Here is a 142,600-nt window from a genome sequence, read left to right as displayed (position 1 = left end):
GCCTTCCTGGGAGCATTATGCTGCAGGACAGCATTTCAAAGCTTTTTCAAATGAAGGGTAAGGCAGATCGAAGGCTGTAAAGAGAAATAAAAAGAGAAGGGCGGCCTTGTATGGATCAAACAAGGCTGATTGATGTTTGTCTCGGATGGAGGGGGTTCTCATTTCCATCTCAACCCCAGCCCCCACCTCCCAAAGACCATCACCAACATCCCCACATCCCAGCCAGGATATGTTGATGACAGGGAACAGTTCAGACAAAGACTACCCCACACTGAGACACAATACCCCATACATCCTACCCACGCACACCAAAAACAAGACAGCCTACCCTGGCCCCACAAACCATACCCCAGACAGCCTACCCCACCCACATACACCATATCCTAGGCAGCCCCCCCCCCAACCCCCCACAATACTCTGGACAGCCTACCCTACCATCACACACCCTTACCCACCCTACAAACCATACCCCAGACAGCCTACCCTGCTCCCACACACCATACCCCTGACCGCCTACTCCGCCTCCACCCACCATACCCCAGCCTACCCCACACATCATACCCCAGACAGCCAACCCACCCCCACACATCATATCCACATGCCATATCCCACAGAGCCTACCCCATCCTGAGACATAATACCCCAGAAAGCCTACACACACACACCAGTCAGCCTTCCCCACCCCCACACACTGTACCCCAGACAGCCTACCCACCCCCACAAACCACCAACCAGGCAGCCTACTCTGCCAAGATACTATACCCCAGACAGCCTACCCTACCCCCACACACCACTACATCAGACATCTTACCCTGACCACATACCACCTCCACATACCATACCCCAGACAGCCTAGCCAAACCCCAAAACCACAACCCAGACAGCCAACTCACCCCACACACCATACCCCAGACAGTCTACCCACCCTCACACACCACCTCCACATGCCATACCCCAGACAGCCTACCCCACCCTGACACACCATACCCCAGGCAGCCAAACCCACCCCCATACACCATACCCCAGACAGCCTACCGACCTCTATAGACCACAACGCAGACAGACTATCCACCCACACACAGCACCTCCAAATGCCACACCCCAGACAGTGTACCCCAGCCTCACATACCATACCTCAAACAGCCACCCACCCCCACGCAGCACTACACAGACAGCATACCCCGCTTCCTTACACCATATCCCAGACAGCCTACCCCACTTCCACACACCACACTCCAGACAGCTTACCCACCCCTGCACACCATACCCCAGGCAGCCTACCAACCCCCCCACACCACAACCCAGACAGCCTACCCTGCCTCACACAACACAATCTAGACAGCCTACTCTGTTCCCACACACCATACCCCAGAGATCTTACCCCGCACCCACACATCATACCCCAGACAACCTCCTCGCCCCCACGCACCATACCCCAGACAACCTACCATGTCCCCACACACCATACCCTAGACCAGAGGTTCTCAAATTGTGGTCCGTGGACCGCTCAATTCAGGTGGCCTGCGGATAGTTCCCTCTAAGGTGAGTGCCTGGGCAGCAGCCGCACACAAGAGAATGAAGGGCCACCACCTAATTAGTGGAGCTGCGCAGGCATGGCTCCACTAATCAGGTGCCTGGATCCTGGAGAAGACGCACATGTAAGGTGAGGTGGTGACCTTGGGGGGAATAGGGGGTACATGGGAGGGGGCAGTGAGGTGAGAAGAGGGGGTGGGGGGAATTTGGGATGTGCCGGGCTGCGGCAGCCAGAGAAAGAGGTGACTTTCCCCAGTTCCAGGGATGCAACTGCCGGGGAGAGATAGCCCTCCTTCCCAGCCTCAGCTCTGTGGCTGCTGTGGCAGGGGAGAGATCTCCATTCTTCCCAGCCTCAGCTCAGGGGCTGCTGTGGTGGGGGAAAGAGAGAGAGACCCCCCCTCCTTCCCAGACCAAGTTCGGGGGCTGCCGCGGCAGGGGAGAGAGGGCACATCCATCGCATTAGAAAGGTAAGACTACTGATATTAAAATATGAGTTGTGTGCTTTCATCTGTAGAACAAAAAAACATTAATTATTATTCATTATTTTTATATAGAGCGCTTTTATCCAAAGCACTTTACAACAGTTAGCCAATGGTACAAACAACATTTGGAAAGATCATTTAGTGGACCGCCGACACCCTCAGCAATTTTCAAGTGGGCCACGAAAAGAAAAGTTTGAGAACCACTGCTTTAGACAGCCTTCCTGCCATTACACAGCATACCCCAGACAGCCTACACCACTCCCACACACCACAATCCAGACAGCTAATCCACCCCCACATACTATACCCAAGGCAGCCTACCAACCCCCACACACCAGAAACCAGACAGCCTACCCTGCCACCACACAACACAACCCAGACAGCTTACTCTGCCCCCACAAACCATATCCCAGAGATCTTATCCCACCCCCACCCACCACAACCCAGTCAACCTACCTTGCCCCCCCCAACACAACCCAGACAACCTATCCTGTTCTCACATACCATACACGAAACAGTTTACTCCGCCCCTACATGCAATACCCCAATGATCTTACCAGGCCCCCCCACACCATACCCTAGAAAGCCTTCCTGCCGTTACACACTATACCCCAGACAGCATGTGTCGTCCCCACGCACCAAAAGCCAGACAGCCTACCAACCCCCACACACCATACCCCAGACGGCCTATCCTGCCCCCACACTATACCCTAGACAGCCTAACCTGCTACCACACAACATAACCCAGACAGCCTACCCTGTTCCCACACACCATATGCCAGACAGCTTACTCTGTCTCCACACACCATACCTCAGAGATCTTACCCTACCCCCACATGCCATACCCTAAACAACCTAACGTGCCCTCCTATGCCATACCCTAGATAGCCTTCCTGAAATTACACACCATACCCCACACAGCCTACCCTGCCCCCACACACCACAACCCAGATAGCATTCCCTGACCTCAAGTATCATACCTCGACATCCTACCCCACTGCCACACACTATAACCACGACAGCGTACCCTGCCTTCAGACACCATACACCAGAGAGCCTACTGTGCTCCCACACGCCATATCCCAGCCTACCTTGCCCACACACACCTCAACCCAGACAGCCTACCCTGCCCCTACTCAACATACCCCAGACAGCCTACCCTGCTCCCACACATCATACACCAGACAGCTTACTCTGCCCCCACACACCATACCCAAGAAACTAAACAATCCCAGTTCCCTCATAAGCCTCTCCTCATAAGTCATGTGCTCCAGCTCCCTAATCATTTTTGTTGCCCTCCACTAGACTCTTTCCAATTTTTCCACATCCCTCTTGTAGTATGGGGCCCAAAACTGGACACAGTACTCCAGATGAGGCTGAATAGAGGGGAATGATCACGTCCCTCGATCTGCTGGCAATGCTCCTACTTATACAGCCCAAAATGCCATTAGCCTTCTTGGCAACAAGGGCACACTGTTGACTCATATCCAGCTTCTTGTCCACTGTAACCCCTAGGTCCATTTCTGCAGAATTGCTGCCTAGCCACTCAGTCCCTAGTCTGTAGCAGTGCATGGGATTCGTCCGTCCTAAGTGCAGGACTCTGCACTTGTCCTTGTTGAACCTCATCAGATTTCTTTTGGCCCAATCCTCTGATTTGTCTAGGTCCCTCTGTATCCTATCCCTACCCTCCAGCGCATCTACCACTCCTCCTGGTTTAATGTCATCTGCAAAGTTACTGAGGGTGAAATCCACGCCATCCTCCAGATCATTAATGAAGATATTGAACAAAACCGGCCCAGGACCGACCCTTGGGGCACTTGATACCGGCTGCCAACTAGACCTGGAACCATTGATCACTACCCGTTGAGCCCGATGATCTGGCCAGCTTTCTATCCACCTTATAGTCCATTTATCTAGCCCATACTTCAACTTGCTGGCAAGAATACTGTGGGAGACCGTATCAAAAGCTTTGCTAAAGTCAAGGAATAACACGTCCCCTGCTTTCCCCTCATCCACAGAGCCAGTTATCTCATCATAGAAGGCAATTAGGTTAGTCAGGCATGACTTGCCCTTGGTGAATCCATGCTGACTCTTCCTGATCCCTTTCTTCTCCTCTAAGTGCTTCAAAATTGATTCCTTGAGGACCTGCTCCATAATTTTTCCAGGGACTGAGGTGAGGCTGACTGGCCTGTAGTTACCCGGATCCTCCTCCTTCCCTTTTTTAAAGATGGGCACTACATTAGCCTTTTTTCAGTCATCCGGGACCTCCCCCTCTCACCAGGAGTTTTCAAAGATAATGGCCAATGGCTCTGCAATCACATCTGCCAACTCCTTTCGCACCCTCGGATGCAGTGCATCCGGCCCCATGGACTTGTGCTTGTCCAGCTTTTCTAAATAGTCCTGAACCACTTCTTTCTCCACAGAGGGCTGGTAAACTCCTCTCCATACTGTGCTACCCAATGCAATAGTCTGGGAGCGGACCTTGTTCATGAAGACAGAGGCAAAAAAAGCATTGAGTACATTAGCTTTTTCCACATCCTCTGTCACTATGTTGCCACCTCATTCAGTAAGGGGCCACACTTTCCTTAACTTTTTTCTTGTTGCTAACATACCTGTCGAAACCCTTCTTGTTACTCTTAACATCCCTTGCTAGTCACAACTCCAGTTGTGATTTGGCCTGCCTGATTTCACTCCTGCATGCCTGAGCAATATTTTTATACTCCTCCCTGGTCATTTGTCTAAGCTTCCACTTCTTGTAAGTTTCTTTTTTGTGTTTAAGATCAGCTAAGATTTCACTTATTTATTTTATAAATTTATTAGAGCATAAGCTTTCGTGGACTATGCATCCGAAGAAGTGGGCTGTAGTCCACGAAAGCTTATGCTCTAATAAATTTGTTAGTCTCTAAGGTGCCACAAGTACTCCTGTTCTTCTTTTTAAGATTTCACTGTTAAGCCAAGCTGGTCGCCTGCCATATTTACTATTCTTTCTACACATCGGGATGGTTTGTTCCTGCAACCTCAATAAGGATTCTTTAAAATACAGCCAGCATGCACCACCACAAATAGGTATAGAAAGACATGCACAAGTCTCTCAAGCCACCCAGGAGAGAGTCTCTCTCTCTCTCACACACACACTCCCCCACCACCACAGACAGTCGCATGCACACAAGCAACAGGCAAATGGGAAATGGTCAGCTTTATTTAGGCTAAACTGGCCCCGGGTTGGCCGCTCAATCCCAGAAGGACTACTGACAGCTGAGGAAGAAAGAGAAAGGTTAAACACAGGACTACTCTCCTGCCTTCTCCCTTTAGCCCCCAAAGGGAGGTGACAGCTGCAATCAGCTAGCGATTGGAATAAAAGGGAAGGTAATCACAGGATGCATGCAACAAGCTGTGACTAACAGGCCTGCGGCTGCAGAGTGCAGGGACAGCGATGGAGTCTGACTGAAGAAGAACGGGCCGCACGCCCACTCACCCACAGCAGTGCTAAGCAGAGATCTGGGCAAGGATGCCTATCCAGACAGCCATCTCCATCACTCCACAGCCTGTGCAGGACACAGAGAAAGGGCAGCTTTCCATGGATCCTGTGAATTATCCCCAGGGCCAGGCACCAAGATTCACTTTCTTAAATTCTGTGCAGAATGAAAGTAAGTAAAGAGCCAAGAGCTCTTTCCAATGGGACAGAAGTACACATACAATGGACCTGATCCTGCAGCTGGATCCACGTAGGGGAGCCCCAGACATCCACACAGAGATTCACCAAACTCAGTGGGGCTCTGCATGGGGCACAGATCCACCCACCTGGATCCATGGAAGGATCCCAAACTAATTGCCTTATTATGCCTTCTGGGAAAACGGCCCTATAAACGCACTCAGACACCACAGTGACGGGTGCAATGTTACTAAAATAAATCTTTGGTTCAAAGATTATTAATTCAACCTGTTTAACTCATAGCTCAGATAAAGACCAGCCTTCGCATAATAGAAGACATTTCTCCTCTAGGAGGGCTACTCCTGTGCCAGATTTCAGCTGTCCACACCCAGCCACTTGGAATGGAGAGCTGTTAAAAAAAAGTCTAAAGATTTATTTTTTTCAATATAATTGCAAAAGTCTATTTTGCTCATTGTCCTCATGCTCAAAAACCTTTAGGCCATTTTTGCTCAAACATTCCAGGGACCAGGCCTAGAGAATTTCCATCCAAGAGATGAATGTTTCAGATAGGTACAAGCAGCTGAAAACAGAGGATTAGAATAGAAACCATATGCCTCCTTAATTCTATGAATCTTAACTGGTGCTTCTTTGAGAACGGTTAACATTTATAATAAAGATATTTTCATAGGTTCACAAATTTTAAATCCATGAGGGAAGATTATGATTACCTTGTCTTACTTCCTGTATAACATAGGCCAGAGAATTTCATCCAGCTATTCTGCACTGAGCACAATAACTTGTAAAGAAAGAACGTGGGAAAACACTAGCAAAACAGATGCTCTGTAAACACAATAGATGAAAGGGGCATCAGCTGATAAGTGCTCTGCATTAATAAAGTTCACTCCAGGATTGTCCTGGAGTCTCCAGGAATTAAAGATGAATCTTTAATTAAAGATTATGTCATATGATGAAACGTCTAGGAATACATCCAACCCAAATTGGCAATCCTACACTTAAATCCTACAGGATTAGTCTCCGTGCCGACTCTAAACTGGAGTGAATTTCACCATATTGAATTTATTTGTAGGGTAAGGAGGAAATTTGCACAACCTGTCCCTTCTAAAGCACCTGTCCCCTGGCTCTAAACTTTCCTTAAGGACCTGATCCATCAGCCAGGGCTAGCTCTAAGTTTTTTGCTGCCCCAAGCAAAAAATATTTTGACTGCCCCCCCTCTCCCCCCTGCCCCAGGGCGGGTCATTCAGCAGGAATTTTGGATGTGCACAGAACACAGACAGGATTGGTTCCCGTATGGTTACAGAACTGCAGTAAAGTGGAACAATTTTCAGCTTGTGTGATTGAAGGCAATCTGGATGCATATTATAAGACTGTCCTACATAAATGAGGAAAAGTTGAGGTGCCTTTATTATTCTTTTGTTCTATTCTTTGTTTCTATGGGGAATTTGCCAATGCAATATCACTGTCTTCCTTTTAAACAAATAAAACTAAAACTTAATAATAATAATAATAATAAAAAAGCAATGACTGTTGAAAATAGCAATTCCAGTCCTAATAACCACTGGGAAACATTTCTTGCTCAATTTATTCTACTTTTTCCTACAGCAAGTTACCGTGGATCAGTATATTTGATTTGGGAGAAATGAAGTAACAGCTGCCCAAATTGAGCTTGAGCACTCCTGAATTTTGAGGGTGTTCAAATCTGGAAGGCAGGTGCTGGATTCCCTTTCTGAATATTAGCTAAATCTGGAAAAGAAAAGTCAATTTCTGCTTCCATGGCTCAAAAGTGTAAATCCTCCTAGGTGCGTGGTACTGTATCTAAAGCTGCCCAGGTCTAGAGCCTCCCCTCCCTTACTTTTCATTTTAAATTCTAGTGGGATCCACGTACCTGCCTTGCTAGGCTTCAGACAGAGAGATGTAATGTCCATTTAGTCCACCCAATTCTTTCTTTGGGGGAGAGCCTAGGGCTGGGGTGGCAGGAGGTGCGGAGGGGCGGGAAGAGCCCAGGCTGGGGTGGCAGGAGGTGCAGGTGGGGGCCAGAGCTGGGGCAGCAGGGAGTGCGGGTGCAGGGGGGGAGAAGAGCCCAGGGCTGGGGTGGCAGGAGGTGCGGGTGGGGGCCAGAGCTGGGGCGGCAGGGGGTGTGGGTGCAGGGGGGGGAGAAGAGCCCAGGGCTGGGGTGGCAGGAGATGCGGGTGGGGGGAAGAGCCCAGGGCTGGGGCGGCAGGAGGTGCGGGTGGGGGCCAGAGCTGGGGCGGCAGGGGGTGTGGGTGCAGGGGGGGGGGAGAAGAGCCCAGGGCTGGGGTGGCAGGAGATGCGCGTGGGGGAAGAGCCCAGGGCTGGGGCAGCAAGGGGTTGCAGGTGGGGGCCAGAGCTGGGGCAGCAAGGGGGTGTCGGCGGTGGACAGTCCAGGGCTGGGGCAACACAGGGGTGCAGGGGGAGCCCAAAGCTGAGGTGGGGGGCGGCAAAAAACCTAGAGCTGGCTCTGTTCCTACCATTTACAGCAAGCTGTAGCATGAGGTTTCAGTTCTACATTCCTTCCCCCTCCCTTTCCTGTTAATTGCGGTCAAGGGAATGCTGGGAAATGTAGTTCTTTCCCTGCTCCAGGGCTGGCTCTATAGGCAGGGAGCTAACCAAGGAACTACAGCTCCCAGGGTTCCCTGTTGGTTCTCAGTTCTCATGCTGGATTCTTGCGCCCCTGCAAATTTGCCACCCCAAGCACCTGCTTGCTTTGCTGGTGCCTAGTGCTGGCCCTGTCATCAGCAGCAATCTTTCCACGCACTTCAATGGGCTTTGGATCAAACCATTACCTTCTTAGCTAGGGAATGCATTTTCCCCCCTTCTCTGTCTGTTTCTCGCTACTATTTGCTAAATATGTGAGGACACAGTAGTAGCTGGCTCCTTCTACTGTTACCCTGGTTCTCAGAGGGAGATCTTCCTGGGGTCTTTACAAGCTCAGAGAGTTTCACCACTAGATCTATGGGTGGGGAGGGCGGCTATGAATGCCAGTGCGAAAGCCTGTGAAACTCTTCTGATCACCCTGCCTAAAACCACAGAAAACTGAACAGCAGAACTAGTGGGGAGGATGGGCAAGGCTAGGGTTACCATATTTCAACAATCAAAAAAGAGGACGGGAGGAGCCCTACCCTCGTCCTGCCCTAGCCCTGCCCCTGCCCCTTCCACTCCCTCCCACTTCCCACCCCCTCAGAACCTCCAACCCTCCCCCTCACTCCCTGTCCCCGTGATTGCCCCCTCCTGGGACCCCTGCCCCTAACTGCCCCCCAGGACTCCACCCCCTACCTAAGCCTTCCTGCTCCTTGTCCCCTGACTGCCCCCTCCTGAGACCTTCCCCACATCCTAACTGGCCCCCTAGGACCCTACCCCCTACCTGTCCCCTGACTGCCCCAACCCTTATCCACACCCCCACCCCCTGACAGCCCCCCCCCCAGAACTCCTGACCCATCTAAACCCCTCTGCTCCCTGTCCCCTGACTGCCCCCTCCTGGGACCCCTGCTCCTAACTGCCCTCCAGAACCCCACCCCCTACCTAAGCCTCCCTGTGCCTTGTCCCCTAACTGCCCCCTCCTGAGACCCCCCCACCTGTACTCTGACTGCCCAAAACCTTACACCCCCAACCCCCAGACAGCCCCCCCCGAACTCCTGACCCATCCAACCCTCCCCCTGCTCCCTGTCTCTTGACTACCCCCTCCAGAACCTCCCTGCCGCTTCTCTGACCCCCAGCCCCCTTACCGTGCTGCAGAGCAGCGCGCTCAGCAGCAGGGGGAGGGGAGCAGGGTTGGAGCTCCAGACAGCCAGAGGCCGAGGCGAACGGCCGGCCGGCGATCTGCGAATACAGAGGGGGGAGGGAGGGAGAGAGAGGAGGGGACTGGTCTCAAGTTGCAGGGGAGAGGAGGGGGGAAGTGGAGGAAGGGCTCAGGCTGCCAGAGCCCTGTGCGAGTGGCACGATCCAGCTGGGTGCCCTGTAAGCCGCGCACGCTCTGCATGGGGGGAAATCCGGACATTGACAAACTCCCCCCGGACGCTATTTTTAACTCAAAAAAGCCGGACATGTCCGGGGGAATCCGGACAAATGGTAACCCTAGGCAAGGCAGCATGGACCCAGCCATGAGAAACTTAGGCCATATTACTATGTAGCTGCCTCACAGGAGGTTGTAACGAGGACTCATCCAGGCTTGCGGAGCGCTTTGAAGATGTGATGTGCCATGTAAGAGCTCAGTATGTTAGTATTAGGAACCCAGGGCCGCGGGAGCAGCGAGGTAAGAGCATCCCCCCAGAGAACTCTGTCTCCATGCAGGGATGCACACATTCAGGACTTCACTCTCCATCTTCACAGTGGGCCACAGGGGCTTCCAAAGGCTCTGGAATTTCCCTCAGGGCCAGCTCTAGGCACCAGTGCTCCAAGTATGTGCTTGGGGCAGCACTTTCCAAGGGGCGGCACTCCACCCCCCCCCTTTTATATTTTTGCTTGGGGCACAAAAAGCCGGGAGCCGGCCCTGAGGGGAGGGGCAGAGGAACCGCTCCCCTCCCCAGGTCACCTCCACTCCACTGCCACCTGCTCCCCTGAGCGCGCCGCCGCTCTGCTTCTCCCCCTCCCTCCCAGGCTTGCCGCGCGAATCAGCTGTTTTGCGGCAAGCCTGGAAGGGAGGGGGAGAAGCGGAGCGGTGGCGGCGCGCTCAAGGGAGCAGGCAGAGCGGAGGTGAGCTGCGGCGGTGGGGGGCGCGGGGAGAACTAAAGGAAGCAACCCTGGGGGGGCAGAGGAACCACGCCCCCCCCCAGCTCACCTCCGCCTCTTCCCCCGAGGGTGCCACCACTCCGCTTCTCTCCCCAAGCCTGAGAGGGAGGGTTAGGAGGGGAAATGCGGCACGCCCAGGGGAGGAGGCAGGGCCGGGGATTTGGGGAAACGGCAGGGCCGGGGGGCCGCGGGAAAAGTTTTTTGCTTGGGGCAGCAAAACCTTAGAGCTGGCCCTGATTTCTCTTATTGGCTGTCTTGCAGCAGATTGCCTTAGCGAGAACGCCTCCCCCACTCCACTTTCCAGATTGGAAAACCTTGGCTGTTGAAATTTTCAATCTTGGAAATCACTCTGCAGTTCCCATGACATGCGTCTGACGAAGTGGGTATTCACCCATGAAAGCTTATGCTCCAATACATCTGTTAGTCTTAAAGGTGCCACAGGACTCTCTGTTGCAGTTCCCATGTGTTACCCTTAGGATGCTGCCTATGCCTCAGATGTGCAGCAGCTGAGTCTGGTGGTGATCTGACCCCCACAGGGTTCAGTGCCAGCAGGAAATGAGGCTTTCTAGCCACTCTGGGTGGTTATGTCTACACTGCAATTAAAGACCTGCTAGCCCAGGTCAGCCGGCTCAGGCTGCGGGGCTATAAAATTGCAGTGTAGACATCTGGGCTCAGGTTAGAGCTTGTGTTCTGTGACCCTGGGACAGGGAGAGGCTCAGAGCCAGGGCTCCAGCCCCCGAATGCCTACATTGCTATTTTTAGCCCCACAGTCTGAGCCCCATGAGCTGAAACCAGCTGACCTAGGCTCTGAGACTTGGGGCTGTGGGTTTTTTATCGCAGTGGAGACATACCGAGTATGTCTACACAGCAAGCTAAGCGTGGGCTCTCTCTCAAGTCTGAGCCCTTCCATCCGCATACAGATCAGTCTGAGTTGGGTCAGCAAGCATGCAGGACTTAGGTCTCAGGACCCTGTTAAGAAGGTGGGTCAGCGCCAGAGTCCTGCTGAGACTCAGCTCCAAGCCCAGTCATTTTGCAATTTGGACATAGGTCAAGCTGCAGACCCGCATCAGAAGGTCTGTGTGGTGCAGTATAGAGATGTTAGCATGGCTGTGAGACCCGGATCCAGCAACTGTAAACCCAGGTGTGGACACTCAAGTATGGACTTGAAACATCAATTCCACAACCCCGGGTCCCATGGAGCTAGTTTGAGTGTGCAGTGCAGATATAGCCTGAGAGGCCAGGTCTCTTTCGAGAAGTAAGGTTCACCTGTGCAGGGGGAATCCTCTCCTAGTTTGAGCTCCAAGCCCAATAGCCCACCTCTTGCTGCTGCCTGCTGCACCAACTAGGAATAGCAGGGAGGCAGGTGACATTGTGAGCCGAAGACATGGATAAGGCAGGGAACTGGCAGTGGCTCCATGCACAGAGATGCAGCTGGCAGGCCTCCCTAATCAGAGTGGGGTTAGCCTGGGAACGCTAGTCTGGTTGAAGGGAGGGAAAAGGGGGTTGGAATCAGGATTTCTGCTTTGGAAAGAGGGACTGGAGATGGGTTCACTTAGCTCCTTCTCAACTGGAGAGAACTGTATCAGCATAGCCACACTGACATAGTTGCACTGCCTCAAATCCACATGGTGAATGCTTTGCCCTGGTGTAAAATGAGGCTTGCCTGGTGCAGCTTATCCTGGTTTCAAACTGGGGTAAATCACAGCTATGCAAATCTACTCTTACACTGACGCAACACCTCTACACTGGGGTTTGCACTGGTGCAGCTAAATCAGTACAAACACCCCCAGTATAGAAAGCCCCTCAGTAAAGCATGTGATAGCAGCACATACTGGTCCATGGGGTCTTAACATACTGGTTTAAGGGGAGACTCTGAATTCTCTCTTTTCTCCATCCCTTTCTTCTCTCCTCCGGTTGGAATGTGAACATAGCGTGCGCGATGGACTGATCCCAAGCCCTCTTGGTCAAGAATCTGCAACTATCGGTGCTTCTGATGAAATGGAAGGCAGACCTGCCTTGGTCTGGGGTTCACAAGCCAAAACCTCCAATCTGTTTTGTGTTCTACTAGGAGCCTGACATGGATGAGGAGAGTGTGGGGAAGGTTGGGTGCCTATACCCTGCAATACTGCAGTGCGGGTCACAGCTGGACAGCAAAGCACCCAGGAAAGCAGGGGTGGGCGATCCTGTAATGCAGCAGCCCAGGTCAGCAAGGAACAACGGTAACACTGCAGCGCAGATCTGAGCCAAGGAGCAGTTGGAAGAAGGGGAGCACTTCTGACGTACTTCGTGCACATCTGAACTGGAGAGCAGAGGAAGGGGTGAACCAGAGCCCTGTAGCCTCTCTACTTCTCCACTCTATTGAAGTGGAAGGCAATTCCCATCTGTTCCTTTTTTTTTTAATAAACAAATTAGATGCATGTCTTCAGACACCTGGAAAGCTGCCACTGCAGTCCGAGAGTGGGTGGTCTGTATGCCACAGCCTGAGCTGGGTGAGTCTCCAGCTGTGCCCTTGCTGATTCCTGCTGTTGGAGCAGTAATGTTTCTCTGAAGCAGTCTCAGTGGCCTCTCCATGCTGCTTCCCCAGGGCTGGCTAGTTTGGCTATTTGTCTGCAAGTGGGTGGAGGGGATGGTTGTACAGAAATTCTCTGGTATCTGATCATTTTCTATTTCCTGAGGAGCCTACACATTCACACTCCACCTCCCTCTCACCTTAGTGAGCATCTCAGAGTGGTATCCGTCAGGTCATCTCTGGTGCCCCCTGGAGCTGCACTCCTCATAGCACTGGTATATAGGGCCCCACCGCACCTTCATTTCCTTCTTGCCATCTAACTCCAACAAAGGGGAAGATGGTGAGGAGAGAGGGGGGTGGAACAGACATAAGCATCACATCTTGAAGAACAACAGTTACGGAAGATCAGGAAACGTTTTTTCTTCTTTGAGTGCTTGCTCATGTCCATTCCAACGTAGGTGACTCCCAAGAAGTTGTGCAAGTGGAGGGTTCAGAGTTCATTGGCACACTGACTGTAGCACTGCTCAGCCGAAACCTGCATCATCTCTAGCTTGCTGGGTGACTGGGCAGTGCAATGTGAATGTGTGGACTGACAACCACATCACCGCTCTACAGATGTCCCAGATTGGAACCTGCACTGCCAATGACAACACTTGAGCTCTTGTAAAATGGGCTGTCAACCGAGGAGCTGGGATCTTCACCAGGTCATAGCATGTGCAGATACAGGATGAGATCCATGACGAGATTCTCTGGTCCGAGACTGGATGGCCTTTCATTCTGTCTGTGATGGATATGAACAGCTGGGTGGACTTCCAAAAGGGTTTAGACCTTTCTATGTAAAAGGCTAGTGCACCCAGCATATCCAGCATGTGGCTTAAGCTAGAAGACTGGCAGAATATCCTGGTTACTATGGAATTGTGAGACCACCTTTGGCAGGAAGGATGGGTGTGGTCGCAGCTGTACCGTGTCCTTGAAGAAGACCATGTACATGTAAAAGGTAATGGCGACTACGAAGGCCATCTTCCAAGACAAGTAGAGCAGAGAGTACATTGCCAGTGGTTCAAATGGGGGTCCTGTTAGCCATGCCAGCATCAAATTGATGTCCCAGGGAGGTAGTGGCTGGCATATCTGGGGGTACAGCCGTTCCAACCCCTTAAGGAAACGAGCACAGGCTGAGTTTGAGAAGATCAACTGGCTGTTCACCCATGAGTGAAAAGCTAAGATTGCAGCTAGATGGATTCTTATAGATGACACTTTTAGGCTTTGCTGCTTTAAGTAGAGAAGGTAATCTAGAATCATAGAATATCAGGGTTGGAAGGGACCTCAGGAGGTCATCTAGTCCAACCCCCTGCTCAAAGCAGGACCAATCCCCAACTAAATCATCCCAGCCAGGACTTTGTCAAGCCTGACCTTAAAAACCTCTAAGGAAGGAGATTCCACCACTTCCCTAGGTAACCCATTCCAGTGCTTCACCACCCTCGCCAGTGCTTCACCGGGCAGTGATGACTAAGTAGGTGAAACACCCTTTTGTGCTGACCAGATTGAGAATCTCTTCCACTTTGCCAGGTAAGTGGTTCTAGTAAACAGTTTTCTGCTCCCTAAAAGCATCTTGCGAACAGGCCCAGAGCATGCCAGTTCTGTGGGATTCAGCCATGGAGCTTCCATGCCGTGAGATGAAGAGACCCGAGGATGATGTAGACGGTCGTGATCCTGAGAGATCAAGTCCAGAAATGGAGGCAGGCTGACTGGCATGTCCACCGAGAGATCTAGGAGGGTGGTGAATGAGTGCTGACATGGCCAGGCCAGGACTATCAGGATAAGATGCACCTGTCCCTTCTGACCTTCAGCAGGACCCTGTGTATGAGAGGGATGGAAGGGAAACGCATAGAAGAGCTGGTCCATCCAAGGGAGGAGAAAGGCGAACCTGGGCTGTGGCCTAGGAAAGAGCAGAACTGAAAACACATCCTCTTCTACTTCACTGTGAATAGGTCTACCTGGGGAGTTCCCCACTTCCGGAAGAGTGTGTTCATGATGTCTGGGCGAAAGGACCACTCTTGATGGTCAGAAAAGGATCTGTGGAGATGATCCACTAACTCGTTCTGTGACCCCGGGAGGTATGAGGCTTCAAGATAGATCAAGTGGGCTATGCAGAATTCCCACAGGCAAAGAGCCTCTGGGCACATGGGAGAGGAGCATGCCCTGCCCTGCTTGTTTGTGTAAAACATTGCTGTTGTGTTCTCTGTGAGGACTGGCATGCAGTTGCCCTCCGGGTAGAGTTAGAACGCCTGACAGGCTAGGCGCATCACCTTCAGTTCCTTCACATTGATGTGTAACAAGAGCTTGTCTGGAGACCAGAGGCCCTGAGGGTCCCCAAGTGAGCCCCCCATCCCATCGCAGACACGTTTGTGACGAGAGACATTGATGGTTGGGATCTCGAGAATGGGACTCTTGTGTATACTGTCCCTGGGTCCAGCCACCAAAGGAGGGTGAAAATCACTGATGGGGAAGTGAGATCACTTTGTCCAGATGGTGCTGGCCTGGTTTGTATACTGATGCCAGCCAAGTCTGGTGAGCCGTCACAAACGCGTCGGCGATGGGATGGGGAGCTCACTTGGGGACCCTCAGGGCCTCTGGTCTCCAGACAAGCTCTTTTTACACATCAATGTGAAGGAACTGAAGGTGGTGCGCCTAGCCTGTCAGGCGTTCTAACTCTACCCGGAGGGCAACTGCATGCCAGTCCTCACAGAGAACACAACAGCAATGTTTTACACAAACAAGCAGGGCAGGGCATGCTCCTCTCCCATGTGCCCAGAGGCTCTTTGCCTGTGGGAATTCTGCATAGCTGTCTCTCATGTTATACCACATAGGTGCAAGATGCCATATGCCCCAAGAGCTTTAAGCAGTTTCTTGCTGTGGTGATGGGGTAATTCCTCAGACTCTCTCTGAGTTCCCCTTGAGCATCGAATCAGTTTTCCGGGAGAAAGGCTATGGCCTGGGTCAAGTCAAGGATCGACTCAACAAATTCCATTCTTTAAACCAGGGAAAGAGTGGATTTCTGCATGTTTATCAACAACTCAAGGTCCTGGAAAGTTGTCTGTATTAGCCTTACGTTTGCCTCCACATGGGCCTCGGACAGACCTCTGATCAGCCAGTCGTCTAGATAGGAATAGACTTGAGCCCTTTGACCTCTTCCACTGCTCTTGCCCTTAGGAGCAACTGCACCTCCTGGGCTAGAACTTTCTTGTCAGAAGGGTCCCTGAAGAGGGATGGGGAGGGAGAGAGGGAAGGAGGGCAACAACTGAATTGAAGGGTGCATCCTACTTCTGTCATGTATAGTACCCAGCAGTCGGACGTAATGCGGGCCCATGCCTGATAGAAGTGGGACAACTGGTCCACAAGCATGGGGGAAATCAGCTCCATACAGTGTCCTAGTATGTCATCCCCGAGCGTCTCATCAAAAGGTCTTCTTAGACACACACACACCCCGCCCCCAGTGTCTCAGGGGTCAGGCACTGGGGCAGATGAGGACTGGGACAGAGGGCTCCTCTTATGGCCTCTGTTCCTTCTCCTGATGTACTCCTGTCTCTGCCGTGGTGGATAGAAGCAGGCCATTAGTTGGGTCTTGTAATGCTTCCTAGAGGGGGCTGGTGTATGCAGCGCAAGGGATCTAGGGTTATATCTTCACTACGGGGGGGGGGGGGGGTTGATTTAAGATACGCAAATTCAGCTATGCGAATAGCGTAGCTGAATTCGACGTATCGCAGCCGACTTACCCCGCTGTAGGGACGGCAGCAAAATCGACCTCTGCAGCTTCCTGTCAACGGCGCTTACTCCCACCTCCGCTGGTGGAGTAAGAGCGTCAATTCGGGGATCGATTGTTGCGTCCCAACGGGACGCAATAAATCGATCCCCGAGAGGTCGATTTCTACCCGCCGATTCAGGCGGGTAGTGTAGACCCAGCCTAAGAATGGCTCTAGAGTCCAAAGGTATGCAGCTTTGAGTCTGTCTGCTCCAAGAAGAGCGATTTGCCTTCAAACGGAAGGTCCTGAATTGTCTGTTGGACCTCATAGGGCAATCCTGAAGATTGAAGCCACGAGCTTTGCCTCATGACCACCGCCAAAGCCATGGAACGGGCTGCAAAGTCTGCCGTGTCTGGAGGCCACTGATTTCCCCTCCTCACTAGGGCTGAGAACTCGCCCCGGCACTCCTGTGGCCAGGGGTGAAAGTAACTTAAAGGACTTGCCGGTACTCTGGAGTCCTGAGGAGGGGCGTGGCCTCCACCAGAAGAGGCGGGGCCTTTAAATCCCCAGGCCCTTTAAATCAGGATTTAAAGGGCCCGGGGCTAGGGCTGTGGTAGCAGCAGCTGGGAGCCCCAAGCCCTTTAAATCACCCCCTGAGCTCCCAGCTGCAGAGGTGGCTGTGAGCCCTGGGGTTCGGAGGCGATTTAAAGGGCCCGGGGCTCTGGCTGCTGCTACTGCAGCAGAGCCCCGGGCCCTTTAAATCGTCTCCGGAGCCCTGCTGCTGGAGCCCTGGGGTAGTGGCGGCAGGGCTACAGTGGCTATTTAAAGGGCCCGGGGTGGTAGAGGCAGCGGGACCCCTGAACCCTTTCAATAGCCACCAGAGGCCTGCCGCCGCTACCCCAGGGCTCCGGCAGGATCCGGGGGCTATTTAAAAGGCCTGGGGATCCCACTGCCTCTACCGTCCCAGGCCCTTTAAATTGTCCACGGAGCCCTGGGGGGCTCCAGTGGCAATTTAAAGGGCACGGGGCGGTAGCGGCGGCAGGAGCCCTGGGCCCTTTAAATCACCACCCGAGCCCTGCCGCCGCTACCCCAGGGCTCTAGCAGCGGGGCTCTGGTGGCAATTTAAAGGGCCCTGGGCTCCAGCCCTTTAAATTGCTGCCTCAGGAAGCTGGTCCAACCCGGTATGGCGCACCAGCTCTTGCTGGCAGGGGTGGCAGGTTTGTCGAAATTTTGGTGGTGCCCAAACTCTGCCCCCCCCAAACTCCACCCCCCACTTGCCCAAGGCTCTGGGAGGGAGTTTGGGTGGGGGAGGAGGTCTGGGGTGCAGGCCCTGGGCTGGGGCAGGGGACTGGGGTGCAGGAGGGGTGCAGGGTGCAGGCTCTGGGAGGGAGTTTGGGGATAGGAGGGGGTGCGGAGGGAGGGGGTGCAGGTTCTGGGAGGGATTTTGGGGATAAGAGGGGGTGCGGAGGGAGGGGGTGCAGGGGTGAGGGCTGTGGGGTGAGGCTGGGGCTGGATTTGGGGTGTGGCTGGGGATGAGGGGTTTGGAGTGTTGGAGAGGCTCAGGGCTAGGACAGAGGGTTGGGGTGTGGGGGGATGAGGGCTCTGGCTGAGGGTATGGGCTCTGGGGTGGGGCAGGGCTGGGGATGAGTTTGGGGTGCAGGCAGACTGCCCTGGGACTGGAGCCAGAGGAGGACTCTCCCCAGCCCTCTCCCTGCCGGCAGCAGCGAGCTCTGGGGTAGGGACCCCCCACTATCACTGAACGTGCTCCTAGGGCCCCTCTCAGGTCCAGGAATCCCCCTCGCTTCCCCTGTAGTGGGTGCCATGCCGGGGGCGGGGGCTGCCATCACATGTGCACCTCCTCCCCTGTTGCTACCCCTCACTGTAGCCTCACTGGGGGTGGGGGATGGGGCTGCCCCTTGCCCAGCATGTGGCAAGAGCAGTTACTTCAGGCAGGGGGGGCAGCTGTACTGGTGGAGGGTCCCACCGGAAAATGAAAGGGTCTGAGGGGGAAGGGCAGCCTGCCCTGGCAGTAGTGGCGGGGGGGCACTAGGACCTTGTGGGGGCAGTTAATGCAGGCAGGCAGCATGGAGCTTCAGGGGAGAGACACGGAAGCTCTGCTCTGGCCCCCCGGGAAGCGCATGGGGGCAGCAAAGGGGGGCTGGGGCACACTCACGGGAGGCGTGGGGGGGCAGCAGGTGGGGCCAGGGGGGAGACCCGGACCTGAACATTTGTGGAGCCGGGCCCCCGGACCCTCAATATTGCTGGAGCCTAGGGTTACCATATTTCAGCAAGCAAAAAAGAGGACGGGAGGAGCCCCGCCCTAGCCCCACCCCTGCCCCTCCCACTTCCCACCCCCCTCAGAACCCCCAACCCTCGCCCCGTTCCTTATCCCCTGGCTGTCCCCTCCTGGGACTCCACCCCCTACCTAAGCCTCCCTGCCTCTTGTCCCCTGACTGCCCCCTCCTGAGACCCTCCCCCCATCCTAACTGGCCCCCTAGGACCCTACCCCCTACCTGTACCCTGATTGCCCCAACCCTTATTCACACCCCCAGACAGACCCCTGGGACTCCCATGCCCCATCCAACCACTCCCCACCCCTGACAGCCCCCCCCCAGAACTCCCAACCCCCCCCCGCTCCTTGTCCCCTGACTGCCCCCTCCTGGGACCCCTGCTCCTAACTGCCCTCCAGAACCCCACCCCCTACCTAAGCCTCCCTGCCTCTTGTCCCCTAACTGTCCCCTCTTAAGACCCCCCCACCCTAACTGCCCCCCAGGACCCTACCCCCTACCTGTACCCTGACTGCCCAAAACCTTCTCAATCCCCCCCAAACCCCCCCCGAACTCCCGACCCCCCCATCTCTTGACTGCCTCCTCCAAAATCTCCCTGCCCCTTCTCCTGCCCCCTGGCCCCCTTACCCTGCCGCTCAGAACATGGTGTTGGGCTCTGTGCAGAGCCGGACATGTGGCTGTGCTCCCCAGCGCAACACACAACCCGTTCCCACCCCACCCAGTGCTGCCGGAGTGGGGCGCTGGGCAGCAGGGGAGGAGGAGCTGCCGAGGCCTGATGCAAACAGCCCGGCAGGCCGGGCGGCTCAGAATGCGGGGGGGTGGGGGTGGCGGGGAGGAGGAGCTCTACAGCTGCTCCAGAGTCCAGCCCGGCAAGCTGTGGGGGAAGGGCTCTGGCTGCCAGAGCCCCATGCGAGCGGTTGAATTTCCTGCAGCCCTCCCAGCCGCGCCTCGCTCTGCATGGGGGGGAAATCCCGGACATTTTTAGTGATTTACAAATTCCCCCCCGGGCGCTATTTTTAAACACAAAAAGGAGGACATGTCCGGGTAAATCCAGACGAATGGTAACCCTACTGGAGCCAGGAGGAGGAGTCAGAGTGGGAGAGAATGCTCCATTTTCTTGCCAGTATGTTACTGCACCTTTTCTTACCGGTCCTCCGTACCAGCCCGTACCGACTTACTTTCACCTCTGTCTGTGGCAAATTCGCCATTGAGCGCCCTGAAATTCCCTGAATTTCGCCATTGAGCTCCAGGAGTTGAAATTGTACCGGCCCTGGAGCGCCTGATGGTTGGTGATCCTGAGCTGGAAGCCACTTATTAAGTAGACCTTTCTGCCAAAAAAGTCAAGTTTTTTGGCATCTTTAGCCTTGGGAGTCACCCCCTGTCAATCCTGTTTCTCCCTTTCATTTGCCACTGAAACAACCAGCGAGCCTGGTGGTGGGTGCATACAAAAATTGATAGCCCTTGGGAGGGACAAAGTACTTCTTCTCCATCCTCTCTGCAGTAATTTGGAGGGATGCAGGAGTCTGCCATAGAGCTTTTATAGGCTCCAGGATGGCATCGTTCAATGGCAGGGCCACCCGTGATGGACCTGAGGCTGTTAAAATATCCGCTAGGGTGTGGGAGGATTCAGAGATTTCCTCCGCCAGGATACCCAGGTTCTGGGCTAGCCTCATCAGGAGTTTCTGGTGCACCCTGTAATTGTCCTGGGAGGGCATTATAGCTGTTCCCACCACCGCCTTGTCAGGAGAGGAGGAAGAAAAAGCCTGTAAAGGCACAGGTCTGTATTCTTTGCCCTCTGCCCCGGATGGGTCCAGTGGGGACAGGTCCTGTAGGCCTGTACTGTGCTTGGCACAGGGACCAATCCCTATTCCCCATATATCCTGATATAACAGAGTAGGACCTTCTAGAGTGGCGGTCCCTGGAGTGGATGAAAAGCCCAAGGATTTCAGAATGGTACTGCAGTGGCACTTGCTGTTGCACTGGTGGCCAGGCCATTGGCAGTATGCCCTGGCTCATGTCAGCCGTAGGGTATTGCCGATCAGAGCAGTGTCAGCTCCTGCGCAAGGTATAGTACTCTACTTCAGAATTGGAGTCTGAGGAGGCATTTCTCAGTGACCAGGGTGGAACGGTACTGACTGGTGCCAGAGAATGATGCCAGGAGGGAGGAGATCAGCGCTGTGCCAACATGGCCAGCTTGCCCTTTGACAGCACCTGCCTTGGTGCTGTGGTGGCCCTTGTGTCCGGTGCTGCCAATGTTAATTCCCGAATGGCTGGGAAGGTGGCATCAGAAGGGATAGTAAGTCCCTAGCTGCCTCACACAGCTCCGGCGTAGATAGTAGTGCTAGGGCTGTCGAACCCCGATGGCTCTCACTTGGTGGAGAGTCCAATGGTACTAGACTCCCTGGCGCTCTTCCCGGGGCCAGAGTCAACAGTACTACTCTCTCCCCTGGCATTTCCGAGTGGCTCAGCATGGGTCACGCTCTATCGGCATCTCTATGGCCTATTGATTTTGGGGTTGGCGAATGCCCCCAGTCAATCTTTCTCTGCTTCTTTCTTGATACCGGTGATGAAGAGGGGTGCCGAGAGTCATGTGCAAGAGTTGACTTCCCTTGGTGCCAGGAGTTCCGGGGTGTTGGCACGGAGTTCTTTCTCAGTGTCGGGGAGACGGAACGGCACTGCACCTCACTCAGGCCTGGTCTACACTACAACTTTAATTCGGATTTATCAGCTTTAATTCGAATTTACCCTGTAACCGTCCACACAACGACGCTATTTATTTCGATGTAAAGGGCCCTTTAAATCGATTTCTGTACTCCACCCCGACGAGCGGAGTAGCGCCAAAATCGATTTTAATATTTCGAATTAGGGATAGTGTGGCCGCAATTCGATGGTATTGGCCTCCGGGAGCTATCCCACAGTGCATCATTGTGACCGCTCTGGACAGCAATCTAAACTCGGATGCACTGGCCAGGTAGACAGGAAAAGCCCCGCGAACATTTGAATTTCATTTCCTGTTTGCCCAGCGTGGAGAGCACAGGTGACCACAGATAGCTCATCAGCACAGGTAACCATGCAGGCTGATAATCGAAAAAGAGCACCAGCATGGACCGTGAGGGAGGTACTGGATCTGATCGCTGTATGGGGAGAGGATTCAGTGCTTGCAGAACTTCGTTCTAAAAGACGAAATGCAAAAACTTTTGAAAAAATCTCCAAGGGCATGATGGAGAGAGGCCACAATAGGGACTCTGAGCAGTGCTGCGTGAAAGTCAAGGAGCTCAGACAAGCGTATCAAAAAACAAAGGAGGCAAACGGTCGCTCCGGGTCAGAGCCGCGGACATGCCGCTTCTACGCCGAGCTGCATGCAATTCTAGGGGGGGCTGCCACCACTACCCTACCTGTGATCGTGGATTCTGGGTCGGGGATAGTCTCATCAGCGACGCCTGAGGATTCTGCCGATGGGGGAGAGGAGGAGGAGGAGGATGAGGATGAGCTTGCAGAGAGCACACAGCACTCCGTTCTCCCCAACAGCCAGGATCTTTTTCTCACCCTGACTGAAGTACCCTCCCAAGCCAGTACCCAAGACTCTGACCCCATGGAAGGGACCTCAGGTGAGTTTACCTTTTAAAATATAAAACTTGTTGTAAAAGCAAATGGTTTTTAATGATTACTTTGCCCTGAGGACTTGGGATGCATTCGCGGTCAGTTCAGCTACTGGAAAAGTCTGTTAACGTGTCTGGGGATGGAGCGGAAATCCTCCAGGGACATCTCCATGAAGCTCTCCTGGAGGTACTCCGAAAGCCTTGCCAGAAGGTTTCTGGGCAGTGCATCCTTATTCCCTCCTCCATGGTAGGACACTTGACCACGCCATGCTTGCAGCAAGTAATCTGGTATCATTGCCTGACAAAGCCTGGCAGCGTATGGTCCCGGTGTTTGCTGGCATTCAAGCAACATCCGTTCTTTATCTTGTTGTGTAATCCTCAGGAGAGTGATATCACTCCTGGTAACCTGGTTGAAATACGGGAACTTAATTAAGGGGACAGAGGTGGCCGTTCCTACTGGGCTGTTTGCCTGTGGCGGAAAATAAATCCTTCCCTGCAGTTAGCCAAGCGCAGATGGGAAATTGGCCATGAGTTTTTCGCGTTTGGCTAGCAGGGATCTTCCCTGTTACCAGCCACGCGGTGGGGGGAGGGTACCGTGATCATCCCAGAGAATTCATGGCGGGAGGGGGGCGGCGGCGGGGGGGGTGGTTAGTTTGGTGCCTGCAGGGATCTTCCCTGATACCAGCCACGCGGTGGGGGGGAGGGGTACAGCGATCATCCCAGAGAATTCATGGCGGGAGGGGGGCGGCGGCGGGGTGGTGGTGGTTAGTTTGGTGCCTGCAGGGATCTTCCCTGATACCAGCCACGCGGTGGGGGGGAGGGGTACAGCGATCATCCCAGAGAATTCATGGCGAGAGGGGGGGTGGTTAGTTTGTTTTCTGCTGCTGCTGCTGAATGTTAACAGAAAAACCGCAGCACTCTACAGGCTATGCTTGGTATGTGGGAAAGGAGGGCACAGAAGCTGTAAGACAATGGCTTACCATGGCCGCATGCAAGCCGAATTCTGTTGCCCAGACCTGTGATCTCTAGCAGCAAAGCCACAGGCACTCAGCATTAAGAGGCAAAATGCGACCTTGCACAGAAATCACATGTGCTATGTAATGTGAATAGTGTTGGTCACCGTGAAAGAGTATAAGCATTGTTCTGCAAAATGTATCTTTTTAAACAATTCTCTCTTTTTTCCCCTCCCTACAGCAGCTGCAAATTCCTCAAGCCTCCCTCCTCCATCCCGAAGGTTATCACAGATAAGGCGTCGTAAGAAGAGAACGCGAGACGAGATGTTTTCTGAAATTATGGAATCCAGCCGCAGTGACAGAGCTCATCTGAATGAGTGGAAGGAAACAGTTTCAAAGTATAGGAAAGAAGCCAGTGAACGTGAGGACAGGAGGGACCAACGTGAGGAGAGGAGGGACCAACGTGAGGAGAGGAGAGACGCTCGAGATGAGAGGTGGCGGCAGGAAGACCAGAGGAGGCAGGATGCAACGCTGGGGCTGCTGCGTGAGCAAACAGACATGCTCCGGCGTCTGGTGGAGCTTCAGGAACGGCTGCTGGAAAACAGACTGCCGCTTCAGCCCCTGTTCCACCCTCCCCCCTCCCCATGTTCCGTATCCTCCTCACCCAGACGTGTAAGAACACGGGGGGGGGGGGGAGGCTCCGTACACCTTCCCATTCCACCCCAGTAGACAGCCCAAGCAAAAGGCTGTCATTTTTTTAAACCTTTTCTTTGTGGCTTTTTCCTTCCCAGCAATCCTCCTCCCAAATACCACCCGGGTTCCCTCCCTCTTTTTCTAATCTATTAATAAAGAATAAATGATTTTTAAATGATAGTGACTTTATTTGGTTTGAAAGAAAGCTGGGGGAAGGGGGAGGGTGGGTTCCTTACAGAAAATGAGTCAATAAAGGGGGCGGGTTTTCATGAAGGAGAAACAAACAGATATTTCACACTGTAGCCTGGCCAGTCATGAAACTGGTTTTTAAAGCTTCTCTGATGCACAGCGCTTCCTGGTGTGCTCTTCTAATCGCCCTGGTATCTGGCTGCGCGTAATCCGGAAAGTAAGTCCCTTGCTGCAGCCCTTTAAACAGAGTAGTGTTCCTGAAAACGCGAGCGTCATGAACCCTTCCCGCCCAGCCCGCGTTGATGTTAGTGAAACGTCCCTTGTGATCCACAAGTGCTTGCAGCACCATTGAAAAGTACCCCTTGCGGTTTATGTACTTGGTGGCTTGGTACTCCGGTGCCAAGATACGGATGTGGGTTCCGTCTATCGCCCCACCACAGTTAGGGAATCCCATTGCAGCAAAACCATCCACTATAGCCTGCACATTTCCCAGAGTCACTAACTTTCGTAGCAGCACCTGAGTGATTGCTTTGGCTACTTGCATCACAGCAGCCCCCACCGTAGATTTGCCCACTCCAAATTGATTCCCGACTGACCGGTAGCTGTCTGGCGTTGCAAGCTTCCACAGGGCTATCGCCACTCGCTTCTCAACTGTGAGGGCTGCTCTCATCTTGGTATTCTGGCGTTTCAGGGCAGGGGACAGCAAGTCACAAAGTTCCATGAAAGTGCCCTTACGCATGCGAAAGTTCCGCAGCCACTGGGAATCGTCCCAGACCTGCAACACTATGCGGTCCCACCAGTCTGTGCTTGTTTCCCTTGCCCAGAATCGGCGTTCCATGGATAGAATCTGCCCCCTTAACAACATGATCTCCAAAGCACCGGGGCCCGTGGTTTCACAGAATTCTGTATCCGTGTCCGTGTCCATGTCCATGTCCATGTCCATGTCCTCATCATGCTTGTCGCTGCGTTGCCGCCGCCGCTGCCTCCTCGCCTCGTTTTTCTGGTCCTGGCTGAGCATAAACTCCACGAGAACGCGCGAGGTGTTTACAATGTTCATGACTGCTGTCTTGAGCTCAGCGGGCTCCATGCTTGCCGTGGTATGGAGTCTGCAGTGTTCACTCACCCAGGAAAAAAGGCGCGAAAATGGTTGTCTGCCGTCCGTTGCTTTCATGCAGGGAGGGAGGAGGGAGGGAGGAGGTGAGGCTGTACCCAGAACCACCTGCAACAATGTTTTTTGTCCCACCAGGCACTGGGATCTTAACCCACAATCCCAATGGGCGCGGGAGACTGCGGGAACTATGGGATAGCTATGGGATAGCTACCCACAGTGCAACGGTGCAGAAATCGACGCTAGCCCCGGTACTTGGACGCACACCACCGAATTAATGTGCTTAGTGTGGCCGCATACATTTCAACTTTATACAACCTGTTTTTCAAATCCGAATTATATAAATTCGGATTAATCCCGTAGTGTAGACATACCCTCAGAGACACCCAGGCACTTATCACTGAAGTCAAAGTGCTCGGTGCTGAGTCCCCATGACTTGGCTCTGAAGGGGGCCGGTGCGCAGCCTCCATGAGAAGGAACTTAAGTCTGTGTCCCTGTCCTTTTTTGTTCTGGGTCTAAAGCCCCTGCAGATCTTGTAATGCTCCTGCATGTGGGCCTCGCCCAGGCACTTAATGCAGCTAGCGTGTGGGTCACTAACCAGCATCAGTTTATGGCACGACACACATGGTTTGAACCCCGGGGACTGAGGCATACCCCGATGCTGGGGAAGGGCTAGCCCCACTAAGCGGGGTTTGCTACTGACTATACTACTAACTAGCTAATTAACTAACTAAAACTTAACAGAGGGTCCTGTGGCACCTTTGAGACTAACAGAAGTACTGGGAGCATAAGCTTTCGTGGGTAAGAACCTCACTTCTTCAGATGCAAGACGTGAGGTTCTTACCCACGAAAGCTTATGCTCCCAGTACTTCTGTTAGTCTCAAAGGTGCCACAGGACCCTCTGTTGCTTTTTACAGATTCAAACTAACACGGCTACCCCTCTGATACTTAACTAAAACTTAACTCTAAAAAGGTAACTATTTACAATGTACAAAACAAGTCCACTGAGAAAATATACTTATGGGAAAAACGCAAGAATGAGCAGAAGTTACAGCAACCGTTACAGGCAGTAAGAAGGAACTGAAGGGGCAGTGGGGCCCTATGTACTGGCGCTATGAGGGCATGACTCCCAGGGGCACCACAGCTGACCCAGCGGATACCACTGAGGGAAAACTTTCCAGTGACAGTGCTCAGGGTGAGCACACACCTGCATTGGAATGGACATGAGCAAGCATGTGAAGAACTTATGTCGCTCAGGGGTGTGAATAAACCACCCCCCAAAGCGAGGTAAGTTACCCAGTGTGGACAGTGCTATGATGGTGGGAGAGCTTTTCCTGCCAACATAGCTACTGCCGCTCATGGAGTGGTTTTATTATGCTGACAGGAGAGCTCTCTTCCATCGGCATAAAGCATCCTCACCAGACGTGCTGCATCAGTGCAGCGGTGCACTGCAGTGCTGTACATGTAGACATGGCCTAAGTGTCTTAATCCAGCTTTCATGACAGCCCGTTGTGAAGTCATGAGTACCACAGGTGGGAGGTCAAAATGAATTCACTCTCACAGATGATGAGGGTAAGAGGGAGCATATGGGAATGACTACAGTCTCCTTGCTGCCACAGTTATTCACACTAATTTATCATTTCCCCCCCTTAATTAAAATTCTAGCTGCATCAGACGAGGCATCAAGCAGACTATCAGTCACTGCACTGCTGAGCTCACTGGCTATGAGCCTTGAGCAAACAGCAGCCATCCAAAAATGGAGGTTCCACATTTCTTCCGCAGCTCCCCTTGATCAGTCTGGCTGGTGACATTCAGAGCCTGAACTTACTTCCTGGTTCTTTTACAAAACCCTTGCAGTACCCCTCATTTTATATCCACTAGCTCACTTTAATCCAGCCTGGGCATTGTCCAAGGTGAGCCCAGCAGCCTTGTTCCGGAGGTAAACTGCATACAGTCTCCCACAGTATTCTTGCCAACAAGTTAAAGAAGTATGGGCTGGATGAATGGATTATAAGGTGGATAGAAAGCTGGCTAGATCGTCGGGCTCAACTGGTAGTGATCAATGGCTCCATGTCTAGTTGGCAGCCAGTATCAAGCAGAGTGACCCAAGGGTCAGTCCTGGGGCCAGTTTTGTTCAATATCTTCATTAATGATCTGGAGGATGGCCTGGATTGCACCCTCAGCAAGTTTGCAGATGACACTAAACTGGGAGGAGTGGTAGATATGCTGGAGGGTAGGGATAGGATACAGAAGGACCTAGACAAAAGAGAGGATTGGGCCAAAAGAAATCTGATGAGGTTCAGCAAGGACAAGTGCAGAGTCCTGCACTTAGGATGGACGAATCCCATGCACTGCTACAGACTAGGGACTGAATGGCTAGGCAGCAGTTCTGCAGAAAAGGACCTAGGGGTTACAGTGGACAAGAAGCTGGATATGAGTCAACAGTGTGCCCTTGTTGCCAAGAAGGCTAATGGCATTTTGGGCTGTATAAATAGGGGCATTGCCAGCAGATCGAGAGACATGATCATTCCCCTCTATTTGACATTGGTGAGGCTTCGTCTGGAGTACTGTGTCCAGTTTGGGGCCTGACACTACAAGAAAGATGTGGAAAAATTGGAAAGAGTCCAGTGGAGGGCAACAAAAATTATTAGGGGGCTGGAGCACATGACTTATGAGGAGAGGCTGAGGGAACTGGGATTATTTAGTCTCCAGAAGAGAAGAATGAGGGGGGATTTGATAGCTGCTTTCAACTACCTGAAAGGGGGTTCCAAAGAGGATGGATCTAGACTGTTCTCAGTGGTACCAGATGACAGAACAAGGAGTAATGTTGCAGTGGGGGCGATTTAGATTGGATATTAGGAAAAACTTTTTCACTAAGAGGGTGGTGAAGCACTGGAATGGGTTACCTAGAGAGGTGGTGGAATCTCCTTTCTTAGAGGTTTTTAAGGTCAGGCTTGATGAAGCCCTGGCTGGGATGATTTAGTTGGGGATTGGTCCTGCTTTGAGCAGAGGGTTGGACTAGATGACTTCCTGAGGTCCCTTCCAACCCTGAGATTCTATGATCCTATGACTCTCATCAGCTCATTTGGGCAACATACTGTGGTATTTGCCCTGTGGATGTCAGCTCAGTTCACTTTGGCTTTGCAGTTTGTTTTTGTTTTTTAATAATTTCTCCTACTGTACAAGAGAATGCTCATGCGCTGAGAAGAGTCTGTGACTATGTAACCCACTGGTGAATGTGTGTTACAGGCCCCCGCTGTGCCTGATCTGCACATATGATAATGGAGGTTTTTAAGATCAGGCTTGACAAAGCCATGGCTGGGATGATTTAGTTGGGGATTGGTCCTGCTTTGAGCAGGGAGTTGGACTAGATGACCTCCTGAAGTCCCTTCTAACCCTGATATTCTATGATACTAATATAGTCCCTTTTCAGCCCTGGCAGCACCTCCCTTTGGGGATGATCAGGGACAAACCCCTCAGGAAACATCTCAGATCAGCTTGAGAAAATGGTTAACAACAATGATGGGTCCCAACCAAACTTCTGAATCCAACATCTCTGAACGTTGTGGGTGTTTGGAGACAGATCCCAACTTTGCAGCCTAGGCCCATCTCTTGTTAAAGCTTCAGGCAGAGGTGAAAGTAAGCTGGTACGCCCCGGCTTCCCCAGACGGCAATTTAAAGGGCCTGGGACTCCTAGAAGAGGCTGGAGCCCCAGGCCCTTTAAATTGCCGTCAGAGCCCTGCTGCTGGAGCCCTGGGGTAGTGGCAGCGGGGCTCCGGGGGTTCTTTAAAGGGCTGGGACTCCCGCTGCCTCTAGTGCCCTGGGCCCTTTAAATAGCTGCCGGAGCCCCGCCACCGCTACCCCAGGGCTCCGGGGGCTATTTAAAGCGGGGAGGGTCCTGGGCCCTTTAAATAGCCCCCAGAGCCCTGGAGTAGCGGTGGGGCTCCGGGGGCTATTTAAAGGGCCCGGGGCTCCCGCTGCCTCTACTGCCCCGGCCCTTTAAATAGCCTCCGGAGCCCCGCCGCCACCCCAGGGCTCCGGCAGCAGGGCTCCAGAGGCTATTTAAAGGGCCCAGGGCGGCAGAGGCAGGGGAGCCCCGGGCCCTTTAAATAGTCCCTAGAGCCCTGCTGCTGGAGCCCTGGGGTAGCAGCGGCAGCGGGGCGGTTGCAGCGGCTGAGCCCTGGGCCCTTTAAACTGCTGCCGGAGCCCCCAGCTGCTACTGCTACCCCGGAGGGCACTTATCGGTACAGGGCGGGCCGGGGCTGGCTCTGACCCCCCATCCCCGCCCCTTCCGCCCAAGGCCCCGCCCCTTCCGGGGGCCAGAGCCGGCCCCAACCCAGTCCCATACCGGTAAGTCCCTATTTCTACTTTCACCCCTGGCTTCAGGTCCCTGTATTGTATTAATAAAGAGACAGACAATGAGGGCCTGATTCTTGCCTCCCTTATACTAGTTTACACCAGTGCAGCTCAGGAGGCAGGCACCAGAATTACATACAGCATTATTACTGTTCTTTGTCCTTTGTCCTGTGGAGCTCCTAGGAACTCTGGTCATGGGGCTTCTAAATCCATCACATGACTTTCATTTTTTGTGATTCAAAGGGAATTACAAAATTTTATATAAATTCTCTTGACAGGACATTACCAGTCAGAGTTATTCAGCTGTCCCCATCCATGCTGTTTGTTTAATTTTTGCATTCCACATTTGGACACAAACTGGTGAATCAGTTTCATTTTTCTTTTTAATCATTTCCATGTACTCAGTTTCTTTTTGGGTTACAAAAACTCCCTATTCAGTTTCACAGGCACACACTAGTCCAGTGCTGCAGTATTTAGGTTACAGACACTGCAGAAAGTTAATTAAATCTAAAGTCCTGATTTCACAAGCTCTTTCGGACAAGTACTCCCAAATCTTTGCACAGCGCCTGGAACAACTGGACCTTGTTTGTGAATCTGACTCCCTGTTTCTCAGCTAATACTGAACCTAGGGTGGGATTTTCCAAAGTGCCTATGTGTGAATTAGGAGCACAAGTCCCACAGAAAGTCACTTAGGTGCTTTTGCCAGGCCCACTCATAACATTCTGCATGATCCTCCCTCGCTGCTTCTCAAGCGTTAACCCCAAATAGCCCAGGGAGCAGATGTAATCATTATTAGTTTTATCACAGAGTGCCTAGGAGGCCCATGATCACTGAACACTGGAAGGATGACTGAAGGAAGTTCAGGACCAATCATCAGAATTTGTTTTTCTAGTCACTGTTTATCATCCTGAAAAGAGAATCAATAATCTCCTCCATTCCAGAACCATGCAGCTCCAATCTCTCTATCGACTACTGCATGCGGTCAAGATTAAATTGCTTCTGGCTCTTGGATGACACACCATAAATAGCCTCATGAGCAGGGCTTTAGTTTAACAATCCCCACAAGTTGACACACTGACATCAGTACTGGAAGAAACCAGCACATCCCAGGGCTGAATCAAGCACCCCATGGATTACAGGGGAACATGGGCCTGAGCAGCCACCCCCCACCACCTACCCTGCTCAACTCTACCTGTCAGTGTGGAGAGGAAATGGTGCCGTGGGCCCAGCCCCTGCCTCCATGGTCCCATCCTGTTGTCAGAACTGTGAGCTTTGTGCACTGGGAGCCCAAGGCCTGGGGCTGTGCCTAACCCCAGTGCAGGGGTCCTGAGTGGCAATGGCGTGGAGAGGTTCCTTGTACCTTCTCCCAGCTTGTGCAGTCACCCCTGAATGGGCATGTACTAGGCTACAATGTACATGTAAGTGAAGAGTGTGGGAGTCCCACTGGGATGAAGGGGGCTATGGAATGGGTGCTCATTATCACTCCTCAGCATGCCATGCAAGAGCCCATGAAAAACAAACACGCTCACGGTTCAAGAAAGCCTTTGCAGTCAAACCCCATTCCACTTTGGCCCCAGCAATGGGACTTGAGTTTTTAGTGGCAAGCCATTGCTCCCCACACTACTTGTGCCAAGCTATTTGTACAAGAACTTGTGAAGGTGTAACACACTTGCTTGCAAAATGTGTCTCAACTACTCCTCTAGTGGCTGGTCTGCATAGAGGATACCAGCCTATTACCGCTGTCTACCTGGAGAGTTACTCCTTTAGCTCAAGTAGTCTGTGATGTGGAGGGCCCAGGTTCAAACCCTGATGACAATCCACAGTGGGTATCACTTGGTAAGAGGCTACAAGCTCACTCCTCACTGACATCGGGCTCATTATGGCCATGATCCTGCTCCCTTGGAAGGCAACAGGAAAATTCCTATTGATTTTAATGGTATAGGATCAGGTCCTTCCCCACGCCAGATAACAAGCCCCCCGCAACACTATCTGCTTGTTTAAAAGAGGACTTCTCACACAGCTCCTCCCACAGCCATAGCCCTCCCTGACAAGAATTTACGAGCGGCTATTTGGAACAAGGCAGTTTTATCCGCCTCTCGAGACCTCATAAAATAACAATGGGCTCCGTGAATGAAGATGGACTGAGCATAGCATAAGCTTCCCTAACTCAATGCTTCCCCAAGCTCCCTTAAACGCAAATGGAGACCTCCTTATGGAGGCTCATTATAGATCGGTGAATTGCACAAGCAGCACATTTGTGACAGCAGAGAACAAGAGCAGCCCATACAAACCCCACAACCCTTCCCTGGCAAAGAGATGGAGACTGGCAGGGCAGAATTTACACCGCTCCAGCTGCCAATAAAACAGAAATAGCACATACACTCCCGCTATGTAAACGGTTAACAATAGTTTGTGTGTATGGGAGACATAGGCTTCAATCTACTCCTCTCTGCAGACTAATACTAAGCCACAAGTCTGTACCAATTTCTCACCTCTCTCCCCCTGGAGAATATAAGGTCAGATTTTCAGAAAGGGCCCGCAACTGGGACACCAAAACAAAAGGCCAGATTTTTCACCTGGCCTGGTGGGGGCTGAGCCTTGGGAGAAAATCTGACTGGTATTTAGGTGCCCAAATGGGAGCAAAGTTCTTTTAGAAATCTGGCCTCTTCAGTGACTACTGAACCCATGAAAATCTGTCCCGAGGCACGCTGGAACAGGAGGGGCAAAGGCTCTCCGACTTTTTAAAGTGGACATGCCTGACCCATCCACTTTTCACCATGGGCCTGGCCCCCTGCCCCTCCTTTTCTATCCAAGGCCCTGCTCAGGGTAAGAGCTGCCGGACAGCTGTGGGGAGCTGCAGACTCTCCACCTGCCCTGGGTAGAGGACCTGGGGGGTGGGGCCACAGGATGGGGGCTGTTCTTGGGCCCCCCCATCCCAGGCAGGTGGATGGGCCTGAGCTCCCCAGCCTGGCTCCAGCTTGGCCGGTGGGCGTGGCCTCAGAAGTAATAGAGAGGCAGGGGCAGGGCCACAGAGAGAGCGGGGGCAAATCCGTCGCCCCTGTCTGTCCCTGTATCTTCAGAAGAATTATCCTGCTACTTAGGGTGAGAGCCCCAGGTGTGATAATGTATCACGCTAATGAGAGAGAAAGAGAGAGAGATTCCAGTTAATGCTGCTAAAGAGAGATGGCCGAGCTGGGGGTGAAATTAGCACCCAGGGTAAGAGCTAAACTGCCAACTCTGACTCAGGAGTAGTTGTGTCTAGTACTTCAAGTGTATCGGAAATTCACTACCCAAAATGGACTTGTGTCCCAGCCAGTTGGCCTGCATCATTTAACTGAAAAATAACAAGTTTGTGTAGGGTTACCATATTTCCACAAACAAAAAAGAGGACACTGGGGGTGGGGGGAAGCCCCGCCCTAGCCCCACCCTGCCCCATCCACTCCCTCCCACTTCCCACCCCCTGACTGCTCCCCTCAGAACCCCAACCCCCCCTGCTTCTTGTCCCCTGACTGCCCCCTGCTGAGAACCCCCTACCCTAAACTGCCCCCCCCAGGACCCTACCTGTCCCCTGACTGCCCTGACCCTTATCCACTCACATGGGTGGCAGGGTTGTAGAAATTTTGGTGGTGCCCAGAACCCTCCACCCCACCTGCCTAAGGCTCTGGGAGGGGGGTTGGAGGTCTGGGGTGCAGGTCCTGGGCTGGGGATTAGGGTGCAGGAGGGGTGCAGGTTCTGGGATAGAGTTTGGGTGCTGGGTGCAGGCTCCGGGCTGGGGCAGGGGGTGGGTGTGCAGGAGGGGGTGAGGGGTGCAGGCTCTGGGATGGAGTTTGGGGGTGAGAGGCGGTGCAAAGGGAGGGGGTGCAGGCTTTGGGAGGAAGTTTGAGGGCAGGAGGCGGTGTGTGGGAAGGGGAAGGGGGATTGGGAGGGAGTTTGGGGATAGGAGGGGATGCAGGGGTGAGGGCTGTAGGTCTGGGGATGAGGGGTTCATGATGCAGGAGGGGGCTCAGGGATGGAGCAGAGGATTAGGGTGTGTGGGGATGAGGGCTGGGGCTGGGGGGTTTGGGGTGTTGGAGAGGCTCAGGGCTAGGGTGGAAGGGCAGGGTAAGGGCAGCCTGTCTTCCCATTAGTGGATGGGGGCACTAGGACCCGGGGGCAGCAGACAGCAGTTGCTGCTGGCTCTGGCAGTACATGCAGACAAGGGAGAGGCAGACAGGGAGGGGGGACCCACGGAGGGGGGGGATGCGCAGAGGGGGGATGGCAGGTGGAGGCTGGGGACCCATCCAACACTCCCCCGCTCCCTGACTGCCGCCCCCGACTCCTCTTACCATTCTGGCTCCACGTGGGTCGGTTTGTGTGTTACACAGGACTACAGAGAGAGGGAGGGGGGAGCAGGGGAGGGCTCTGGCTGCTGGAGGCCAATGGGAGTGGGTCAATCGGCCTAGCCGCCCAATCAGCAGCCACACTCTGCATGGAAGGGAGGGAGGGAGGTGAGGGAGAAAAAAACCCCGGACATTTTAACCTTGTTACCAATTCCTCCCGGATGGCTATTTAGAGACGCAAAAGCCGGACATGTCCGGGGAAATACGGACGGATGGTAACCCTAAGTTTGTGATTATCATGAAGTATAATGGAAGGATTTTATTTACGCTTCTTCTGCTTTATTTCTTTAACTTAGAAATCCAGGTCTTTAGCCTAGAAAGTTAGGAACATTTGGAAAGCTAGTGAATTTATGCCCTCATAAGAGACTGAAAATTAAATTTAATTCAGATTGTTTAAAAGATCTGCTTTGTTAGCATTTATTTAATTCAAATCCCAAATCAACAGTGGGGAGAAAGAACCTCTTTGCTAAAGATGTAATAGCCTCTCCCCTTTGATTATGGGCTCATAACACTCACGCTTCCAGGAGAACCCAGTAAAGACAAGACTTGACATTATTCATCATTCTGGCATGAGGCTAAAAAAGCAGGAAAAAATCTTTACCTTCATTATTCCCTACCACCACCAGTGCAACCTGTCAGTCCTTATTTATATGTTGAAAAAGGAATAAATATGGGCACCAACCCACACTTAACAATTCCTATTGCAAGTCATTTTATAGCACAAAGGACCAGAAGGCATCCTTCTGCTGCAAACCCACAAGAGATACTCCCCCAAATTTATAATCTGCGGGCCCCAGTGCTGCTCCCAGTTGTACTGGTGGAAGAACCACTCAGCTGGTGCTAAAGGGACCGAGTAGAGGCATACAGGAAAAAAACCCACACAGATATGAGATATTTATGCTGCTCCTTGGGCTCCCCTCTACCTGGGATCTCCCATCACTTCAGTATCTCAACATCACACAATCCTTAATGTATATAACCTCCCAATGGCTCCAAGAGGTAGGGCAGAGCTATTCCAGATGGGGAACTGAGGCAAGTTGCTTAGTCTCTCTATGCCTAAAGTCACACAGGAATCTGAAATGGAAGCAGGGAACTGGACCTGATTCTCCTGAGTCTCAGGCTAGCATGCTAATTCCTGGGTCATCCTTCGTCCCCATTACCCTTAGCTGCCAATGCCTCCTTGCCTGTGTATGGCTCCTTCTGGCCTCTCCTGAGTAGCTCATCCAGCTTGCAGTGGGAGCCCACAGCAATTGGAGCCAGATCCAAAACCCTCAAAGGCAACAGGAGACCTTCCATTCATTTCAATATGCTTTGGATCAGGCCTTTAAGTCTGACCCTGTGCTCCTTAATCCCCACAGGAATGCAGACTGGCTGGGGCCAAGGTTCAGGGAGGAGAGGCTGGGTTCCTGCTCCTCTCCGGAGTTCAAGGGTCAATCCCGGGCTTCCCAAGAAAATAACTTGTCTCTCTCCCCTTCTCACTCCTGCCTGTTTAATGATTGATCTGGTATGCAATGATAAGACATTGGCCTGGAAGGGGGATTGGTAGATTGGGATCTTCCATTACAAAGCATTAGGCAGCAAACAGGGGTTAAACACAGACATTACAAGCTGTGACAGCTGCATAACAAGGGCCAAGGAATTGATCAGTAACTGGGCTGAGCAGCAAATCCCATGGGGAAATGAGGATCTGGAAAACAAGGTCATCTCCCTGGAAAGGTGCTGGGACAGATCCCCAGCTAGTGTCGACTGGCATCACTCTATTGAAGCTGATGGAGTGAGGCTTATTCCCACCATCTGAGTCTCCATCCCAATAGGCTGGCAGGCTTGGATTGCAGTGTTCAGAAGGGGAAGGCTGTGTGCTACCAAGCTGGCAGGATGGGCAAAAGGCTGGGGATAAAATATGAATTGGCCCCAATCACAGCTCTCCCACCTCACCTAGCTTTCACTGCCCCAGGACCCTGCCATCACTAGCTAAGCAGGAAAAGCAGTTCTCATGGAATTTCCAGACCAGAGGAGATCAGCTAAGCTTCTAGCTTTAGGGGTGAGCATCCAAAGCAAGAACCTGATTCACCCTTGCCTTGCACCTTGTGTGGTAAGTTACAGTGTCTTGGCCCAGGCATAACACTCTACTCTGCTGCTCTGGTAGCTTTTCACATCTGCTTTGCACAAGTTTACATGACAGCACAAAGTGTAAGGCAGTGGGAGATCGGGCCCCAATTCTTAGAGGACCAGATCTTGCTCTCAGCTGTCCCACCAGTTGAGGGCAGCTTTAAATTGTACCAAGGACTCCATAGGATCCATACTGGCAGAAGTTAGGGTCCATGCTGATCAGAGCATCCTCTCACTGCCTTGGCTACATCTCCTCCCCATCTTAGCATCGCCCACATTTTGGTTTGTACTGGCCAAACATGAGCTGCACTAACTGGAGAGTGTGTGTTACAGGTCCCTCCCTGTGTCAATCCCCACATGGCTCCATATAGGCAGCCCTGGCTCTTCAACTCATGCTTTTAGCTCTGGGGGGGTCTCCAGTTCAAATGCCTGGGGTGTCAGCCAAGACGCTGGCTCTCACAGTTGCACCGCCAGGGTCTGTGCCAATGGAGAGCCCAGGGTGTGGCTGGCTCAGGGTGCAATGTTACTTCCACGTGATGGATTCAGAGCTTTCAGCTTGACTGCAGCAGGTTGCCCTTAGACAATGGCTGAGCTGCTGCTACTCTCTGTTCGTACACTTCCTGCCTTGCATTACCTTTATTCCTTATTTAATAGGAGCAGTTGCATAGAAACAGGACTGTTTCTTTCCTTCTTACAAAACAAAAATGTGTGTGAATCTACTACAGGTAAGAGCGCTGGAGACTGGGGCAGATACAGGGTCAGCTTCCCCCACACAAAACCTCCGGGCCACCTGCCCCACTCCTGTCCTGCAGGAACCCACCATTAGGGGCTGGGAAGTGATCCAGACTCTAGGACTGTTCTTCTCCTCGTTGAGACTCCTGAAAACCTGACTCTAAGCAGCTACAGAAGAGCTGAAGGCCTGATGCTGACCTCTCTCACGCTTGTGTAAATCAGGAGCAATTCCCTTGAAATCAGGGAAGTTCTTTTCCAGCATAAAAGTGGGGTGAGCAAGAGGAAAAATCAGACTATGGGCCAGATTCTCTGATGACCTGCACCTTGTCTGATCATTTATACCCATGTAAAGCAGTGTAACATGCTAGCAAATCAGACCTGTACACCTACCTTGCAATGCAGAAACAGATCCTGCATCTACAAGAGCCCCAGACCCAAGAGGTTTGATTACAATCACCCTTCAATATTCCCCCATCACTAGGTACCAGAGATGGGCTCCAGTCAGAAGCAGAATTTGCACCTGGATCTAACACACCTTGAACAATGGGGGACATTCAGAACTGAAGCTTTACTTCAAGCTCATTGCCCATTGCTGCTTGCAAAATGGAGCGCTGGATCCTGGTCTGGATTTCCAGCATCCCTAAACAGGGGCAGGGTTTTTTCAGTTCCCAGGCGCTGGTTCAGGCTCATCTCTCGGACTTACAGCAGCACTCAGTTCTTTTTGCCATGCTCTTCTTTGTGGATCAGTGATTCCTTGTCTGTCTTCTCTGCTCTCAAGAACAACTGGAGCCTTGGAAATAATCTGATTTGAGGCTGCAAAATCTCATTTGCAGATGTATTAATGCATGGCTGGGATGACACAGGCCCCATCCTGTCTCCAATGAGTGAAACACAGAAAGCAATCTACCCGGGAAATCCATCTCCCAGAACAGCACGCGGTGAGGGGGAGGGCATCGAAAGCAATTACGGTTAAGAGGAAGATTAAAACAATATCTGTGCTATTCTTCCTCTGACCCCATCTCCCAGCTGCAGGAGAAAAGCGCTGAGCTACACAAAACAGCTTCCTGAGGATTCGGCCTTTAAACCATGACTTAAAGGCAGCTTCTTGCAGAATATAATTAAAGGAGCTGACACGCTCATTCCCATTTGCTGGCTATTCAAAGCAAAGGCATTTCAATCACAATGTTGTTAAAACAACAGATAAACGGATCCCACAGCATGGAGATTAGTGCTACCAAACACATCAGGGTGAAAGCTTTAGACATTATGATTGTGTTGGGTGTAGCTATGTAACTCTTAGGACTGTTTTCTCCAAAATGTGCCTTTAAATATCAAAGGAATCTCCCCCTCAGCTGGGACAGATGTCACTTCATTCTCAAAGTTGCTGCAGCATTATTTATTATTATTTCTATTGCAGCATCATGGACCGGGACCCCCATTGTGCCAGGCCCTGTACAGACCCAGAACAAAAAGATGGTCCCAATATGGTCTATAAGGGGGGAGGGATAGCTCAGTGCTTTGAGCATTGGCCTGTTAAACCGGGCCCGGGTTGTGAGTTCTAATCCTTGAGGGGACCATTTAGGGATCTGGGACAAAAATCTGTCTGGGGATTGGTCCTACTTTGAGGAGGGGGTTGGACTAGATGACCTCCTGAGGTCCCTTCCAACCCTGATATTCTATGAGACAAAGCTATATACAGGCAGACTGGGGCACACAAAGTAACAGCATGTTGGAGAGAGACACACTGCACTCTCTTGTGGAGACTTCTGTTCTTTTTTGTTTTCTTTGCTCTGAAATAAAAGTCACCCAGAGTGAGAAGAATACAGTGACTCTGATAGAAAGAGAGACAGGGTTTTTTTAAAGTGAGCTTTAACAAAGTGCTGGACGCGAAGATGTGGATTCTGCCTCATACAGTGCCCAGTCTAAATCCAGACAGGGCTGATATAGTACAGACACATGAAACATGCACGAAAGGGCCAAACCTCCAGGGCGGTGTTTTCTTACTATATTCTGAGTTCAGTCCTGCTCTCATTGAGTCCATGGGAGCTAATGGCCCAATCCCAGCTTCAGTGGAACTATTCATGTGTTTAAAGTTAGGCATGTGCTTAACTGAATCAGGGCTTAAGTCAGTGGAAGAGTCTGCAACAGACTCCAGGATTCCTGGGGCCCCTGTTCACCACACAAACTCCTAGGCAACTCTCCCTCTTTGATGTGCTGACAGCTTGTCTCACAACTGGCACAGCAGGCTCATTCAGAAGGGAAGAGAGCATCACAGCACTGCCTGCTGCTGGGATGCCAAATGGTTGCAGACTGGATGCTGGAGATGTAGGCACCCAGATATTATGGTGATGGGTGCCAATGTAATGCTATGCTGAAAGATGCTAATGGCTGCTAGGAGGTGAGCATTGGACCCCAAAACAATCACAGACCTTATGAAACCCAGTAGGTGCAAGCACTCTCTTTCAGCATCATCAAAAGGAGCAATCGACACACTTTCTGTAATAACAGCTGCAGACAGGGTGGTGGTGATCCCCAAGGTAGTAAGTGGCATGGCCAGGCATGGGCTAACTCAGGGAGATTTACAGGAGTTTACCTGGTTGCAAGCACAGGGGCTAGAAGATTGGTTGCAGTCTGTGTCTGATGGAGGCAGAAAACCAAGAGAAGCAATGGTAAGTGTGACCCTGAGAAGAAATAACAGGATGGGACTTCTTGGCACAGAACTTGCTGGGATGGCCCTGGGGATTTCTGAGCAACAAAACTGCTTGCTGTTTGTTTCTGTTATGCTCAGGGAAACGTAACTGCATGTACATTTTTTGCAGATAAACCACAAAGAATACACCTGACTCATATCACTGATTTCTTATCCTAACAGAATCAACCCTGCAAGCTCCAAATTTTGGCTAACCACTTAGGCTAAAGGATACACACATGCACACTCACATTTGGAGAGCACCAAGTTTACTGATGGACCAAGGCAATTTAAAAAAAATCTTTAAAAAAAGAAACACAACATAATAAGCATTGTATTTTCTGCAGCTCCCATATGCTACGTTAAAACCCATTCACAGCAAATGACAAATCAGCATTAAAAAAACCCAAACCACATAAACAGATCCCCAACCTAGTGAAATAAAAGCAACCAACGCAAAGAGAAAGGAAGGAAACTGACACTAACCCTGTTTTATTTATGATTTTATCTCAGCCCAGTCACTGATCCTGCGGTTCCCTCCTTGTTGCTATATTAACAGGGTAATTGCAACAGGGAAGAAATGTAGCTTTTGTGCCATGTCAATGACATTTGCAGAACCCGGTTACAGCATACAGTGGCGTTTGGGTTTGGTGGGGCATTATCATCTGAGTTGTTTCCTTGAGGGGGCCCTGCGGGAGCTCATTAGAGATCACATGAGTTTTTTGGTAGCCGGGGGGGAATGACTATTTATTCTCTTCCCCCTCCTCCCCCATCCCCTCCACCCCATATCAGCATGCTGAGAGAAGTGAAATTTTCAGGGAGAATGTCAAGCCAATTTCTACAGAGAATGCAGCTGCCATGATCCTGGAATCCCTTTGGGCTAAAATTTGCTGAATTCATTGTCCATTTATGCAGAAAAATCCCACTTCACCTGTCAAATAATTAAGTCGACTCACTGCCTGGCGCTCCCATTGTCTGCTCCATTAGGAGAGTTTTACACTTTCTATATTTGTCAGTGACGCTGGTATAATTTTCTTCTTTTCCCCCCTCATCTGTATAAAAGAAAATGATTTTCTCTTTTTAATCCCATTTGCTTGTCTCACAAAAGCAGACGTTTGACACCTAAAGAGAGATCATTACATACATTATAGGAATAAGAAAGGGCAATGGCGTGTTTGTTCTTCCCCCTGAATGCAGGGTTGTGCCTCTCAGTATATTCTCCAGTATTTTGTCCATTCCAGTCTTAAATGAATCAAGCAATGGCAGGTCCAACATTTCCTTTGAGAATTATTTTCTATTCTGGCAGATTTCATCACTAGGGAGTTACTCCAGAAATCCATCCTAAATTTTCCTTTACTTAGTTTCATCTCACAGGAACTGCCATACTGGATCAGAACCAACCTCTGCCTTGTTACATCTCAGATCCCGCTTCACATTTCCACTTCCATCTGCCGGGCTTAATTTAGCCAAACAACACACACCTTTGGCTTCATAACTAGAGCTCCTCCAATAGTTTTCCATCAAAAATTTTCTTCTGATGGGCAAATGCCTTTTTGACCAAAACTGGACATTTTAGTGGAAAATGGGGATTTTGTGTCTGGGGAAAATTTTCAAAACAAATTTCAAATTTTGTTGATTTTGTTCCACAGAATCATAGAAGATTAGGATTGGAAGAGACCTCAGGAGGTCATCTAGTCCAACCCACTGCTCAAAGCAGAACCAACACCAACTAAATCATCCCAGCCAGGGCTTTGTCAAGCCGGGCCTTAAAAACCTCTAAGGATGGAGATTCCACCACCTCCCTAGGTAACCCATTCCAGTGCTTCACCACCCTCCTGGTGAAATAGTGTTTCCTAATATCCAACCTAGACCTCCCCCACTGCAACTTGAGACCACTACTTCTTGTTCTGTCATCTGCCACCACTAAGAACAGCCCCCCTCACTCTTTTCTTCCGCAGATTAAATAATCCCAGTTCCCTCAGCCTCTCCTCGAAAATCATGTGCCCCAGCCCCCTAATCATTTTCGTTGCCCTCCACTGGATTTTCTCCAATTTGTCCACATCCCTTCTGTAGTGGGGGGACCAAAACTGGACAGAATAATCCAGGTGTGGCCACACCAGTGCCGAATAGAGGGGAATAATCACTTCCTTCGATCTGCTGGCAATGCTCCTACTAATACAGCCCAATATGCCATTGGCCTTCTTGGCAACAAGGGCACAGTGCTGACTCAAATCCAGCTTCTTGTCCACTGTAATCTCCAGGTCCTTTTATGCAAAAATCCAGATCATTAATAAAGATGCTGAACAAAACCAGCCCCAGGACCAACCCTGGGTCACTCCGCTTGATACTGGCTGCCAACTAGACATCGAGCCATTGATCACTACCCACTGAGCCTGACAATCTAGCCAGCTTTCTATCATTCTATCAGCCCATTCATTCAATCCATACTTTTTAAACTTGCTGGCAAGAATACTGTGAGAGACAGTATCAAAAGCTTTGCTAAAGTCAAGGAATAACAAGTCCACTGCTTTCCCCTCATCCACAGAGCCAGTTATCTCATCATAGAAGGCAATTAGGTTAGTCAGGCATGACTTGCCCTTGGTGAATCCATGTTGACTCTTCCTGATCACCTTCCTCTCCTTCAAGTGCTTCAAAATGGTTTCCTTGAGGACCTACTCCATGATTTTTCCAGGGACTGAAGTGAGACTGACCAGTCCTTCTTCCCTTTTTTAAAGATGGGCACTATATTTGCCTTTTGCCAATCACGAGGACCTCCCCCAATTGCCATGAGTTTTCAAAGATAATGGCCAATAGCTCTGCAATCACATCAGCCAATTCCCTCAGCACCCTTGGATGCATTAGATCTGGCCCCATGGACGTGTGCACATCCAGCTTTTCTAAATAGTTCTTAACTTGTTCTTTCACCACTGAGGGCTGCTCACCTCCTCCCCATACTGTGTACTTCAGCTTTTTCCATATCATCTGTCACAAGGTTGCCTCCCTCATTCATTAAGGGTCCCACACTTTCCCTGACCTTTTTCTTGGTGCAGTAAAAAACAAAACAAAAGAACCAACCCATCATTTCTCTTACTTTTTACTCCCCTCCTGCTTTCTCCAGTGGGAAAAATTGGGAAGAAAGTGCTTTTTTCTACCAAACAAATTTTTAAGTCGGTACTTTCTTCTAGTAGTGCCCCACAACCAGTGCTTTAATAGAAGGTAAAAATAAGAAACCTAAGTAGAAGAATTCAGTTTGCATGTAGTTCTGAAAGCTGTGAGATCTATGATCATTCTTATCCCTTGCAAGAGTGAATTGCATAGTCTAGTAGATCCAGTGCCAATGACATTTCTGTCTCCCCCCTCACCAGCCTAGAAGTATTTACCTCTGCTAACATCCCTCCCTGTTTTAAGACTATTGGCTGACAATGTCACAGCTCTCATAAAACATAGCTCTAATGGGGTATCACAGGCATGGAGGGAGAAAGAGGATCTCTTGGGTGGCTATGGTGTGCAATATCAGGATAGAACTCCAGTGTATGGAGAGGAGTATTTGATTGATACATGTACGGTGGCCTATGGTGCTAAACCAACAAAATGCTGTGGTGTTTTTAAATCAGCTGGAGATTTTTAAGGAATGTTATCTTTATTCCCAGGTAGCACATGCTGCAGTATGCAAGCCTGGAGGTCATAAATGCATAAGTCATGGGGCTGGGTTTGTATCTGATATGGTGCAGCTGCAGCTGGAAGTGTGTGCCTCTTACCCCCATGGCTGCTTGTACTTCTAGCTGCGTGAGGGAGTCCAGAAGGACCCAAGGCTGACCACTGCATCAGTAAATCGAGGGACAAGGTGAGTGAGGCAAGAGCTTTTATTGGATCAACTTCTGAAGAAGAACTCTGGGTAAGTGCAAAAGCTTCTCTCTCTCACCAACAGAAGATGATCTAATAAAAAGAATTTACCTCACCCACCGTGTCTCTCCAATATCCTGGGACCAACACAGCTACACCTCCACTGCAAATTAGCGATCAGAAGGCAGATGCCCTCAGCAGTGGGGAACGCTAGAGGAGGCGAGTCTGTCAAAGTGCTTCTTTCTTCTTAGCAACATCCCTTTAGTCTGAGCCAGCGGCTCCTCTTGCTGGTGATCTCAGCTAGGCACTGAAAACATTGATAGATGCTGCTGAGAGTTTTCCATACCATCTTACCACAGTGTTTAGGACCATTCTTAGAGCTGGACCTATCCAAGGACCCCAGATCCCAATTGCTCCAGTCTCCACAGGGTGGTGCCCATTCCTAACCACATTAGAGTACATATGCATAAAGAGGCCGTGCTGTGCCCCTGCTGTGGGACTGGGATTGTGAGAGGTTTCCTTTTTCTTTCAGGACTTATAGTAGGCCTGGCTGAAATTAGTGCCTTTGCCATCTACACCCCAGGAATTTCAATTATTTTGCAAAATAGTGGTGGGGGCAGGGAACCCCTTGGTATGGAAGCGATGAAACGTTGAAGAGTCCTGTGCAGCGAAAGGTGAAAGCTTCTAGTTGTGGGAGGTGTGGCCTAGAGGCAGCCTAGCCTAGTGAAGTGAGCAGAGGTCTGGATGCCAGTATCCCGGGAATACTATCCCTGCTCCTCCCATTTCCTGCCCTTACTAACACTTTTCCCTTATAAAGGCAGCATGGTTCAATGGTTAGGGCAGCTGGCCAGGGTTCAATTCCTGGCTCTGTCACTTTCCTTGGACAGGTCACTTCAGACTAGCTGATCATAATGATCCCTTCCGACCTCAATGTCCATCAGCTTCTCTGTATCTCAGGTCCCCCTTCTGTAAAAGGGGGATACAGCTTCACCTTCTATATAGTACTCTAAGGGCTGTGGATGAAAAATGTATTCCATGATCTAGGATACTCACAGGATGTGGGCAAATATTATTACCCCCATTCCACAGGTGGTGGTGGAGCTGAAATGACTGACAAAGTAGGTCAATTTTAGGGTCAGTACCAGAAGCCAGGTTTATCCACTAGATTCCAGGCAACGCGCAAGCTCCCAGCCATGAAGGCGCTATGTCCAGAGGAGCTGAGCACCCCCGGTGCAGTGACCAGGAGCTGTGAAGGCTGGGCACCTCAGAAAGTCAGGCCTTCAACCTTTGTAACTCTGGTGCCCCTCAGAGCGCCCAGGACTCCAGTATGGCTGGGCCTTTCTCTGTGGTACTCTCAGGGCCCAGCTCTATTTGCCAGCAGCTCCTGATGAATCTATCGTGGCACTCTCCTTGCCCGGCCAACAGCCATTCAAAGCCCTACGGATTGGTGGCCCCATGCTCCGCTGTGCAGTGTTTATTTAGCTCAAGGGCACCAGAAGCCTCTGGCAGGACCTGCTGGGGAAGTTTGTTTTTCATCCTCACTGGGCTTCTCTATTAATCAATTTGTCTCTGGCCCCTATTCACCCTGCCTCCCTCCAACGCTCTGCCAGCGTTTTAATAACACCCCTGACAGGCAGGTGCTAGAAAGTGCTCAGGCCTCCCGCAAGGCTCATTATGTAGTAGGCACGATGACACTGATGAACAACGGAGCGCTGACTGGCGGGGAATCAGTCACCAGCCTGACTCTGGGCAGAGAGAGACAACACTCCATTCATCACAGGCTAACAGAGAATTCTCTGCAGTGAGCAGCTCTAACCGCCCTGTCACACACCCAGCCCCAGTGACATGAAGAGAAGCTGCTGGACACACAAAACAAATGAGCAGCACTGAGACATCAGATGTGACTCAATCCATCTCCCATCCTTCCATGGCATTTACCCCATCACTCTGACACTTACCTAAAGGAGACCTGTTTGTTCCAAAACCACCCATATCCCCCAACCAAATCTCATGCAGCAAAGCAACAAACACTCGAGATGGATCCACAGTCTGTAAAAGTTTGGATCTTGATCTGGTTCTGCGTCTCACAGCTGACCTGCTCAGCTCAACCAGGTTTCAAGCCAGTTCAAGTCATAGCCTAGACCCTATGCTAGGTGGCTGGATGCAACACATGGAGTAAAACAACCAAAACAGGTCAGGATGCCTTTAAACCAGGCCTGCCCCATGCCTGGGTCTCCAAGGGACTTAGGTATCCAATTCCCGTTGAAACTTGGGTACCTAAATCCTGCATTAATACATGTCTCTGCTGGATTGATGGGGGGTTGGATTTCTTTTCTGGGATAATAGATTTCTGGATTGGAAAGTCACAGCTTGAGGCTCTCTCCTGGTTTCAGAATCAGTTTTGCTGAATTGTTTTTAACCTGGTTAGAAAATTCTCCCAGTGTAGATCAGCCCCTTGAGGCTGCAATTCAACTACTACTTATAGCTGCTGCTTCTGTTTTATGCATTCAGCTTAAAAAATAAAAGAATTGCTGTTGACTCTAAGGACCACTCCCCCCCCCCCTTTCCACTATAAAGTCTATGTTACACTATAAATCACTTTACGCTCGAACTTTCTGCATTAGCAGACCCAGCCACATCACTTCAGTCCTGTGACACAGCTAACACACGGTTGAGTCTTACAATGTAGCTATGACTAGAACTTGTTTTAATCCAATTTTCAAATTGTGCTACAGCCCCGCAGCAATCTATGGCTGAAGCATCATTTGGGAACACTGTTAAAAACACTTCTGTTTTAATCATGTCAAGGGGTTACCATGTTCTAACCAGGTCTCCTGACATGGTAGATTAAATAGGGTAAACAGGACCTGAAGGAAGAACCACCTCAGGATTGTTCTTGTGCTCTCCTGTCTGTGTATCCACCTGGTGTCTCTTGTCTTAGATTGTATAGGCCATGTTTTTTGTTCTGTTTCTACAGCCCTTAGCACAACGAGGTGCTGGTCCATGACTGCGGCTGTTAGGCATGCATTGAGTGGGCTACATTTCGTGTAGCAGTACCATCTACCCCTTGTGGCTTTGGGCTAACCACTGCCTCGATTTCCCTCACTCAGGCTGATCTCCTGACCTTCATGCCTGCTTCAGTTGCTGCCATGACTCAACCCTCCAGCTAAGTCCTTAAAGCAAAAAAGGCCACATTTTCCAGGGCAGCCAAGACCAAAGTCAAGCAGAAGAGTCCTTCACCCCAATCTCCAGCCGGCCCCTCCTTTCTAAGGGTCTGTCTTCTCTCCTCTCATCCATTCTGGGCTTCTGTGTCTCTCCACCAAGCAGCAGCACCGAGAGCTTCCTAGTTGGAGTCTCCCTTTTCCCCTTCTGTCTCTCCAAGGGCTACTGTCCTATTTCCATCCCAGAAGGCCTGATTTAGCCACATGACCTGCCTAGCATGTGACTTTGCTCATTTTCTCCACCTGAGGAGGCAAGCCAAGTGTGTTACAGGTAGGGCTGGACCCATCTCCCCTTAAAGGACTAGTCACCCTGTGACACTTTGCAAAGAAGAGCAAAACTCAACAGAGATGGTTTTCAAGCCCCTTTTTGGGGGGAAGTGGGGGAGGAGGAAAGGGGAAGTGAAAGATAACTTGGTGTTATGGTCCCCATTAGGAAGTCAATATTTGCCAAGGCCTGCTGCCTACACAGTGTGACCTACCAGAGGCATTTCCTGTTTGTATGAGGAAAACTGAGGTATCACATTTACCAAATAGGAACTGGAGCTTCTTTTAATGTATTTATTTGCAGTATATTACTCAGCCACTAGATGTTTCTTTGTGCCATAGCATTACACACAGGTTCTGGTCCCTGGTAAACAAAGGAGACAGAGCAGGACTACGAGCTGTGAGGAATCCTGTCTGACTGTAGCTGCAGCTGTATTCTTTAACCAACCCCTCTTGCTTAAGGAAGCTTGTGATACCCTCTGTCATGATGGCAACAGACAGCTGTATAAATACTTGAGCCATACAGAGCACACTGCTCTAGAAGGGTTGGAAACAAAACCATCCTCTTTAGGTTTGCTACAAAAGTCAATGTGCTGCATGGATCCCTGAAAACTGGCTGCTCTTTCCATGGGCTCCAACCATGTGAGGGATGCTGCCTGATAGTGGCAAGCACACAGAGCAGATAAGGGATGTGCCACTGCTAATAGCTAGGAGACATCTTTTTCAGCTCAAGTGACAGATGCCAGCACTGTTGAGGCATGAATCTGCACCACTGAAGTTAATAAAGCTTTGCCACTGACTCCAGTGAGCTCAGGTTCAGATCCTTGGAGCTGAAGGGCTAGTGGTCTAGTCCCAGACACACGTGTGATTTGTATCACAATTGGGTTTGCTGTCTGCATTCTTCTTATTTTGCGTTTGCATTAAGGTAGCACCTAGAGGCTCCGACTGCAATTAGGAGCCCTATAAAGGTGTGGCCGCTTGCCTCTCACGAGCGCTTCCTGCTGGCTGGCTGTGTGCCTGCACTCTTGTTTTTATGCAGTGCCCTCTGCCGGCAGTTTCTCTTTTCAGATGGGTTTTCAGTGACTCAGCCCTCTGGACGAGTCACGCACAGTCCGTATGTGAAACAAACAGAAAACAAATCGCTTCCGGGGTAACCCAGTCCAATGAATGGTTGGCCTCTCCCCAAGGTCTTCAGTCCCAGCTCTGGGCCTGTTTAAGCTCATGCCCCCTACTTGGACTCCAAATGAAATGTATTGCCTTCTCGGCCCTTGGCCACTCTGCCATGGGTGGAGGGACCCGGGCCTGCCCACTACTCTGGGTCCCAATCCAGGGACCCTATGACTAGCAGCCACCTGTTGCTTCCTTCACTAGTGTCTGTTGCTGCATTCCCTGAGCTGCTTCCCACTCTGTCCTGTCGGCTTCTTGGGTCCTCAGCCTATCACCCCCAGCCTCCTTGCCTAGAGAGTCTGTAACAGTCTCTGCCCTGTTCTCTCAGGCCTCTTCATCTGGTGAGCATATAACAGTCTCTGGCCCTTTTTGTCAAGCCTCTCTCCCCCAGGCCCGGAGAGCTTCACAGTCCTACCCCAGCTTAGGCAGGGTTTCTCCGCAGTCTCTGTCCCTGTGGAGTTTCCCAGCCGTGGGAGTCCTGACTGCTCTGTCCAGCTGCTGCAGCTTCCTCAGCCAGCCAGGAACAGCACCCTTCCTTCTCTGGCTCCAGCCAGCAAATGAGCTGTCCAGGCCCTACAACTCCTTTTATAGGAGCCTTGAAGGACTCCACTCTACTGCCTTTTTTCTGGGGTGGGGTGTGGTAGGACCCGTCACAGGCCCACTGAGCTAGGCACTGTACTGACACAGTAAGAGATGGTGCCTGCCCCAAAGAGCTTAAAAGCTAAGTAGACCAGACAAAGGAGGTGTTCTTTTTCCCAGATGGGGGAAATCAGGGACAACATGATGAAGTGATTTCATCCACAGCACCTGAATTTGTTACACTGTTACTCCCTGCCCCCACCCTCTTCTTTCCTTAGGTGGCTCCAAAGAGACCCAGCGCTTGTCTGGATGGAGGGAGCTTTGCTGGCTTCCCAGGATGATGGTCACAAAAGTACAACCCCTCAAACACAAAGCTCTGTTGGAGGGGGTTGGAGGCCAACTCTTTGCCAAGCACCGAACTAAGCAGCAGAGTTTACATGCAGATCCTAACGCTCACTGAATATGATTACAAATAGATATTGAAATCATTACCGTCAGCTTGCCCTAGAATACGAGAGTCACTTGCATAGCCAGCAGAGCCTCCCTGCCTGTGCCTAGGAATATATTACACACAGGCTGCTGCAGAAGGCAAAAATCTTTATCCCTAGCTTGGCCTTCCTAGCGGATCTCTGTTTCCTAGCTATTATCCCCCGTCGACCACAGACCTACATAATCACCCTCTTCTTCACATGCCCAGCCAGCCCCTCAGCTAATGAGAGATGTGCTCTGTGCAGAAGCCAAGGGTTGTACAAAGTCGCAGCCCAGCCCAGCCGTTTGTAGATCTGGGCAATGCAGCATACCCCTCTGGTGAGGCAGACAGAGCGCGGAGGCTAGAGAGCTATAGGAGTCTCCTAATGTAAATTGCACTGCCAGACCAGGCTCTCTGATGAATCCATGTAAGCACCGTATCGCTAATTCCCTCTGCTTTACTCTGGCATGGATCTAGTCACCTATGGTTGTTCACTGAGCTATGGACCCATTCACTCCACAGTTGACCCCTCCTGCGCTGCTCAGGAATTAGATTATTGCTGGTAGAGCTGTGCCCATAAAGTCTCAGTCAATCACTGCCACCAGCCTGACTCTACTGAGCTTTGTCCACCTCTGTCCCATGGAGGAGGCAAAGCCTCTCTCAGTCACTGAGACACTGCCTTTTGCCTGCACTCAGCATTAACCCAGCTGAGTCCCTATGCCACATAGTGTACAGAATTTACCATCAATGGGAAAAGAGGATCAGAGAGACTCAAGATGAAACAGATCAGCTTAATGAGAATAGTCAGCCCTTTTCATCCACTGACCTCTATTAGCCTTATTTCCACTGATCTCAGTAGCTCTACTATTGAAGAATGCTATAGAAGGGCTGGGTATTATTATTTGTACAGATGTGGAAACTGAGGCACAGAAGGGTGAAGTGACTTGCCTAAGGCCACACACTTAGTCAGTAGCAGAGCTGGGACTAGAACTCAGGTCCACTAGGCCCCACTGCCACCATGGCAAAGCATCTTGGCTGTCTTCACCCAGCTAATGCAGTATTGTCCCTCAGTGTATATCCCCTAGTTGCATCCAACCCAGTTTTAATTACCTCCAGCTCAAACGAGATGATCGTATTGAAATTGCGTGAGCTCTGCTGCCTCTGTGAAAGCAAAACCAGAGTGCCAACCCTGTGGTTTGTGTGCACCCCACCTCCTCCCACACATTTCAAATGGGAACTAGCACTAACCCCCATTGCAGCGAGATTCAGAAGGCCTGAAAGGAAGGCTCTGTTAGCTCTAGGGCAGTGGTTCCCAAACTGGGGTTCGTGAACCCCTGGGGGTTCGCGAAATGTTACAGGGGGTTCTCAGGAAAAAATTCTCTAAGGGCGGTCAGAGCCGTCCCTAGGGATCCTGGGCAGCATGGGGCCAGCAGCCCGGAACCCCTGGACTTCCAAGAGCTAAGCAGATCAAAGCAAGCATAGCTGTCACACTGAGGAGATTTAAACTTCAAGACTCATAAGAAATGGAAAGGGAGGTGGATATTTTTTGCTGTTTTTAAAATTAAATAGGCAGCTCGTAATGTTTTTAAAATTATTATGAACAATTTTAAACTTTGTTGTAACGTGCACTGTTTACCTGGACTGCTCAAGACCTGAATGCTTGTATAGGAGGAACTCTGAGTTGGCTTCTTAAATGCCTTCATGCTGTTTCACATCTGATTCTCCTGGATGAAACATAGGAGCCTTGTCTTATAACAGGCTTATTCAAAGTGATACAAGCTATGAAAGTGAGATCTTGGACGAGTGTTGCCATTTTCATAATGTAATAAAAATACTGTAATGATAACTAATAATTAATAACAAATAGTGTGTAATAAGCATGTCATAAAAACAAATTTTATATTTCCAAAATCACTGCTTTTATAATTTATACTCAGGTAAAGGAGAAAATCCCTGGAAATATTCATTTTTATGAGGGGGTTCACAAGACTTGACATTTTAGTGAAAGGGGTTCACAGGTTGTTAAAGTTTGGGAACCACTGCTCTAGGGCAAGGCATAATGGGCCTGATCCAAAGCCTGTTGAAGTCAATGTGCATAGGTACTATACAAGCTCCCCTGCCAGCTTTAGCCAAACTAATCCTGACCTGCCAAAACCCTTTGCTATCCTGCTCCTAGCCCTGTTGTGAGCAGAGACCACCAACTATGCAGAATTGCAATCCCTAGCATAGGACCTAGGCGGAGACCATCAAACTCATTTCACTTGTGACCCAGGCCACATTGGAGTCCAGGTCTCCAAGCTGAAGCTTTAATCCCCACTAAGGAAAACAAGTAGAATGCAATAGAGGTTTACTTAGCCAATCGGTGATGCACATGGAATGACTTCCAATGGTACTCAGCAGCAATCAAGGGCCCGATCCTGCTTCCATTGAAGCCATTGGGCCTGCATGATTGACCAGAGCCCAATAAGTTGGAGACCAGATCTCCTGGCCAAAGAAATAATAGAATTGCCTAGGTGCGCCGCGTATTCTACTCAGGCAAAGGGGATTCTATGCACTGATTTAACAATACTTGAGAAACATGGCAACAAAACTGTGGTCTATTAAACAAGTGCCCTAGTCTCTGTGTTAGGAGGCCGTGGGGTTTCTCTGCTGGGAATTCCCTTCGGTTCCTTCCATCACCCTTTGGTCAGAGCCTGCATATTCTCAGCAATCATCTCTGCCCATCCAGCACTTCCAAGGGGGGTTATGGATAATCCTAACATGACCAGGTCGCTTCAGCAAAACCAGTGGCCTTGGTGGGGATTTTAACTAACTATGAATTCAGCCTCATTGGCAGGGGCCGGATAGGAGGAGCAGGGCCAGGTGGGAGGGTGGGGGGGGGAAGGCAGAGGAGGGAAGCAGAGACAGAAAGGGAAGAGAGGAGAAGGAGATCCATGAACAGCAGTTGTTCAATGTAGTAAAGAACATGGAGCCAGATCTTCAGCTGATGTAAATTGGTGTGGCTCCATTGACTACCATAGGCCTCTGATGATTTATGCCATGGGTGGAGCCAGCCCCATGATGTACAGAATTGCATACAATTGGACAGCTAATGCAGGGGAAAAGCCATGAGAGAAGAGCAAGGGGAGGAGACTATGGTGATGACTGCCAGTGCAGCAACCTGCAGTTCAATGCTGGCACAGGACCTGATGCTGTCCTGACTGTGAGGGACGGTGTATGGTGGGAGCCGAGCAGCAGGGGGGATGAAATAACCGGTGCAAAAAGGTACGTGAAGGCACACTGCCAGCCTGGCCTTGTGCTTGTGTTCTAAGTGTTATTATTAACGAAACACCCCCACGTGCACTAGGCACTGCACAGACATCAAACAGCAAGCCATTGGTTTCCAGAAAACTTCCAGTCTTGAGAGTTTTCAGAGTAGCAGCCGTGTTAGTCTGTATCTGCAAAAAGAACAGGAGTACTTGTGGCACCTTAGAGACTAACAAATTTATTAGAGCATAAGCTTTCATGGACTACAGCCCACTTCTTCGGATGCATCCGAAGGTGCCACAAGTACTCCTGTTCTTTTAGTCTTGAGAGTGTGTCATAAACTCTATAGCGCTAACAGCAAGTCCCCTTTAGCTCACATGCCAGGCACACATGGAAAATGAGAATGAGTTCTAACCCTGTTATTGCTATGATGTGCAGCACAGTCTACCTATCTTAAATACCTATATAGCCCACATTACCATAGTATGTGAGCAGCTCACACTCTAAAGTACCTAACCTCACAACCCCACCCCACCCCATAAGGTCAGGCAGTGCTGTTATCTCCATTGTGCAGATGGGGAACTAAAGCACAGAGAGATGCACTGACTTGTCTATGTCAAACAGGAAATCCATGGTAGAAGAGTAAGTACTTGCAGCCAGGTCTCTGGCCAATACAATAATCATGATTCATCCTGCCTCTCACAGGGAAAACCAGGAGGTTCCCAAGTGGCATTAGACTTGTTTGAAATCTTAACTATTATAGCTACATGACAGTACATTGCAGAGCTGGTCAGTTTTGTAGTGTCCAGCATGTTCCAGTAACACGTCCTTCACTGGTGTGGCTTTTGTATGTTGCCAGGTACAGCAGGGACAAACTCCATAGTTGCACTGTGACTAAGCTGAAGAGTGGGATGGGAAAGGTGACTTTAAGCAGACCCAGAGGTACACTAGGAGCCAAAATAGTTCCAGGTGTAACTTAGAGCAGCCTTTAGTCTTTATGCTGCACCATAGTCCCATATGAACTGTTCTATGATCAGTGTACTCTAGACTGCACTCCTCCTTCTGCATGTGATATGCTCCCCCGACCTGGGCCACGCGCAACATGCTCCTTGGCTTGCAAAGGGAGTGAGCTGTGTATGCCAGTGAGCTAGCTAGGGCAGCTGCACTCCCCACGCACCCTCAAAGTTTCCTCTGCTTCAGGGGAATCTTCAGCCAGCCCTTTGAGGGCAGCCCTCTAGATGCAGGAGCCTAGGGGCCGAGGATCCAGCCCTAGATGCCAGGTAATGTATTTTGATCACAAACATACAAATAAGTGGGTTTTCCTCACCACACAGAGCAGCAGAAACATTCAATCACCATCAGATCTTCCATCACCAGAGCACACAGGTGCATTAATCTCCCCCTTAACCAGGAGAATGCAGAGTTAACACTTGCCTCCTTCCTGGTTTTCAATTTTTAAATAAAGTCATTCCAGGGTGACATCAGCGCAGCACGATTTATTGCTGCGTTAGCTTGTCACGCTTCCCCTGGGGGCCTGGGAGCTGAGGTTATAAATTGCACTTGCTAATGCCTCCTCTGCCACCCCCAGCTCATGCTGAGGCTGCTACCTTAACTTTACCTTGCAATCACTCCAGCTCGTGCTGATTACTATCGATTTCCTTCGCCCCCTGTTCCAAAGGGCTTGCACCTACACATTTGCTGGGCAAACTCAATCCAGGCTCACCAATAATCCTCTCCTCCTAGTGAACGTTCTGCTTATTATGGGGAGGGGAGAGGCTTCCTCTCTTGTTGCCTTTGACAAATGTCTCTACTTTCAGCCGTGCTGGCTGCATGCTGATGAGCTCTTGCCTCAAGATGCTGAAGGCTTCCTCCAAGATGCTCAGCACCTTCCACTCTCCTGGTTTTCAATGGGACAAGGTGCTCAGCACCTCACAGGATCTGGCCCATAAAGCCTAGGGCTTCGCTAGTGCCAGTGAAAAGGAACTGTTGGTTTCTCTATGCAACAAGAATTAAGAAAGACAAAAGGTTCACATGTTCAGGACAGCCCCTTTGCACCCCTCTGAGCCTAAATTATATTTACCCCACTATGAGGCCCCTTTACATAACCAGATCAGTGTAAGGGAGCCCATATGTAAATGAGAATCAGGCCCAAAGACTCTGCCTGAGTGCTTATTATCATTATAAATAAATAAATAAATAAATAAATAAAAAGACACAGAGGACAGCAGAGTTGGGGCTGTCAATTTATGACATGTTTGCATAGCATCTAGCACACTGGGGCCCTGATTCCTGACTGGGGCCTTAATACAAGTGATAATGATGCAGTAAAATAAAGATGTGGTATTGCCACCCCAGAGCACTTCCAAAGTCACAAGTCAGGCTCCCAAAATCATGAGATGTTACAAAAGTAATACATGTTTACCCTGTTTTTTTGCCTTTTAGTGCAAAACTTTAGGAGTCTTATTTTCCAGCTTCTCTCCCTGAGAGCTAAATAACTGACTTTAAAGAAAACAACAACTGAAATCCTCCCATAATCACAGGTCTCAAGGAGCTGAGGCTTTAAGCAACCCACTCAATATTGCCAGAGTTGGCAACACTGATTAGATGTCTCCCTGAGTCTGCAACTATAACTCCTGAGATTAGAGAAACTGAGTCAATGTTTAAAACATTCATCCACCACTTCATCAGGTGGTTTCTTCCACATCTGGGCAGTGAAAACAAACTGATCAGTTTTACTTTTGCTTTTAGTCAGTTTCATTCTCTGGCACCTGAGGTCACAATGATAATGGGAAAGGGTGAAAACATCTTCCAAACCTGTGGTTTCTTTAAAAAAATAATTAAAAGCCCCCCTGAGCATGATGACAAAGCTGGTCCTATCAGGTGAAATCTCATCCCCTCTGCGGAGGATATCCCAGATGGGGGTGGGAATGGTGTGGATTCTCCTGTACGTCAGGGGAGGGGATGCTCAGGGCCTGTGCACTGGGCGTGTCATGGGCTGGGTGATTATAACCCCCTGTGCATGATGTGTCATCATGAGCCCCCCCTCTGAGTCTGATCCAAAGAAGATATGATTCTGCTACAGCTACAGCTCCCAGCTGGGGGGGTTAGACCCAGATCCTTAAGCACTTAACTCCCTTGGGCACTAGGTACCTAAATACCTAGGAGAAGCTGGGCTTTAGTCCTTCAGCCTAAGACATAGGGGCTCGTGCTTTTACCCCAGAGGTGCCCAGTTCAATCCCTGGTGATGATCCAAATTGCAACCACCATGCAACGCCCCCTTGAGACCAGAATGTGAGGCCTCCTTCTCAGCTAAGATCCAAAGCAGCACCACCTGGATGGAACGGGCAAGAGCTCGGTGTGGCCTCACCAGTATTTTCATCCATATGCAATCAGGGACATGCTCCCCCCACCCCCGCTCCAGTCCAGTCCAACCACTCTCTAAGCACCGGAATCACAAACCCCACTGACTGCAGTTTTCGCAGAGTGAGGTCACAGGCTCCTGGGAGCTCTCCTTCCTGGAATCTGCACAGTCAGCAGCTGCCGCTCCATACATTAATACTGCTTCAGCTACCAACAATACAAAGGCAGGATCAAAGGCTTCAGTCACCTCTACCTCCCAGAGGGGCTGGGAGGATAAATTCGCTATGTCTGTGAACTGCTCACACACTAGTGTAGCCTAGACAGAGTGTAGAAACAGAGCACTGAGAACAGGGAGATTAGCAAGAGCCTGAGCAATTCCCCCTGGCCTCTCCTCATAAGTGAGTCACCAGGCAGCAGGAATGAATCAGCTGGCATGCTTTGGCTTGCTTCCCACACTGGATTCAGACCTTGTGCTTCCAAGGCCCCATTTTTTTCCTTCTCTCTCAACCTCTCTGGAGCACCATATGGCAGGAGGGAAGCAATGCAATGACCAGGGGACGTCAGGACTTGGCTAGGACAAGATATGAAGAGTCAAACTGATCAAATTCATTCTAAAAGAACTCCACTGGCTTCAGGTTAGAATATACATGTAGCCTGGGTAAGCATTTCCTGCAATGAGGCCCAGGAGATTGGAAGGATCTCCCAAGGGGGCAACGGAAGCCCAATCCCATGGGTTATTTCAAACCAGTCATCAAAAAGCACTGGATAATACATGGCCTGGGGCATCCTCACTCAGAGCCTGAGGGATGGACTGGATAGGATAGTCTAAATAGACCTGGTCCAGTTCCAGTCTAGATAACTTGGAACCCCCAACCAAAGCAGCCCAGAAAATGGCATGACACCTAATTTCCCCAGCAAGAACATCATCTCAGTGGTTTGAGCATTGGCCTGCTAAAGCCAGGGTTGTGAGTTCAATCCTTGAGGGGACCATTTAGGGATCTGGGGCAAAAATCTGATCTGTTTGGGGATTGGTCCTGCTTTGAGCAGGGGGTTGGACTAGATGACCTCCTGAGGTCCCTTCCAACCCTGATATTCTATGATCTATGATCTCCTGCCAGAGCCTCCCATGCAGTGGATGAGACACTGAGGCAACAGATGGTGCCTTCACTTACCTGCACCCCAGTGAAGGGGTCCTGGGCTCCCAGCTCGGGGCTGTGTCCTGGTGAAGAGAGGTGGAAACTGGCACTGCTCAGCCATTGCCTTGGCACAGCTAGTGAGGAAGGGGGAGAGAAGGAGGAGCGCACTTCATCTGCAGAGTCATTCCTTAGCTCTGGGAAGGCTCTTTGGTCAGGCTCACCAGGCAGCTCAGTCACCTGCTAAAAAGAAGACAACAAGCAATATTTTAGAGGGAGCCAGCCATGATGCAGGCTGAGGTGTTGTCAGAAATTCAGCACATCTTGGCCTGTCTGCTCTCTTCCAGTCCCCAGTAGCCTCATAGTCTCCCAAAGCTATTACCCAAAATGCACCGGACTACCCCTCTCTGCCAAGGTGGTGGAGGGGTTCCTCTCTGGCTTGGGCTCCACAGGGAAGAATACCACCTCTGTGGCACCTTTCCCTGGGACCCCACAGAAACCCCTCCAAGAAGGGTCAGGCTCCATGGGGTTTAGTGAAAACTGGAAGAGCTAGGGAACTGGCCATCCTCCATGGCGCTGTCTCATGCAGACCCACTGAATTGCCATATGGTGATCAGGTCGGGTGCCAATACAACTCTGCCTCCTTCTGGGACCCATCTGAGGCCTCTGCTGCACAGCTACAAATACATCCTGCCAATAAGAGCATGGTTCCAGCTGGAGCCATGCTGCCAGGAAAGTCACGAGAAGAGGCAGCTGTCCACACAGCAGCTCATCTCCTCAGGATCTATTCTATTCTACTGTGTCCGTGTTGCATTAAATTCTAAATCAGGTATAAAAGTTAATCAATGCAGGTACTGTGAAATCACACAAAATATTTGTCAATACATTAAAAATCATGTCATTTTTTTTAATTTTATTTCTAAAAACTCACACATTTGTATCATACAAATACTGTTTGGTTCTATTAGTGATGTAGTTAAAATTTAACCATTATGAAATTGATAATTTCCATCTTCTTTACTCCATTTACTGGAGATGTAATTAAGCATCTGGCTTGTATTTTTACTCCTAAGGCAGGTGTCTGTGCCTGCTCGGCTGCAGCAATGACTCTTCCCTAAATTGGCTCCCCTTTTGGGGGGGGAGGGGACACTGGCTCCCAGAGGCACTCACCTCTCTGCTCAGCTGAGTTGAGCTAATCCCCCACCCGAGCTGCTGCCGGCAGCCCCTCCCCATGCCTGCAGCCTGCCGATTTGCTTCTCCTTGTACCTGCTCTGCTGAAGCAACGACTCTCCCCTAAGTTTTACTCCCCTTTTGGGGGGACACTGGCTCCCAGAGACACTCACCCCTCTGTACAACTCAGCTGTGCTGCTGTCCCGTGTGAGCTGCTGCTGGAGGCCCCTCCCCCTGCCTGCTCTACTCAGCTGTTCGCTTCTCCCCTGTTGGTTGGAGGGCCGGACAAATGGAAGCCCTGTGCCGGATCCGGCCCGTGGGCCATAGTTTGGAGATCCCTGATCTACAGGAAGGCATCACCTCCTTCTGGCTCTGGATTATGCCCAGACTCTGTACCCATGGATGGATTTTGGAGGGGCATTGCACCCCCCCAAACTGCAAGCTTCAGGCAGGCAGGCAGCCTGAGTGTGCAATGTAATGAGTTCTGTAGAGGAGACAGGAGACTTCTCCCAGCTTGGGCCCCTGAGGCAGGGAGTCAGAACTTTGTTTATAAACAAGTGATTAAGATAAGAGAGGGCTGTTAAGATGTTTCCTAAAGTTAAATGATCTGTTCCAAGCTTGGGGGGAAGGGATAGCTCAGTGGTTTGAGCATTGGCCTGCTAAACCCAGGGTTGTGAGTTCAATCCTTGAGGGGGCCACTTGGGGATCTGGGGCAAAATCAGTACTTGGTCCTGCTAGTGAAGGCAGGGGGTTGGATTCAATTCAATGACCTTGCAAGGTCCCTTCCAGTTCTAGGAGATGGGATATCTCCATTAATTATTATTAATTATAAAAAGTACCATAAATGATAGAAAGTAATTGTAGATGATTTTTCTACAATTATTTCAATTGTTGGATTCAAGAGGTAGTAACAAAGTTACTATCTTTTTTTTTTTTAGAAGATAATTGATTTTTTTTAGACAAAGGAGATGCAGTAGATCTAATCTACCTGGGTGTCAGTAAGGCATTTGATATAGTTCCACATGATAAATTATTAGTTAAATTAGAGAAGATGGGGATTAATATGAGAACTGAAAGGTGGATAAGGAACTGGTTGAAGGGGAGACTACATTGGGTCATACTTAAAGGTGAACTGTCATTCTAAAGGGAGGTTACAAGTGGAGTTCCTCCAGGATCAGTCTTGGGACAAATCTTATTTAACATTTTTTATTACTGACCTTAGCATAAAAAGTGGGAGTGTGTAATAAAATTTGTAGATGACACAAAGTTGGGAGGTATTGCCAATACAGAGGAGGACTGGGATATCATACAAGAAGATCTGGATGACCTTGCTGGAGTAATAGAAATGGGATGATATTTAATAGTGCATTTAGGGGCTAACAAGAAGAACTTTTACTATAAGCTGAGGACTTATCAGTTGGAAGTGACAAAGGAGGAGAAAGACCTGGGTGTATTTGTTGATCACAGGATGACTATGAGCCGGCAATGTGATGCGGCCACAAAAAAGGCTAACACGATCCTGGGGTGCATCAGGTGAGGTATTTCCAGTAGAGACAGGGAAGTGTTAGTACCATTATACAGGACACTGGTGAGACCTCATCTGGAGTACTGTGTGCAATTCTGGTCTCCCATGTTTAAGAAAGATTAATTCAAACTGGAACAGATGCAGAGACAGGCTATTAGGATGATCTGAGGAATGGAAAACCTACCTTATAAGACAGGTTTCAGAGTAGCAGCCGTGTTAGTCTGTATCCTCAAAAAGAACAGGAGTACTTGTGGCACCTTAGAGACTAACAAATTTATTAGAGCATAAGCTTTCGTGGGCTACAACCCACTTCTTCGGATGCATCCATAAGTACTCCTGTTCTACCTTTATAAGAGGAGACCATGGTGGTTTTTTGCTTCCTCTGCAGCATGGAGCATGGGTCACTTTCAGGTTTAAAGTAGTGTAAATGGTGAATTCTCTTTAAACCATGATTTCAGGACTTCAGTAACTCAGGCAGAGGTTAGGGGTCTATTACAGGAGTGGATGGGTGAGGTTCTATGGCCTGCAATGTGCAGGAGGTCAGACTAGATAATCACAATGGTCCCTTCTGACTTCAGTAAGCCTATCTGAGTAGGAATATACATTACCATTTTAAACCTAACCCGTGTCCCTTAGGTGACTTGCCACAAGATGTCAGAACATGTTAGTATTAGAGCTGAGTGGGTCTAATATTTATTTAATTTTCTTTCTTTATATAGGAATTAGATACAATGCTCCTGTCAGATAATTTCTAAATTATTATCTGCAAAAAATGTTAGTTTTCAGTTGCCTAAGTAGCCCCTGGAATCACAATGAAAGTTGGGCCCCCCGCTGAAAAATCTGAAATGGTGCCCCTGTGGGCCGGTACAGAATTCGCCCCCCCATGTGTGGCCTCATTGGCTTGACCAGATCTGCCCCCTCTCCCCGCACCCAAATATAGAAGTCAAACTATGCCTACGTCTGTACCCCTTAAGGGGAGGCTTTACAGGACACACTGCCTGCCAAGCCTAGTACAATCGGACATGGGATAGCTAGATCCAGCAGTGCACTGACCAAAGGCCTGCGGGGAGAACAAGCTAAATCTTCCAGCTGCAAGAAGAAGTGTTTCTACAGGGAGATTATGATAGGTACGGCGCCTAAGGCTCAGCCACAGGGAGCATATGTCTTGATTGCATCCCTTCGGTAGCACTGAGGCAGAAGGGGAATCCGCCTCACTCCTGGTGTTAATGGGAGGCTCATAAGTCGTGAGGTCCTGGCTGGGGGATAGGTGGTGATGGGCAGGGGTGAGCAATGCTCTTGGCTGCAGAGTGCTGCCCAGGCACCTAGTCCAAATCCCCAATGCAGCTAGCAATGGATGGAGCCTCCCCAGCAAAAATGGATAGACTAGTTCTGAGAAGAGAAACACTGCCTCCAAATCTCCACCTGCGCTGAACCAAAGCCACTGGGATCAGCTAGGGCCCCTTTCCCCCAGGCTTGGCCTCTTCTGCCTCCACAGACCTGAGTTTGCTGCTGTCTCACAAAAATCCATGGTCAGGTCTATTCCTGCTGGGCCAGTCACAGTCTCCAAGCTAGGATGCTGGCATTTGCCAGGCAGCTTCAGCCTGGTAGCCACATGGCCTACAGCACGTGCAACCTCCCCTGAAGTGGGGCTACCTCTGGGGTCATCCCCATAGCCAGGGATGGCTCTGTAGCACCCTGACTCAGTTTCCCCTCAGCAGGGTTTTCCCATCTCCCCAGGGATTCACATGGGTCAATAAACTGCACAAAGGCACTCAAAAACCCAGCTCTGAAGGAGGGCTGTTAACATAAAAGTTCAGCACATAATTAAAAATCCCAGAATAATAGCTCCAAAGTTCAAAGTGACTCCCTGCTTTGCCTAGCCAATACAGCTCCTGCAGGAAAGCTCCCCAATGACTCCCTCACTGCAGACCAGCTACAGCTCCCCAGCTTGTCACCCAGCACACTCTCACATATCCACAGGCCTTGCCTTAGTCACATGACCACAATCATTTTTCCACTCATCTCCTCTTAAAGTGCCAGCCCCTCAGGCCATCCCTGTCTATATAGGTTTGCCTGCCAGCACCAGTGTAGCTGCAACTGCACTGGGGTTTGTACCAATGCTACAGCTATATGGACATAGTTCCACCAGTGCCAGATTCCCTAGGCTTCGAAGGACAGTAAGCTGTGTGGATCCTACTGGGATTTCATTGTAGGGTTGCCAACTTTCTAATCCCATAAAACGGAACACCCTTGCCCCGCCCCTGCCCCGAGGTCCCACCCTGCCCTGCCACTTCTCCGAGGACCCGCCCCTGCTCACGCCATCCCCCTCCCTCCATCGTTTACTCTCCCCCACTGTCACTCACTTTCACCGGGCTGGGTCAGGGTACTGGGGTGGGTGAGGGCTCCGGCTGGGGGTGCAGGCTCTGGGATTGGGCCAGGGATGAGGGATTTGGGGTGTAGGAGGGGGCTCCAGGCTGGGGTGGAGGGGGCTCCAGGCTGGGGTGGGGGATTTGGATATGGGGGGTGAGTAGGGGAGCCAAGGGGTTTGGAGTGTGGGGTGCAGTCTCCGGCAGGGGGTGCAGGCTCTGGGGTGGGGCCAGAAATGAGGGGTTCAGGGTCTGGAAGGAGGCTCAGGGCTGGGGCAGGGAGTTGAGGTGCAGGCGGCACTCACTTCAGGTGGCTCCCAGAAGCAGCCGGCATGTCCGCTTCTAGGCGGAGGGGCCAGGGGGCTCTGCGCACTGCCTCCGCCTGCAGGCACCACCCCTGCAGATCCCATTGGCCGCAGTTCCTGGCCAATGAGAGCTGCGGAGCCAGTGCTCAGGGTGGGGGCAGCGCGTGGCAGGGACTGCAGGGACATCCCGGCTGCTTCTGGGAGCTGCGTGGAGCCAGGGCAGGCAGGAACCCTGTGTACCACCAACTGCAGAGCCGCCACGGTCCCTTTTTGACTGGGTGTTGCAGTCGAAAACCAGGCACCTGGCAACCTATTTCAGTGTGGCAGCGTTGGCATCTCACACTTCACCTGAAGGTTGGCCCACTGAATCACCCCTCCAGCTCCTGCCTGTCTCACCAGCATGTCCTCCTATTGCAGCACAGCAGGCTTTTCCCTGCCCACCTTGGCAACCCTGCATTCCCTACCTCAGCAGAGAGGGTGCGGGGCTCGATGGGCGGCGAATGATAAGCAGATGATGTCAATGCTTCTGGAGTAGAACGGGGGTAGCTGTGATGGGGTCCATCGAGAGATTGGAGGGGCACTGGGAAGGGCACTCTTCGGGTATACACCGCATCTTGTTCCCCATCCTCCCTTGCAGACAGCCACGGTGAAAGCTGGTGGGAAGACACTGGTGTCTCCTTCCTCACAGGCAGGCGGTTCTCATGAAAGGACACGGCATAGGCCAGCCTCCCACAATGCATTGCCAGCTCGTCCTCGCCCACCCGCAGCAGTGCCATGATGTCGCTGTAGCGGTACAGGTCCTCGTCTTTCCTGGCGAAGAGGTTCATCCTCGGCTGGTTGGTGCGAGGGTAGATGGCGAAGAAGGCTTCTCCGGCCCGGAGGCTGCTCTTCAGTGAGGGTCCGCAGAGCCGCAGGGCCTCGATCCGGAGGCGCACATCATGATTCTTGTCATTCTTGCAGAATCCTGGCTCCCAAAACCCCACAAGCAAACGTTACAGGGGCCAAGTTTGGAGCTCAATGGCTGAATTAGCTCAGGAAAGTCGCTTCCACTATCCCCAGCCCTGCGCCCCCCTGGGTCTGACGCCCCCTCCTATCCCAGCCCCACATTCCCCTGGGTCTGACGCCCCCTTCTATCCCAGCCCTGTGCTTCCCTGGGTGTGACCCCTCTTCCTGCCACAGCCGTGCGCTTCCCTGGGTCTGACGCCCCCTCTTGCCTCAGCTCCGCGCTCCCCTGGGTCTCACACCCCCTCCTGTCCCAATCACATGCTCCCCTGCATCTGATGCCCCCTTCTGCCCCAGCCCACCCGCACTCCATGACCAGTCTGCCCACAGGCTGCTTCAGAGGTGGCATTGGGGTGTGCCTAGGTTTAGCCCTGGTCTAAGGGCCGTAGCTCAAGAGTCACTCAAACCCTTGGATTCCAGGTATTGGTGACGAATTGGTCCCTAAGTCAGTCCTGAGCAGGTGAGCTCTCAATTCAGTGAAAGGCTCAGGGGTGGGCCCCTTGCTCCTCCCTGGCCCCTCACAGCCAGTCTCTTACCTTTGGGCAAGGTGAAGAGGAACCTCCTCCTCTCAAAGGCGTAGATCTCGCTGAGGTTGCTTTGCTCAATGATGTCGGTGGTCCCTGAGGTGGTATAGAGGACATCTCCCTCGTTCACCCGCAGGTGCACCCCAGCCCCGGACCCCTCCAGTAGTGGATTTTCCACTGTCAGCCTCAGGGCATATCGTCCCTTTTCATTGAACTGCACATTCACCACCTCAAACTCAAAATCAAGGGTCTTCTTCTCGACCTTCAGACGTGCCCTCTGCAGGGTCATGGGGACACTGGGTTCTGCCGCCCTGCTAGCCATGGGGAGAGCCTTTCCCAGGGAATGGGGGCAGGGAACCACTGACAACAGACAGCCACTGATTGCTCTGTGATCCCCCTAAAATGCCCTGAGATCTGGCAGATTTGTGCCCCAGCCTGCAGAGAGTCTCTCCCTTTGCCACAGCAGACAACCCTCTAGAGAGGAGCCCACGGTTTCAGGCATCACTTCCACCCATGGGCCAACAGCCGAGCTCTCGTTTTTCTCCTCCAAACCTGGAATTTCTTTAAAATGGCTACTTTCCTTTGCAGTGGCATTGTGCCTGGAGCCGCCTGTCGGTGGCATGTCCTGTCATATCTTTTCAGTCACAAAGGGCATTCACAAACTATATCAGCCCCGGGGGGTGTCCTTTGGTGATTCCAGGAGAGCAGCCAAACTGAGTGTGCTGCACAGAGTGAGCCTCAGCATGACCTCCTGTCTCCCGGGCTCCACAGGAAGGAGAAGGGGAGGGGGAGGAAGCGGTGCTTTGAACTCAGTTTGTTTGCCATGAAACCAGGTAACTAGATGCAAACTGGCACCCGCCTTCCAGCAAACGCAGCTTGCTGCAGAATGAGGGAGGAAGCCTTTCCCCAAGGAGGGAGCCAAGGCAATGCCAGCACCACACACAATGTGCTATATTGGAGGAGTTGTGCGTCTGAGGGACATACTCAGTGTAGGCCAGGCTTGAGGTGCTGGGGCCTGATCCTGCCCGTGGAAGTGCTAATGGAAGTCAAGGGTGTGCAGGGCTCTCAGCATCTCACTGAGCTCTGGTCACTGGTTCTCCCTTGGATATGGCTCCAGTTCACACCTGCCTGGGGCGCACTTGGGTTTGTCTGTACGTTCTTGACACAGAGCTGTTCATAGCGCCTGGGTTGCAGTGGGAGAGGTAGAGTCTTCAATGCACAGGGAGTGGCTGTAGCCCAGGCAAAGTGGGCCCTCCTAAGGGGTTAGACAGAGTGCGATGGGAGAAGGAAGAGCCCCATAGGAGAAGCTGAAGGAGCAGTCAGAGAAGTAGGATGGCATCCCCTGGAAGACTGAGTATCTGCAGCCTGGCGAGGGGTGGGTGCCTGACCTGGCTGAGGAGGATGAAGATAGTAGTGAGGACTTGTGACTTGGCCAGGAAGGAGTTGTTGGGAACAGGGTGAGGGCAGTTTGTGAAGGGCAGTTGGTGAATCTGACAGATGTTGGTGCAGGCTGGAGGATGTCCCATGCCCTCAGCCTCACCACAGCATGGGCCGTAGAAATGGAAGTGGGGTCCCAGCAAGGCGGGTGATGTCCCTTGGCACGAGGCTCAAGCAGGTGCACTCAGACACAGCGAAGCCTGCCCTGTCAAAGGCCTTTAAACAGGGACCCTGCTGTGCCATGACATGTCAGTGACAGCAGTACGCCCTGGGTCTAAGCAACACACAGCGAGAGTAGCCAGCAACCACTGATGGGGCTGTAATTCCATCCAGGGGTTCCAGCATCATCAGCAAATACCAGAGTGAACTCTCCGGGTTTGTCTACACTGGCACTTTACAGCGCTGCAACTTTCTCATTCAGGGGTGTGAAAAAACACCCCACTGAGTGCTGCAAGTTTCAGCGCTGTAAACTGCCAGTGTAAACAGTGCACCAGTGCTGGGAGCTATTCCCCTCGTGGAAGTGTTTTTTTTACAGCTGGTGCCATGACTACATGGCCATGTTAAAGAGCTGCCATGGCAATGCTTTAACTTTGCTAGTGAAGACGTGCCCTAAATCACCAAAGCAGTTTAATACCAGCAAGGGTCCCAGAGGCTGTTGTCCTCTCTCTAGCCACAGCACAAGATTCCCTGGAGCAGCTGAATGTTAGCCCTGCAGGGACCGCTTCAAGGTGTGACAAGGAAGGTCAAATCACGGGCCACGCAGCTACTAGCTTCTCTTTTGCTTCTTTCTGATGGTTCACTCCCCAATCGGCCTTTCCATTAGCAAACGTTTCCCAGCTGAAATCCCTTCAATGGTCTCTGCCTTGCTAGCTATCAGGCCTGAATCTCTTCTCAGTTACACTGGTGTAAATCAAGAGTCTGCTTTGAAGGCAGTTGGGTAAAGGCCTGATCCAAAGCCCCGCCCCCTGAGCACCACGCCGCCCGAAGCCCCACCTCCCTGAGCACCACGCCGCCCAAAGCCCCCGCCCTCCCTCCGAGCGCCGTCCGAAGCCCCCGCACCCCCTCCGAGCACCACGCCGCCCGAAGCCCCCGCCCCTCCTCCGAGCGCCGCGCCACCAAATAAAAAAAAAATAATAATAAAATAAAAAATCAAGCGCCGCCCTGCCCCAAGGTGCCGCCCCAAGAACGTGCTTGGTCGGCTGGTGCCTGGAGTCGGCCCTGGGTAGATGTCCAGCAAGTGGCATAGGTGTGCATCCAGTGCAAGGAGCTCCTGGACCTCAGAGACCATGTATGGGCTTTGGAGATCAGAGTGGCTGAACTGGAGAAGCTAAGGGAAACAGAGAGGTACATAGATGAGACTTTCCGGGACACAGTAGAACGGTCCCACCCCTGGTGTGAAAGCCTCTGTGCTGTTGAGGAGGATGAAAGTCTCAGGGAAGGAGAACATCCAACTGGAGCAGAGGGAAATGATCCCATACTTCCAGACAGGAATACTTTTATTCTTTTTAGGTAACAAATCTGAGGAACTATCCCAGTGTCATTAGAGGAGGTTTGGGAAGAAATGGATAATTAAACAGTAATAAGTCACCAGGACCAGTGGTATTCACCCAAGAGTTCTCAAGGAACTCAAATGTGAAATTGCAGAACTACCAATTGTAGTCTGTAACCTATCATTTAAATCAGCTTCTGTACCAAATGACTGGAGTATGGCTAATGTGACACCAATTTTTAAAAAGGGCTCCAGAGATTGATCCCCGCAATTACAGGCCGGTAAACCTCACTTCGGTATTGGGCAAACCGGTTGAAACTATAATGAAGGACAAAATTTTCAGACATATAGATTAACATAATTTGTTGGGGAAGAGTCAACATGGTTTTTGTAAAGGGAAATCATGCCTCACCAATCTGCTAGGATTCTTTAAGAGGGTCAACAAGCATGTGAACAAGGGTGATCCAAAAGATATAGGGTACTTAGATTTTTCAGAAAGCCTTTGACAAGGTCCCTCACCAAAGGCTCTTAAGCAAAGTAAGCTGTCATGTGATAAGAGGGAAGGTCCTCTCATGGTTTGGTAACTGGTTAAAAGATAGGAAACAAAGGGTAGGAATAAATGGTCAGTTTTCAGAATGGAGAGAGGTAAATAGTGGTTTCCCCCAGGTGTCTGTGCTGGGACCAGGCCTAGTCAACATATTTATAAATGATCTAGAAAAAAGGATAAATAGTGAAGTGGCAAAATTTGCAGATGATACAAAACTACTCAAGATAGTTAAGTCCCAGGAAGACTGCGAAGAGCTACAAAAGGATCTCTCAAAACTAGGTGACTGGGCAACAAAATGGCAGATGAAATTCAATGTTGATAAATGCAAAATAATTCACATTGGAAAACATAATCCCAACTATACATATAAAATCATGGGGTCTAAATTAGCTTTCACCACTCAAGAAAGAAATCTTGGAGTCATTGTGGCTAGTTCTCTGAAAACATCCACTCAATGTGCAGAGGCAGTCAAAAAAGCGAACAGAATGTTGGGAATCATTAAGAAAGGGATCGATAATAAGACAGAAAATATCATATTGTCTCTATATAAATCCATGGTACACCCACATCTTGAATACTGTGTGCAGATGTGGTTGCCTCATCTCAAAAAAGATAAACTGGAATTGGAAAAGTTTCAGAAAAGGGCAACAAAAATTATTTAGGGGTATGGAACGGCTTCCATATGAGGAGAGATTAAAAAGATTGGCATTTTTCAGCTTGGAAAAGAGACAACTAAGGGGGATATGATTGAGGTCTATAAAATCATGACTGGGGTGGAGAAAGTAAATAAGGAAGTGTTATTTACTCCTTCTCATAACAAGAACTAGGGGCCACCAGATGAAATTAATAGGCAGCCGGTTTAAAACAAACAAAAGGACAACACACAGTCAACCTGTGGAACTCTTTGCCAGAGGATGTTGTGAAGGCCAAGACTATAACAGGGTTCAAAAAAGAACTAGATAAATTCATGGAGTATAGGTCCATCAGTGGCTATTAGCCAGGATGGGCAGGGATGGTATCCCTAGCCTCTGTTTGCCAGAATCTGGGAATGAACGACAGGGAATGGATCACTTGATGATTACCTGTTCATTCCCTCTGGGGCATCTGGCACTGACCACTGTCAGAAGACAGGATACTGGACTAGATGGACCTTTGGTCTGATCCAGTATGGCTGTTCTTATGAGTTGGCTGTTTTGTTGAATCTGAAACTGTTTAAATTTTGATGAATCAGCATTTTCCAATGTTTTGTTGGACAATTCCCGACTAAGCTCTCCTCAGATATGTAGATTGCCATATAATTTCCCAGAGAGCAACAGAGACAATGTTAATATTAACGTGCTGCTCTGGAGGTCTAAAAGCGGGAATCCTTTAATGGTATTGGAAGAATGAACTCGTCTTTCCTTTCTCCCTACATGTTGTGTGAAGAGCACTCAAATCTTGAGTCTGATCAGCATTTGATTGATCAACTCATTTGCTGTGAAAACCCCACTGGTTCCAGTTGGTCCCTGCGACCTGTTTTATTGGCAGTTCAGGGTCTCAGGGGATTCATGCCCCCATGTTTCATTTTCAGTTTTTGTGGGTTTCTTTGAAATGAAAACAAACAAACCTCAAACAAAATTGTCAAGTCCCCTGTGTTCCCAAATGAAATCATGAACTAGCCCAGCTTCTCTCAAAAGGTATATGGTCCTTGGTAAATATGGGCAATGTTGGAGGTTTTTAAATAAAGCAATGATGGGCCTAAGCTGCAAAATTTGGATCCAGATTTCAAATGGTTTGAAATTCGGGGTTGTTAAAATCAAAGGTGTTGGTCAGGCCATTTGTGAAATTTGGATTCATCCTGCAATGACTTAAGCATGTGTTTATATTTACATATATGACTAGTCCCAATTAAATCAATGAGGACTATTCAAGGGGGCAAATTAAGCATCTAAGTAAATCATAACAGGATTATAATCCTTGCTTTCTAGTGCCAAAATTGTTAGGATCCAGAGTTTTGGTGTGGAATCATGACTCTAATGGTGTTTGCTCTGAAAGTTGTGCATAACTGTAATTGAAACCCCATTAAGCTATAATGTGTGAAAATATAAAACCTTGTTCCCTGTATTTCCTTAAGCATCTTGGTTAATTTCCTTTCACCCCCTGTGCAAATAATTTAGAATACAGTAATTAATTATGTGATCAAACATGAATTTTCAATTAATCTAATGAGATATACAAAGATGACTAGGGAGGAGTATAAAAATGTTGCTTGAGCATGCAGGGTTGTAATCAGGAAGGCCAAAACACAACTGGAGTTGCAGCTAGCAAGGGATATGAAGGGTAAGAAGAAGGGTTTCTACAGGTATGTTGGCAACAAGAAAAAGTTCAGGGAAAGTGTGGGACCCTTAATGAATGGGGGAGGCAACCTAGTGACAGATGATGTGGAAAATGCTGAAGTACTCAATTCTTTTTTTGCCTTGGTCTTCACAGACAAGGTCAGCTCCCACACTGCTGTTCTGGGTAACACAGTATGGGGAGGAGGTGAGCAGTCCTCAGTGGTGAAAGAACAGGTTAAGGACTATTTAGAAAAGCTGGCTGTGCACAAGTCCATGGGTCCAGATCTAATGCATCCGAGGATGCTGAAGGAATTGGCTGATGTGATTGCAGACTCGTTGGCCATTATCTTTGAAAACTCATGGCGATCGGGGGAGGTGATTGGAAAAAGGCAATATAGTGCCCATCTTTAAAAAACGGAAGGAGAACCACGGGAAATACAGACTAACCTTAGTTTTTGGAAGAATCATGGAGCAGGTCCTCAAGGAAACCATTTTGAAGCACTTGGAGGAGAGGAAGGTGATCAGGAACAGTCAACATGGATTCACCAAGGGCAAGTCATGCCTGACCAACCTGATTGCCTTCTATGATGAGATAACTGACTCTGTGAATATGGGGAAAGCAGTGGACGTGATATATCTTGACTTTAGCAAAGCTTTTGATACGGTCTCCCACAGTATTCTTGCCAGCAAGTTTAAAAAGTATGGATTAGATGAATGGACTATAAGGTGGATAGAAAGCTGGCTAGATTGTCGAGCTCAACGGGTAGTGGTCAACGGCTCGATGTCTAGTTGGCAGCCGGTATCAAGCGGAGTGTCCCAGGGGTCAGTCCTGGGGCCAGTTTTGTTCAACATCTTTATTAATGATCTGGATGATGGGATGGATTGCACCCTCAGCAAGTTCACAGATGATACTAAATTGGGGGGAGAGGTAGATATGCTGGAAGGTATGGACAAGGTCCAGAATGACCTAGACAAATTGGAGGATTGGGCCAAAAGAAATCTGATGAGGTTCAACAAGGACAAGTGCAGAGTCCTGCATTTAGGACGGAAGAATCCCATGCACTGTTACAGACTAGGGACCGAATGGCTAAGCAGCAGTTCTGCAGAAAAGGACCTGGGGATTACAGTGGATGAGAAGCTGGATATGAGTCAGCAGTGTGCCCTTGTTGCCAAGAAGGCTGTCAAGGCTGGATCCCCACTTTGAACTTTAGGGTACAAATGTAGGGGCCTGCATGAAAACTTCTAAGCTTAACTACCAGCTTAGCTCTGGTTCCGCTGCCACCATTTCCCAATTAGATTCCCTTCCTGGGAATCCCTGAGAAACCTTTCACCAATTCCCTGGTGAGTACAGATCCAAACCCCTTGGATCTTAAAACAAGGAGAAATTAACCATCCCCCCTCCTTCCTCCCACCAACTCCTGGTGAACACAGATCTAATCCCCTTGGGATCTAAAACAAGGAGAAATTAACCATCACCCCTCCTTCCTCCCACCAACTCCTGGTGACTCAAGATCCAAACCCCTTGGATCTTAAAAACAAGGAAAAATCAATCAGGTTCTTAAAAAGAAGGCTTTTAATTAAAGAAAAAAAGTAAAAATCATCTCTGTAAAATCAGTATGGAAATTAACCTTACAGGGTAATCACAACAGAGAGTGCCAATTCAGGACAAATTGCTTAAAGCAGGGCAGTTACAGCCCGAGGTTGGGGTTTCTATGCACACCAGCCAATCAGAGAAGACTTTGGTTTTACCTCACTGGCTCTTAGCCACTCCAGTTTCCCAGTATCACCACCAGTGCCACTCGTTATGGGGACAAATGGTTATGAAAACCAATACCCCAGTAAAAGAAAAAAGGTTCTCTCGATCCCAAAGGACCAAGCCCCAGACCCAGATCAATATACAAATCAGATCTTACCCACAAATCACGCTGTTGCCAATACTTTAGAAGCTAAAAATCTAAAGGTTTATTCATAAAAGGAAAAAGATATAGATGAGAGCTAGAATTGGTTAAATGGAATCAATTACATACAGTCCTGGCAAAGTTATTGGTTCAGACTTGTATCAGTGATGTAATAAACTGCAGGTTCAAATCAAGTCTCTGGAGTACATCCCCAGCTGGGATGGGTCATTCATTCTTTTGTTTAGAGCTTCAGTTTGTAGCAAAGTCCCTCCAGAGGTAAGAAGCAGGATTAAAGACAAGATGGAGATGAGGCAGCTGCCTTTTATAGTCTCTTCCAGGTGTAAGGACACCTCTTTGTCCTTACTGTGGAAAATTACAGCAAAATGGAGTTTGGAGTCACATGGGCAAGTCCCTGCATACTTTGCTGAGTCACAAGGTGTATCTGCCTTCTCTCAATGGGTCAGTTGTATAGCTGATGGTCCTTAATGGGCCATCAAGCAGGCTAGGCAGAGCTGACACCAACTTGTCTGGGGTGTCACCCAGAAGCATAGCATAAATTTGAAATACAGACAGTATAGAGCCAATATTCATAACTTCAACTACAAAAATGATACACATAGATAGACAGCATAATCATAACCAGCAAACCATAACCTCTCCATAGACCCCTTACACGACAACCTTTATACAATATATGCTGCAAATATATAACAGTGGTCACAACAGTGATCTATACTGTTACAGATTATGTCAATGACGTCACAGGGCTGCATGAGTAGGAACATTGCCAGCAGGTCGAGGGAAGTGATTATTCCCCTCTATTTGGCACTGGTGAGGCCACACCTGGAGTATTGCGTTCAGTCCCCCACTACAGAAAGGATGTGGAGAAATTGGAGGGAGTCCAGCGGAGGGCAATGAAAAGTATTAGGCGGCTGGGGCACATAACTTACAAGGAGAGGCTGAGGGAACTGGGATTGTTTAGTCTGCAGATGAGAAGAGTGAGGGAGTATTTGATAGCAGCCTTCAACTACCTGAAGGGGGTTCCAAAGAGGATGAAGCTCGGCTGTTCTCAGTGGTGGTAGATGACAGAACAAGGAGAAATGGTCTCAAATTGCAGTGGGGGAGGTCTAGGTTGGATATTAGGAAACACTATTTCACTGGGAGGGTGGTGAAGCACTGGAATGGGTTACCCAGGGAGATGGTGGAATCTCCATCCTTAGAGGTTTTTAAGGCTCGGCTTGACAAAGCCCTGGCTGGGATGATTTAGTTGGTGTTGGTCCTGCTTTGAGCAAGGGAGTTGGACTAGATGACCTCCTGAGGGTCTCGTCCAACCCTAATCTTCTATGATTCTATGAATTAACATAATTTTTTCAGCAATATTAGACACATACATGTAGCAGGTCTCCAGTTACTGTGTGCAAAAAACAGAAAAAAGAGTGAAGGAAAAACCATTGATCAGAGAAGTCCACAGAATAAGATATTTAAGCAATATGTTGAAGAGAAAGTAGTGAAAAGCATTACGGCTTGGGATAGTTGTAGGTGGAGAATTACATAACATCAGGATCTCTGTCAAACACTGTGGATCCTATCTGGCTCCCATGGAAGGTAATGTAATGACGTCTCATAAACTTAACTGGAAGCAAGATCAGATACGTTTAATAAAAGACATCTGATGATCCCAAACCCTGTAGCGTCTTTATAGTCCTTAATCATGGAAAATGACCTATGACTTCAAAGGGAGTTTTACCTGTGTCAGGACTGCAGAGTTTTGCCCAGCAGTAAGGCCTAGTGGCCCCAACCAAAGTCAGGCCTCCTTGTGCTAGGTACTGTAGGCACACACCGTGAGACTGTCCCTGTCCTAAAGAGATTAGTCGAAATAGACCAGACAGACAAAGCAGGGGGAATAGAGGAAGTGACTTGTCGAAAGTCACACAGTAGATTAGTGACAGACCTGACAACAGAACCCCCACTCCCAGTCTAGCCTTTTGTGTATTACACCCAGCACAACATGGAAGTACTTTGCAGCGTAATCACAGAGGACAGGGAGGAGGAAAACTATCTCCAGAGCAGGGGGGTGAGGGAAGGGCCTGCCTGATACTGTGCCAGGATTTTTGGGATCTGTCTGGGGTACGGCCAGGATCCTGACACAACCATGCTGATGGCAGCTGACAGGGGGAGGTGGAAGCAGGGAACAAGGGGGCTGCTATGCCAATGTGCAGATTGCTATTTTAATATGCACTGAAGGGGACTGATTTTGCAGGTTCTGGGGATGGGAGAAGGGTTTTCTGGGTTCTTATAAATACCAGCCCTCATATTTGTAAAAGGGCAGAGGTAGCCTATCATGAGGCACTCACTTCCCAGCATCACGAGATCCAGATCACCCTGCCTCCTCAGCGCAAGTAGCTGCCACTGGGTCCATCCTTGGCACACCCAGCTCAGTTCATCCATAATGACATCCCTCCTGGCCTGATCCTCATTGGCTAGGTGGGCTGCTCTTCTGGGAAACCTGAACTGAAATATTTTGGTTTGTTGAACTGACCTGAAACATTCAACATTAATCTGCAGTTCCCTATTGTGACATGTTGCCCCTGGAAATGTGTTTCGGTGCCCCATTTCTCTCTTATGGGCTGAGCTCCCTGGCTGGACTACATCTCCCATGATACAACAGAGTCTTTCCTCTGATGTAATGCATCTTGGGAGTCATACAGCTGCAAGTGCATAATGGGAAATGTAGTCTGTCCAGGGAGCACTGGTCCATAGAGGAGAATGGGGGCATCAGGCATTCTGAACTACAGCTCCCACAAGACAATGTGCCACATTAGTTCATATAAATAAATTACATCTATCCATATATAAATTATATAATAATAGAAATAATAAATGCAGTTTAACATTGAAATGCCTCAAAATGGAATATTGCAGGTCAGTTCAACAAACTGAGATTAAACGTTTTAACTGGAGAATATTGAAATGTTTAATTTCTATTGAAAAATTCCAAAATCAACATTTTGTTCCAAGAGAAAATGAGATGTTTCAACTTTTCGTCCTGATTTGGAACAAAAGCCAATGTTGGAATATCCTGCATTTCCTGTGTTTGCTTAACTCTAAGTTTGACTACGTCGACCATTTTTTATGAAGATTTGTTTAGTCAAAAGGCCTTTCTGCATGAACAAATGTTACCTGCCCTCCTGAGAAGCTGCATGGGCTGCTGGATTCAGTCTCCACACATGCTCTGTGGGGAATTATGCAAGTTTCCCAAGAGACTAGGGGAATCTGTCCTCTTCCACACAGATTGCCTGGACTCATGGAAGTATTCAAGAAGGCTTTCTAAAATCTCCCAGAAGCCACTGTTTCTGTGGGCTAGGTACCTAGAATCATAGAATCATAGAATATTAGGGTTGGAAGAGACCTCAGGAGGTCCTCTAATCCAATCCCCTGCTCAAAGCAGGACCAACACCAACTAAATCATCCCAGCCAAGGCTTTGTCAAGCTGGGCCTTAAAAACCTCTAAGGATGGAGATTCCACCACCTCCCTAGGTAATCCATTCCAGTGCTTCACCACCCTCCTAGTGAAATAGTGTTTCCTAATATCCAACCTAGATATCCCCCACTGCAACTTGAGACCATTGCTTCTTGTTCTGTCATCTGCCACTTCTGAGAACAGCCGAGCTCCATCCTCTTTGGAACTCCCCTTCAGGTAGTTAAAGGCTACTATCAAATCCCCCCTCACTCTTCTCTTCTGCAGACTAAATAACCCCAGTTCCCTCAGCCTCTCCTTGTAAGTCATGTGCCCCAGCCCCCTAATCATTTTCATTGCCCTCCGCTGGACTCTCTCCAATTTGTCCACATCCCTTCTGTAGTGGGAGGATCAAAACTGGATGCAATACTCCAGGTGTTGCTTCACCAGTGTCAAATAGAGGGGAATAATCACTTCCCTCGATCTGCTGGAAATGCTCCTACTAATGCAGCCCAACATGTCGTGGGCCTTCTTGGCAACGAGGGTCCACTGCTGACTCATATCCAGCTTCTAATCCACTGTAATCCCCAGGTCCTTTTCTGCAGAACTGCTGCTTAGCCAGTCGGTCCCCAGCCTGTAGCGGTGCATGGGATTCTTCCTTCCTAAATGCAGGACTCTGCACTTGTCCTTGTTGAACCTCATCAGATTTCTTTTGGCCTCCTGTATCTACCTCTCCCCCCAGCTTAGTGTCATCTGTAAACTTGATGAGGGTGCAATCCATCCCATCATCCAGATCATTAATAAAGATGTTGAACAAAACCAGCCCCAGGACTGACCCCTGGGGCACTCCGCTTGATATCGACTGCTAACTAGACATCAAGCCATTGATCACCACCTGTTGAGCCCGACAATCTAGCCAGCTTTCTATCCACCCTATAGTCCATTCATCCAATCCATACTTTTTTAACTTGCTGGCAAGAATACTGTGGGAGACAGTATCAAAAGCTTTGCTAAAGTCAAGATATATCACATCCACCACTTTCCCCATATCCACAGAGCCAGTTAACTCATCATAGAAGGTAATCAGGTTGGTCAGGCATGACTTGCCCTTGGTGAATCCATGTTGACTGTTCCTGATCACCTTCCTCTTCTCCAAATGCTTCATAATGGATTCCTTGAGTGAATGGATTGAGAATGGATTCCATGATTTTGCTGGGGACTGAAGTGGGGCTGTAGTTCCCCGGGTTCTCTTTCTTCCCTTTTTAAAATATGGGCACTATATTTGCCTTTTTCCAATTGTCCGAGACCTCCCCTGATCACCACGAATTTTCTAAGATAACGGCCAATGGCTCTGCAATCATAGAATCATGGAATATCAGGGTTGGAAGGGACCTCAGGAGGTTATGTAGTCCAACCCCCTGCTCAAAGCAGGACCAATCCTCAACTAAATCATCCCAGCCAGGGCTTTGTTAAGCCTGACCTTAAAAACCTCTAAGGAAGGAGATTCCACCACTTCCCTAGGTAACCCATTCCAGTGCTTCACCACCTTCCTAGTGAAAAAGTTTTTCCTAATATCCAACCTAAACCTCCCCCACTGCAACTTGAGACCATTACTCCTTGTTCCGTCATCTGCTACCACTGAGAACAGTCTAGATCCATCCTCTTTGGATACTCCTTTTAAGTAGTTGAAAGCAGCTATCAAATCCCCCCTCATTCTTCTCTTCTGCAGACTAAATAAGTCCAGTCCCCTCAGACTCTCCTCATAAATCATGTGCTCCAGCCCCTTAATCATTTTTGTTGCCCTCCACTGGACTCTTTCCAATCACATCAGCCAACTCCCTCAGCACCCTTGGATGCATTAGATCTGGCCCCATGGACTTGTGCACATCCAGCTTTTCTAAATAGTCCTTAACCTGTTCTTTCACCACTGAGGGCTGTTTACCTCCTCCCCATACTGTGTTGCCCAGTGCAGCAGCCTGGGAGCTGACCTTGTCTGTGAAGCAGATGCGGCTCTATGTTTTTTGCCGCCCCAAGCATGGCAGGCAGGCGGCTTTTGGCGGTGCACCTGCGGCCAGTCCGCTGGTAACACGGATTCAGCGGCATGCCTGTGGGAGGTCCGCTGGTCCCGCGCCTTCGGCGTACCCGCAGCCGAATTGCCGCTGAAACTGTGGGCTTGGTGTTCTGGTGCCTGGAGCCGAGCCCTGCTGTGAAGACCGAGGCAAAAAAAGAATTGAGTCCTTTAGCTTTTTTCACATCATCTGTCACTGGGTTGCCTCCCCCATTCAGTAAGGGTCCCACACTTTCCCTGACCTTTTTCTTGTTGCCAACATTCCTGTAGAAACTCTTCTTGTTACCTTGATAGGTATCTCTACAATAGGTAGGTACAGAAGGAAGATTGTGGAACAGCACAAATGGGGATGCAGGGTAGCAATGCACCAGGCTTGCACCTGCTGTGGGATGACTCATGTGGGCACTCTGCACTGCAAATGCCCTCCCATCAGGTCAGTTAGCAGACAGGGCGCAGTTACGCTGGCAGGGAGGAAGCTTGCACTGCTGTTGGCTGAGCTGTACCCGTCCTGTGACTAGAGAGGACTTCAGTCTCTAGGGCTGTCAATGGGCCCTTTCCCCCTTGCTTTAGTCACATGGAACCAAAAATTGAGTTAACTTAGCTCTCTTCCCAAGCCGTGTTGGATTGGGGCTAGGCCAGAGAAGCCCTCCTCATGTATTTGGAGCAACTAGCGGTAGCAGGGGCAAAAGAACAGAGCAAGTCAGACATAAAGGAAAGGGAGGGAAGCTCCTGGGCTAGATTCTCAGCTGATGTAAATTGCCATAGCTCCACTGAAATCAAAGGGGGATTTCTGATTTACACCAGCTGATGATCTGGCCCATTGACTCCAGTGGAGCTATGCCGATTTACCCCAGCTGGAGATCTGTTCTCCTGCCTTTCATGTCAGCCAGCACAGGCCAAAGTGGGGGCTATTTTGCTGGAGTTTGGTCCCTCAGGGCTCTGGGTTCACTACAGCTCTCAGTGGTGTGTGTGTGTGTGGAACAGCAGAATGGACAAAGTGCTGGGGTGGAGAGCTGTCTGCAGACTCTCCAGAAATGTAGTTGATAATAAAAGGGCGAGCAAAGCACCAACTGGTTGCTTTTAATTTTCTAAACCCTGGGGTGGCCCTGAGCCAAGCCCTCTTAGCAATGGAGGGGATAAAGTTCCCCAGCAATAGAGAGCCTCCTCTCTCCGGTGTGCTGAACTTTGCCTTTAAGCTTGCATGGCTGCATCTCTGCTGGGATCCTCTGATGAGATTAGGAAACACAGGAACAGCTGCAGCAGTTGCTGAGTGCACTTGCCTCCAGACAACTAGCTCTTGGGGGTAACTTTGAAATACAGGGAGAGAAAGCAGGAAAGTGGCTGACCTGTAAGTTTCTCTCAATGAGACTAAATTTTTAACAGGATTACTATCTTCCTACTGTTGCAGAGGAGAGAAGTTTCGTGCATCTGCCCTCCTTTCAGAAGAGTTGACTGAAGAAGGTAACATTTTACTTTGTGGGGGTGTCTTAAGTTGCTGTTCCCTGCTGCAGGGGGGACTTCATTAGTAAACTTTGGCCTGACAAACTAAAAGGGAAATTCAGGCTACTGAATCTTCATGTGACTAGTGATGTTCCACTATTTATTACTCCAGTTCATAAATGCAAACTTTAATCTGCTGCTCCTGGCTGCCAGAGAGTTTGTTTGAGGCACTTAGTTCTGTTCTTGATGTTCAAAATATCACTGGAGCAAAAGGCATTTAGAACTCCCCTTGAGTTTGCTTAGCTAATGATTTCTAATCACCATTGTAAGCTATTAAGTGTCACTTTAAGAACCGCTGCTCTAGAGCTGGGTCTGAGCTGCCCAGTCCAGCTGCAGCTGTTCCAACATTCAGAGGCTGTCCTGACCGGGGGCCCATGCTTTGCCATGCACCCCCACCCCCTTGCAGTTCAGTCATTGGATGGGTTCTGTGGCCAAGGGAACATGGGGTGGGGCGGGGAAATGTGCTACAAGCAGGGGCATGTGGGCCAATTAGCTTCTGAAGTGTGGGGCTTAGGGTGCAGTGACTGTTGCAGGCTGCTATTTGGAGGGGCAGTTGGCAGGCTGGGATCAGTGGTGAGGACAGATGGTGGGGTGAGATTCTCCATGGCTGACCAGCCTATTTAGTGCTGAGCAGCCTAGGAAAGGAGCTGCAGCTCAGCGTCCGTGCAGTGGTGGCACCATTGTCTCCCTTCAGTCTCTGAGCATTTCACCATGTGTGGCTTTAATGGTGAGTCAGGGTCTGAAGGGTTAATAGCGCAGGTGGGGACTGGTATATAGCTGCTTGGTAGGTGGATCCAGCCTTGGCTACTGGACTGGCTTGAGGGGGATTGGCAGAGGCATGGGGAAGCTGAGGGTCCAGGGCAGGTATAACGGGGGGTGCAGTCAGTGAGGTGTCTCAGCAGAGATGTTTGTGGAGTGTGGGAAGCTTGCACAGCCCCTGAATGCACTCTGCCTGGCCCCTGCCAGGAGCACTTCCATGGTGAACACCAAACTCGCTTGCAAACAGCCAGAGAAGTACCCTCTGGCCCAGACTGGCACAACAGTAAATGTGCTTGTCCTTCCAGGGTCTCCCACCAGGCTGAAGGCAGTGGGGGTAGGGGGCACTGATGACCTCCAGTTGGCTTCTTGTGTGCACTATGGGAATTCTCTGTGGGTGATAGGGGCATAGAACATTCTGGGACTTCCCTTGCCCTAGGAGTGTGTGTCTCGCTCTCACTAGTGCTGTACTGGGGCAATTCCAAGGGCTCTGGACTTCAGGGGCTACCGAAATCACTGGCTTCTCCATGCCCCCTTGCCACCAAGGCCCAGGTTTGTAAAGCTACGTAGGCGTTGCGCTCAGCATCGCAATGCCTAATTGATTGAGGAGCCTGACTCCTCCTTTCAAAAGGGACTTAGGAACTTGGGAGCCAGAATTCCAGTTGATGGGGTTTAGATGCCTAAATCCCTTTTGAAAGAGAGATTTATACTCCTAAATTGGTGTGGTGTTGTGACGCTGAGCACAGTAATGTCTACATAGCTTAAAAAATCTGGACCTAAAGCAGTGGTCTCCAAACTTTTTTGATCACGCACTCCTATCAGTAAAATATTTTGAGCACACACCCCCTGCCGCAGCAGCTCTACCATTTTTGCCGAAGCCAAAAAAAAAACCTCTGACAGCCACCCGAACTGATGAAGCAAAAAAAAAAAAAAAGCGCTCCTCCTGCCGCATACCCCCAAGGATCCTCTTATGCACCCCACTTTGGAGACCACTGGCCTAAAGCACCAGTGCAGAAATATCAGGCTTCACAGGGGGCTGTGCTTGGCCACTTTGGCCTGATTCAGTGTTTCCATGAAGCCCATTGTGCTAGCGAGGTTGGAGCAAAGACCATAGGGCAGTCATAAGGACAGTCTTGAAGAATGCTCTCAGTTCAGGGGGTCTCTACTTCAAGCACAGAACCAGCTGTGTCCCCCCTCCAGGAAATCACCCCTATTCTCCCCTCACATGGGGTGGGAGGGGTGTGGCAGGGGCTGCCCTGCAGTGGCCCATGAGGCCCACCTCTTAAAAAACAGGCAGTATGCTAATATATGCACGTTACATAACGTAGGCCCAGATCCTCAAAGGTATTGAAATCAATGAGTTGGGCACCTAAATACCTTTGAGGATCTGGCCTGCACTGGCCTTATTTGATATTCCTCTGCTCTCTACTGCATAGAATCAGAGCTACACAGCTGTGTCGTAGACCCTATACTGCTAACAGCTAATGGGGAGATTCTCCTTTAGCAAAAGTGGGGAGGAGTTGGTGGTTTTGGAGCAGGAGACTGAGTTCTACTGCCACTACCACAGTGATATTCCAGGCACTGTGGTGATTAGCATGTATTCCTGTGCAGCCACAGATTTATTCCACTGCATCACCAGGTTACAGCTTGATACCAGTAGTGGATGATTGGATTTAAGAGCAAATGGCTAATGGTTTCTTCATGGATTTGCTTAACTGCTGGTAAGCTGACAGCTGTTTTGCTTAATTGGCACCTGTGCAAACAGCGTGTGTGAAAAACTGCCCCTCCCTGGTGCAAATAAATAAATCTAACAGACTAAGCAAACCCAGCACAGGCAAATGCAACAGGCGCTGTGGGAAGTTCTGGCCGAGCCATGGCCGATTCCCTCTGTTGTGTTTCGTTCCTGCCTCAGCTCTGTGCGAATCTCAATTGAATTAAACGAAATCCCTTTTAAAAATAAAAAAGGCTCCCAGAACAGTTCTGGAGATGGATCTTTATCATTTTTATTAAAAGCTGCACAATGCACTGTCATTACACTGGGGGGGGGGGGAGGGGGAGAGAAGAAGGAGTCCACCTCTTCCAGCCTCACTTCCCCCCACTCACTTCATAGTGGTGATATGCAAAAGCTCCCTAGGGAGTGATAGTGGGAAATGAAGACTATGAAAGGCTTTTATTGAGACCATCAATCTCGCTGGTGCTGCTGTGATCAAAGCCCCAGCCTTCGCAGGCAGAGGTTAGCTGGAGGAGCAAAGCGATCAGGTTTCGGGTAATGGCTGGGTGGAGTGAGGCTCTGTGCGGTGGGAGAGCACAAGAATCTCTGTGTTCCCAGCTCAGTGGGGAATGAGGGATGGGTAACGTTTACTCCTAATGCCTGGGGCCAGGGAGAGGTCCAGGCTCAGGATTGCTCAGTGGAGGCTTGACAAGGCTCCAAAACAAATTGGTCTGTGTGGAGACATTGTCTCCATATGTTGGGCCTGATCCTCAACTGGAGTCGCTCAATCACTCTAGCTACTCTCACTAGCATTGGGCTCACTGTGATTTCCTCTTCCGATATGGGCCCGATCCTGCAGTCCTTAATGAGCAAAATTTCATGCTGAAGTTGGCCAGGCCTGCAGGGTTGAGCCTTGAATGCAACAGGCCCTCTGCATGCAACCTGGTAGCTAACTCTTTAGTTGCTGGACTAACAGCACGCTATGGAGAGCACACAGACAATTTCACACCCGAGCCCTGAGAATCCCCTCACTCTTGCATAGCCTCTGCTCTGCAGGCCACAGGCCCGGATAGGTTGTCCTGTGAGCCCCATCCCCACTGTTCTTTCTTTAACCCTCAGGGTGCCATACAGCAGTGCAAGACATTATCCCACCTTGAGGTGATGCCACCAGAGTACTGCTAGCACCTGATGGCCCAGGTCCTCAGGCATTGAGGCATGCAGCGTCCATTGATAGCTGTGCTGAAGAGACTGTCCTTAGGAACCAGACCCAGTCCCTCCATTTGTGGCTCTTCTCCAGAGGCAAACTGGTGTAACTGCGAGATTCTCTCCTGGGTGCATGACCCCAGGGAGCCTGCACTGCATTGGTAGATTAGTCAGCTAGTGAATCCTATATCTGACTCACCCCAATAGTCTGGCTAAGGATGGGAGCGCTGAAGAATCATTGTACTTAGCACTGGAGGAACAGCCTTGAACTGCCAAATCCATGACAACATTGGAAAGTCTCTGAGGCTCCCCCTGCCTGCTTGTCCTCAGCAGCTGTTGCTTAGTCACAGATGTGGGACTCCAATCAGCTAATGATACAGAACAAAACTAGCCTCCTTCTCCTCTCATATACCACAGCCCCCTCCCCCGCAGCCTTCAAAAGCTAAAGACCCTTGGGCTAGCCAGTGCGTGGATGGGAGACCTCCTAGAAGCAGCTGCCTGGGCTGTTGGGGCTCAATAGGTGGAACTCTGCCTTCTAGGTCAGTGCTGACCTTGTGGCCACAAGGTTCTAGAGTTTGCTTGCTGTATTTCCAGATTGTGCATTAAGCCAAGACCCTGACCACTGGTGATGTATAAACCCTGCAAGGTACTTCAGGTAAGAATATGTGACCATATTTCCCAAAGGGAAAACTGGACATCCCCAGCCACTTGCCTGAGTGCCCTGGCCCCACGCCAGGCTGTTGCCGGAACCCTGCCGACCCCACACATTCTGGAACGCTACCCCTCCAGCCCAGCCTCCCTGCCTGTGTGGGGCTGGCATCTCCGCCCGCCCTGCCCCCAGCATGTTCCTCCGCACTGCACCCAACTTTTTTTATATATATATATATATATATATATAAAAAGTTGGGATTGTTGGGACAGGGCTTAAAAAAAGGGACTGTCCCAGCCAAAATGAGACATATGGTCACTCTAGGTAAGAAGGAGTTCCCAATTTGCAAGAATTGTAACTTGATTTTTCTTACAGAGTTGCATTAGGCTGTGACATCAGGCAGCTAGAGTTGTATTCCCAGCTCTGCCACTGGCCTGCTGGGTGGCCTTGATAATTCCTGTCCCTGTTCTGTGCCTCGGTTTCCCAATCTGTAGAATGGGGATAATGATACCGACTTCCCTTTGTAAAGTGCTGATGAAAAGAGCTACAGTATATAAGAACTAGAGATTGTTGTTGGTTTCCTACAAATGGAGCAGCTCAGCAAGGTTCATTCCTCTGTCTCCCTGCCCCCAGAGTTTCTGTAGTCACACATCCTCTGCTGCAGGCACTTTCTCTAGCTCTTTGTGTCATGTGTCTGAGAGCAAGTAGATGGAGACTGTTCTAAAATGCCAGGCTTGGAGCTATGTTTAATTTAAATACCATGGGCCAGATCCTTGGCTGGTGCAGCCTGGCAATGCTCCGTGGATGCTGACTTATGCCAGTTGAACATCTGGCCATGTGTTTTAGTAGCAGCAGTTGCAACACATGTTGAAGCCTAGTTTCCAAATGCAGGTACTTTACTAAAAGCTGCCCTGGTCCATCCATTTTGTAAACCCTGGGGTGTGCACCTAGTTTGCTTCCCCTCAGGATGCCTTCCAGGGTGAACCGATTCTTCTATGGTGCTGCAAGGAGCTGCATGGGTTTTATAGGCTCCTTTTACTGAGTGCTACATTCTTGGCAGGTGAATCACAGATGCAGGGGCCTGGCTTCGGAACATGATGGTCTCACTAGTCCTGGCTCCTTGTGGGGGTTTGTAAAGGGAGAACTAATGATGATGCAGGAGGTAGTACAGTGGATTCCTTATGAGAGGGAAGGATGAATCTTGTGGCTAAGGCACTGGAGTGGGACTCAGGAGGCTTGGGCTTGATTCCTGGTTCTGCCAGACTCCTGGTGTGACCTTGGCAAGCCACTTAATGCCTCTGTGCCTCAGCTCCTGCTGGAGCTGAGTTCTGCTGGGTTCTGTCTCACTCACCCTTTGTCTGCCTCATCTACTTAGGCTGAGAGCTCTTCAGCACAGGGTTGGCCTCACTACATGCATGTACAGCAGCTAGTGCAAGAGGGCCCCACCCTTGGTAGGGGCTCTGGGAGCTAATGGGTTGAGATGGAGCCCAGCTAATCTGGACTGTGTAAACGTTCTGGGGTGTTCCAGACTGAATGTTCGATTCAGCACATTATGGAAATAAAGAGGCAGCTGCAACGTTGGGACTTGAATCCAAACATGCCCCAAGTCTGGAGTGGCTGGATCTGGAGGGATGTCTTTGGGACTGCCACTGTGGAAGGCAAAGCATCATTCTGCACCAGCTACCTAGGCTCCAGAGTGGCACCAGATGGAAGCAGCTGGTGATGGTTCCCTTATCTGTATTCGAGGGCAAATGGGGACTTGCGTCCCTTGGAGAGGTGTGACAAGGATGCTGTTTGGAAAGTGCTTTGAAGATATCAGATAGAATCTCAGGGTCAGAAAGGACTGCCAGGGTCATTGAGTCCAACCCCCTGCCAGGATTTGTTGTGTCTAGAAAATGCAGTGAGTGCTGAGCATTGACAAACACTTGCTATGTAAGCCTAGGTGTTGGTGTGCACTGTTGTTGTGCTGCGACATTTATCTACAACTCTTCTTGTGCCTTCCACAGAAAGAGCAATGGTGACATGGAACAATCTCAGCAGCTTCCCCAGAGAAGATTCCTGGCTTGGTCTCTCCAGGGAGTAACATGCTCTAATGCAAAACCTTAATAGCAACCTTGGTGCCACTAAAGGAGAATAACTTCCCAACAGTATGAATGTGGGGTGGTCAGATGTGCACATCTGTTGATCAAGAGTATATGAGGTTGCTGCTAAAGTTTACATTGGAGCATGGAGTGGATAGAAGCTGGGATATAAAACATAACTTCTCATGCAGTGTGTTATTAGCAGCATTATAGGCAACATGAAGGTGGCAAGGAATGCTGGAGATTTTTTTCCTTACTTCCATGCTTTGCAGGTTATGGGGGAGTCTGGAGGAACCTGAAATGTCACTAACTGAACTCTAAAAAAAGAACAGGAGTACTTGTGGCACCTTAGAGACTTACAAATTTATTAGAGCATAAGCTTTTGTGGACTACAGCCCACTTCTTCGGATGCATATAGAGTGGAATAAATATTGAGGAGATATATATATATACACACATACAGAGAGCATGAACAGGTGGGAGTTGTCTTACCAACTCTGAGAGGCCAATTAAGTAAGAGAAAAAAACTTTTGAAGTGATAATCAAGCTAGCCCAGTACAGACAGTTTGATAAGAAGTGTGAGAATACTTACAAGGGGAGATCGATTCAATGTTTGTAATGGCTCAGCCATTCCCAGTCCTTATTCAATCCTGAGTTGATTGTATCTAGTTTGCATATCAATTCCAGCTCAGCAGTCTCTCGTTGGAGTCTGTTTTTGAAGTTTTTCTGTTGTAATATAGCCACCCACAGGTCTGTCATTGAATGGCCAGACAGGTTAAAGTGTTCTCCCACTGTTTTTTGAGTATTATGATTCCTGATGTCAGATTTGTGTCCATTAATTCTTTTGCGGAGAGACTGTCCGGTTTGGCCAATGTACATGGCAGAGGGGCATTGCTGGCACATGATGGCATATATCACATTGGTAGATGTGCAGGTGAACGAGCCCCTGATGGTATGGCTGATGTGATTAGGTCCTATGATGATGTCACTTGAATAGATATGTGGACAGAGTTGGCATCAGGCTTTGTTACAAGGATAGGTTCCTGGGTCAGTGGTTTTGTTCAGTGATGTGTGGTTGCTGGTGAGTATTTGCTTTAGGTTGGGGGGTTGACTGTAAGCGAGGACAGGTCTGTCTCCCAAGATCTGTGAGAGTAAAGGATCATCTTTGAGGATAGGTTGTAGATCTCTGATGATGCGCTGGAGAGGTTTTGGTTGGGAGCTGAAGGTGACAGCTAGTGGTGTTCTGTTATTTTCTTTGTTGGGCCTGTCTTGTAGGAGGTGACTTCTAGGTACTCGTCTGGCTCTGTCAATCTGTTTTTTCACTTCAGCAGGTGGGTATTGTAGTTTTAAGAATGCTTGATAGAGATCTTGTAGATGCTTGTCTCTATCTGAGGGATTGGAGCAAATGCGGTTATATCTTAGAGCTTGGCTGTAGACAATGGATCGTGTGGTGTGTCCTGGATGGAAGCTGGAGGCATGTAGGTAAGTGTAGCGGTCAGTAGGTTTCCGGTATAGGGTGGTATTTATGTGACCATCGCTTATTAGCACAATAGTGTCCAGGAAATGGACCACTTGTGTGGATTGATCTAGGCTGAGGTTGATGGTGGGATGGAAATTATTGAAATCATGGTGGAATTCCTCAAGGGCTTCTTTTCCATGGGTCCAGATGATGAAGATGTCATCAATGTAGCGCAAGTAGAGTAGGGGCGTTAGGGGACGAGAGCTAAGGAAGCGTTGTTCTAAGTCAGCCATAAAAATGTTGGCATACTGTGGGGCCATGCGGGTACCCATAGCAGTGCCGCTGACTTGAAGGTATATATTGTCCCCAAATGTGAAATAGTTGTGGGTGAACTCGTAGACTCTTAGTTTGTGGGTTTTTGTGTCTGTGTTTTGTGTCTCCCCCCTTCACCCCCCCCCCCCGAAGCCTCTAATTGAACCAGGAGTCTGCAAATATGGTTTTAATTCTCCTATCTAGTTGCCTTGGGGTATTTCCAGTACTTCCTGTTTTTCGTTTTGACTGGGCTGGAGATACAATAGGAGAGCGTCTCTTGGAATGTTAATTTGGTCCTAGGTGCAACCAGGGAAGTCAGATACATGGACCAGTGTCATGTCTTATTTTAACTAAACACTTTCAATTCCCAGCTCTGCCATAGAATCCCTCTGTGCTCCTGGGCAAGTCACCCAGACCCTCCCAACTTCCACTGAAACTAATGAATTGAGGTTTTTTAATTTCAATGGAAATTAGGCTAAATTCCTTTGCAGATCAGGGTCTCAGTCTCTCTGTGCCTCAGCTCCCCATCTGTAAAACAGGGATGAGAGCATTGGTCTACCTCCCAGGGGTGTCGCGACGGTAGATACATTAGATTGTGCTCAGATAATGTGGTAGTGGGAGCCATATGGTGCCTTAGTCAAAAAAAAAATTCTGAAAGTGTTTTTAAAAAGTCATCAAAAATTCAATACTGTAATAAATTGCTATTTCTTCATATTATTGAAGAGAAATGGTAAATGTCCAGGCCAATCTGTGGCAGCAGCAAGCAACTTTGAGGGATACAAAATATTTTTTCTCTGAGCAGGGGGGTTATTCCAAGTATCAGGGAAAGGGACCATGGAAAAAGAATGTTCAAACCTAGGAGCTTAAAGTTATGCATCTGAATCCATAGGTAGGGACCTAAATAAAAGTCCAGATCATCTCCGGTTACTGTTGATTTCAACAGGCACTGTGGATATGCAATACCTCTGGAACATTAAGCCGCTTTTATTTAGATGCCAATGTATGGATGTGGGAACCTAACTTTAGGATCCCAGTTTGAAATCTTGGCCTGTTTCTATTTTCCTCTTCTCTGATTCTGACCTCTGTCAAGCTGCTCGATAAGGGTCAACTTCTGGTCCCCTTACTCGTACTGAGCAGTGCCTGACTCAAGTGAGTGGGATGACTCTTTGGAGTCAAGTGGGGAAGGGTATCGCAGTCTGGCTCTAAATGATCTCTTCCACCTCTCTACAAACCACTGTGATTCTGCACTGAGCAACTGTTGGCCTTACAGAAGTTTGCACAGAAAGTCCATTCGAGGAGCCAAGTAGTGCTAGTCTGGCATTCGTTCTGCTCTGCAATTGTAAACCTATTTCTGGACCTCTGTTTTGCCGATAAGGAAGGTTGTTCTCCATCCCTTTGATTTGATGTCTTTCTCTTCAGCAGTAGAACAGAGAGTTGACTCATCTCCAGGGTCTGAAATGTCCCAGATGAAGTGAAGGCTAGAGGCAGAGGAGTTACAGCATCAGCGTGAGTGAAAAGCACAGGGGGCTGTTTCTGACTGGTATAGCCATGTACTATGTGGAACAGAGGCTTAAAATGCCCCAGGAAGTGTGTAGAGCCTGGTTCAATCCTTTGTTCAGACAGTTACCGCACTGACCTTCTTGATTTTTTTCTAGGTTAGCCTGTGTCTTGCTAGGGAGCCAAATCTTGACCCTTGCACAACTCCCAGGCTTTCATGTAAATGCTGTTATGTAACTAAAACAAAGGCTCTGATTCTCTGGGCACTGAGCCTGGGTAGGAGGGGTGGGGGAGAGAGTGGAAGGGACCCAGTTAAACATGCCTTGAGCTCTTTAATCTTTTTAGCTCCAACCAAGATTGGATTTTTCATGGTAGAGATTTGGGTTTTTTTACTTTTGTTTGTATCAGCTGTTGAAATGATGCAAATTCACATCGCAAAGAGTCCTAACTGGGAGAGAGAGATTCTTACCCCCCACCTCCCAATCTGTCAATGTGAACCTCCAGTACCAAGAGCACAAAGTAGCCTGTGCAATCTTAGCATTTTGAACGGACCCTAGAGAACTCCAGGGAAGACATCTGTAGCAATCCTTTTGCGTATTTTTGCTCTACCAAGAACAGAAGTAAGAGGTGTGTTGTTGTTTATTTTTTTTTTAATTCTTCTTTCTTTTTCCCAGCGGAGGTAGAGAGAGAAGGGAATGGCAAACGACAGCTCCTTGGCAGTCCACGGCTCCCTTGCTTACGATGACTTTGCCAGTTCTGACTGGTACATGTATGAATCCATGGAACCCGAGACGCCACAGGATGAGTGAGTGATTAACCCTTGGGTTTTTTCCCCAGTTATGCCCTGCAGCCGGAGGGTGCCCTGTCCTCAGTTAGCCAGGGGAATCATTTTTGTCTCAAATTCCCATTTTCCTGGAATGAAATTTTATTTTTCTGATCAAGGAAAGTAGGCACTCCCCTCCATGCATGCACATCTTTTTCCATCTCCCCACCCTCCCAACTTTCTCCTCGCAGCTACTTCCCACTAGTGACTTTTTAGAAAAATAACCAAATAAAAAATCTGCAATAGCAACACTTGACTCTGGTTGTAAAACCTGACCACTCTATGCCTCAGTTTTCCCATCTTTAAGATGGAACTAATAACCTCCAGCTACCTGGCACATGTGCTGATATTCCTTCAGCATGCAAAGCGCTATGTTAGTGTTATCTGTGCATCACTGTACTGGTGTTGCTTTTTGTTGCTGCTTGTGACATCTGATTTTTGTGAAGGAGAGGCTGTGTAATGCAGCACTGCATGACACCAGAGCTGGCCCATGGTATCGTTAAGGAACCTCACTACTTCCTCTCTCCACCTTTTCCTACTTCCTGGCATGGGCACTTTAAATTGGCCTCCTGTTGACAACTGCAGGTTGGGACATGCCACTCAGGCCAGTTAAGACAGTTGCTTTGCCATATGGGACAGAGTTCTTCATTACAATGCACTGACTATGTAACCCATTGGTATGCGTGTTCCAGGTCCCAGTCTGTGTCCAATCCACAGAGGGTATGAGTGAGTTTAAATCCCCAGCTAAGGAGTCTGGGCTCTTTTGCCTAAGCTGTAGCAGCTCATGTTCCTAGCTCTGGAGGGCTCTGTTGCAATCCCAAGTGTCTGCCATGGGGAGATTGTCCCACAACTGCACTGTGGGTACCCCAGTCTTGTATGTCCATGTTGGTGACATTGTTTATGTGCAGGGTGCTCTCAAAGGAGTCCTTTGCCACTTAGCAATCTAACACTTGTTTCAAGTTGGTGTTTTCAGTAACTACTGCAGCATTATGATGTATCTGTTGTCTTGGGAAAAATATTATCCCTTGTGGATGAACAGCATATTTAGATCCATTTATATAGTGTGTTGCTAGCAAGAGCTGATGGCTTGTGGCAAATCCTTGTTACCATGCAAACTGCAGAGACAACAGCCCCTGCATTGGCTCCACCATGCCTTAGCAAAGCACCTAGTGACAGAGGGTGTGGAAAAAGCTAATGTACTCAGTGCTTTTGTTTGCCTCTGTCTTCACGAACAAGGTCAGCTCCCAGATTACTGCACTGGGAAGCACAGTATGGGGAGGGGGTGACCAGCCCTCTGTGGATAAAGATGTGGTTCAGGACTATTTAGAAAAGCTGGACGAGCACAAGTCCATGGGGCTGGATGCGCTGCATCCGAGGGTGGTAAAGGAGTTGGTTGATCTGATTGCAGAGCCATTGGCCATTATCTTTGAAAACTCATGGTGAGCGGGGGAGGTCCCGGATGACTGGAAAAAGGCTAATGTAGTGCCCATCTTTAAAAAAGGGAAGGAGGAGGATCCGGGGAACTACAGGCCAGTCAGCCTCACCTCAGTCTCTGGAAAAATCATGGAGCAAGTCCTCAAGGAATTAATTCTGAAGCACTTAGAGGAGAGGAAAGTGATCAGGAACAGTCAGCATGGATTCACCAAGAGCAAGTCATGCCTGACTAATCTCATCATAGAAGGCAATTAGGTAACTGGCTCTGTGGATGGGGGGAAAGCAGGGGACGTTATTCCTTGACTTTAGCAAAGCTTTTGATACGGTCTCCCACAGTATTCTTGCCAGACAGTTAAAGAAGTATGGGCTGGATGAATGGACTATAAGGTGGATAGAAGGCTGGCTAGATCATTGGGCTTAACGGGTAATGATCAATGGCTCCATGTCTAGTTGGCAGCTGGTATCAAGCGGAGTGCCCCAAGAGTCGGTCCTGGGGCTGTTTTTTTTCTTCCAATATCTTCATTAATGATCTGGAGGATGGTGTGGATTGCACCCTCAGCAAGTTTGCAGATGACACTAAACTGGGAGGAGTGGTAGATACACTGGAGGGTAGGGATAGGATACAGAGGGACTTAGACAAATTAGAGGATTGGGACAAAAGAAATCTGATGAGGTTCAACAAGGACAAGTGCAGAGTCCTGCACTTAGGACAGAAGAATCTCATGCACTGCTACAGACTAGGGACCGAGTGGCTCATCAGCAGTTCTGCAGAAAAGGACCTAGGGATGAGAAGCTGTATATGAGTCAACAGTGTGCCCTTGTTGCCAAGATAGCTAATGGCATTTTGGGCTGTATAAGTAGGAGCATTGCCAGCAGATCGAGGGACGTGATCATTCCCCTCTATTCAGCATTGGTGAGGCCTCATCTGGAGTACTGTGTCCAGTTTTGGGCCCCACACTACAAGAAGGATGTGGGAAAAATGGAAAGAGTCCAGTGGAGGGCAGCAAAAATGATTAGGGGTCTGGAGCACATGACTTATGAGGAGAGGCTGAGGGAACTGGGTTTATTTAGTCTGCAGAAGAGAAGAATGAGGGGGGATTTTATAGTTGCTTTCAACTACCTGAAAGGGGGTTTCAAAGAGGATGGATCTAGACTGTTCTCAGTGGTAGCAGATGACAGAACAAGGAGTAATGGTCTCAGGTTGCAGTGGGGGAGGTTTAGGTTGGATATTAGGAAAAACTTTTTCACTAGGATGGTGGTGAAGCACTGGAATGGGCTACCTAGGGAGGTGGTGGAATCTCCTTCCTTAGAGGTTTTTAAGATCAGGCTTGACAAAGCGCTGGCTGGGATGATTATTTGGGGATTGGGCCTGCTTTGAGCAGGGGGTTGGACTAGATGACTTCCTGAGGTCCCTTCCAAACCTGATATTCTATGAAAGCACGTTTTCTCTTTCCCCCATGATCCTGCTGCTACTGCAGTCCATATGAGCAGGATTAGGCACAAAGTGTTGTTTCATTTCCATGCACTGTCAAGTTTTGTCTCTATTGCCCTGATTTAGGACAGCACCCAAGCACACGATCAACAATAATCATTCTTGAATTTGATCATTCCTATGTAAGGATGATGGGGAATGGAATGTTTTTATTCTTTCCCAATGGAAATAGAGTTAACCCCTTTGCTCCAGGGTCCCCAATAAGAATAGGGGTTAGCACCATGTAGAGAACAAAAAACCTCTAAAGTTTGCAGAGTCTGATAATATTTTGACTGAGGTTCTAAATCTTGATTCATATCAGGGTAAATATCATTGAAGTGTCGATTGGAGGTTGATCACCGAGAATTGTCAAAAAAGGTTGGATTAAACTAAACACAGCTGTTTTTGAATTACTGTTTTGCTTTGCAGGTTCTAGAATTAGTGTTTACTGACTGATTTTATGCTTCTCTGTATTTCTGGGTTCGGAAGAAGTGAGGGTGCTGAAATATTGTCCCATGGGCATTTCTACGCTTGTGAAATAAGCAGTGCCTCCCAAATCTCTTAAAACAACCTGCTCTTGTAGGCTGTCTTCACTGCAAAAGAGAGGGTGTCTCACACAGTGATGTCTCCACTGGGTTGTTACATCAACAGAGCTAAGGTCCAGGCAGATTTTTACCCTGATGTGGGAAGCCTATGGTTTACTTTGGCTAGCTACATTGAGGTAAACATGACAGTGGTTTGTTTGCACTAGGATTTTATGTTGAGGTAGCTCCCTTGATTTAAAAACCAGACCACTTCTTTCGGTCAAGACCAAGTCCTAGTGAGCTGACTCTTGCAGACGAGGGAGGTTTGAGGAAGTATCTGAACTTCAGAATGCTTCTCTAGTCCTCCGCTAGCTACCAAATAAGTCAATGACACCTAAGGCCAAGTCTACACTACAGAGCTGTGTCAGTATAATTATATCACTCAGAGGTGTAAAAAACCCACACCTCGGGGTAAGGTAGTTGTACTGACCTTACACCCCATGTAGACAGCTGTATGTCAATGGGAGAGCTTCTCACACCCACATAGCTACTGCCTCTCAGGGAGATGGATTAACTACGTCTACGGAAAAAGCTCTCCTGTTGGTGTAGTAGCATCTTCACTAAAGTGTTGCAGCTGTGCCGCTGTAGCACTGTACATGAAGACAAGGCCTCAGTGTGTGACTTAGGGAGGTAGTGTGGCCTAGTGGATAAAGTACTGGACTGGGATTTAGGAGACCTGAGTTTTATTTCTGGTTTTTGCTACTGACCTGCTAGGTGACCTTGGGCAAGTAATTTCCTCTCTGCCTCAGTTCCCCATCTGTAAAATGGGGTAATGATACTGACCTCCTTTGTAAAGTGCTTTGAGATAGACTACTATACAGTGCTAGATAAAAGCTAGATCTTATTACTACATGACTGACTGCTTTCCATTACATGTGCTTCTATGAGGAAGGCAGGTCTGATGATAGAGCTCAGGATATGAGAATCTCAAATGTCAGTGTGTGGAGTGCAGGCATCTGCAAGATGCTTCATCTAGGTGGGATTGCCCAGCCTGCTTTCCCTCCTATTCACGGTGGCCATTGCATTGCCCCTTGAGTAGGAAAGTAACATTCTCTGTCTAATGGGAGAGGGGGTTTGTCTTGGGCCCAAACTTTTGACAGTCATTAATGATTTTAGGTGCCTTAATTTTAAGGGGCATAACTTGTGACTCCTTTTAAAGGGGGCTGATGGTCACAGGTTGGGTGTTCAGCCCTCTATGATAATCAAGTTGGACAACCCAAAAGTAAGATGCCTAAAATCAGGCCTTTGTTTAAAACTTGTATTGTATTCGCTCCACTGCTCTGCTTTTCACACCCTGCTGTCATCTGTTCTGTTCCTCCCTCTCTTCCTGGAATGCATTGCTTGATGAATGTGTTGTGTAACCCACCCACCCCTTGAACTGTAAAGTGCCATTGGGGCACTACCTGCAGCACATCATACAAATGATTTACGCTCCGAGACCTGATGCTCATTAAGAGGCCTCTGTGTGAATGAGAACTACAGCCAATCACCTGGGAGGGAGGGGAGTATTTACCTGTTGTACTGTAACAGTGCCTTGGTTTGTGCCAGCGGCTGTACAAACACAGAACAAAACGGTGCCCCCTGCCCCCAAACAATTGACAATCCAAGTAAACAGAAACTTGTTGTGCCAACATCTTTGTGAAGAAAGGTTTGCTTTATTTCCAGCAGCTCTCAGGGTTGCTCTGAGATTATCTGTTTATTTCAATGAAAACTTTGGGCCAAGAATGTCTGTCACTCCACCGCTGGCTCTTATGAAAAGCAATATCAAAGCTTTTGTTACCAATTCCATTCCAGTTCTCTTCTTGACCCCTTCTAACTTTATCTCATTCTTACTCTCAGGTCACAAGTAAATATTTTGGAGGTAAAGTTTAAAAAAAATTACAGCTTTCTTTTTATATCTGTATTGTAAATTCAGTAGAACTTTGCCGTAGCACACACCTGACAGCCATTTTTTTATGATAACTATGTCCCAATCTTTCAGCAAAGATTTACTAAGACTGAATTATGGAAGATGCACTAATTTACAAAATATACTACTGAACATTAATCTGTGCTGTAGGTTGTCATAACCAGAAATTGGTGAAAAATGCCTGTTTTCTGGTGAGAATTTTTAACTTTGTGGGGAGATTTTGGGGAAAATCTCATTCCTTTTTCTGTAATCAAAACTCTAAACACACCTCGCCAAAATCTTCAGTAAAAATGTTCAGGTTTTGAAAATAAAATCAGAATCTTTACCAAGAAAATTGTTACTGATTTTTTTCATTAAAAAAATAGAAACGTTTTTACTAAAATGGAAAGTCTTGCAGAATATTGTCAATCTGGTCTAAAAGCCATTCTTAATTTCCTGTCCTGCCAAAACCACCCAAAAAACCCCTCAGCCTCTTGGTGTTCTCATTGAAATCTGGTCTAATCATAACTCATTCAAATGAACTTTATTCTGATAACATGCTTTTCATCCCTAGACCTCAAAGCATTTGACTTACCCCCATTTTACAGAAGGGAAAACTGAGGGATAGGGAAGTGAAATGACTTAACCAAGGGCACTCAGCAAATCCGTGGAAGAGCTGGGAGTAAAACTGCTGTATTCACTAGGCCAGTGGTTCTCAACCAGGTGTCCAAGATGCCCTGGGGGCTGTGAGCAGGTTTAAGGGGGTTTGCTAAGCAGTGCCAACATTAGACTTTCTGGGGCCCAGGGCAGAATGCCAAAGCCCCACCACATGGGACTGAAGCCCAAGGCCCCAAGCCCCATCACGCAGGGCTGAAGCTGGAGCCTGAGCAACTTAGCTTCACAGGGCCCCCTGTGGTGTAGGGTCCTAGGCAGTTGCTCTGCTTGCTACTCACTAACACTGGTCCTGGCTTTTGTATGCAGAAAATCAGTTGTGGCACAGGTGGGCCATGGAGTTTTTATATTGCGGGGGCGGGGCTTCAGAAAGAAAAAGGTTGAGAACCCTTGCACTAGCAACATTGCCTCCCAGGAACAAAGTTCACTTGCTGATGTCAGGTTTTATTTTGTGTTTATTCAGTTGAGCTCTGACTCTGCACCATTGCCATCAATGGGAGCTCTACCTTTCACATCAATGGATGCAGAATCAGGCCTTAATTAATTTGTAATGTTTTGGCCACTAGCAATGGGCTTCTCTGTTGCTGAGTTCCTCTTGCATTCCAAAAGTCATCAGTCCTTAATCTCTTATGATGCAAAACAATCTATTTTTAAGTCTCTCAGTACACACACAATCTTAAGATGACATCACTTATTTTAAACACTTCGGAAGAGGCTGCTGATGAGTTGTGGAGGCAGGCAAGAATATTCCATATGTTTGGTGCAACCCATTGCATTAAAGCTATCTGTGTGAAAGCAACTCCTTTCTCCTGTTGGACGTTTGATCTCCATATCAATGTGCTTAACCTTAAAGCAGAACTCAGCAACATGAGGGGAAATATTTGATTGCTGTTTATACAGCTGTGTAGTACGGTGCCTCCTGCTGGTCATCCGGGAATTAGCTCAATTCCAGCCTCGGAGTGCCTCCTGCTAGCCAGTGTCTTCCTACTGGTGCCTGCTTACTTCTGATGTCCACCACTTATAGTACTTCTGGCCCTGTGTCCCTCCCAGACCCCAGTGCCTCTTACCTTGGGGTGCTGCCCCACAGCAGTGCTCCCACATTCTGGGTCTCCCCTCCCCAGGAACCCCAATTCCCTGAGCCCACATCACCTCAGTGACCCACTGCCAGTCCTCATCTAGCCCCTTCCCTCAGGGGCAAACTGCAGTCTGAAGTGGCCACTTATCATCAGCAAGGGGGTTTGGATCTGCTGCCTTTCCAGTCCCAGCTGCCTCCCTAGTACCTCCCTTGGCCTTTAGCAAGGCCTCAGCCTGGGGACTCACAAGGCCAGAGCTTCTCAGCTCTGCCTGGCTTTCCCCAGCCCTGCTCTGCCTCAGATACCCAGCTTGCTATCCCAGGCAGCCTGGTCCTCTTTGCTCCCCAGCTGGAGCAAGAGTTTTCTCTCACTCCCTCAGCTTGCACTTTTATCCCTGGCCAGCTGTGCCCTAATTGGGTGTGGCCACACCTGTGGCTGTTTACCCAACCAGCCTTCCTGGCTGCTTTTAACCCCTTCCTAACCAGAGCGGGGTGACTTACCAGCTACAAGCTGGAACCACCGTAAGCTCTGAGATCTTGATATTGCAAAAAGTACTTATAAGCTAATAAACGTAAGGGCAACTCATGATGTTGTCTAGCACTTTAAATTCAAGTTTGCCTAGAAAAATTCACTCCTGGAGGAGATTTTTTGTTTAATTTTTTTCCTTTCCATGTTTGTTCAGCATTATTGCATAGGTTCTCTCTTCACTTGTGACTGTACCTTGTAAGAAGGCTAGCCCAAGGAATTCTGAGTCCCTGTAGAAGGTTCTATTGATTTTTGTCATTTTCCTGTCTTGCTATCTTTTTTTTTTTTTTTTTTTGCTTCTCTTCCATTCCTGCAAGAGAATGGAGACCTTTCTCAGCCTCTTTGAAGCCTTTTGAGGAGGCGTAGTCAGCTGGAATCTGGGGATGTAATTCGCATATTAAAACATGCAGATTAGTTCACTGGAATTTTCACAGTTGGAGCAAGTACTGCCTCCAGTTCTGCTCTAAAGCATATGGGGAAATTATTAGGGAACAAAACTGGATGTTGCTAGCTTGGCATGTAACTCACATGCTTGTGGTGATCAGGCTTCCTCTTAACATGTAGTTAAGGCACTGCACTGGGACTTGCACGATCTGAGTTCTAATCCTAGCTCTCCCACAGGCTCCCTGGGTGACCTTGGGCCATTTGCTTAATCTCTGGGTGCCTCAATTCCTCGGCTATAAAAATGGGAATAATTCCTTCCACCCTTTGTCTGTCTTGTCTTTGAAGCAGGGATGGTGCCATGGACTGGCAGGTTTGCCTTTGAAGGCAAACTGGGCTGAGCCTTGCCCACCACCTAGCAGCCCCAGGGATAAATAATGATTGGGCCTGTATCCGTTAGAGAGAGTTAATGACAGTGACTGACCCCAGGTGTAGGGGAAACTGAGGAAGGACAGTATAAATTGAGATGAGGATGCAGAAGGAGGAGGTGGCCCAGCAGTTTGGGGTTGGCTGTGGCCACAGGAATAGAGCTAACTCAGGTGGTGACCCCTTGAGCAAGGGGCCAGGTGTCAGGGAGCCAGCCCTAGGGCTGGTATTCCAGGAGGGGAACAGGAAATAGAAAAGACCCATAGGGAGCAGGAAAGGCTCCTGTGAGGAAGCCCTGAGCTAGGGTCTACAAGGAGCAGGGAACTGAAGAGAAGCCCAGGAAGGGCCGAAAACAGTAGTGGTGTATGTTATATCTGGAGTCCCAACAGGGGAAAGCCTTAGGAGTTGGCATTCTGAGAAGGGTGAATTGAGGTCAGGAAGGGCAAAGGACTTCTTCTTTGTTAACTTGGGACTGGGGGTGCTGGCTATTTTGGGAGTCTGACTACCCCAGTAGGGACTGAATGTTTGTGATTTGTCTGGAGAGCGGGCCATGGGAGACCCAAGCAGAAGCAAATGGACTGCAGGAGGTGCTAGAGACAAAGATACTTGCAACATTATGACTCAATGCAAAGGAGTGCTCTAATGATGAGTGCGTCCCATAATAAATAATCTCTCACTATGTGTATGCCCAGATGCTAGTACAATGGGCCCTCGTCCTGGGGACGTTTCAGATGGAAGCAGAAATTGATGGAGTGTGGGGTTTTCTCTGATGGAGTCTTGTTTCAGTACAAGGAATGAACAAATGAGGCTTATCCAAATACAGGAGGAACCAAGAGCAAAAGGAGCAGTTTCTTAGCTTACAGGCCAAAGCCTCTTTAGCCAACAGACCCAACAGCTCTCTCTAGCTTTTTCCAGGGTCATGATCTACTCACCAGCTGCTGCTTGGCTTTCTTGCTTTTTACCTCTGTGTGTGTGTGTGTGTGTGTGTGTGTATGTGTCTCTCTCTCTCTCTCTCTCTCTCTCTCTCTCTCCTTGTCCGGTCTCAGTTTTTGTGCAACATATATGGATAGATACACATGTCCACACACAAACCTCTCAGCAACCCCCGGCCCACTCAGTCCAAACTCCTGGGTGGGTTCACAACCCCCTTTTGTGTTATGTGGGGCAGGGGAATCTTCTGATTAATTCATCCTGACCGGTAGGTTAATTAAAGGCTGCGTTCACATCCTGTCTCAAAGACATTTGTGATTCCTGCACTCACCAGTACCTGTCAGCATAACATTATTAAATGTTAGCCCACGTGCAAGAACATTCCACAGAAAATGGAAGTGAGTGAGCAGGGAGAGAAGAAGAAAGTACTAATTCCATGTGCTTTGTGGAGCACTGAGACTTGACAGAGGTACATAAAAGGAGCTGTCTTGCTCTTCTCTGCACTGCAGGAATACTGCCTGCTCTTCCAAAACTGTCACAACATGAACTGGGCTCAGGGTAAAGTCAAAGAATCATAGAATATTAGGGTTTGAAGCAAGGCCAGCTTTAGGAATGGGTTGGCAGCGGCATGGGTTGGCAGGGCTGGAGACAGAGGAGTGTGGGACTGGCTGGCTTCAGGCAGTGGGTTGCGGCAGGGGTTGGCTGGAGGCAGGGCAGGGGGTGCAAGGCTGGTGTGGACAGGGGTGTGTGTGTGGGGCTGGCTGGCAGTGGGGGGGCGGGGCTGGTGCGGGCAGGACAGGGGGTGCAGGGCTGGTGCGGGCACGGGGTGCGGCAGAGGCTGGCTGCGGGCAGGGGGTGCGGCAGGGGCTGGCTGGAGACTGGCTGGCTGCGGGCAGGGGGTGCGGGGCTGGCTGCAGGAGGGGCAGGGGGTGTGGGGCTGGCTGGAGACAGGCTGGTGCGGGCAGGGGGTGCGGGGTTGGCTGGAGACGGGCTTGCTGCGGACAGGGCAGGACAGGGGGTGCGGGGTTGGTGCGGGCAGGGGGTGCGGGTACAGCCCATCCTGTATGGTAAGTGCCCCCTCCTCCTCCTCCCTCCCCCACCAGGGTAGCAGCAGCAGCCTGGGGCTTGGGGGCTATTTAAAGGGCCCGGAGCCCGGCCCTGTAAATAGCCGAGGGAGCCCTGGGGAAGCGGCGGGGCTCCGGCGGCTCTTTAAAGGACCAGGGCGGCAGAGGCAGCTGGAGCCCCGGCCCTTTAAATAGCCCCCAGAGTCCCCCGCTATCCCAGGGCTCTGGGGGCTATTTAAAGGGCCCAGGACTCCCCTGCTTCTACCGCCCCGGCCCTTTAAATAGCTGCGGGTGCCCTGGGGAAGCAGTGGGGCTCCAGTGGCTATTTAAAGGGCTGGGGCGGTAGAAGCAACGGGAGCCCTGCTCTTTTTAAATAGCCCCTACAGCCCTACCCCAGGGCTCCAGCAGTGGGGCTCTGGTGGCAATTTAAAGGGCCTGGGGCTCCAGCCCCTGCTGGGAGCCCCAGACCCTTTAAATTGCCCCCCTGGGGAAGCCAGGCCACCCCGGGACTGGGGCTTGGGCGCGGGGCCCTCTTAGGGGTGGAGCCCGATTCAGGGGAATTGGTTGAATTGGCCTCAGGAGGTCATCTAGTCCAACCCCCTGCTCAAAGCAGGACCAATCCCCAACTAAATCATCCCAGCAAGGGCTTTATCAAGCCTGACCTTAAAAACCTCTAAGGAAGGAGATTCCATCACCTCCCTGGTAACCCATTTCAGTGCTTCACCACCATTCTAGTGAAAAAGTTTTTCCTAATATTCAACCTAAACCTCCCCCACTACAACTTGAGACCATTACTCCTTGTTCTGTTATCTGCTACCACTGAGAACAGTCTAGATCCATCCTCTTTGGGACCACCTTTAAGGTAGCTGAAAGCAGCTATCAAATCCCCCCTCATTCTTCTCTTCTGCAGACTAAACAATCCCAGTCCCCTCAGTCTCTCCTCATAAGTCATGTGCTCTAGCCCTCTAATCATTTTTGTTGCCCTCTTCTGGACTCTTTCAAATTTTTCCACATCTTTCTTGTAGCGTGAGGCCCCAAACTGGACACAGTACTCCAAATGAGGCCTCACCAATGCTGAATAGAGGGGAATAATCACGTCCCTCAATCTGCTGGCAGTGCCCCTACTTATACAGCCCAAAATGCCATTAGCCTTCTTGGCAACAAGGGCACACTGTTGACTCATATCCAGCTTCTCATCCACCATAATCCCTAGGTCCTTTTCTGCAGAACTGCTGCCTAGCCACTCTGTCCCTAGTCTGTAGCTGTGCATGGGATTCTTCTGTCCTAAGTGCAGGACTCTGCACTTGTCCTTGTTGAACCTCATCAGATTTCTTTTGGCCCAACCTCTAATTTGTCTAGGTCCCTCTGTATCCTATCCTCCAGTGTAACTACCACTCCTCCCAGTTTAGTGTCATCTGCAAACTTGCTGAGGGTGCAGTCCATGCCATCCTCTAGATCATTAATGAAGATATTAAACAAAATTGGCCCCAGGACCGACCCTTGGGGCACTCCGCTTGATACCGGCTAACTAGACATGGAACCATTGATCTCTACCCATTGAACCCAATGATCTAGCCAGCTTTCTATCCACCTTATAGTCCATTCATTCAGCCCATGCTTCTTTAACTTGCTAGCAAGAATACTGTGGGTGACCATATCAAAAGCTTTGCTAAAGTCAAGGAATAACATGTCCCCTGCTTTCCCCTCATCCACAGAGCCAGTTATCTCCTCATAGAAGGCAATTAGGTTAGTCAGGCATGACTTGCCCTTGGTGAGTCCATGCTGACTGTTCCTGATCACTTTCTTCTCCACTAAGTGCTTAAAAATTGATTCCTTGAGGACCTGCCCCATGATTTTTCCAGGGACTGAGGTGAGGCTGACTGGTCTGGAGTTCCGTGGATCCTCCTCCATCCTTTTTTTTTTTTTTTTTTTTTTTTTTTTTTTTTTTTTTAAGGAAAGTCTTTGGGTTCAGTCAGGTCAGTCCTTTCTCTGCTTGTTCTGTCATGTTCAGAATATAATGTGCCTCTCTGTGTCTCAGTCTACCTATCACTTTAATGGGGTAATGATTCCGACACACCTTTCGTAGGCTCATTTTAATTCTTCAGATGACAGTTCATGTATAAATGGAGGCTGTTACTATTGTATGACAATTTGCAAGGTTCAGCTAATCAAATAACCTCCTTGGCTGAACAATCCTTAACTCTACGTTGTGAGTTACTGATGGACTGTTCCATTATAACTGCGTATGAGGGTGTTGGGTGCTGTGGGGTATATATCTCACATCGCCTTGTAACCTTGTTTTGAGTGGCTCATGAGTGGAGAGGAATTCATCTCATACTGCACAGCCACCAACTGTTTTGCCTGTTACAGGGGAGACACGCTGCTCTTTGGAGACTTTCTTTGCTCTCTTATTTATTTTACTTTTAAAATAAAAGCCATTCAGATGGAAAGTGTGTGGTGCTTCTGTGGGACTGGGGAATGCTGAGATGACAGGAGACTTCAAATATGGCAAAGGAGAGCAGTTAGCAGAGAAGAGGAGCAGGAATAGCTGAATGTGTTTGCAAATGCAGACTGCTTGTAGAAGCAGTTTGATTGCTTTATAATAGGTTTATACACTTGCTGTTTGGTTAGCACTAATTAAAATATAGAGTTCCTTTATTGCACTCTGACCATCAGGACAGATGGACAGATTTTCAGTTCTGCTTCCAGAGCTGCATCTATGGTATCTATAACTGCTTTAATGGTAACCTCAGAACAACTTATAAACACAGAGAGTATGGGTTCTTCCCGGTTTGAAACTCAGCTCTGCAGGAATGAATGGAAATCTGCTGGGGAAGGCTCATGTGCATATGTTACAGTTTGCCTGCAGTCAGCACAGAGAAGAGCCCTGATCGCTAAAGGTCAGTATGCTCTCTGTCTGGCTATCTAAAACCAAATGGAGTTCAATAATGATGATCGTCATTACAGAGTGTTGCACCGATGTGGCTTTCAAAGTACCTTACAAAGGTGGTGAAGCACCATTATCCCTGTTTTACAGATTGGGAAACTGATGCGATGGAGAAATTAAATGACTTGTCCATTGTCACGGGACAAACTGGTGGCAGTCAAGTCTAGAACTTAAGTCTCTAGCTCTGTGCTTGGGCCATTAGACTCCTGGCTGTGTTTCAGAGGCCTTTAAATATTCAAATGTGGCTGGATATATATATGGCATAAAACTATGGTTAAGAGGTAACATCAATAGAATGGGGTATTGTCACAGGATAACTCATCTCTGGAGGCTACATCAAAGTCAAGGGACCTGTGGGACATGTAACATGAAGCAGGAATGTTTTTCAAACCAAGAGGCTTTTGAGCCTCACATAGAATTCCATTAAAACTAAGGCTGCATGAACCAAGGTTTCATCCAAAACTCTTCCTGAACCTTTATAAAGGTTTGGAAAAGTTCTTAAAACACGTCCTCCCTGGCCCCCAAGTGCATTTTGTGGTATTTCTGTCGCAGGTCTGGAAAATCTTGTGAGCGACTCAGACTGAATAGTAGACTCTGTGCCCCCAGATTGTTCACTGACATCTGAATGTTTGGTTGCTATCCCTAGTCAAATCCTCCAGCTGCTGTTGCCTAATGAAATTAACATAGGACTGGGAGTCAGCATTTGGGAGTGACTCTGACATTGAGTCTGGCTGGAACCTTAGGAGCATCACCTAGCCTCTCTGACCCCATTCCTCTAAACTTTCCCCAGTGCTTTGTCCAGACTACGTGAGGAATAGGTCTCTAATTACCTCCCTCAGCAGCCTCTTTCACAGTCATCAGACTCCATCCTGCTCACATTAAAGTCAATGGCAAAAGGCTCATCGACTTCAGTGCTGGCAGGATTGGGCCTGCTGTTAAGCAACTTGACTTCATATTCAACCTAAACTTTCCTCTGCTTAATTAGAACCCGTTACTCCTAGTTATTTTGCCTTGGCCCACTCTAAACAATTCCCCTTCTCTTTCTTGGCTGTGGCATTTACTCCTGTCAAACACATGTTTTACATGATGATCAGTCTCCCTGAGTCACTGAGCTAAACTATGCATATTGATTGTCTTTTAATCTTTGCTCATACATCAGCCCGTCTGTCATGTGGTTGCTCTTTCTTTTGTAATACAGGAACTCCTCCATAAAGTCATCTGGGTTAAAGTTGTTTCATTGCTGATCAATTAGAGAACATGTTCATTTAAAGTTGCGCAATGCTCCCTTATAACTTTGTTTGGCAGCTGCCTGCTTTGTTCACTGCTTGCAGGAAGAGCAGCCCCTTGGAGCTAGTAGGGGCTTGGAACCAGAGTGGGCCGGCAGGCCCCTGTCAGCTCCCTTAAGTTCCCTGTGCTGCAGCCATCCAGCAGAGTATCAGTTGCAGGGCAGTTCAGCTGTCCCTCCCCCCACTGCCGTGGGCTGCTCCCAGGATCCTCCTGCTTGCTGTGCGGGGGGGCGGGGAGAGGAGTGCTGATGTCAGGGTGTCCCCAGCCCCCTGGCTCCTTTACACCATTCACAGAGCAGGAAGGGAACAGGACAGGGCTCAGGACAGAGGGAGCTTGCTGGCAGCAGCTGCTATCTCAACTTGCTGATCTACTTAAAAGGGCAATGTACTGAGAGTGGGGTCAGCATACTGTGACAGACCCAGACCAGTGGGGTACAGGAGTCTGGTCCTATTGGGATCCCCCCCCAGCCTAAGGGGGGGTCCACAGGGCCTGGAGACCAAAAAATTACGGGGGACAACTAATAAAAGAATAGGGACAGGAGTGAGGTCAAAGGGTCAAAAGAAGGGAACCTGAGGGGGACACCGAGCAGAGAACCCCGGACAGCGCCCACTGCTCCTCGAAGGTGTCAAGGGAGCCAGTGGATGCCGCCCAGAGGAACTCTGCCTGGATACATGAACGAACGGAGGACCGGAAATAGGCCCCACAGTCACAGGAGACTCCATCGGCCAACCTCCTCTCCCTGGTTTTATAGATGGCCAGTTTTGCTAGGGCCAGGAGGAGGTTGACCAGGAGGTCCCGTGACTTTGTGGGGCGACGGATAGGGAGTGCATGAATAAAAAGGTGAGGGGAAAAGTGCAACCAAAATCATAACAAAATATCCTGGAGAAGCTGGACTAGGGGCTGCAGCCTGGCGCACTCTAGGTAAACATGCACCAGGGTTTCCCTCACGCTGCAAAAGGGGCAGGTGTCTGGGATAGGGGTAAACCGTGCCAAGTACATGCCCGTGCTCATGGCTCCGTGAAGGAGCCGCCAACTGATGTCCCCGGTGGGCTTTGGGATCAGAGTAGAATAAAGGCTGGCCCACCGGGGCTCCTCACCCTCCAGAGGTGGCAGGAGGTCCCGCCACTTCGTATCGGGGCGGGACGTGAGGGTGAGTACATGAAGAACGTGGAGCACGAGCGTGTATAGATGTTTCCTTGGCACGGTCCGGAACAGAACCGGCTGCATATTGTGCAGCCGGCTCATGGTGAAGGGACGGGGGTGGGGGGACGATTGGGTCTATGGGGCAGGGGCCCGATGAAAAGGTCTGGAGGGCTTGGAGTGGAGGGTGGGCGAGGCGTGCCCCCTTGCAGGACCTGGTCGAGATAGTCCCGAGCAGCGGGTGGTAAAGCGGCCCTCACCTCCTGAAGCACGCGCTGGGGAGGAGGAGGTCTGGAGAGCCCCATGCCCTGAGCGAGCATCAGGGGATCCAGCCAGTCTCCCCGGTCGTAGTCCAGGAACTCTCCGACTTTGGTGACTTCTGCCAGGACCAACCTCTGGCGCACCATGGGGGACTCCGCCACCTGCACACGGAGCTGGGGGTTGTGTAGCAGGGGCTCCGCGAGGAGATCTGCCCCTACGGTGGCCGCCCCGGACCTGGTCACTGAGAACAGTTTCCAGGTCCGGAGGAGGTCCTGGTAGAAGACCGGCAGCCCGGAGAGGTCTCGCGGAAGACCTCTTGGATAGAGACAAAAGAGCTGCCGGTCATATCGGAGCCCTCTGAAACGGCGCAGGAAGGCGTGCGCCAATACGCTCCATGCCGGACTACCTGTACCATAAAGGAGCCTCTGCAGGGCCTGGAGGTGAAAGACGTGGACCTGAGCGTGCAGACACTTCAGACCCTGCCCTCCCTCCTCCAGGGGTAGCTGGAGAAACCCCCGCAGAGACACAGTGCAGTCCTGACCAAAAGAACTCCAGAATCAATGTCCGGAGGGTGGTCAGGAAGCCTGGGGCCGGACCAGGGTGTTGAGCCGGTACCAGAGCATGGACAGGACTAGTTGATTGAGCACTAGTGCTCTCCCTCGAAGGGAGAGACACCGGAGCAGTCCTGTCCATTTCCAGAGCCGCTCCGACACTCTGCCCTCTAAACCTAGCCAGTTCTCCGGCGGAGACGGATGCGTGGCAGAAAGGTAAATGCCGAGATAGAGCAGCGGACCCACGCTCCACCGGATGGCCTGAAGCGTGGGTGGGAGGGAGCTCGCCTGCCACCCGTCCCCTACCACCAGGCCAGAGCTCTTGACCCAGTTGACCCGGGCGGAGGAGGCAGCCGAATAGATGGTCTGGCAAGCCTCCACCCGCACCAAGTTGCCCGGGTCCTGGACCACGAGGAGCACGTCATCGGCATACACCGACACGACCAGCCGCAGCTCCAGCTCCCGCAGCACCAACCCTGTCAACCTCCTACGGAGGAGACAGAGGAAGGGCTCGATCGCCAGAGCATACAGCTTGCCCGAGAGGGGGCACCCTTGATGTACTCCTCGCCCGAAGCTGACCGGTTCGGTCAGGGTCCAGTTGAGCCTGACCAAACACTCTGCGGAGGCGTACAGCACCTGGAGAAAACCCACAAACTGGGGCCCGAAGCCAAACGCTCGCAGAGTGCCCAGGAGATACCCGTGGTCCACCCTGTCAAATGCCTTCTCCTGATCCAGGGACAGGAGGGCGAACGACAGACCATCCCTACACCCGAGTTCCAAGAGGTCCCGGACCAGATACAAGGTGTCGAAGATGGTGCGGCGCGGGACGGTGTAGGTCTGGTCTGGGTGGATCACGTCCGCCAGCACGGACCCTAGCCGCAGCGAGATGGCCTTCGCTACGATTTTATAGTCCGTGCTGAGGAGTGAGATGGGACGCCAATTCCGTAAATCGCGGAGGTACCCCTTCTTCGGCAATAAGGTGAGCACGGCTCGCCTGCACGAAAGAGGGAGGACCCCGCCCTGCAAGGACTCAGCACAGACGGTGACAAGGTCCGGGCCGAGGACGTCCTAAAACACGCAGTAGAACTCCACGGTCAGCCCGTCCATGCCCGGAGATTTATTGGTGGGCATGCGGCGGAGGGCTTCCGAGAACTTGGCCAGAGTGAGAGGCAGCTCCAGCCGGTCTCGGTCGCCCGTACTGACCGTCGGGAGTTCATCCCAGAGCATTCTGCAAGCGTTAGGATTGGTCGGATCCGGGGAGAAAAGACCTGCGTAGAAGGCCCTGGCTCTCCCACACATTTCCGCCGGATCCGTGAGGGGGGTGCCGCTAGAAGGCAGGTGACGTGCTTCTTGGCCCCCCTCTTTTTCTCCAGGGCGTAGAAGAAGCGGGAACCGCGATCCATCTCCCGAAGGAGGCGGATGCGGGATCGAACAAAGGGACCATCGGGCCCGATGGTCCTCGAGGGTCCGCAGCTCTTCCCGCTTCTCCCGGCACGCTCCGCAGAGGGATGGATCACCGGGGCTGGCGGCCAGACGCCTCTCTAGCTGTAAGACCTCCCGTTCCAACTGCCCTATCGCCGCATCCCTCCGTCGGCTGGCGCCCCGGGTGTAGTCACGGCAGAAGAGCCGGGCGCGCACCTTCCCCAGGTCCCACCACCGCTGCGCCGAGGGAAAGGCACGCCGCTGCCCTCGCCAGGCCAGCCAGAACTCCCGGAAGGACGCCACGAAGCCTACATCCTCCAACAAGCTATTATTAAAGTGCCAATAGGCCGGCCCCGGCCTCTCAGCACAGAGAGAGGCTGTCACGGTGGCTAGATGGTGATCTGAAAAAGGGGCCAGCCGGATGCTGGAGGAGTGGGCCCGGGAAAGATGGAAGCGTTACATATAGATGTGGTCCAACCGGGAGTGGTACGACTGATGGACCTCCACTCCACAGAGTACCCTCCCTCCCGAAGGAAGGAGAGCACCTGGCTCCTGCGGAGACCCATCCTACAGCCCCGGGTGTTTAATGTTGCGAAGATGATCGGTGCCATGAGGAGGGCTGGGGGGGATCCTCGCTAGCAGAGACACCCACGGCCTCCGTTGGGCCGCGCAACAATCCGTGACCTACCCCATAAGCAATTAAGGAGTCACGGAAGAGGCGGACCCATTGGTAGGCCGCGGCGGCCTGCCTCCCGGTCCTCTTACCCTCCCCCATGAGGGCCCTCGCGGCCCGGAGGATCTGATGGAAATCCCCCCATCGCTGGAGTGCAAGCTGTACCTTGTTGCGGGAGCCACGGACATCCTCAAGGAAGTCCCGTAGCTCCTCTCTCAGCGTATGGGGGGGTGGGGTTATTGATCTATGGCTATCCCCCAGCGGGGCCCCTGTCACAGCCCCGTGGCCCACCGAGACGGGCAAGCAGGGGCCAGACCCTCGACGTGGCGTCCGATGGGCTGGCGCCACGTGGCCCACCTCAGACCCTGACTCAATGGGGGGCGGCGGAGGGAAAATAGCAGCCCCTGGTGGGTCGGGACAGGGAAAAACAAAGGCCGCTCCTTGGGGGTCATCCTCTGGGATATGGAAGGAGACAACCCCAGGGGCGGCAATAGCATCATGGGAAGTGGAGGGGACAGGGACGGGATCGGTGACAGGAGCAGGGTCGGAGTCAGGAATAGGGACAGGGGCGATAGTGGGATCGGGGGCCTCAGCAGCCAGGCCACTGGGTGGGGGGGGGTGGCACACCACAAAGGGGCTCAGGGATTTGCAGGGATGGAGGTGGGCCCTCGGCGATGCCGGACTTGTGCCCCAAGGCAGATGGTAAGGCCACGGATCTGTAGGTGGAGAATCAATGATGGGGCACGAGTCCGGGAAGGAGGTCGGCTGTCCCTCAGCCATGAGGGAGTCCCTTGGCTACTCGCGTGCCGGTCGCATGGCACTGGCTGTCGTCTCAAGAGGCTCGGCGGCCACTAGCGGGGTGCCATCTGCGGCCGGGTTGGTGGAAGAGTCCAGGGGCTCCTTGGAGGCGGGAGCGGAAGCAGTGGGTAGGGGGATGGAACATGGGGAAAGGGGGGCCGAGGCCAGGTCGCTCAGATCGAGGCCCGCTGGCAGAGGGTCGTCCTCCCCCTGCGTAACCGGGGTCAGACCCAGGGCCTCGATCTCCTCATAAATGGAAGGGAGATCACCTTCCACCACCCCAGGGCTCTTCCCGCCTGCATCCGAAGCGACGCTCGCCATGGTGCGTGCAGGGGCTTCAGATTGTAAGGGGGCGAGAGGGGCTTCATCAGAGGCTTCCATAGGAAGGGACTCTGGAGGAGGGGTAGTGCTATCCTCCGATGCTGCCACGTCTTCCCTAGCTGGTAATGGTGGACAAAACCCACCCGGGGGCAAAGCGGAAGGCTCAGCATCGGTGCCCCCCCTTCCTGGTCTTCCGGGGGGCTACCGCATCAGAGAGAAGGAGCGGAGCTCGAGCCTTCCGCTTGCCCTGCTTTCCCTGTACTAAGGACCAGCCCTCCATGACATCATCCGGGGGCTGGCTAACAGGAGTTGGGTCAGGGAGCAAAAGCGAAGGCTTAGGGACTCGGGGAGGCAGTGGTGGGGCAGCATGGAGGAGGGAGGATTCTCCCTGGGGCAAGCCCTCTTCTATGCCTGGCGATATCCCTACCTCACCCTCCTCCACAGATCCCGCCAGATCGTAGGCGGCAGAGGCGGGGCCCTCTCGCTCGTCTAGGTGCACTTGGGCCTGAGCGGGAGTGTTGGTGGGCCGGAAAGGAGGAGGGGCGACTTCGGGTGCCGGGCAGCTAGGGCCGCCGGCGATGATGGGGCCGGCGCCCTGCCGGGGCTCGGGGGTCCCTGATGTCCCTCCATGCCGGGCCAAAGGGCAGTCCCTCCGGACGTGTCCTATCGCCCGGCAGAGGTAGCACCGGGCCTCCCCCGTTGAATAATGCACCCGGTAGCGGGCCCCCTGGTAGGGGACCAAGAAGGACCCCTCGAGCGCCTCACCGTCACGTACCGCCGGCGGTAGTTGTAACTGTACCTGCCGGCGGAACGAGAGGACATGACGGAGGGCGGGGTCTTTGCAGCCCAGTGGGAGAGGGCTGACCACAGAGATCGGCCTCCCCAGGGTAGAGAGGGCGGGTAACAGGGCGGCATTTGGAAGGAAGGGAGGGACAGAAGTCAGGACCAATCGGGCGCCCAGGTCTTCTAGCGGTTCCAGGGGGACGTACACCCCCCCCACCGCCAGGCCCTTCTCCACTGCCTCTTGGGTGGCGGCCTCCGATGCTAGGAAGAAGACGACCTTGCCGTACATCTTGGAGGCTGCCACAATCGCCGTGGGCCCCACCACCCTTGCCAACGCCCGCACGTAGGTCTCCACGTGGGGCGAGGCGGGTACCAGGAGGCAATGGACACCGTGCTTCCTGGTCAAGGTGGGGAAGGGGCCCCGGCCACTATAGATGGTAGCAGAGGTGGTGGATGGGGGAGATAACGTAGCGGCAGGCGGGGAGGCTGCCGCCACCTGGGCGTATGCCCTGGGAGCTGGGGGTGGGACACCCATAGAGCTGGTGGAGGGAACAGCAGGGAGGGATGCTGCGGCCTGTTGTGGGGCTGTGGCAGTGGGGGCACCCCCTGCCATGGAGGGCCTGGCTTTTTTAGCGGGGCCTTTACCCTTCTTCGTGCCCTGGCCCTTCCTGCCCGCTGGGGGCACTCCCCCAGAGTCAGAGGGGGCGAGGGACGTGGCAGCAGCGGCGGTCACCTCGTTACCCACCGCTGCCGGCGCTCCAGCAGGGGTGGTAGTAGGTGGCTCGGCAGCGGCGGTTGAGGTAGAGGCTAGGGGGGATGATGGTGGGGCGGGTGGAGGAGGGGCAGCAGGGTCTGCCCAAGGGGTCTCACTCTCCTTGTCCCCTGCCATAATGAGGACAGGGGGAGAGCAAACACTGGAGGGGGGGGGGTAGGGAAAGGGGAAGCAGGTCGACCACTCCTCCCCGCTAGGCTGTAGGCAGGGGAGGAGGGTGCCAAAAAAAGGGGGAGGGTGGATGGGGGGGCTATCAAGGGTTAGGGGTCAGTCACCGACTCAGGGAAGGTTTCCGGCTCCTCTCTTTGCACCAAGGAAGGGAGGATAACAGCATTGGGGGGGTGCAGTGAGATAGAATCAAACTAAAACGGGGAGGGGCACAAGCGCATAGGAGGGGACATGGGCGCACGAGGGGAGGGGCTAATCAGGGCAAGGGGACCGCAGGGGGAAGGGAGCAACCAGGCGAGAAATGGGGCAGAGGAACCACAGGGCTAGCTTCGGAGGCTGGGGCGGGTCAAACAAAGGCTGCAGAGGGAAAGGGCGGGGCAGGCAAATAAACTGGAGCAAGCGAGTGGCTGGGGCTAGGGGGAGGGGCAAAAGGCAGCAAGGGACAAATGAGTAGGCAGCAGGGGCAAAGCTGGGGGCTTGTTGCAGGGGGGAGGGGGTCAGTCAAAAAGCAGGGGGTACATGCACCCACGTGCGCTTGCAACAAAAAGGAAGTCCTTGGAAGCTGGCTCCTGTATCAGGCCCAATGGCAACAGGGCATAGCAAGCCTAGGTGAGCAGCTGAAATCCCAGAGGCAGGAGCTTGAGGTAGATGGTAAGTAGCCAGTGGGGGAGGTGGAGGGGGCAACGATGATGGTGGTGGTGGTGGGGGTCGGGGGGGACACAGACCAGGGGGCAGGCTCCACGCCACACCCCTGTGTCCCACAAACACAGTCTAGACCCCCACCACAAGAGCACAGTTCAAAAGTTACTCAGTCCGTGAGAACCCCCTCCACGGTGGTCTGTTCCTACGCGCTCCCCTACTGGCAGATGGTCCTCTTCTCCTTCTCCTCGGGGCTCCAGCAGCTCCCAGCAGCAAACACAGCAGGCGGAAGTCTGGTGGCCAGCAGGAAGGACCCCTCTCAGGTGTCGGTGGTGGTGGTGTCCTCAGCAGCAGGAGCAATGGCTGGCTCCCTCCCTCCTCTCCTCTGGGGAGTGGGCCAGCAGCCCCGCCCAAGGGGCTGTAGCTGGAGCAGCAGCAACCAAGGGTGTGTGTGTGTGTGGGGGGTGGGGTCTAGCAGCCAGCCAGCAAGCAGGTAGCAGAGATGTCAGGGGGAGGGAGGTTAGCCCAGCTAGGGGAGTAGCTGGAGCAGTAGCAACAGACAGCAGTTGTAGGGAAAACCCAGGGCCTAGAAGCAGCTCTCTGCCTCCCTCCCTCCAGGTCAGTGGGGTACAGGAGTCTGTTCAAAGGCAAACACACTGGTTACTGGCTGAACAGTTGTCTGTTCCCTGAGTGACCAGAGAAGGGGCTGCACTAGAGTAATCCGGAACCTGCTAGAACCAGTTAAGGCAGGCAGGCTAATTAGGACACCTGGAGCCAATTAAGAAGAAGCTGCTAGAATCAATTAAGGCAGGCTAATCAGGGCACCTGGGTTTTAAAAGGAGCTCACTTCAGTTTGTAGTGTGAGTGTGAGGAGCTGTGAGCAAGAGGTGCGAGGAGCTAGCTAGCTAGCTAACGCTGGAGGACTGAGGAGCACAAGTGTTATCAGACACCAGGAGGAAGGTCCTGTGGTGAGAATAAGGAAGGTGTTTGGAGGAGACCATGGGGAAGTAGCCCAGGGAGTTGTAGCTGTCATGCAGCTGTTACAGGAGGCACTATAGACAGCTGTAGTCCACAGGGCCCTGGGCTGGAATCCGGAGTAGAGGGTGGGCCCGGGTTCCCCCCAAACCTCCCAATTGACCTGGACTGTGGGTTTGTCCAGAGGGGAAGGTCTCTGGGCTGTTCCCCAACCCACATGGTGAATTTCTGAGGCAAGAAAATCCGCTAATAAGTGCAGGACCCACCAAGATAGAGGAGGAACTTTGTCACAATAATTAAAGGGGCAATGCACCTTGTGTGCTTTCTCGCACTCACACACACACACACACGGTGTGTGTCTCTGTCTCTCTCTGCCATGCTGTGTCTCCTCCTTCCATTCCTGCTGCCTTGTAGAGTATGAGGCTACATTAACAATGTGTTAATCCTTGAGGGCTCAGCCAAGTGCTAGTTCATTATGTAGCAGAAAGGCATTCCCTGGGAAATATCCCACCCTCTGACTCCACCACCTCAACCAATCATCATTGCTGTGTACAGTATTAAATTGTTCAAAATGTATACTGTGTGTGTGTGTCTTTCTTTTATCTGGCAAAAAAAATTTCCCTGGAACCTAACCTCCTGTATTTATATTAATTCTTATGGGGAAATTGGATTCATTTAACATCATTTCGCTTAAAGTAGCATTTTCAGGAACATAACTACAACGTTAAGTGAGGAATTACTGTACATATCCTTTCCTATTAGTGGAATATATTTAAACTACTATGTAAAATCTACCTAGCATCCCTCTGGGCTGCTCTGCAGAAGGCAAGCTTTTTGTATGCATAATTAAATTATTGACACACGTGCAATCGATGGGGAATAAAAAATATACTTTCCCCTTGAGGCTGGAAGGACATCTACTGCAGAATTCTCCTCAAGCTCCTCTAGGCTTAGGACCTGTGATTACATAAGTCTTTGCTCCTCCTTTATGTAATGAATGTATTTTGAGTGGCTTTATTTATTTTCTTTCAGTATGCTTCCTAATGTTATCCTAGCCTGCGATCCCACCATCCCCTACCGTCTTTATCACACCTGCATGGCTCCTATATCTGTAAGTATCTGCAGAGATTCCATCTTTGGATGAGGCTGGGGTTTGTGCAGCCTTCAGAGGGAAGTCTTATCTGTCCGTCCTCGTCATTGAGGCAGTAATTACTGGGGGAGCTTCTCTGGCCGGACCATGCAGAAAGTCAGATGACCATCAAGGGCCCTTCTGGCCTTAATCTGTGAGCCGTGCTCATGAGCATGATATGAGTGCCTGCACTGCTCCTGTTTCTGTCATGTGGGGATTGGAGGTTTAACTCAGCAGAGCTGTCAATTGTGGAAGCAGGTGAAGAACAGATGATCTGCTGCAGCCTGTACTTCATGTTTCCACTTGCTGCCCAAGGTATTGCTTTTAGGGTAATTTGGTCCCTGTGTCCCACTCAGCCTTTGGCTCCTCTTCAAAGGTTCCCAGGAAGCATGCCAATAACAGTAGTAGTTTTGCAAGATAGACACCTGTCCACTAGAACTTCACTGAAATCCTCTTTGCCCGCAACTCTTCACCCAGGCCACTCACTTGGGCACTAATTGGTAATGACATTTGGTCACCCCCCCCCCCCCCCCCGAAGTTTGGAGTAGTTAGGAGAAAGACCCAAATGGAACTCCAGAGAGGTCCCCCCGGACCTCTCTGGAGTTCCCCCATCACTGATCATGCTTCCCTTCAACAGAGAGAATTAGAAATTCATGCTAGGGCCTAAGTGGCCTTAGCAGAACTAGTTGAGCCTGTATATCCACAAGGTTAAGTAGAGCCACCCAGCACAGGGATGGATCTGGTATCCTGGAAACAGGACTATTACCACAAAAGGACAGTGCATCTAAGGTAAAACTACTGAAATGATGGAGGAAGGAAGAGAGGTTACAAGGAATGGGGTGGCAAGAGACTGTATTGATCCACTTTGTTCTATATCTGTTCAAATACTGGGGTGCGGATAAGGGCCAGATCCTCAGTTCGTGTGCATAAATCAGCCTGGCTCCGGTACAGTCCATGGGAGCTACAGATGTATGTCAGCTGAGGATCTAGCTCCCTTTCTTGTTCTTTGGTTCATTCTGTGCCCCATGAACTGTGTTCCTGCCCTTTATTCAGTTGCTTCACCTACCTGCACGTGGGAGCCTCAAGCCCTCTTGGGCAGGGACTGACTTATTGCCCACTGTTGATTCCCTGTTGCTTAGACCTATAAGCATCTCTCTGTTTGGCACTTTCTTGCACAGCTGCACACCTCATTGGGTATCTGATATCCCCACACATCCACCCATGAGGTCAGTGTTTAAAGAGATGGGGCCAGAGGTTTGCACCCTCATAGGTACTTTCACTGTTTTGCTTATTTGTCATTGGCTCTCTTTGCAGCTGGCCGTGCTGATAGTCTTGTCTCTGTTGGTGAAACGCAAGAGCCTCTATAAAAGCTCTTGGAATGGAGCACCTGGACTACTGAGGTACCCAGAATAACCCCATATCCACACCTCTGCACACATCCACCAACACTGCTCCCTTTGCCCCACAAGCAACCTTGGCTGAGGTTTACATTTGTTTTCATGTGACTCTGCACTCCCTGATGCTGTTCAGACTGAAATTGCTGAAATCTCTCAATGGCCCAGATTCCTCAACTGTCTCTGGTTTTGCCATCCGAAAAGACTGTGAGCACAGTTCGGTGGGTGCACCTATTAGCCATTGGTTTATCTAGTGTTCCGATTTGCAGAGAGTCGGCTGTTGGGTAGCTTGGCACCTTGGCACTTTACAGCATGGCATGTAACTAGGCTAGGAAGTGAAATGGCAGATGCAGAATTCAAGGCTGTGTTTCAGACCCCAGGCTAGAGCAGGAAGGGCTGGATCAGGCTCTTTCTAGTCAAAAATTTCAGCTGTCTTCAAGTTCACAATAAGAATTTTAAAGTTTGGAGCTTTATCTAACCTGACCTGAACCACCTTCTCTTTACTGCTTTCATGGCTTTCCCCTCTTCCACTCCTCTTCCCCCACCAGGATGACCTAAGAGCATGGGGAAGCTTTTCTTTAGGCAAACTAAGAGCTATGACTAGGATTGTTGCTTCTGAGTCACTCTGCCATTCATGTGGCAGCCCTGATAATAGAAGATTAGGGTTGGAAGAGACCTCAGGAGGTCATCTAGTCCAACGCCCTGCTCAAAGCAGGACCAACACCAACTAAATCATCCCAGCCAGGGCTTTGACAAGCCAGGCCTTAAAAACCTCTAAGGATGGAGATTCCATCCCCTCCCTAGGTAACCCATTCCAGTGCTTCACCACCCTCCTAGTGAAATAGTGTTTCCTAATATCCAACCTAGATCTCCCACACTGCAACTTGAGACCATAGCTTCTTGTTCTGTTATCTACCACCACTGAGAACAGCCTAGCTCCATCCTCTTTCGAACCCCCCTTCAGATAGTTGAAGGCTGCTATCAAATCCCCCCTCACTCTTCTCTTCTGCAGGCTAAATAACTCCAGTTCCCTCAGCCTCTCCTCACATGTCATGTGCCCCAGCCACTTAATCATTGTCATTGCTCTCCACTGGACTCTCTCCAATTTGTCCACATCCCTTTTGTAGTGGAGGGACCACAACTGGATGCAGTACTCCAGGTGTGGCCTCACCAGTGCCGAATAGATGGGAATAATCACTTCCCTCGACCTGCTGGCAATACTCTTACTAATACAGCCCAATATGCCGTTGGCCTTTTTGGCAACAAAGGCACACTGATGACTCATATTCAGCTTCTTGTCCACTGTAATCCCCAGATCCTTTTCTGCAGAACTGCTGCTAACCAGTCGGTCCCCAGACTGTAGTAGTCCATGGGATTCTTCTGTCCTAAGTGCAGGACTCTACACTGTCTTTGTTGAACCTCATCAGATTTCTTTTGGCCCAACCCTCCAATTTGTCTAGTCACTCTGGACCCTATCTCTGTCCTCCAGCGTATCTACCTCTCCCCCCAGCTTAGTGTCATCTGTGAACTTGCTGAGGGTGCAATCCATCCTGTCATCCAGATCATTAATGAAGATGTTGAACAAAACCAGCCCCAGGACCGACACCTGGAGCACTCTGCTTGATACCGGCTGCCAACTAGACATCGAGCCATTGATCACTACTCGTTGAGCCCGATGATTTAGCCAGCTTTCTGTCCACCTTATAGTCCAATCATCCAATCCATACTTCTTTAACTTGCTGGCAAGAATACTGTGGGAGACCGTATCAGAAGCTTTGGTAAAGTCAAGATATATCACATGCACCATTTTCCCCATATCCACAGAACCATATGGATCATGAATTCCCATGATCTTACTGTTTAGTCTGTAAATCACCACGCATGCCTTTGAGGCAGTAGAAATAAGAATTATCCACCCCCGAGAGAGGTTGCAGCTCCATGTTCCCTGCAAATGTGACAGGGACACTCCGCAATGACCGTGAAGAACCACCTGTGTCCTTAGGGCAGCTCAGAGAAGCCCAGTGTATGGCTATGGCAGGGTCAGGTTGGGGCTCAATTTCTTCCAGCTAAACAAAGGGCATGGGGGACCCATCCAGATACCTTGGTGATGAGCAGTGCAGGAAAACGGGGGACACAGATACATCCCACTGGTCACTCAATGGGGGCTTTGTGGTAACTCCCCTAGCCCAGCTGTTGTGTGATACACCTAGTGGTTACCCTTTGTGGCAGAGACAGGTGAATGTGGTGCCCCAAACCACTGTGCCCTTCTCTCTCAAGCTGTCTGCAGCAGAGGGAAAGGTGGTCTCCATGGAGAGGTGGGGGTGAGGTGCACCCTATCTGTTCTCATTCTAACCCTCTTCTTTCTCTCCCCCGTCCCGATTGTTGCAGCCCTGTGAATTTCTTGGAGGCAGAGGGCCACCAGGGGCTGGTGGCGGCAGTGTTTGGAATCCTCTTCTCTTCTATTTGTGTGCTGGTGCTGGATACTGACCCCCTGCCTTTCATTGCCAGCTCCTCCCCGCGTAGTCGAGGTAATGCAGGTGGCACTGGGCCATTTCTTTCTGAAATTCGCGGATGTTTTGCTGTTTCAATCCACTGGGACCCTCAGAAGCCAGGGCTGTCCCCATAGGCTGTCCCAGGTGGGCACAGGGATCTCGTTCAGTTCCGGTGCAGGCTTTCCTCTAACTGGGTGATACTCTGAATAACTGTCTACATTTTTTGGTTACTTTTCCCCCCATGCACACATTCGTTTGTTTTTAATATTTTAAATGTGTTGGGCCCTCCCTGGTCCTGCCCCTAGGCAACATTTGGCCAATCTATTGCATGCCCTCTCGCACACAGATCAGTGCGAACATACTCCAGATTTTCAGACAGCGTGTGCTACTGCTAACAATGGACCATTTTACAACTGGGGGAGGTGGGAGGCAGGGCTTTGTTGAAAAAGCCAGGGCTGTTGTGACTCAGGCCAAACTTTGTGAAGCAGCCTTGTGCTCTGTCAGGCCCTGTGTAGTACTGCCGTTCCATCACTTGCATTAGTACTGGTGGGGCCTGCTGTAGAGACACTGGGAAGCCAGAGCTCCAGTTGACGTGAATGGGAGCTGCAGATGCTGAGTTCCTTGAACCAAACAAAACCAACTGGGGCTGGAGGGGAAGCGCCTTGATCTAAAAGGTGAGGATTCATCTGAGCTTTATATGGCAAAGCGAAGGCATCCCGGCAGTTAAATTCTGCTAAGCGAAGGCAGCACCGCTAAGGTCTCATCCAGTGAGCATTTTGCATGGGGCAGGCTGATGGGAAGCCTTTGTGTGATGGTGGTGCCAAGGGGAAGAGAGGTGCCATCGCTGGCTGGTCCCTGCATGCTGTTAGCATGGACTAGATTTCCAGTCTCCAGCTTTGGGTGGCTTAACATCTCCTCTTAACCCCATATGCAAGTCAAGGGCATCACTTTGCCTATTAATCCTTCTACTGAGAGCTCTGCAATTTTGTTTTTTCTCTCCCCCCACCCTTGTCTAGAGTACTGGAAGATCATGGCTTTGCTCTATTACCCTGCCTTCTATTATCCTTTAATTGCATGCGCCACAATCAGACACCGAGCCGGGTACTTCGTAGGCTGCTTGCTCTCCTGGTGCCACTGTCTGGTCCATATCTGGCAGAAAGTGGACTGCCCTCAGTCGCCCAAGGTAAATGCAAATGAGATGCATAACATGGGCATTGTTCTTCCTTCCTGGTCACATCAGCTACTAAAGACATCTCCAGGTAAGTGGAAAGGGAGTGGGGATGAATGGCTGGTGCTTGGAACTGGGAGACTCTTTCACGGTGAAGCCTCAAGTCCGGTCCTTCTTGAAGGAGCCGAAGGTGTGCATAAATGTAATGCAGGCCACATCGGAGCAGAGCCCTTGCAACCTCCTAACCCAATGCAGATGGAAAAAGGCTTTTGGCTACTGCTGTATTCTGGGTATCTGCAAGCACCTGAGGAACCCTAGACTGTGAATCTGAACTGTTTGGATGGAGGGGAAACAGGAGCAGGAAGTTGTAGTAGTCTATGTACTGTGACCTATGTACAGGCTTGTGCTGAAGTATGAAGTGATAACCACACTTATCAGCTGTCCCCTTCTCCCCAGATTTACAGGTATTATTCCCTGCTGTCTTATGTTCCTATTATCCTCTGCCTCGTTGTCCTGAGCATTTGGTATCCAGTGCTGCTTGTCAGGAGCTTCACACAGGAGAAACCAGATGCTAGAGAGGTAATGCACTGCAGCTTTCTGTTGGATCTATGCTATGTTTACTTTGCTAAGAGTCAAAGAAAATATCAATTTCACCCCTTATGTTAGTTCTACTCCTGTGCAACAGTTATGTACCAGTTATTGGTTCAAATTTTGATCATGTGTGTGAGCTAATTAATTACTGAATGAGACTTTAGTGTCTGTGACCAGAGCTGAAGATGTGGCCACATCTGCTCTGCTGGGCACAGAAGAGACAAAAAATGTGGCATGAATCAGACAACTTTCAAGAAATATGCCATTGCCTGTATTTTATGTCTTTTAATACACATTTTGGAGTGTATTGTCTTACTGGCATGAAATCTGGTTAGTTCTGCAATACTTTAAATGCCATGTGTATACTTTTTTTTTTTTTTCTTAATAGCAGGCCTCTCCTGTTTTTATGTGCGAAATAGATCATTCCCATTTTGTAGTGAAAATGCCTGAGGTACTGATCTTGGTTCTCTGAAGTCCATGGTCACTGAATGCTTTTGACTAGTCATCACTCTGCCTGATGGTTTTCTCATATTGTTTCCACATCTGTCTGGCCTTCTACTTAGAGCTTATCTACAGGGAAATTTACTTGCAGTAGTTCCCTCTGTGGACACACTCTTATTCCTGAATAGCTACTGCGTGACTTTTTAAAATTCACGCCCCATCCTAATCCAAAGTAACTTTCAAGTGTAAACAATCCCTTAGGGGCGAACTTGGGTGGCCCCATTCGCCAATTGTAAGGCACACTTTCCACATCCAACTTTGCACACTAGGATGATTATCTATGTGCGCAAACCGAGTGCATCACTTGCTCACATGCTATTTATGTCTGTGTCTTGTTTGCAGGCTTAATCAGCTGAGTGGCTAGAAATGGCTGGGTGAAAACCAGAGGCAGGCTCTGCAAAGGTGGCCCTGTGTGTTTCTGTAGGGTTAGGCTTCAGGAACCGACTTAGCTAAACACTATGCTGTGAACAGAGCCTCTAGTTCAGGCTTTCTCAAACTTTATTGTATTGCAACCCCCTTCTAACAACAAAAATTACTACATGACCGCAGGAAGGGGGACCAAAGCCTGTGCCCCACTGCCCCGGACTCGGGGGCCAAAGCCCAAGCCCTGCCACCCTGCAGGGCACCGAAACTTGAGGGCTTCAGCCCTGGGCGGTGGAGCTCAGACTTTGGTTTCAGCCCTGAGCCCCAGCAAGTCTAATGCCAGCCCTGGCGACCCCATTAAAACTGGGTTGCAACCCACTTTGGAATCCTGACCCGCAGTTTGAGAACCACTGCTCTAGTCCAAATTCTGCAAATATTTGATTAGCTTTCCCCCCTGGTATTTCATTACTTCTGGGCTCCAGCTAAGATCAGAAGCTGGAATGGTGGGGAAGAGGCTGTTCTAGGGGGAACTTTTGGCTTGCCCAGAAAGCGGAGGAAATCAATGTCCCCATGAGCTTGCAAACCTAAGGGTGTCAACTGAAAATCAAGCTTTTATATGTTCATTTGAGCCAACCTGCTGAGCCTCTTCACTCAGTTCTATTGACTCTCCAATAAACCCTGTCCTGGATTCTGTGTTCGTCACTTCCCACCCACCCCCTACTCTGGGGTTTGCAATCACTTAAGTTACTTTTTAATCATTCTTCCAAGCCAACAAACCTTCCTATTTTATCTCCTCTCTGCTGTCACTGGGGGGAGGGATAGCTCAGTGGTTCAAGCATTGGCCTGCTAAACCCAGGATTGTGAGTTCAGTCCTTGAGGGGGGGCCATTTAGGGAATTGGGGTAAAAATCTGTCTGGGGATTGGTCCTGCTTTGAGCAGGGGGTTGGACTGGATGATTTCTAACCCTAATATTCTAAGATTCTAAGGGCCTAGCAGGCAGCCTTCCTCCACATCCAGCATTAGCCCTGTTTGAAAAGACACTGAACTTCCTCTTTCCTTGCAACATCCTGATTGCACCCCAGCCAAATGTCATTACATGCAAGGAGGATTGGAAGGTGCTCATCTCTCAAGCTTGAGTTATCAGTCTTTAATACATCTGTTCTACTGGTGCTTGGTCACCTCCCAGTATCCTACCCCTTGGAACTCAGCTTCAGTCAGAGTCCCATAATGCTGCCATTTGGTACTTTAGTTGCTCCCACCAATGCGCAAGGTGCTCCTGTCCTTTCCTAGATCTCCCAGAATAAGAGGAGTGTGGCTGAAGTTCAGTGCATAACAGTGGTGCTGGAACTACGGGTGCTGCTGCACCCCCTGGCTTGAAGTAGTAATAAAAAACACCAAATACATTTCCATAGCTTCTGTCATCAGCATTTCAACTATATAAATTGTTCCAGCACCTCTGATGCATAACAAACCTCCTGTGATGAGAGCAAAGCAGCTGGCTGTTGTTCAGCAAGGGAAGGCTTCCATTTTGAGTTGTCTTGGAATGATCCAGGCTATGGAAGCCATCTGCTGCCATCATTCTGGGCTGCAAGGAAAGAAGGCAATTAGTCTAACTTGTTCTAAATGCCTGCCCCTCCTACTTCAGAATAGGTGCTGTCAATGCTAATTCTTGAACCTTTGCTGGGAGTATTGCCTATTCCCTACCTGCTCCCTCTGGCTGAGCTCCTGCCACTTGCCACCTCTGTATCCCAAGTTCTCCAGGTATCCACGTGTTAGCTGCCAGCTGTTGGCACACTGGCGGTGCCCACGAGTGCCCCAGAGGGCAGCAGGTTTATGGTTCTGGGTTTTTTCTTGTTGTATTTGGAGGGAAAGAAAATCTCTCTTCTGTGTAATCTCCTTAGCTCAAAAAGCTTAGGCATCAATGGGTCCCATTCAGCCCAGAACTGGTGTCTCATTGTTTGCCCCCTAGGTTTTCATGGCAGTAGGGGATAATCCCTTAGGATCAGACAACCTTTGTTTGGAGGATATGGGGGGAAACCTATTTAAAAATGTAATAACACATACTCCCTCCCTGACCCCCAACCCAAAATACAAACAAATCCACACCTTGCAGATTTCTTAGTGTTATACCAAATCCTGGATTTAGTCTAAAGAACCCTCTAGTTCATCTAAATCCTATTCCCAGTGTTTCTTAGCATTGGACTGAGTGTTTTCCTTTTGGTCGGTCTGGTATCAACATGGTCTTCCGGATTGGAGCCTGTGATCCTCACCTCTAGATTGATATTTAGTCTCTAGTGAATGAGTCAGTTTTCTTCTGGAGTGACTGACTCAAATGTTTTGTTGTAAAATGGCAATAAAAATTGTTCATCTAAAATGGGGATTGGGTAACTCTTCTTGGTGGGGAAGTTTTATTCCTATAGTTGAATGCAACTGCTTAATGTCCCTCTATTTGAAGGAAGATACTGGGGGCACGTCTTCACTATCCGTCGGATCGGCAGGTAGCAATCGATCTATTGGGGATCGACTTATCGCGTCTAGTGAAGACACGATAAAATCGATCCCCGATGGCTCTGCCGTCGACTCCGGAAATCCACCACGGCAAGAGGCGGAAGCGGAGTCGACGGCGGCGTGGCAGCGGTCGACTCGCTGCCGTCCTCACAGCCAGGTAAGTCGACCTAAAATACGCAACTTCAGCTACGCTATTAACGTAGCTGAAGTTGCATATCTTAGGTCGCCCCCCACCCAACCCCCCCGTAGTGTAGACCTAGCCTTAGTGTTGAATGAATTCAATATTGGAGGCTGCCAGTAGATGGTGCAATGCTTTCCCTAAAGAATGTAGGGAAGGGTTTTCTTCAGACGGGACAAAAGGGAAGCAAGAATTGGACAAAGATGGACACCTTTGAGCACAGGGCTACCTATAGGGCCTTTGTAGATGACCACTTTAAGGAGAGAGAACCATAGCATTGATTCAAGCATCCGACTGTGTCCTGTATCCAAATAACAAGTGGGCTTTTGTGCTGCTTTCTTTAAGGTTGTAGGGAGTGGCTATTATAATGAATACCTGAAGACTATCCTGGCCAAAAGAACACACAAAAGAAGGTATGGCCAAAACAATGCTCTTCCTCTTCCGCAGGAACTCTGCCTGGCTCTAATCCAGTGTTTCTCACTTGGGGGGTTGTGACCCTCTAGTCACTAAACACAATGGGGGGTTATGAATACAGCTATGTTTTAGTCACAGGTATTTTTAGTAAAAGTCATGGGCAGGTTGTAGGCAGTAAACAAAAATTCACAGCCCGTCACCTGTCCATGACTTGTACTATATACCCCTGATTAAATCTTTGGGGAGGAGGGTGGCCTGGGGGCACCATGGGTGCTTGGGGAAGAGGGGGGGGTTCAGCCCAGGTGGGGGTGCTGGGGAAGAGGAGGGGGGGACTAGGGTTGCCAGGCATCAAGTTTTCGACCAGAATGCTTGGTCGAAAAGGGACCCTGGCGGCTCCGTTCAGCACTGCTGACCAGGCCGTTGAAAGTCTGGTCGGCGGTGCAGCGGAGCTAAGGCAGACTCCCTGCCTGCCATGGCTCCACACAGCTCCCAGAAGTGACCGGCATGTCTGGCTCCTAGGTGCAGGGGCAGCCAGGGAAGCTCTGTGCACTGCCCACACCCTGAACACCGCCTCTGCAGCTCCCGTTGGCTTGGAACCATGGCCAATGGAGCTGCGGGGGCGGCGCCTGTGAGTGCGGGCACTGTGCAGAGCCACCTGGCCCCTCTGCCTAGGAGCTGGACATGAGGGCCGCTTTTGGGAGCAGCATGGAGTCAGGGCAAGGATGGAGCCTGCCTTAGCCCTGCTGTGCTGCCAACTGGGAGTCACCTGAAGTAAGTGCCGCCTGGCCGGAGCCCGAACCCCCCACCCCAGGTCAGACCCCCCCCCTCTGCACCCCAATGCCCTGCCCCAGCCCAGAACCCCCTCCTGCACCACAAACCCCTCATCCCAGGCCCCACCCTGGAGCCCTCACCCCCTCCCACACCCCAACCCCCTGCCCCAGCCCAGTGAAAGTGAGGTAGAGAGGGGAAGAGCGAGCAACAGCGGGAGGGGGGATGGAGTGAGTAGGGGGAAGGGGCCAGGAAAGGATGTTGGGTTTTGTGCCTCCCTGGAAGTGGTAACATCCCTCAGCTCCTAGGTGGAGGTGCAGTCACACAGTTCTGCATGCTACTTCCTCCCCGGCTCCGCAGCTCCCACTGGCCAGGAACCGTGGCTAATGGGAGCTCCGGGGGTGGTCCCTGCAGGCAGAGGCAGCATGCAGAGCCCCCTGGCTGCACCTCCCTCTAGAAGCTGAGGGATGTCACCACTTCCGGGGAGCCGCCCTAGGTAAGTGCCCCCCAGAGCCCTCACCCCCTCCCGTGCCCCAACTCCAGCCCTGAGCCGCCTACCCAAACTCCTGCTGGGGGGGCGGGGTGGGCAGTGGCCGGTGCGGCTGCACAAGTCACGGATTCCGTGACTTTCCATGATTCCATGACCTCCGTGACAAACTCGCAGCCTTAGTTATGAGACACTGAAAACTTCATTACAGTCTAAAGCAAAGAAAATCTCTCCACACACCGTTACCCTCCAACATCAAGTATTCTGTCACTCTCAAAACACACACATTATAGGTGTAAATGTAATCTATACTGGGTTTCATACATAACCATCATGTTGTAGTTCACACAGGAATTCAGGGTAGTCCTATGGCCCATCTCATAGAAGGGTCAGACTAGACGATCCCACTGGTCCCTTCTGACTTTGGATTCCATTACTCTTGTTATCATTGACACTTCTTTACTCTTATACCAAATGTAAGGGCATTTTGACAATTTTGACTTCAAATGTGGGGTGGCTGGCCCAGAAAGGTTGAGAAACAGTGCTCTGAACAGTGCTATTTGCTGCTGTTCAGAAAGGAAGCTGTTCTCGAGTAGCTGAGGAGGTGGTAAGCTCAGGACCACATGCACTGGCCGGGCTGTGCATGGGGAGCCTGGGGCTGGAGTGGCTTGCATGCTACAAGTCAGGACTGAGGTGTATTGGCAGAACTGTGTGTACTAGCTTCATCAGAATTTCCACCCAAGAGGGAAGGCTGTTGGTGCTGATCGATAAGCATTAAAAACCAAAGCAGTGCTTTTGTTCTGGGCCAATGTTTCATACCTGACTCATCACAGTTTTTCCTCTTCCAGCTCCAGGAAAGTAAGTCTCCTCTCAAGGGCCCAGATGTATTTACGTTCTTACATCTACACACCCCAGGAAGGTACTGTATGACAAGATCTTCTGATGCGCTCTTAGGCATATCAGGGTCTCTGGCACCAGACTTCCTCCCATGTGAAGTAACTGTGTTTCTTGGCGCGCGCGCTCTCTCTCTCTCTCTCTCTCTCTCTCAAAGCATCTATGCCGAGGCAGCTGCCATCCTAAATATGCACAACTTCTCAATTTGCATGAACTGTCATCTTTGTGAGAGGAAATTTGGGGCATTGCAAGGAGAGTGCTAACTCCATTGGCATAATATCCTTGTGTCCCAGATTGCATGAAGGTTTCTGTGTCATTAGGCTTCTTCCCTCATGCACTTGTTTAGCAGTTCAGTTGACTGTTGTTGCATCGACAGACGAGTGGATGGGTGGAATCTGGATGAAACCATAGTGGTGGGGATGCTTTTGAGTGGAAGGAGAGGGGTCAGACAGCTATGAATGGATGTAATGAAACTGGATGGATGGCGAGAGTGACTGATACTGTGAAGGAATGGAAGCCCAGATGGATGCCTTTTGCTAACTTCCACCCTGCTGCTCGTAAGCCCCAAGCTGGAATTGGTCTCCTGTCTCATATGTTCCCCTATCATTCTGGGATTTCAGGGTTCCAGGTTCCTCTGAAGCTGGTTCTCTCTGTAACCACAGCCGTGATTGCTGTTTACCAGGTAAGCCTGTAGCAATGTCCCTGCTGGGCCCGTGGTTGGCCATGACCGCATGTCCTGTTGTTTCCCATGCCTTACTTTCTATGTGAGTGGGGAAGCAAGATGGGCAGCCCCATCCAACTGCCAGGCTACCCCACCTGTCCCACCCCTTCTGTGGCTTGGCCTGGGCACTGCGAGGGTTCTCCCGGGAGCAAGCAGGGTTAACCTCAGTGACAGGCTGCATTGTCCCAAGGGTCACTCCTGCCTGACGGAGCCTGCAGCACCCCTCTGTACTCATTGCTGCTGTCACTGTGCCGTGGCAGGGTGATCAGCTTCAGTAAGGACCAGGCTCTGGTCACAGCCCTGCTTTCCATCTGCAGCAGGGCCAGATGTGGCAGATGCCCACAGCTCTCTCTGTTGGTGTTCATTTGGTGTGCTCCTGCCAGCGCATTGGGTGAGAGACTGGAACTGAGGACTCCTGCCCTGGCAGCCTCAGGCCAGTCCTAGTTTGCATACCGGACTGGAGTTTTTAACCCTTTTCTTGCTGTCACCTTTCCATTGTCTGAGGCTCTGGCACCCACTTCCCCCTTGCTTCCTCCACTCCATGGCAGTGTCCAGGATGTGATCAGCAGCTGCTCTGGGGCGGGAGTTTACCACAGTGGGGGTGGGCAGGTTGTTGGTGTATGTGCATGAGCACACTCCCTTGCACACTGTCTGTAGTGCTCACTAGGCTTTTGGCTCACAGGTGGCCTTGCTGCTGCTCGTCGTCTTCATCCCCAACATTCAGATAGTGAGGGCAGGGATGACAAAGGAAATCACTGTCCTGCTGGTTCAGTTTGGTGTCGTGCCCTCGGAGAACCCGGGCGGTGTCCCTGGAGACATGGAGCGGGAGCTAGACACCGTCAGATACTATCTCTGGTCACTGGAAGGTGAGTCTCTCCAAGTCTGTCGAGCTTGATGCTGAGGGTGCCCATGATCCCAGTCCCGTTTCCCTACCTAAATCCTGGGCTGTCTGTGTAGGGGCCCAAAGGCCTCTGTCTGGTACAGCATGGACGATGGCAAGGAAAGCTTGAAGGGGGTGTTCAGTCTATTCCTCCCCCCACTTTACACACTCCTCCATCCTGGAGCTGTCTGCTGAGACTACCCAAGAAACAGGCCATTTGTCTCTGTGATACTGAAACTTACCCTCAGGATCAAGATGCACCAAAGAATTCATGACCTCTTAACATTTAAATATCAACTCTTCCCATTCAACTAGCACAAAGTTGCACAGACCAAAGCAAATTCCCAGCTCCCCAGAGTGAGAGGGCAGCAGTTGCTTGGGTTTGTTTTGTCTATCTCTTTTTAATGAAAAACTAACTAACTAAATGGAACTAAGGGCACACCAGTCAGTCACTGAGCCATCTGTCCCTGTGTAGCAGGGCGGTGACCATCAGCTAGACTGGCTTGCAAAGTGGTATGTAATGTTTGAAACAGGAGTGTGAGCGCTGTGACTCTTGGGTTCTGTCCCTGCTCCTGAGTGTGTCACTAATCCCATTGTTTGTGGGTATGCAGGGAGGTGGGGCATGGTTGGTGCTGGGAGAGAAGTTCCTGGATGTAAGAGATTAAAAGTTCAAAAGTCTGATCCAAAGAAGTCAATGGGAGTCTCTTCATTGACATCATTGGACTGTGGGTCTGCCTTGAGGCCGCAGTTCAGCAAGGTATCAAAGCACATGCCTAGAGAAGCATACGAGGGGTCTCACTACTCAAGTGCTTCAATGAGGCATGTGCATAGGTACCTCACTGAATTGGGGTTCAACAGCTGATCTCATGGGGGGGCGCCCCATGGTAGTGTTGGTGGGAGGGGTTTGATAGGAGAAACTTTCAGACTGGAGTGTAGTCATGGGAATTGGGATGATCTGAAATGCTGCACTGTCCTCGGAGTCTTTCCAAGAGGTTGGTTTGAAATTTGGAGGGGACCTGGTCCTCTGAAAGGATGCCAGGAAAATTAATGTAACAGGACTCTGGTTGCCAGTCACTGGGAGGTGAGTGCCTAATGGTGCTTTGATGCCATTGAAAATTACTCCCACTAACAACTTCTAAAAGGCCCAGAGCATGTTTTTTTGCGATGATCTGTCTGAAGTCTCTCCTTCATCTCCCCTCTGATTCATTTTCCCCCAACACACATACACTTTCCCCTGCTTTCTCTTAGCATTAGGTGCAAAGGTTTGCCATGTGGGCTGGCTCAGTGCAGGGGCTGTACATCAGTTTGTGGTAATGGGCTCCAATCACAGGGAAACTCTAGAAACTGGAATACTGGGCTGCTGGGAAAGGAGTCTTGGACAGTGAAGAGGATGGCCGAAAGGTTAGGGGAGTAGCCTGGTACTTGGGAGACCCCAGTTCAGTTCTCTCCTCTGCCACATGCTCCCCTATGTGACTTTGGTCAAGTTGCTTAGTCTCTCTTTGCCCCTATTTCCCATCAGTGCAATGGGGATAACAGCTCTGCCTTGCCTCACAGCAGGTTTTGGATGCTAAAGAGTGTGAGATATGGTGGTGATGGAGAGCCAGAGCTGGCCCTGTTTGAAATAGTTTGTGTGCCTCTTACTCAAGCAGGAGATGTCAGCTTTTTTCCTGACACTTTCCAGGCCTGGAATTTCTAGGCCTGGTCGCCAAAACTCTCACCAGGCTGCATAGCAGAGTTCTAAAATGTGGATGCTGCTGCAAAAGCAGAGAGGTGGAGACATGAAAAGAAAACCCTGGTCTCGTGCCAGCAAACGAAGAGTGCTGTGAATGCCAAGCAGGGAAGGGGGATAAGAGGAGAAATGTATCCACAGTCAGCAATTCCATGCTACAGATGCTATTGTTCAGGCGGACTTTGATATGTGTTGGAATTGAGCAGATGGCTTCTAGAGTGCGGAACTACAAAGCCCTGGTGTGGAGGGGTGGGGGACTAGCTAATTCAAAGCCCCCAACAGGAGGACAGGCAGATGAGCTCTTGGCTCTGTTGCCTCTGGCTAGCATGGTGCCCCCCTTGTTCATTCAGCTTCTCCTTTATGCACTTAGAACAATGGCAGCACTTCCTTGCAAATAGTGACACACTAAAAATCCTGCTTGCGATTGTCTTCCTGACCTCTCTCTCCCCATTCCAGCACCCCCCCCCCCTTTTCAAAGATATTTTTACAGCCTGTCATTCCTTTCACACTTCTGCTGGCTGATTTCTACTGTGACATTTTGAAAGCGTCTAACCGTTTTTGTAGACTTGCTAAGTGCTTGGAGAGGGAGTGGGCGTGGGAAGAGAGTGGGTGACTGGTAATGACTGTGGAGCCTGTCTCTGGATGAGTGGTCCTTTAAAGAGAGGGGTCCTGCCCCACCTGTAACATTTAGCTCATCTCTCAGGTGGAGAAAAGAAGTGAAGTCACATGCTGAGTAGGTCACATAGCTAACTCAGGCCAGAGGGTAGGGGGCAGAGACCCAGAGGGAGATTCCAGGTAGCGAGCCCTGGGAGTCACTCACTGCTTGATTTGAAGAGTGAAAAAGACTTGGAGTAGCTGGGCACAGCTTTGAGACTGGGGTGACTGGCTCTTTCTTGTTTGTTTTGGACTTGGATAGCCCAGGAGGGATGGACTCTTGTCTTTAATGACCTAGCTGGAGGCTGTCACTGCAGCCACCAAACCAGGTTGGAAGGCGGGGATGTCTAATCAGGCGGCAGCTAGCTCAAAGCCAGACTGCGTATTGTGGCTGCGGAGTTCTAATCCTAGGGTGATGGCGTGTGTCTGTGTGGGTCTGTAGTTATCAGCTGTCATTCCTATCGGGTGGGAGTTCTGTTCCATGATACAAGCTGGCCTGACCTGGCTCTTTGCACCACACCCAATCACTGGAGGAGTCAAGCATGTGGGAGGCTGCTGATCCATGTGATGCACCTGTGAGATAGTGAAATATTCTCCCCATTTTACATGTAGGGAAACTGAGGCACAAAGGTTATGGAAAATCTCACAGGCAGAGCCAGGAACTGAACTCGAGTCCCAGTCCAGTGCCTTAACCACCAGGTGGTTTCTCCAGGTGATAGGCAACCACATTAAGCCATCCCATTCCCCTCCTCCAGTTTTAGCAAAGTGGCCGGGGATCGAATGGGCCGTGGATGCTAGCGGAGATCCCTCTGGGGGAAGTGTGCTAACAGGACAGTGCTGGGAAACCTGATGCTGCCCTTGCATATGTTGCAGTGACTGCATAAACAGAGCCAGAAGTCATCTAGTTCTGCCCCTCTGGCACCTTTCACCAGCGCTAGAGATGCAGCAATGAAAATGCCACAATAAACTTGTAAATCAGTGTCGGAGATGTGTGGGGGAAGGTCCATTGGATGGTGGGCAGTGGCTGGGTGCAGTTCTGGATCTAGCACAATCCATTTTATTGCTCTGGTTCAAATGACAGCTGTCCCTGTCTGCTCCCTTACAGTGTGCTATGTCTGCTCCCTTGTGCTCTCCTGCCTGCTCACCTTCTCCATGCTGATGAGATCCCTGGTGATGCACAGGTGAGAGCCTGTTTCTGCCTCTGTTCCCAAGCCTCACCATGGTGGACCAAAGAGAGCTTTCCAAGTCTCCCCCACCCTATCCCCTGTCTGACCTCTCCCTGGGTAGCGGAACGTGGGGAGACTGGGCCTGTGGGTGGAGTGAGGGACTCTCACATACTCACCTTCATACTAGCTTTGTTGCTTACCCATCTGCTCTGAACTCCTTCAGGGGTTAGGATAACCCCGGTCATGGAACCAAAATGCCCCCCCTACACACACCTTTCCTATGCTGTCAAGTATCAGAGGTGTAGCTGTGTTAGTCTGAATCTGTAAAAAGCAACAGAGGGTCCTGTGGCACCTTCGAGACTAACTTGTTAGTCTCGAAGGTGCCACAGGACCCTCTGTTGCTTTCCTATGCTGCCTTTGGATGCATAAAAGGTCTATCTGGCCTCTCTTTCCACAGGGCCAATCTGAAGGCTCTGTACCGAGGGGATGTCCTAGATGTCTTCTACCGTGCCCAGATGCTCTGCCCTTCCCAACAGGCTCTGGTCTGTTGGATGAGCTTTGCCAGTTTCCAGACTGCATTCGCCTGCTTGGGTAACTTCTCCTCAAAGAGGAACCAAACACTCTGTTGGTCCTTAGGCCTAAGAGATGGTGTTATGCGCTGGGGCTTTGGAGGGAAGAGTCGAATTGTCACAGGCTGTAGGTAACTGCTCAGGTGTAGTTGAGATATGCAGGGTCAGCTCCTCAGCTGGTGTCAATCGGCAGAGCTCCACTCACAGTCAATGGAACTGCCAGGATTGACACCAACTGCAGCACTCAGGAAGCACCACACCAGGATACGGAAATGGAAATAGTTTGGTTTGTCAGTAAAAGTGGAACCTTCCACGGAAGACAGATCCTTTGTTTAAAATTCCCCCGAATCTTGTTTAGTAGGCATGGATACCTCTCTGATGGAAAATCTTTTGAGCAGCCCTGGTTAATAGATGTCATGAGCATGTTCCAGACATAAGTAGGGTATGTTTATAGATAGCATTAAGCCTATCGGAAGAAGCTACATACACACCTCTACTTCGATATAACGTGACCCAATATAACACAAATTCGGATATAACGTGTTAAAGCAGTGCTCTGGGGGGCGGGGCTGCACACTCCGGTGGATCAAAGCAAGTTCAAAATAATGTAGTTTCACCTATAACGCGGTAAGATTTTTTTTGGCTCCCGAGGACCCGCGTTATATTGAGGTAGAGGTGTAGTTATGACCCCTTGGAAAATCCAATAGACTTAGTAACCCTGTACTAAACCCCTATTAACCTTTGATAAGTGGAACAGAAACAAAGGTTGACCATAATGGGCAGGCACTAATTGACCCTTTTTGGCTATTTCAGCAGTGAGACCAAGGGCTGCATTGGGCATGGAGCCTGAACTCCCTTCCCACCACCCAAAAGTAGCCTCAGTCATAGAACATCAGGGTTGGAAGGTACCTCAGACGGTCATCTAGTCCAACCCCCTGCTCAAAGCAGTCCCAATCCCCAACTCCCCGATCCCTAAATGGTCCTCCTCAAGGATTGAACTCACAACCCTGGGTTTAGCAGGCCCAATGCTCAAACCACTAAGCTATCCCTCCCCCCAGGATGGGCTGGGTTTCAGATGTGGGAGGGGAAGCTTGCCCAGTCTCTGCCTGGTAGATAAGTGGTGGGCTTCAGTCTGCAGGGCTGTCAAGCTGCACTTTCCCTAGTAGTGAAGTGGCAGGCCTGTAGCCCTCATGATCCGGGGGGCAGGGCAGATTGCCTTAGGGATCCTGAAAGAACATACGAGTCACACATCCTGATGCTGGGAAGTGATGCTTTTCTGAACTCCTAGTTTTAAAGTCCTTATAGTGGTGAGCTGAATGAATTAGCAGTGTGGTGTATGGTCTCCAGCTGCTCACCTTAGATCAGGTTAAATGAATCGTTGGTCCTGTGGACCCTACTGGTCTTGGTGTGATTGTTATTAAAAATCACAGTTCCAGACTCCAGAGCTGGGTCTTCTCAGTGTGACTAATGAGCCACATGGTAAGAAAATGCTGATCCCCCAATTAAATCCATTAATGAATTGTGGGTGAGTGTGAACATGACAGAGTAGACCTAGTAAGTTAACACATAGGTGAGAGGGGAAGTAACAGGTTGTCAATGGAATTAGGTTGAGGTGTTTTTTTTTTTTTTTTTTTAAAAGCAGCATAAAGGAGTTAGGTGCATGAGGTGAGACTTACAAAAGCATGTAGGTGATTTAGGGGCCAATTCCCATTGATTTTCAATTATTTAGATTTAATAGCAACAGAGTGCCTAACTCATTTAGGCTACTTGGAAATAACCCCAGTCTCGATGTGTAGTGTGTAAAGCCAGGTGAACTCCAGGCATCTCCCAGAGCAGAGGTGCAACCACATAAGGAAAGGGAGGTGGGCCTTGGAATAATGGTGCAGCTCTGAGGAACGTTAATGAGAGAGTAAATCGGGTTAGAGGAAATGTGTCTGTCTTAACACCATCAGTGGTGGTGTGCCCACTTAGTAGAGACTGATAGTGACTCCTCCATCCATCTCCTGGCAATTTTTTACCCCTTCCACTGTGGCTGATGCTCTCTCTCTCAAAGGTCTCCTCACCCAGCAAGTGATTTTCTTTGTCTGCACCGTGGGCTTCACCTTCCTAGTGGTCATTCCACTCCAGTCAGGCACAAATATGCATCTGTTTAAAATCCTGGAGAACATGTGGTAAGTGCTCTTCAGACCCAGCAGGTGGCACTGGGGAGCTCTGGGCTAAGGAGATGGGGAATGGGATACTCAGTCAAGTCACAAAATGACCTCTGGTGGGCAAGTGATAAAGACAAAGTTACCAGCTGCCCTTGAAGAAACAAACTTCACAGCCCAACTGCATCATGTCAGGATATTCCATCCAAACATCATTGCGATTCTGCATCCTGATGCAATGCCATGGGGGGGCAGGTATATTTGGGGCTCTTCAATTGCCCTTCTGTACAACAGGACCAGCTCTGGCACAGTTGGGGTTGTCCCATGGATTTGGGACAGGTGGCAACCCTAGAGCTGCATCTTCCAGCTGCAGACATGGACCCCAGGCTAAAGGAAAGATTATTCCACCATCCTGATTACCCTGTGTAGCTCCCTCCTTGTGCAGGAGGCATTGCACACCCATTAGACTGACTTGTCCAGTGCCCAGTGTTTTCTGAAAACCAGGCCCTTGCTGCCTGCTGAAGGAGTGGGCTACAATTCTCATGCAGCCATGACCAACTGTGTGTTTTGGGGACCTCACATAGAGGCTGTTGAGAGACTGGCCTGGCAAGCAGGGCTCCAGATCTGAAGTTTCCCAAAGTCTGTTTTTCAGGGCTGCTCTGGTCCTGGGGCTTGGTTTGGGCCTAACACTGGCTGCATTGACCCGGATATTTATGGATGCTTTTAATGGCCTGGTGGCCTGAGTTCTCTTCCTTCTCCTCCCCACCCACATTCTCTGCCAAATCAGGACCATCATGGCAAACCATCAAAATATGGTTTGGGTTTCCCTTAGCTCTAAGCATTGATTCACCCTCCAGTGGCAGGTACTATGGAATAATACTGGGCAGACAAGTCAGCACAGGCCAGACTGTGCTGTGAAGCTCTGAGCACCAAGGCTGCCCTGCTCCCAGGAGCTCCTAAGGGGTAGCAGCATGGTTGCCCTCCCTAGGGCAGGCCAATCCCACTGTGAGGGAGCTATAATTCATTCACCCTTGTTCCCCAGAGGACTCTGGCAAGTGGCAATTTCTGTGCTCTCATAATCATAGGGGCTGCAAATTGTCTAGCCCCTGAACACATGTGCTGAGCTCCTTCTGCCTCTCCTGCCCCCCATTTGGCTCCTCCAGACCATGCCATAACCTGGCCCAAACATTCAGATAATCTACTCTATGAACAACTGACAGGCAAACATACTGACTAGAATCTGCCTCTTCCTTGTCTTCTCCCTTGCCCAGGCCCTTCTGGCTGACTCTGGTGCTTGCTGTGGTCGTGCAGAACTTGCTTGCTCATTTCCACTTCCTAGAGAAACACCACCTGCAGAAGGAGCTGACCAACAGGTGAAGGGGTGCTGAGAAGCTAAACATGCACACTGCTTTGTCTCTGGTCTCAGAGGCTATAGGACACCTAGTCTGGGTTTGGTGCACGTGGCTTTGAACAAACCTGTATGCCGGGTGACATGGGGCGGAACTGTATGAAATGCCAGAGCTGCATCTGAGCTTCCAGTTCCCCCAAGCCTACCTCACCTTGTGTTCACCACAAGACTTGAGAGCTCTCCTGGTCTCACAGTGAGCCCATGAGGCAGTGCCGTCCATCCAAGGACCCCCCACATCTCCAGCACTGGTGAAGCTTCCCAACACCCTGTCAGAGGGGATGGTAACTGCTGAGGTGGAGCCAATGGATGAACCTCAAACTAAGTCTCAGGATGCCTAGGACTGTGTGATCACCACCCCATTTGCCTTTCCAGTAAAGAACAAATGGGGTGTAATCAGGCATGGACTGACCCCTGCAGCACCTCCTGCTGGTCGTCTCAGGAATTAGCTCACCTAGCATCCAGAGCACCTTCTGCAGGCCAGGTGTCCCACCTGTCTCTGGCCCCCATGTCCCTCCCGGTGCCCTTGGCTTGGGTGCTGCCTCCCTGGCAGTACCCCCTCTCTCTGGGTCTCCCCACCTAGGGGAACCCCCACCCCCATCCCAATGTCACCTCAGTCGTGGCTACTGCCAGTCACCATCTAGCCCCCATGCCCTGGGGCAGACTGCCGTCTATCAGCCAATCATCACAGGCAACAAGGGGTTTGGACTGGCTGCCTTTACCCACCCTCAGGTTGCCCCTCTGCAACCCCAATACCTATGTGGGCCTAGGACCAAGCCCTGCAGCCTGGGGAGTTGCTAGCCTAGGGCTTCTCAGCCCCCAAGGCCTTTCCCCAGCCCTGCCCCACTCTATGTCCCCAGTGAGTTCCCTGCAGCCAGGCCTGTCTGTCTCTCCCTCCTGTCAGAGGAAGACTCCTCAGCTTCTGGCTGCCTTATAAGGCTGAGTGGCTCAGTTTGGGGCATGGCCTCAGCTGCAGCCACTTCCCCAATCAGCCGGGATTTGGCTCCTTTTTACAGCCCCAGCCCTCTGCAGGGCTTTTCCAACCCCTTCAGGGCTGGAGTGGGAGTTCACCCTGCTACATGGGGATTTCATCTATTCCTGAGATATTAGGGCAAACAGGGACCATTGATTGTCTGGTTTGGTCCCCTGCAGAACACAGGCCAGAGAACTCATGCAGTGAGCCCAGGACATTACCTGAGCACAGTGGCCAACAACCCTTCTCTCCCCGAAACCAGGTCCAACTTCCCAGCATGCCTGTGAGCTCTGGCTAGCCTCCTAAAAGCTGCTTTGTTTGTCTTTGTGGTCACTTGACAGAGAGTCTGTAAAGTCCTCTGAGATGCCTGGAGGACCAAAGGGGCTAATGGAAGCTCCACTGCCAGCCTCCTTCAGCTTCCCCAAGCAGTCTGGTAGTGTGGAAACCTTGGGGAGGGATAGCAGGCTGTATGCCGGACTAACACTGGGCATCACTACTGCAGCGAGTGGCTCTTTGTCAGGTTGGAGTGGGCTCCTTGGCCTCCTGGCCCTATTGTTTCATCTCTGCCTCGTTGCTCCAGGCGAGCTCTCTGCATCATGACCTACCTGCTCTTCCCCATCAACGTCCTGGTGGGGGTCCTGGCCGGGGTCTGGAGAATGGTCATTTCTGCACTTTACAACGCTGTCCATTTCTGCCAGCTGGACATCAGCCTGCTGAATCGGGGCGTTGAGGCCTTTGATCCAGGTAAAGGACACAATAGCCCCCTCCTGGAGCCAACATACACTGCTCCTCCATGTCCTGGCATTTACCCACGGTGGGCATTCCTCCCCTGGGTCCAATGTTGTAAATCCAATGGGGTGCTCCTGGTGAATGTGGCTCTGGCAGGATCTGGGTCATAGACGAGGAATGTCTGTCTGAGGCTAACCTAAGGATCCTGTGCATCACATCTGATGTAGGGATCTAACTCCTGGACTGTCCCTGGGCATGGAACCTGGAAACAGAGTAACCTAACTAGCCATCCTGCCACGTTTAAATGAGAAACAGGGCCTGGGCAGCTTGGCGTTGCCTGCCTGGGGTTCTGTGGGGGTGAATCTGGCTTCCAAAACAGCACTGCATGATTATCTGCTATTGAAAACCTGCTTCTTTGAAATGTTGTAGGTTTCCCTGTCCCCCCAGCTGCTTCTGGTGAAACTTGACTTTTCTTGACACCAAAGCTGCTGGGGCCTAGGGCGTGAAGCCCACAGCGCAGGTTCTAATCTCTGATTGCACTGGTGTGAATCCGGAGTGACTCCAGAACTGCTCTGGATTTACAGAACAGTAGCTCAAATTGAGATTTCTCCACCCCCTGCAGTCTGTTCCTCTGTGGAGGAGGAGAAAACCCTGAATTCTGCGCGCGCTGTGTGTGTGTGTGTGTGTGTGTGTGTACCTGCATGAGTGTGCACATGCTCTGGACTCTGCTACATGCTCTGATACATGGCCTATTCCCCTCCAGGTTACCGCACTTACTGTCATTACTTGAAAATTGAGGTCAGCCAATCACACCCTGTGATGAAAGCCTTTTGCTTCTTGCTTCTCCAATTATGTGGCCCAGAGGGGCAGACAGGACTCAAACCCACTGATGTGGAAGAAGGTGAGATCTTGCTTCCTCCCCGCTTCCCAGTTTTGAATGAGTGCTAAAGAACTGCTAGCCAAGAGAAGCAGCATTTCCTGGTGCCAGGGGGAGTGTCTGTGGACAGACTCCCATGCTGGGTGCTGATAGTGCAAGGAGCTCATGTTGAAAATGTCTGGTCTCATTCGCAGGCTGGGTCCACGTGTTGGTTGCCCTTCTAAGGGAGGGCTGGGGAGTGGTTTCACCCTTCCACCAAAGGAGCAGGAGGTGCTATGAACAAAGGAGGGTGTAGAATTCAATCTATCAAGGGCAGTGTCAGCAGAAATGTCCCACGGGCTCCCCCTGAAAGCGTATCCTCTTCCACTCCCCAGTGCGACGTGGCTGACTGGCAGCCTGGTGATATGGGGGTATCAGTGCAGGTTCCTTCCTGGCTCTGCACTGCCAGGCTGTGGGTTCCTCTCCTCCTCCCATCTTTCTGCAGGGGCACGCACAGGGCAGGGAGAATAATCCCCCTTCGCACGGAGACATGGTGGGCACTCCCTGTAGGAGGAGGGAGTGACGCTGAGGTTTCCTCCTTTTCAGGGATCCAGCTGATGCAGCCTGTGAAGGGGCTGCTGAAGGCATCCAAGTCCAAGCAGACGAGAGCCCGGTGGGGGCTGGCCTACACCCTCCTCAACAACCCATCGCTCTTGGCCTGCCGAAAGACTGTGCTCTCCGACCCCACAGCCAACGGGACCCAGTATTGCCCTGCCAAGCCCTGACCTCCATAGAGGAGCCCTCCCCTTTCTCTGGGAAGTGTTCCAGCTCTGCTCACTGCCTCCTCTCTCCTTCTCATGTGTCCCACCGCCCCACAGCAGCAACCTTGGCTCTGCGGAGCCCTAGAGCAAGGTTGCACCCCATTGCCTGCCTGCCTGCCTTTGAGACCAGGGCTGTTTCCTTAGGGCAGCATGGAGCTAAGGGGGATGGTCTGCCTGCTAGTTTTGCCCAGAGACTGAGCTTTAAAGCCACCCGAAGCCAAGTCTTTGATCCTCATGCTACACCTGGGAAACCTGAAGCAGCTCAAAGGTCCCCCTTAGGAACCTTTCCAATTCAATACCTGCTGGGCTCACAAGCGAAATGAGTTTGATGGTCTCAGAATTTTTATCCCAATTGCCCTTCCATCATGCAGTTTAGCACCTTTGAGTCTCTGCTGAGAGGAAGTGGGGGCTTGAATGGGAGAGAGAAGGGGAGCTACAGAATTGGGGGGTGTTAGCCAAACTGAGAGGAAAGAGCTGGATCTGTCCCTAGCCTGCATTTCAGAAGGCACCACCATCTTCCTCCCCACCAGCCCCTCAAGAGCCTGTACTGGAGTCTCACCTGGATCCCCTTAGACACACCAGGTAGTGGCAGGTTTTTTCAGATTGCCTTTGTGCCTTTTTCATGAAGAGGCAGCCATTCCACAGAAGAGCCCAGCGCTAAGGAGATTCTGATGAAGCTTTTATGAAGGAATATGGCTTCATGCCTTTAAAGAAAAAATCACTTTTTAAATATATTTTTCACACCTTTTCTATGGTTTTTAGTCCTAGTTGCTGACAGGCTGGGTCTGATAAATAGACTGCAGGTTCTGTAGCTTTGTAAAATTGGAAATGTGCCCTTGATGCTTTCACAGCAAGATGGCAGAGTGATCTCTCTGTTTTGTGTGGATCCTCTATGCTGTGTGTCCCTCTGGCTTCTCATACTCTGCTCATGTCCTTGCCTCCACTTTTCTGGCAAACTGGAAGCATCTGTCATCTTGCACTCCCTGCCCTATTTTTTTTTTTTAAAACAAATGATTCCTTGAACTCTGCTCTTATTCTATGAGAGGTGGGCAGGTCAGATTGGGAGTGAGCTGAGCTAGTATTTGTAGAATACAGTGAGTTTAAACCCCCTTGGCATGGTGAGGTGGGAATAATAAATAATATGCCTTTCCTACTGCTTGGAGAATGCCTGTTCTGTTTTTGGTCTCCCATGAAAGCAAGGGTGAGGACAAGGGTGATGGAGGTAATTGAGGGGGGGAAGGGCAGAGAGGAGTGGGAAGACTGATGTATCAGGGCCCTTGTATATGACCATCTCTTGCCATGGTTAGTGTGACCATTTGGTGCGTGGCTGAGGGCATTGTTACATTCAACTGCACCCGACAAGAGCAATCCCAAGTCACAACGAAAGCAAAGCAAGACATAAGCAGGTTTCCATGATTTAGTGTAGACGGGACCTAACCGTTGTCCCTTAAGCCATGGACAGCACAAGGCTTCACAGTAAGGCTGGCTGCAAACGTTCCTTCCAGTGTTTTTCAGTAGGTTTTCAATTGTGTGTGTGCGTGAGAGAGAGAGCAGGAGCGAGAGAGAGTTTTCCTTGGGGTGGGGGTGGGGGCGTGGGATATCATTCTAACCAGCTCTACTTAGAGTGCCAGAGCTTCTCGGAACAGACCATGATGTTTGACCTCTTGTATAACAGTGGCCTGCGAATAGTGATTCCTGCATCCAGCCCATAACTGCTATTTGAGCTAGAGCATGTCTCCCTTAGAAAGACATCCAGTCCTGGCTGAAAGACTGCAAGGGAAAGAGACCCCACTGTGACCCTGGGTAAGTTGTTCCAGTCAGGGCTGGCTCCAGCATTTCTGCCGCCCCAAGCGCAAAAAAAAAAAAAAAAAGCCGCGATTGGCGGCGGCAGTTCTGCGGCAGGTCCTTCGCTCCTAGAGGGAGTGAGGGACCTGCCTCCCCCAAATTGCCACAGGTGCTGCCCCTCTCTCTTGGCCGCCCCAAGCACCTGCTTGTTAAGCTGGTGCCTGGAGCCAGCCCTGGTTCCAGTGGAGAATTACTCCTTTAAGACTTTGCCCCTTTTATTTTTAGTCTAAATTTGTCCAGCTTCCAGCCATCAGATTTCATTGTCTGTTAAAAAGCCAGCTATCTCTTTAGTTTGGGGATCCAGCAAAGGTTGTTGGAGGCCTACAATGTAGAACAGCATTTTAAGGCATCCCTGCGTGACTGGTCCATGCTGCAGTGTAGACAGGACTCTGAATCCCACCAAACCTTTTAATTACCAATGGATCTAGCTTTGGGGGGGCCTGCAGGCTCCAAAATCCCTTTCCACAATGGGCAGGTGTGTTCTGGTGCTGCTCATGCTGTTGGCCCTTCCACCCACCCAGCCAGTGTACGTTGCCATGAGGTGGAGACATAAGGGGGTGTTTGAAGTTTGCCCACTTGAGCCATTGGTGCTAGCAGGCAGCCTCTAGTGTGTCTCCTTCAGATGGATTTGGGTTCTCTCCCTGAACTGTTCACCCCACTGCAACTCAGAAGCTGGGGGTAGGGGTGTGTGTGCTGAATATGGTACATGGAAAGTACCAGAAGAGGCAGCAAGATAGTGGTTAGAGTCAGGATACCAGAATTCTATTCCTAGTTCTGCCACTGACTTGCTGTGTTATCTTGGATGAGTCACTTTGCTGTGCCTCCGTTTCCCCATCTGTAAGATACAGATATTCACCCTCCTTTTGTAAAAGGCTTTGAGTTCCTTGGGTGGAAAGTGCCTGAGAAATGGAGAGTACATTATATAACTTTTCATGCAGTGACTGTGCTATCTTCTACACTGCAGTGTAGTCTGCATGGGAATTATTTGCTTTGCCTGGTTAGTGGATAGTTGTTAATGGGTGTGATGGGATTCCCAGGGTACACCCTGGAGCTGTGGTACTGCTATGCCCTCTTAGTTTTCCAGCCTGGGTTGTCTCGTGAAATGCTTTGCTAGTGACAAGCAGCAACCCCCTCCAGTAGCTGTTATCACTCAGCCACCAGCATGAAGAGACACACCCAGCTATGTTGCATGAATGCTCTCCAAGCCACTCATGAACTATACAACGGGAAACACCAGCAAATCCGCCTGAGCCCCCAGCCTTGCACCCCAGAAATGTACTGTCCTACACTGCTCAAGACCTCCTCTTGAACAATGCAAGCTTATTAATTAGTTTGCCACTTCGTCAAAGGATAGCAGACCTGCACCAGCCTTTGTAATCTGAGAAGATTCCCCAAGCACTTTAGACAAACTCACTGATAAGGATAAAACATTAAAATAAGTTTATTAACTACAGAAAGATATATTTTAAGTGATTATAAGTGATAGGCATAAAGGTCAGGGATAGCTACCTAAGAAGATAAAAAGTAAATGTGCATTCTGAATCTTTAAACTTTCAGACTAAGCAAGAGTTGAATCAAACAGCTTTTCTCACCCCCCTGGATGTTGCAGTTAGATTACAGCTCGTAATATACAGGCTCAATTTGGTCCCAGGCGGAGAAGGAATCTCCTCAGTTCAAAGTCTTTGTCTTCCTAGCATTCTTGTTGCTTTCTGCATTGGTGGGGGAGGAAAGAGGTGATCTCCTGATGCCACTGTCCCTTATTTTATACTATTAATTCATGTCCCAGGGAAGATATTGGCCCAGGCATGTCCTGGTGGGTCTTAATGAGTCATGAAGTTGAGCAATCCTCATTGGATGGTGCTTGCACAACTGTCTCTTACAGAACTGTACATTTCTTGTTTACAATTCCCCTGCTGGTCAATGGCTCATGGTGGTCACTTAACGCCCAGCTGGGTGTGGGTCACCTCTTTTGTTGCCACTGGAGAGCTGGCTGTGGGCATCTCCCGGACTCACAAAATCTTTCAAAATGAACATATAACAAAATCTCATAACTTCCTCCATACTAGTGATATACATATTTTAGCAGAATGATGAGTTTCATCAGATTGTCGCCTTTCATGTGGTATCTTATTTGGCATGCTTTGTATGAAATATCACTGTGACAGGATCTGTAGGGTGCAGCCTGGGGCTGTGCCCCCCTTAACTCTCTTCAGCCTGGGCTGCCGCTCACAATGCCTTGCTAGTGACAAGCAGCAAACCCCTCCAGGCGCTGTGATCACTCAGCACCGTGGTCCCCAACACGTTGCCTGTGGGCGCCATGTCGCCCACCGGGGCATTTATGTGCCTCCGCCTAGTGCTCAGCAGGGGAGAGAAGCCGCGGCCCTACCCTGGCGGGGACAGAGAACTTCAGGCTGCAGGCGCAGTGTTCTCTGTTCCCGGCAGGCATGGGGCCTGCCTAGTGCTCAGCAGGGGAGAGAAGCCAGGGCCCCGCGCCTGCTGGGGACAGAGTACTCCGGGGCTGCGGGCGCTGGTGTTCTCTGTCCTCGCAGCTTCTCTCCGGCTTCTCTCTGGATTCATATATTATGTAATATTAAATATGACGGTTTTTCATATTAGTTAATGTACAAATACAAAATAAGCCTTGAAAATTTGTTGGTGCCTGGCACACTCTTCTGAAAACATAAATGTGCTACTGGCCACAAAAAGGTTGGGGACCACTGACTCAGCACAACCGCATGTGGAGCCCCCACACCCAGCTAGATTGCATGACTGCCCCCAGAGCCACTCATGAATCACACAGAGCAAGGTACCAGCCAACTCCTCCCAGCACTGTATCTCAGGAATATACCATCTTGCACTGCTCAAGACGAGCAATGCAAATT

At 50.3% G+C, this 142,600-nt stretch overlaps 3 protein-coding genes across 10 annotated transcripts in view; 2 read left to right on the top strand and 1 right to left on the bottom strand.

The window, feature by feature from the left end:
• Positions 1-58,461, bottom strand: part of CCDC33 (coiled-coil domain containing 33) — a 316,889-nt gene extending 258,428 nt beyond the window's left edge. For all 3 annotated transcript variants that reach the window (XM_054042405.1, XM_054042406.1, XM_054042407.1), the window contains exons 1-2: positions 58,401-58,461; positions 57,097-57,300 (exon numbers count right to left, since the gene is read on the bottom strand). The gene's annotated coding sequence lies outside the window, so the exon portion shown is untranslated. The remainder of the gene's footprint in view (positions 1-57,096; positions 57,301-58,400) is intronic.
• On the top strand, positions 22,256-24,388 carry LOC128844570 (eukaryotic translation initiation factor 3 subunit A-like). Its single transcript, XM_054042408.1, has 2 exons — positions 22,256-22,576; positions 23,762-24,388. Exons 1-2 carry the CDS (start codon positions 22,561-22,563, stop codon positions 24,247-24,249), a joined length of 504 nt encoding a protein of 167 aa, XP_053898383.1. The 5' UTR covers positions 22,256-22,560; the 3' UTR covers positions 24,250-24,388.
• A 19,921-nt stretch (positions 58,462-78,382) lies between the features above and the next one.
• STRA6 (signaling receptor and transporter of retinol STRA6) lies at positions 78,383-139,026 on the top strand. 6 transcript variants are annotated; one of them, XM_054040984.1, is made up of 19 exons: positions 78,383-78,508; positions 89,003-89,133; positions 113,369-113,447; positions 114,780-114,865; positions 117,248-117,387; positions 118,368-118,534; positions 118,976-119,098; positions 122,430-122,639; positions 123,006-123,073; positions 125,178-125,248; positions 125,844-125,905; positions 126,627-126,810; positions 130,313-130,388; positions 130,831-130,964; positions 132,996-133,113; positions 134,361-134,462; positions 136,048-136,211; positions 136,960-137,097; positions 137,659-139,026. In XM_054040984.1, the coding sequence occupies exons 2-19, from the start codon at positions 89,024-89,026 to the stop codon at positions 137,835-137,837; spliced, it is 2,211 nt and encodes a 736-aa protein (XP_053896959.1). In that variant the 5' UTR covers positions 78,383-78,508; positions 89,003-89,023; the 3' UTR covers positions 137,838-139,026. The 6 variants fall into 6 exon arrangements, with proteins under 6 accessions (XP_053896959.1, XP_053896957.1, XP_053896960.1 ...); XM_054040982.1 differs by having other exon boundaries at positions 78,383-78,621; XM_054040983.1 differs by lacking the exon at positions 78,383-78,508 and adding an exon at positions 79,315-79,387.
• Positions 139,027-142,600: the final 3,574 nt, after the last annotated feature.

Source organism: Malaclemys terrapin, chromosome 10, assembly GCF_027887155.1.
Source record: "Malaclemys terrapin pileata isolate rMalTer1 chromosome 10, rMalTer1.hap1, whole genome shotgun sequence".
Taxonomy (NCBI): domain Eukaryota; kingdom Metazoa; phylum Chordata; order Testudines; family Emydidae; genus Malaclemys; species Malaclemys terrapin.
This window is presented reverse-complemented; position numbering and strand designations above follow the sequence as displayed.

Excerpts from the sequence above, each read along its gene's own strand:
- STRA6 (XM_054040984.1), top strand. The coding sequence starts at position 89,024 with ATGGCAAACGACAGCTCCTTGGCAGTCCACGGCTCCCTTGCTTACGAT. Across the intron at positions 125,906-126,626 it reads CCGTGATTGCTGTTTACCAG|GTGGCCTTGCTGCTGCTCGT; the intron begins GTAAGCCTGTAG and ends TTTGGCTCACAG. Across the intron at positions 130,389-130,830 it reads AGATCCCTGGTGATGCACAG|GGCCAATCTGAAGGCTCTGT; the intron begins GTGAGAGCCTGT and ends CTCTTTCCACAG.